At 35.1% G+C, this 144,179-nt stretch overlaps 4 protein-coding genes across 4 annotated transcripts; 2 read left to right on the top strand and 2 right to left on the bottom strand.

Annotated features, from left to right (window-relative positions):
* Window positions 1–31,386: 31,386 nt before the first annotated feature.
* Window positions 31,387–35,184, bottom strand: LOC142341416 (uncharacterized). Its single transcript, XM_075392344.1, has 4 exons — window positions 34,931–35,184; window positions 33,624–34,022; window positions 32,674–32,858; window positions 31,387–31,787 (listed from the first exon to the last, which is right to left on the bottom strand). Exons 1-4 carry the CDS (start codon window positions 35,182–35,184, stop codon window positions 31,603–31,605), a joined length of 1,023 nt encoding a protein of 340 aa, XP_075248459.1. The 3' UTR covers window positions 31,387–31,602.
* Window positions 35,185–48,187: 13,003 nt separating this feature from the next.
* On the top strand, window positions 48,188–72,579 carry LOC142341220 (uncharacterized). Its single transcript, XM_075392140.1, has 4 exons — window positions 48,188–48,871; window positions 54,231–54,398; window positions 55,601–55,735; window positions 71,892–72,579. Exons 1-4 carry the CDS (start codon window positions 48,607–48,609, stop codon window positions 72,290–72,292), a joined length of 969 nt encoding a protein of 322 aa, XP_075248255.1. The 5' UTR covers window positions 48,188–48,606; the 3' UTR covers window positions 72,293–72,579.
* A 5,911-nt stretch (window positions 72,580–78,490) lies between these two features.
* LOC142340627 (uncharacterized) lies at window positions 78,491–112,404 on the bottom strand. Its single transcript, XM_075391320.1, has 6 exons — window positions 111,099–112,404; window positions 107,912–109,422; window positions 107,191–107,386; window positions 105,173–105,322; window positions 90,447–90,568; window positions 78,491–79,913 (listed from the first exon to the last, which is right to left on the bottom strand). The coding sequence occupies exons 1-6, from the start codon at window positions 111,444–111,446 to the stop codon at window positions 79,322–79,324; spliced, it is 2,919 nt and encodes a 972-aa protein (XP_075247435.1). The 5' UTR covers window positions 111,447–112,404; the 3' UTR covers window positions 78,491–79,321.
* A 12,490-nt stretch (window positions 112,405–124,894) lies between these two features.
* On the top strand, window positions 124,895–129,949 carry LOC142341219 (uncharacterized). The gene is made up of 3 exons (XM_075392139.1): window positions 124,895–125,191; window positions 125,812–126,114; window positions 129,592–129,949. Exons 1-3 carry the CDS (start codon window positions 125,086–125,088, stop codon window positions 129,855–129,857), a joined length of 675 nt encoding a protein of 224 aa, XP_075248254.1. The 5' UTR covers window positions 124,895–125,085; the 3' UTR covers window positions 129,858–129,949.
* The last annotated feature ends 14,230 nt before the right edge of the window (window positions 129,950–144,179 follow it).

Below are 144,179 nucleotides of genomic sequence, written 5' to 3'. Positions count from 1 at the left end.
TTAATTTTTCTAGTTCTTAAAGTGCAGCATAGTTCGAGTGCTGCGTTCTTTCTACAATTGAAGTTTTGAAGTTGCATGACGTTGATAGACATTGTGAGAACTAGGAAGAAATGAAAATTTGATGATTGAGTTCACTTGCAATACAAAAGTTTTCCTTCGGGTTATTATGGATGAAAGAAGATTACTTGAAATCTTATTAGTTTTAAAATTTGACTAAAATTAGACAAAATGAGTTCTTACATGTTACGATTGTTACGATATCTGCAGTGTTTATATTATTTCACTTGTGTGCTTCATAAAGAGCGAAAGTCTATTGAAAAAGTATCAAAAACTATCCTTGATAAACTTTACCCTCACTTATTTACAACATTTAAAAATCAAAAAATTTTCAATGTGTTATAAATTTTCCCCATTTTTCGAGCCCTTATTCCCATTTCAATCTTGTTTTGGCTTCAACAGAAGTCCCATTCGGCTACAGAATGAGTTTAGAAGGGATTAAAAGGTTTGAGACATATTCACATTTAGGATTTTCGGCAGGTACCTATTTTATCAGCGACATACGATGTTATCGCAACACAAAACGCATGATTGACTATTTTGCAGACACTATGTGATTTATCACTCTCAACAGACTGCTGACAATTGTTTTTTGTAGTACTTGCTACCTAATAAGGACTCAAAACGATGGGACAATAGTAAAATGTTTTTTACAGAACAAAAAGTCGAATAAAAAATTATTTATCATAAGCTGGAACGCACTAGATGCCTTTGTTTGACTTTTTGAGAGTTTACCACTTCCATCACCTTTGGTAAGAACAGATTGAACTATTTAAACGATCATTGAACTGTTTTCATGAAAACAAGTATTTGAAACACGTTATCGACGCTAAAATCTATATAAAAAAATATTGTTTTTATTTCAAGTTTGGCTGTCAATAATTTTTTTACCGGCATGAATGAAGAAAGCAGCGAGCACGGCAAACATAAACTGTTTGGTGCTATCAAAATGCGACTATGCCGAACAGATTTGGTTCAGTACTTCAGGAGCATTTAACAAATCCCTAAGTATACCCCATTTTTTCAGCTATTTTTAGAGCCCAAAAATGACGAAAAAATTCGAGTGCTGCGTTCTTTCTACAATTGAAGTTTTGAAGTTGCATGACGTTGATAGACATTGTGAGAACTAGGAAGAAATGAAAATTTGATGATTGAGTTCACTTGCAATACAAAAGTTTTCCTTCGGGTTATTATGGATGAAAGAAGATTACTTGAAATCTTATTAGTTTTAAAATTTGACTAAAATTAGACAAAATGAGTTCTTACATGTTACGATTGTTACGATATCTGCAGTGTTTATATTATTTCACTTGTGTGCTTCATAAAGAGCGAAAGTCTATTGAAAAAGTATCAAAAACTATCCTTGATAAACTTTACCCTCACTTATTTACAACATTTAAAAATCAAAAAATTTTCAATGTGTTATAAATTTTCCCCATTTTTCGAGCCCTTATTCCCATTTCAATCTTGTTTTGGCTTCAACAGAAGTCCCATTCGGCTACAGAATGAGTTTAGAAGGGATTAAAAGGTTTGAGACATATTCACATTTAGGATTTTCGGCAGGTACCTATTTTATCAGCGACATACGATGTTATCGCAACACAAAACGCATGATTGACTATTTTGCAGACACTATGTGATTTATCACTCTCAACAGACTGCTGACAATTGTTTTTTGTAGTACTTGCTACCTAATAAGGACTCAAAACGATGGGACAATAGTAAAATGTTTTTTACAGAACAAAAAGTCGAATAAAAAATTATTTATCATAAGCTGGAACGCACTAGATGCCTTTGTTTGACTTTTTGAGAGTTTACCACTTCCATCACCTTTGGTAAGAACAGATTGAACTATTTAAACGATCATTGAACTGTTTTCATGAAAACAAGTATTTGAAACACGTTATCGACGCTAAAATCTATATAAAAAAATATTGTTTTTATTTCAAGTTTGGCTGTCAATAATTTTTTTACCGGCATGAATGAAGAAAGCAGCGAGCACGGCAAACATAAACTGTTTGGTGCTATCAAAATGCGACTATGCTGAACAGATTTGGTTCAGTACTTCAGGAGCATTTAACAAATCCCTAAGTATACCCCATTTTTTCAGCTATTTTTAGAGCCCAAAAATGCCGAAAAAATTCTTGACGTGGTTGAAAGGTACCTCTAGCGTGTTTTTGGGAGTAAACTCAGTCCATCTTTGCGTTCCCAATTGAGACAAAACTTCATGGTAAGATGGGAAAAAATTTCCCGCCTCGCCATGAAGGTTATGGTGTTTCATCAGTTTTGATACAGAACAACATACACCGAAATTTGAAAAAACAATAAAAATAGAAAAATTGTTGAAATACCAACAACCATTGATATAGTCAAATTAAGAGACTTGAGTATTGCCTGGAAAACACATATTGCACGCAAAAAATTTGTTCGATTACAAAAGGCACACCTCAGCCAATCGAATCTGAGATCGGACACTGTTCTCAGGATTGAATCTTGAATAACCGTTCAATAAAAAATTTTCAAGACAAACAAATTACATTGCATGCAGTAACCATTTAAGCGCCACCAATTGCGCTGCTGATAAGCCAGTTAGATGCCAAAACTATATAGAAGTCCAGAAAATAAAAAACCTTGATTTATTTTTTTTAAAGCGATCAAATGAATTTATTGTTGCGCATTTGAAGATTCTTCTTAAATCATTCTTGTAAATAGTTTAAACTATCTTATTGTAGATCTGCAAGACGGCTCTTGCTGTTGTGAAGGCCCAAAGGTAACTGACTTTTCAAATGAGCCAAAATTTGAATAAAATATTTTCTTCTGAAACCAGAACAGATTTAATTGAAACGAACGCAAAAAAAACACTTTAATTTTTCTTTTCTTTCCTATAAAATGTGGGCCTGTTTTTAGGTATTTTTTCATCAGCTACTGTGGATAATTGGAACTGAATTTTTTCTGGTTGATTAATGACATGAACTGCAGAAGATATCATTTGACTTCCAAAGTTCTGCACCGCCTCACAAGGGGCGTAACATGTTTTTGCTATTTCAAACTAAATCAAAGTAAAATTTTTGAACGTTATGTGTACCTGCAGAGCAAATTAATGTCTGAAAAAACACTTTGGAGAAATTACAAAACTTGGTACGGCCTTATACGGCGCCGTACTATGTTTTTTAATTTTTCATAGATGTGAAAAGTGCCAAAAATTATTGAAAAAATGACTTGTGCAAGATAATCGTTTTTTTTAAAAAACCCATTTAGGAAGGTAGACTTTAGAAATTGGCAATTGCATCAATTGGATACGGTGCCGTAGAAAACTTATTACGGCCTTATACGGTGCCGTACAATGTTTTGTAAGTTTTCTAGGGCAGCGTATAAGTCTTAGTAAGTTTTCAAAGTTTCGTCTAAGGTGGTCAACCTGGGTATGTGTCGAGGCCAATTTCTCAAAAACGGCCGAAAGGAACAAAACGCCATTTACAGGGATTCAAGTACTGCTCAAGCTGAGTTCAATTAAAAAAACAGATCAACAATCGGTTCACTCTACGAGGAGATATTCCAACATAAAGGTACAGTACCAAATGACCAAAATGACCCTTTTCGGGTCTTGTTTCTGGACTATAACCAATAACCACTCATTATAACCACCTCTAAAATATAAGTGGGACAATCCTTATTATCGGACGGGTCTAACGAACTAAATGTGACCTTACTGTAACTTTGCGAAACTTAATAAACGGCAGGAAACAGTTCCATAAATGTTTATTTTGTCCCCTACAATTTATAGAGAGTCCAGTTGCGGAAACATGCACCTAAAATCAAAGAGAATCTTCTCTTCATCGAATAGGGTGTGAAGCAGTGCTTATAATGGAAAATGCAATTAGTTCGAACAAAGAAGAGTAACAATCTGATTGTGAAAGACATTAAACAAATGGAAACTAAATGAGGGCCCTACGTCGTTACGGTTTCAATATATGTGTAATCCAGTTTTCCAGAGATCTACTTCATGCAGGAATAATAGTTTCCGATTGAAAATATAAGGAAGAGAAATCGGATTCAAGTTGATCCACTTTAAAACAACCGCGTTTCCTGTTGTTACAATTTAAAGAAATTAAAGTTTCTTTAAACGGTTTTTCTGGAACTTCAGTATTGATGTTCACTTCAAAAACCCCGAATGCCTCCCAAATTACATGTTCGATCTACAAACATCTATAGGGCTGAAGAGTGGGAAGCTTTTATATTAAACTTAACTGTAACTTGCGAAACTTAATACATGGCAGGAAATAGTTCCATAAATGTTTATTTTGTCCGGTTTAATTTATAGAGAGTCCAGTTGCGGAAACATGCAGCTAACATCAAAGAAAAACTTCTCTTCATCGGATAGGTTGTGAAGCAGTGCTTATAATGGAAAATGCAATTAGTTCGAACTAAGAAGAGTAACAATCTGATTCTGAAAGACTTTAAACAAATGGAAGCTAAATGAGGGCCATATGTCGTTACGGTTTCAATTTATGTGTAATCCAGTTTTCAAGAGATCTACTTTATGCAGGGAAATATAGTTTTTGATTTAACATATAAGGAAGAGTGATTGAATTCAGTTTGATCCACTTTAAAACCACTGCGTTTCCTGTTGTTACAATTTAAAGAAATTAAAGTCTCTTTAAACGGTTTTTCTGGAACTTCAGTATTGATGTTCACTTCAAAAACCCCGAATGCCTCCCAAATTACTTGTTCGATCTACGAACATCTATAGGGCTGAAGAGTGGGAAATTTTTATATTAAACTTAACTGTAACTTTGCGAAACTTAATACATGGCAGGAAATAGTTCCATAAATGTTTATTTTGTCCCGTTTAATATATAGAGAGTCCAGTTGCGGAAACATGCACCTAACATCAAAGAGAAACTTCTCTTCATCGGATAGGTTGTGAAGCAGTGCTTATAATGGAAAATGCAATTAGTTCGAACTAAGAAGAGTAACAATCTGATTCTGAAAGACTTTAAACAAATGGAAGCTAAATGAGGAAAATATGTCGTTACGGTTTCAATTTATGTGTAATCCAGTTTTCAAGAGATCTACTTTATGCAGGGAAAAATAGTTTTTGATTTAACATATAAGGAAGAGTGATTGAATTCAGTTTGATCCACTTTAAAACCACTGCGTTTCCTGTTGTTACAATTTAAAGAAACTAAAGTCTCTTTAAACGGTTTTTCTGGAACTTCAGTATTGATGTTCACTTCAAAAACCCCGAATAGCTGCCAAATTACTTGTTCGATCTAGAAACATCACTAGGGTTGAAGAGTGGGAAGCTTTTGTATTAAACCTAACTGTAACTCTGCGAAACTTAATAAACGGCAGGAAATAGTTCCATAAATGTTTATTTTGCCCCCTGTAATTTATAGAAAGTCCAGTTGCGGAAACACGCACCTAACATCAAAGAGAAACTTCTCTTCGTCGGACAGGGTGTGAAGCAATGCTTATAATGGAAAATGCATTTAGTTCGAACTAAGAAGAGTAACAATCTAATTCTGAAAGACTTTAAACAAATGGAAGCTAAATGAGGGCCATATGTCGTTACGGTTTCAATTTATGTGTAATCCAGTATTCCAGAGATCTACTTTATGCAGGGAATTATAGTTTTTTATTTAACATATAAGGAAGAGTGATTGAATTCAGTTTGATCCACTTTAAAGCCACTGCGTTTCCTGTTGTTACAATTTAAAGAAATTAAAGTCTCTTTAAACGGTTTTTCTGGAACTTCCGTATTAATGTTCACTTTAAAAACCCCGAATGGCTCCCAAATTACTTGTTCGATCTAGAAACATCACTAGGGCTGAAGAGTGGGAAGCTTTTATATTAAACCTAACTGTAACTTTGCGAAACTTAATAAACGGCACAAAATAGTTCCATAAATGTTTATTTTGCCCCCTATAATTTATAGAAAGTCCAGTTGCGAAAACATGCACCTAACATCAAAGAGATACTTCTCTTCATCGGACAGGTTTTGAAGCAGTGCCTATAATGGAAAATGCAATTAGTTCGAACTAAGAAGAGTAACAATCTGATTCTGAAAGACTTTAAACAAATGGAAGCTAAATGAGGGCCATATGTCGTTACGGTTTCAATTTATGTGTAATCCAGTTTTCCAGAGATCTACTTAATGAAGGGAATTATAGTTTTTGATTTAACATATAAGGAAGAGTGATTGGATTCAGTTTGATCCACTTTAAAACCACTGCGTTTCCTGTTGTTATGATTTAAAGAAATTAAAGTTTATTTAAACCACTTTTCTGAAAATTCAGTATTGATATTCACTTAAAAAATCCCAATTAGTTCTTAAACTAATTGTTCGATCTAGAAATATCACTAGGGCTGAAGAATGGGAAGCTTTTATATTAAATTTAACTGTAACTTTGCGAAACTTGATAAACAGCAGGAAATAGTTCCATGTTTGTTTTGTCCCCCATAATTTGTCGAGAGCCCAGTTTCAGAAACATGTACCCATATTTAACAAGCAAACTTCAGTTAGACGGACAGGGTTTTGAAGAACTGCTCATGTTGGAAAATGGAATTAGTTCGATTCAAGAAGAATATCAATCTGATTCCGAAAAGCTTTAAAGAAATGGAGACTAAATGAGAACTATATGCCGTTACCGTTTCTATATTGGTAGAATTCAATATTCCGCAGATCTACGTTATGCAGGAGTAGTTGTTTTTGATTGAAAATATATTGGAGATTTCTTCAATTCAAACTGATCCACTTTAAAACCACCGCAGTTCAGGTTGTTTTGATTTTAAAGAATTCATTGTTGCTTGAAACCGTTATGTTGAGACTTCACTTTTGGTGTTAACCTCTAATAGCATTAAAGCCTCCAACAATACTTGGTCAAGCTAGAAATATCAGTAGGTCTGAAGAGAGGAAAAATTTTATATTGAACTTCACCGTAATTTTGCGAAACTCAACAAACGGCTGGAAACTGTTCCATAAATGTGTTTTTGTCCCCTTAATATAGCAGAGAACCCCAATTTGGAAACTTTTACCTGATTATAACAAACAATTTTAAGTTCGATGAATAGGGTTTTGAAGTAGTGCATTTGTTGGAAAATGGAATCAGTTCGAACTAAAATAAAAATCAATCTGAATCTGACAGACTATAATTAATGGAAGCTACATGAAGATCATATGTCGAAACCGCTTCTATATTAGTGTAATCCAGTTTTACAGAGATTTTATTATGCAGGAATAATAGTTTTTAACTTAATATATAAGGAAGAGTGATTGGATTCAAGTTGATACACTTTAAAACCACTTTTTAACTTTCTCTAAACAGTTTTTCTGAAACCAGTTCTTTCGGTACCACTCGGAATCGATTTGTGAGCAGCCAATACATAAACAGAGGCGCGTGAAAAATAAAAATACCAGTTTTTGCAAAATTGGTGCGTTACTGCCTTTTTGAATTTTTTTGAGCACTCACTGAAAGTAATTTTGGGGTTTGCTGTATTGTAGGTCGACAAATATTAGCTCAAATTGCTTCATATAAGGATCATTGTAAAGCTCTTGTAATAAACTTCAACATTTGGTTTGCAAATTTTACTAAAAATAAACAATTATGTACCGCAGAAAGTTATTGAAAAGTTAAGGTAAGTTAAGGTAATTTTACCTTAACACAGTTCAGGTAATTTTTTACCTTAACTCAAGTTAAGGTAAAGTTAAGGTAACTTTTACCTTAATTTTACCTTAACAGAGGTTTACCTTAACTGCGTTAAGGTAACTTTACCTGAACTTTTTTTAGTGTATATATATATATATATATATATATATATATATATATATATATATATATATATTTATACAATTTAAAATGAAAACCAACATGTAGTTTAAGGTTGAAGGAAATGGAAGCTGACACTTCAGTTTTGAGTCTTATTGCGATATTATTTCCATGCCAAAATATTATTAAAGAGCGCCATAATGAGTCCTATCCTGAACTATTTCCTCTCAACGAAGTGAGTAAATTAGTTCCTTTTGCATGAATCTTCCTATGGTATCACATTAGTTGTTGAGATTACCGTTTTTAATTATGTTACAAGTTTTTAAGAAAAAAGAACAACAGTTCAAACAACCTACTCTTAATTCGTTTTTCGGCATCAAGACAAGATTAAATCAAAATAAAAGTTGGACGTGAATTTTTATGCTTTATTCTTGGTTTTTTCTATCAATTTATTGGTACTATGAGAATGAATAGTACTATTATTGATAGAGTCTGAAAACTGATTTGCTGACTGCTATTTTTTAAATTTTAAATGGGAAACAAATTTTGTTGATGCTTACTGATATCAGTTGACAAATTAATTATCAGTTTTTTGCTAGAAGGTCTTTAATAATAGAGCAATAACTGCAATTTACAACAAAAAGTGTTTCTTAATCAAGTTTCGCGTTATTTAATGCTTGAAAAAGGTGAACAGTATCCGTTATTTATAGAAGTTGAGAAATTTGCTGTCTTTCTTTTTTATCCAATAGTAAAATAAATCTCATTTTTTAAAGTTAATGAAAATTACCTCAACTGGTTTCAGAAAGAGCAGTTTCTACTTTATTCAGAGAGCTTCGCCCAAACTTAACAACTTAAGATGCAGCTTTTCTGACAAAGATTTTCTGAAGTATTTGATTCCTGGAGTTCTTCTTGTCAACTTGTAGCTTATTCTCAATGATAGGTGCCAAGCACTTTCGTGCATTTAAAACTTTAACCTTTTTATTGATACTATGTCATAACTGATGTTTTGTTTGCTGGACAATACGCGTTTTCATGAAAAGTTTGTGAGTGGTCAATACTTTTACATGAGGCCCAAGTGAACGCTTCAAATCTTTCATTATAGTTTTGATCGAATATGTATAAGAAATAACTGAAATAAGAAAACAATATTCAGATAATAGCTAATGATTTTAACAGCTTGAATAATTTGTGTTTTTGAGAAACGTCCGTTATTTTTTGAGTTTTTCTGCATCTTTCCGACCCAAGCCCATCTATATTTTTGACTTTATTCTAAACCAAGAGAAGAAGAGATGATCAAAAATAGAAGTTTGGATTTTAAACTATCCATATACAACCAAACTAATAACTGAATTACATAACACCACGCCTCAATATAGCACCCAAAAAATCTACCAGTGATAAGAATGCGAGAAAACAAACAAACAAAAATAAGCAAAAACTACAAAAGAAATTCACAGTAAAAACACAAAATATGAGTTTCAATCCCCTACTATTATCGTCACGAAATACACTCAGTTAAAGGCGTAACAAGCAAAATTAAACGTTTGTTTACTACAAAGCTGGTGGGACACTTCGTTAATGAGACTGGGTAACAAGTTGGCAAGAAAAAGAAAAAATGAAGCGGAATTCATAATTCAATCAACATATTGAAAAGAAATAATTTCAAACGTCTTAAAAACAAATAGCTTTTAACAAGACAATTCTTAATTCAAGAAAATTTACCACTACAGAAAGAACAAGAAAAAGGCAAGTTCACAGAAAAAAATCAAATAGAAAAATGTCGAAGCCATTAAGAAATGAACCTTTCAGTAGGAACATTTCAACCCTGCTGAAAGCAATGGGATTCATTTTATTGTAGCAATGTAAATTCCAAAATCACAAAATTTTAATGACGACCGTTAGTATCCAAGCCATTATAATCGAGGAAAACAATGATATCTCTTATTCATTATTAATCAATAAGTAATCACAATAAATCTAACGACTTGAAAATTACGATAGATAAAGGCGAAAACCAAAAAAAATCTGTAGATTAGTGCAAGAAGAAAGTGTTGAGGCCATTAAAATCATCATATTTCCTCTGAAAATTTTCTCTTAGATTACTTGAACGCCTTTTTAAGATTTCATAAAAAACAAAATTGAGAAAAAAATCCAAAAATACGAAAAAGTATGAAAACTCGTTATAAAACCAATAGTTAGAAGATAAAATTGCCGAACGTATAAAGTATAGTCTCATAAAAAATTAAGATACTGTGTCATTAGGGAGTTTGACCTACAAGTTCAAAAAAAAATGTCAGTTAAGGTTCAAAAAAATCGAACTAATTTTAAGGTCTTAACAACCATTATCTGTCCACCTAAATCACTAGATAGGTTCACTAATAAGCCTTAGTGAGCTTATTGCACTTTTAATTAGTGAGTCTATGCAATAAGACTAGAGAAAATTGTTAAATTCTTAAAAAGTTATTCTTTTATTTGCATGAAGAAGCATGTCACCTCTCATTGAAGAGAAAGAGTTGCAAGTTGACAGGAAGAAAAACAAAATTAAAAAAAATTATAAATTTTAGAAAAAGGAATAACATCATAAACAATAAAATTATTAGCTGTTAACTGACTGCATTGAATAAGTTCAATAAATAAGTTCTGCATTGAATAAAATCAATAGAAAAGTTAATTTTTTAATTGCATAAAGAAGCATGTCACCTCTCATTGAAGAGAAAGAGTTGCAAGTTGACAGGAAGAAATACAAAAATTTAAAAATTTCTAATTCTTAGAAAAAGAAGTAACATCATAAACAATAAGACCATTAGCTGTTAATTGACTGCATTGCATATCTTCATTCTATCCTCAATTAGTTGCTAATGGGACCTCTCAGCACTTAGAAAAAGAATTTTACGACTATGTAAACACCAAAAAAAGCAAAACAGCCAAAATTTGTAGAAAAATATCGAAACTGTTAAGAAATGAACTTTTCAGTGAGAATTTTTGTTAATCGTGGTAACAGCAATGGGATCTTTTTTATTGTAAAATGTGACTTCAAAAAATAAATCACTATTAAATCAAGCCATTATGTATCAAAGCCACTATAATCAAGTAAAAAATGATATCTGTTATACATGGTTCGTCAAAAAGTCGTCGCAATAAGTCTAACGACTTGAAAACGACAACAGATACAGGCAAAAAACAAAAACTTGATAGAAAAATGCAAAAAGAATGTGTCGAAGCCATTAAAACCATTGAGGTTTATCTGAAAATTTCCAAAAATTAAAATATATTATAGTACTTGTCATGAAAACAATAGTTGGGAGAAAAAATCGCCAACCAAATGAATTTTAGTCCAATAATAAGATAAGATGTCGTATCATTAAGGAGTTTGATCTACACGTTCACAGAAAAAAAGGTCAGTTAAGGTTCAAAAAAATCGAACTAATTTTAAGGTCTTAACAACCATTATCTGTCCACCTAAATCACTAGATAGGTTCACTAATGCACCTTAGTGAGCATATTGCACTTTTAGTTAGTGAGTTTATGCAATAAGACTAGAGAAAATTGTTAAATTCTTAAAAAGATAATTAAAACTTCATTAAAAGTAATCAAAACACAGAGTCGCAGCCTTAAAAAACCGTAGTGATTCTTTGAAAACGATCTGTTGGTTCATTGGCATCACTTGACTGTAGATGAAGTTAGTCATTAAAGAAACTTTGATGTGCATAGATATGAACAAAAAAAGAAACAGTTTTTTTTTCATAGTAAGCTTTTCAATGAGACGAAAACTGGCCTTATAATTGCGTCTCGTCTATTAGGAACACAAAGTTGTTTCATTTTGTAGCGCGAAATCTAACTTCAAATTAACATTTAGATTGAAAAAATCTTAATTTGAACAAAAATAACGATAGAAGTGACCAAAATCATGCCAAATATCATGTGCTCAAACAAAAGTTTAATCCTCGATAATTCCTCGAAAAAAAATGAAATTAAAAAAAAATATGTAACTTCAAATTCTACGCGGTACGAGATTTTTAGTGACACAACTCACATATCTGCACGATTAATATACCGATCAGCCAAAATTGACTGAAAAGAAACCCATTTTAGTATATAGTTCCTCTCCCTCCCCCACCGCCATCCCCCACCACAAGTGGGGGTCCGAACAAAAAGTATCAGTACAAACTTTGATTGGCAATCAGAAAGTGCTCACAACTGGAAGGCGAACTATTCAATCCTGCACACATTCGAACCGTGCACCCAAATTTCTATAAAATATATAACGGAAAAAGTAATTAGGCGTCAATCTTACCTACGGAAAAAAAAACAATTTAAAATGACAACCAAAATAAATGTTTAGCACGAAGGAATAGAAAAATGACACTAGAGTTTGAGTCTTATTCATTTTTTTCCCTGCCGAAAAAAAAATATAAAAGAGCTCCATTAGGAACCCTATCATTTACTATTTCCTGTCAAAAAAATGCGTCTTTTATTTCATTTTGCATGAGTTTTCCTATACTATCACATTAGTTGAGAATATCGATTTCAATTATTTTACATGATTTTAACCAAAAAAAAAAACACAGCAGTTCTACCCCGAGCAACCAACCTAAAATTGATTCGTTTCATGGAATTTGATGCTCGACATGGAATTTGATGCTTTATCTCTGTTTCTATCACTTTATTGGTACTGTTAGAATGAATAGTCCTATTATTGATAAAATTTGAAAACTGATTTGTTGGCTGTTTTCTTTAAGTATTAAATACAAAGCTGGCGGGACACTTCTTTAATGGGGCTAGGTAACAATTTCGCAAGAAGAGGAAAAAATCAAGGGAAAATCATAAATCAATCCACATATTGAAATGAAATAATTCAAACGTCTTAAAAACAAATAGCTTTTAACAAAACAATTATTAATTCAAGAAATTTTACCACTACAAAAAGAACAAGAAAAAAGCAAGTTCACAGAAAAAAGCAAATAGAAAAATGTCGAAGCCATTTAAAAATGAATTTTTCAGGAGGAACATCTTAACCGTGCTAAAAGCAATGGGATTCATTTTATTGTAGCAATGTAAACTCAAAAAATCACAAAAATTTAATGACAACCGTTTGTATCAAAGCCATTATATTCGAAGAAAACAATGATATCTTTTATTCATGATGTATCATTAAGTAATCACAATAAATCTAACGACTTGAAAACGACGATAGATACAGGCGAAAACCAAAAAAAATCTGTGGAATAGTGCAAGAAGAAAGCGTCGAAGCCATTAAAATTATAAGATTTCCTCTGAAAACTTTCTCTTAGATTACTTGAACGCCTTTTTTAAGATTTCACAAAATAACAAAATTAGGGAAAAAAGTCCAAAAATACGAAAAAGTATGAAAACTCGTTATGAAACGAATAGTTAGAAGAAAAATTTGCCAAACAGATTAAGTTTAGTCTCATAATAAGATTAGATGTTGTGTCATTAATGAGTTGAAAAAATCTTTATCAATGAGACAAAACCAATGAGACAAAAACTGGCCTTTTAATTGCGTCTCGTCTATTAGGAACACAAATTTGTTTCATTTTGTAGCGCGAAATCTAACTTCAAATTAACATTTAGATTGAAAAAATCTTAATTTGAACAATAATGACGCTAAAACTGACCAAAATCATGCCAAATATCATGTGCTCAAACAAAAGTTTAGTCCTCGATAACTCCTGAAAAAAAACGAAATTCAAAAAAAAATTAACTTCGAATTCTACGCGGTACGGGCTTTTTAGTGATACCACTCACATATCTGCACGATTAATATACCGATCAACCAAAATTGACTGAAAAGGACCCCATTTTAGTATATAGTTCCTCTCCCTCCCCACGCCATCCCCCACCACAAGTGGGGGGTCCGATCAAAAAGTATCAGGACAAACTTTAAATGGCAATCGGAAAGTGCTCAGAACTGGAAGGCGAACCAGTCAACCCTGCACACATTCGAACCGTGCACCCAAATTTCTATAAAACATTTAATGCAGAAAGTAAAAAGGCATCAGTCTTGCCTACGTGATTTCGTACGAAGAATATTTTTTGAAAAAAAAATTTAAAATGACAACCAAACATATGTTTTGGACGAAGGAATAGAAAAATGACACTAGAGTTTGAGTCTTATTCATATTATTTTCTCTGCCAAAAAAATTATAAAAGAGCTCCATTAGAAACCCTATCCTTTACTACTTCATGTCAACGAAATGAGAAATTTATTTCATTTTGCATGAATTTTCCTATTATATCACATTAGTTGAGATTATCGATTTCAATTATTTTACATGATTTTAGGCAAAAAAACGCAACAGTTCTCCTGCGAACAACCAACCTAAACTTGATTCGTTTCATGGCATTTGATGCTCGACATGGAAATTGATGCTTTATCTCTGTTTCTATCACTTTATTGGTACTGTGAGAATGAATAGACATATTATTTATAGTATTTGAAAACTGATTTGTTGACTGTATTTTTAAAGTATTAAACGGGGAACAAATTTGTTGACGCTTTCTGATGTCAGTTCACAAATTAATCACTAGTTTTTTGCTAGACGAGCTTTAGCACTAGAGCATTAATTACACTCTAGAACAAAAAAGAATTTGTTGATCATGTTTCGTGTTATGCAATGCTTGAAAATTTTGAACCGTATCTTCGACATAGTTAATAGAAGTTGTGAAAATTGCTGTTTTTTTGTTTTTTCTAATGATAAATGCAATCTCAATATTTAAAAGCAAAGAAAACTATCTCAATTTGTTTCGGAAAGTGCTGATTTTACAGAGTTTTGCCCAAAATCAACAATTGAAGAAGCAGCTTTTCAGACAATGAAAAATGAACAAAGTAATTCTTATTTTGAACTTGTAATAAGCTTTGAATTGTTCCGTCCGTAGTTAATCGACGGGATTGCCGACTCCGAAATAGCTGTATTGCTGACAGAATAGCTATACTTGTCTCAAAAAAGAGCCATGCCGAAACTATGTGATAACTGCAAATATTTTCTGGGTTTCAGAATTCCCTATTTAGACGTCAGTAAATTATCTGTTTGTTCCATATATGCCATTTTTGAGAAAACTGTTGTCTCTCAGAGCTGTTTTCGTATTAGTATTTATCTCGTCACCGCGATGCTAACTCCAATGCAACCTCAACAGATGTTCATTGACTTAGCACACCATACAAACCCAATCAATCTTGGGATATATTCTGTTTCCCCGTGTTTTATATGCCCCCAGTTAAAATTTATTTTTCGTAATATAACATGCTGCTTTGTGCAAAAACAGCACGTGCACTTGGGGAAGTTAAAACATAAACGCTCTCTAAACTAGGGGGGGATAGAATAAATACCAATCTTTTACGCAATGTAAATTTCTCAAAATTTTCTTTCGTTTGACAAATATTATTAATTGGCCCCTAACGGATTATATAAAGCAGAAATGCAAAACCAATAATACTTTGGTATCATGTGCGTGATGACTAATGATGTAAAAATTATCTTCCTTTAAAAAAATTCCTTTATTTTAACCGATGTCCTTTATTTTAACCGTGTAAGAGGCGCGTAAATTTAGCAGAAATAGACAATGTTATGCAATAAAAACTATTGGCCATTTAGTGCGTTTAGTCTGAAAACTAATAATGTCCAGAAAGAAGGCATAGTTCATTATGCATAGCATATTCCCGTTTTTAAAACGTGTTTATCTTTTACATAAGGAAGTTAGCACTGAAGTTTCTGCCATTGCATGAAAAACCGAGAACATAAGCGTCATCAAAGCCAATGAAAAAATTGCAAAAAAAATGCCAGGAGCCTGAAAGAACCATTTTCTTAAAAAGTTCCTTTAAATTGAGTAAACTGTTGGTATTTGAACAAATTCAAGGTTTTTTAAAAGCGAAGTCCGGAGTTATGACTGCAGTTTTCAGTGCTCCTTCTCTTAAGTGCCATGAATATGATACATATGTTTCCTTATGGCGCCTATTTACAAATGACTGAACTCATGGACGGGCAGCTCAAGCTTTTTTACTTTGACACAAATATTAATAGTGTTAGCTTATATCATATTATTAGCACTAAAGAGAGGATACACTAAAAACAGCAGTGGAAATAATAGACAAAAAAACAGCTGAAAAAACGCTATTTTTAATGCACTGCAGACAAAATACCTAATGCTGCTCTGCTGCGATTACGCAGAAACAAATTAATTGAAAATTCAATGATGAAGAGTCAATGTTTGACCCTTTCTTAATGTGATCTCTGCTGCTTTAATTACTTGTGTCCCCAATTGCAGTATCATTGGTTGCTGATGAGCCACAAATGAACCTAATTGGGTGTTTGAGTTTACGGCTATTGGTTTTTAAAACTTTGATACTAATTGTTCTTAAAGTACTTTGCTGGTTTTTTTTAGTTTTGAGAGTATTTGTTTTTTTTTTGTTGTCTTATGGCATCAACTATTTAGGTACAAGTTTTTCAATTAATTGTTTTGTCACTTTATATCATTAATGGTAGTACTCATCGATTACCAATGAGTAATAAGTGAATCTATTTAGTGGATCGAGTTAACAGCAATCGTTTCTAAGATTTGTCACCAGCTTTTTGCAAATTAATTTTGATTTTTTTGTCTTAATTGTTTTTAAAATTAGTTGTTCAGCTGACATAAATAAAGCTTTGTAGACGACAGAATAGCTAAACTTATCTTAAAAGAGAGCTTTGCCAAAACTATGTGATAACTGCAAATAGTTTCTAGGATTCAGAATTCCGTAATATCACAATTTAGTCGGCATAATAAACTTTCTGGCCCTTCAGTATATGTCATTTTTGAGCTAACTGGTGTCTTTCAGAGATCTTTTCTCATTAGTATGTATTACATCTCGTCAACTCGTCAACACTAACTACAAAACAACCTCAACAGATATTCGTTCTAATTTCTTCTGTTTAACACTCTAGACAAATCTATATAATCTTGAGATCTTTTCTGTTTCCCCAGTGTTTTTATACCCCCCGTTAACATTTAGTTATCTTGCACGATCTTGCAGTAGTTTCGACGTAAAGCATGCAAAACAAGGAATCGTCCTGTAATGGTACATATCCTTATAGAATCGACTGGGTAACAAAGTTGGCGTGATCTAAGTCACCAGACCCTCCCCCAGCTTATTTATGATCATCTTAATAATTCAAGGCTAATTTTGCAGGAAAAGTGGTTACAGACCTAACCTATTTTGCTACTTCTTTAATTGATAATGATACAATTATTTTTATGAATATAAACGAACTCATTTGAATTGTAGGATTGGAAAGTTAAACTTAAGCTTTTTTCGGAAAAGAACAAAATTAGCACTGACCTTGAATTATTCCCAACACAAAAGCGAATTCTAAATTTGAAACTTTACAAAGATAATAATGGTAAAGAAATTTAAACTGATGAGAATGGTTGAATAAGTAAATATTGATTCTGATAAAGATTATATCATGGATTGAACACCAAAATTCTCACCCACGTAATATTGGATTAGAAACACAAATTAGGGGCCTAAGTTATCAAAGTCATGAATGACCTTCTGAAAACTTTTCCCAAAAAGGTATTTTTCTCACAAAGATTCGGAACATTTGGTAAAAATAGGACTAAGCTATCATAACCAAACATAGATTAGCAGTATATATATGGCTCAATTTTAGCCAATTTTTGAAGAAAACAACTTGTGCGAATAATTGTTGTGTTGCGTGTTGTGTAACCAAAATCAGTCTGAAAATAGTTATATTGTCGTGATAATCGAAATTTAGGAATGAGTTAATAGATCTCTGTCGTGGTACTGAACTTGTAATAATTGTTGAAACTAGTATACCCTGGTAATTATACTTTTCGATAATTTAACTTAGCAAATTTTCAACTACTTTCTCTTTTTGGACCTTTTCTTATAAATTAGTAGAGTTTAAACTGGTATCTAGTAGATATTTGTTAAACACTTTGATACGTGGCACTCATAGGCATTTGTAACTAGCTGTTTTGAAGGAACCATAGTCTTGTAATAATTAGGACTGGGTAAAACTTAATCGTTTCTTTCGGTTTTCTGCTAATCAAAAGCGTACTTGTACAACTTTAGTAACTTCACAACACATCTCTAAGGATCTGAAATCATACTCAATCTAGCTTCAATTTATTGGATTTAAGTTAGTTTGGTGACTAGTAAAGTAGTGATCAACCAATCAATAATTAGGTTAAGTTAGGTTAACAGACTGGAGGACAGCACCGAGTCCAGGACAACATCAAGACGATTGATTTCTCAGAGTATTAATCGGCCAAGCTCCTTCCAGGAGACCGCATAGTGAAGCCACTCTGAGGGTATGCCTGCCTGCTCGTAGAAGACTTGGCAAGTTAAGTTAACCCATGTAGTATGGAATGGTGAACCAAGTAGACAATTAAAAAGGTCTGCAGTAACCTGAAGTACCTGATGGGCAATGTCTTAACGTTCTATCAAGTTGGTTAATACTCGTCTGGTTGGGTTGTGGAGTGAACACCGACGAGCTCTTCACGTCATCTACTATTTGTTTTAAGTATATTGGTTGATCGATTAATTAGAAAGTGAATTGAGGACCTGGTATAATTCTCAATCTTAGAGTCACCAATTTATTTCATTTTGTAAAGCATTTCTTAGAAGCTAAAATATCATATAACATAGAAAGGCATTACCAACATATTTTAATAACATTATTATTAGCAATTGACTACAGTTCTATAGCGCCTGAAAATACTTTCTTTAGGACTTGAACGGAGGGCCTGGTATAACCCTTCAGTCTAGTTAAGAGTAGTAGGTTTTGTGAAGTTACTATCCAGTCCAGTAGTTTTCTCTAAGATAGATTCTAGGAACAATTGTGGAATTGTGAAAAGGTAAAACCTCCACCCTAAATATTCAGATTCTATATTGGCGACCACAGAGGGATTCTTCTGATTAGAAGATAGTTTTATTGATTTTTCATTCTTGAGGAACTACGTTTTCCGTCCGATCTTGTGTTTTTGAATTTGGTTCTTCACCATCGGAGTCCAGAAGGATTCCGAGGGTGAAAAATAAATCAAAAGACAGGAAGCTACCTTAACAAGGAACAGAGATGACAGATGCCACCTCCAAAATCCCGCCAGCCTTCCAGCGGAGGGGAGAGAGCTTGACAAGCTGGGCAGACAGGGCAGTAAAAGTGTGCCGGAAAACGGACGCAAACATCAGCAATCCAGAACTGGATCGCCTCGCTAGCTGGTTGTTTTTGGAGGGACTTAGAGACGAACAACTCAGGCAACATTTGAGAGAGATGCCTTATATTGGATTATCTGTAACCCTAGGCAAGGCTATTGATTTGACCATGGAGCAAGCCCAGGACGACTCGGACAAGTGGAGCACTACGGCCATCGTCCATACTACTCCAAACAGGACTCAAGATGCTGGAAGCTGTGATGACTTAGGCGCGACCCAGCTCATAGATGAGAGCTTCAGCAGTACGGATATTTTCCGAATGCTAGAGCTACTCCTCAAAGAACAACAGCAGCTTCGGGAGTACATGCACAGGTTGCTTCGAGGGCAACAGAATCTCATTGAACAGCAGCAAACAGCAGCAAGAAGAATAGTGCGTTGCAGCAAGTGCAAGCAAATCGGCCACTACAGTAGAGGTTGCACCCACGCTACATAAAGAAGTTGAGACCAGAGTAAAAGAATTCTAAACCGGACGTCCAGTTATTCATAAAAACTTTCTAAAATGCAACATAAAATAGACTGCTTATAATTTGTTGTTTGGTGCTGGTTGAAAGTCTAGTCACTCAATTGTTGTTTTTTTTGTTAAATTCGTTTAGTTGTTGCTCTTACATTTATTCAAAATAAACGAATTTTTAAAAAAAATTTTCGAAAGATTTTCTCTGGAGAGGACCGTAGGCAATCAAAACGAGACTTTTTTTTTTTAAAAAAAAAAAATACTTTTGAGCAACAACAAAATCCAGGAGCATTACAAACCACTTAAAAATTGTTTAAAAAAAATAATGAAAATTTTTTTTCGAACAATTTTTCTATCAAGGTATTGTTTCGTTAGGCAAAAGAAACAAAGAAGTTATCACTTATTATTTTTTTTCAAAATGTTCTCCAAACCAAATTTAATAAGAGAAGTTGTTTTTTCTCTCATAGGTTCTATGCTCTGGAGACGATTGCAGGGTCAGTGAAATACAACGAGGGAATCAGTTCAACTCTTTGGATTAGTATACATTTTTTTGAACTCGAATAAGCGACTCTTATCAAAAAAATATGGAAGCGAATTTCGATCTTAAAAACAAAAAAAGAAATCCCAAACCGCAAAATAGAAACTGGATTACTTGGGTATGTAACAAGGCATTCCGAATTCACTTTAAAATTTTTTGAACCGTGGATAAAAATCAGCAGTATGCGGTACATTCGAACATTGTTCACACTGATCAGAGTACTTTTTCTCCCAGTACTGAACCTTTTATTTTAATCTGCCAGAATTTAACATCGTTGTTAATAAATGCTAGTTTTAATAGCGCGAAATTAAATTGGGTTCTTTTTATTTGGATGATACTACTCCGCTAATGCAACGGTTTAGGAAATAAACAATTCCTCACAGATACAGGGTAACAACTGGCAGAAAAAAAACAAAGATAGCAAAACTTCTGCAGTTTTGCTAGATATACAAAAAAAGACCTCTTGCAGAACTCGTTTTGTCACTTTATATCATTAATGGCAGTACTCATCGATTACCAATGAGTAATAAGTGAATCTATTTAGTGGATCGAGTTGACAGCAATCGTTTCTAAGATTTGTCACCAGCTTTTTGCAAATTAATTTTGATTTTTTTTGTCTTAATTGTTTTTAAAATTAGTTGTTCAGCTGACATAAATAAAGTTTTGTAGACGACAGAATAGCTAAACTTATCTTAAAAGAGAGCTTTGCCAAAACTATGTGATAACTGCAAATAGTTTCTAGGATTCAGAATTCCGTATTACAACAATTTAGTCGGCATAATAAACTTTCTGGCCCTTCAGTATATGTCATTTTTGAGCTAACTGGTGTCTTTCAGAGATCTTTTCTCATTAGTATGTATTACATCTCTTCAACACTAACTACAAAACAACCTCAACAGATATTCGTTCTAGTTTCTTCTGTTTAACACTCTAGACAAATCTATATAATCTTGGGATCTTTTCTGTTTCCCCCAATGTTTTTATACCCCCCGTTAACATATAGTTATCTTGCACGATCTTGCAGTAGTTTCGACGTAAAGCATGCAAAACAAGGAATCGTCCTGTAATGGTACATATCCTTATAGAATCGACTGGGTAACAAAGTTGGCGTGATCTAAGTCACCAGACCCTCCCCTAGCTTATTTATGATCATCTTAATAATTCAAGGTTAATTTTGCAAGAAAAGTGGTTTATAGATCTAACCTATTTTGCTACTTCTTTAATTGATAATGATACAGTTATTTTTATGAATATAAACGAACTCATTTAGAATGAAATGGTCGTGGCTATTGTCGAACTGAAAAGTGTCAAACTTTGTAATCAAAGGATTTAAATCCTATCGTAAAGAACTTAACGGCACCATCATATGAATATATAATTCTGTTCAAATAATAATTTCAAAGCATAAATTTTCCGAAAACAAACGATGTGAAGTTTAATAAAATCCAATTTTAAAGCTGTATTTCTATCAAAAATGAATCTAACTGGAATATTGCTCTTTATTTGGTATCTGCTGGCATCGACCTGTATTTTGACCTCTGAAAAACACTCAAGAATTTCTTTCTATGCCAAAAAAGACCCAGTATTTCTTGGTTTATCGAACTTCAGTGTGGCAATTTTGCAGATTAACAGGGTGTCGAAACTCCAATGTGGCTTCCGATGTTTGAAACATCCTCTCTGTCAAAGTTTTTCATATCAGTCTCAAATTTGTTCTCTGCAGCGAAGACTAAATGAGCATTCGGGCAAAAACCAAATAGATTTTTTCGGACCTGTCAGTGAGCAACCTCTTCACTGTTTCGAAATGGGTGTCGAGATCTCGAGTGGTCATGTGAACGACAGCCGAGACCCTTGCAATATGCAGTATCGAGTTTCAGACTTGGCAAATGGGTTGGATTTTGAAACAACCACCGAAATCGAGAAGAAAACGACGTCGGTGACAAGCACCGCAGATACAACAGCCGCCTTTGAAACGAGTTCCCTTACTACGATGGAAAATGTGAGCTGGAGCGATTGGTCCGATTGGGGTCCGTACGTTGCCGATTTCTGCTACGGTTACGGTCTTATAGGTATGGCTGTTTATAGCAACATTTCACATCTTATATGGGTCTTTACGAGCTAGAGCGTGTTTGAGTTTGTGTGTGTGTGTGTGTGTGTGTGTGTGTGTGTGTGTGAGCATGTGTTTTTTGCTCCGAACCCTCTTGAGGGGGGAAGGAACTAAATACTCAAATGGGGTTTTTTTGTTCAGTCAATTTTGACCGATCGATATATTCATTGTAGAGAGTTGTCAGTGGTAACATTAAGAGGCCCATCCAGCGTAGAATATGGAATTAAAAAGATTTTTTTTTAATTTTGTTTTCCAGACTCTGGGCTGTGCTGTGTGTGTGTGTACGCGCATGTGTGTGTGTGTGTGTTACGGAATTTTTTTAGTTCAACGGAATGATCTCAGCAAAAGGCATATGATTGTATAATACGCTCAAAAACCAAATGATGAGAAAATTTGTATAGTGGTGAATGGTTTTCATTCCCTCATCTCTCGAAAATTAAACAAACGATAGGTGGAAACAGAAACAATTGGTCGCTAACCAAAACAGAAAAAAAATCTGTTAACAACTGATTCATACCCAATCTGGAACCCGCTGTTTGTTTTCTCTGAGATATTGAAACCAAAAATATATTTGACAAAAAAGAGTTTTGTGAAAGAGTTTTATGAAAGAGTTTTATCACCAGCTACAATTTTGTGGTCACAACAAAAAAATACTAATTTTGTTGTGAAATTGCTTAATGCAGTAAAACTAAGTCCTGGTATTTGTATAAAAAGTCATTTGCATGCACTAAAGATAACAAGCAACAACCTCAGATAACAGAAAATCTAGATATTAACTGAAAGTTTTTGAAATTCAACTACACGCACATCAACCAATTATTTTCTAATCCTTCTTTGTTTGCAGGATTATGTTAACCATTCACCGTTCAATCGTTTCACTTTCCATGTTTTGATGTTTAGTTCTTTTTTATCAAGAAATGTCCACTGGTTATTTTTTTATGGGTCAATGCAATAGTTAATGATTTTTCTAGTTTCGTTAGCAACTTTCGTTTTCAAACAAATAAAATTGATCAGAGGTGTGCTTTTAAAACATCTTTCTGCATTTTTATCTATCTAAATTTTGTATCCAAAATAGAAACGAAAATTTGTTCTGAAAGGAACAAAAGTTCAACAAAAATTCGTTTGAAAAATTTATGAACTGAGAAGAAATACTGACAGCCACTTTCAGTACAAAAGATTCTCACGATAGTATTCTTATGTAGATCAGAGATAATGAACAGATCATGAAAAAAATTCACCGGAAAAGTAAATTAAATTAACACATGCGTTTAAGAAACTATTTCCGTTTTTGAGCTTTAATCACCTACGTGTGTTATCAAAAATGTTTCCACGCCTTAGCATGGAACATTCACTGAAGAAAACAAAAAAAAAACTGTCAGTAAGTCAATCAGCTTAATGAAAAATTTTTTCCCGTAAAACTTAGGGAATCTGCGTTCTAAATAGGCTTTTAGAACAATTGCGTTTCCTCTAAATGACAATACATTTAAAAAATTCTTAAGCTCCAATTTCTGCTAACTCTTTAAGACAAATTTAAACATCATATTAACAGCTAAACATCGCTGGCTAAAAATTGTTCATGAAAAGAAACAATTTTGGTCGTTTTTTGCATCACAGCTGCTCATCTTCTACAATTGTTTGATTTCTAATGAAAAATGCAAGATTACTGACTAACCGGGACTGACTAAAGATTACCAGCTAATAGTTCCAAGAGTACAAAAATAATAGCTCTGAGATACAAAACAAAATAAAGTATCTAATAACAGTACCTTTTTTTGAGATAGGGAGCAACACACTACAATATATAACGGAAATCATGCAAAAAGTTTGACTCGTACAAAATGAAAATGATTAAATTGATCTAAGCTATATACTCCGTGAATCAAACAAGGTAGGTTTGTTTGCTTTCTGCAGATTGGATTGGGATATGTATGAAAATTATTATGGGAATACTTTTTCTTTTGAGCTGAATTTTTTTTAAAATGCTAATTGAAATCATCTTTTTCAAGAAGTGAGATTTCAAAAACACTCAAAGTTTGTTAAAGGAGAGATCCCAACAATAATGTAGGGCAATAATGTAAAAATTATGGTCAACTAATATTAATAATCATATGCACAAGACACCCTAAAAATTTTTCTCACACCAAATACGTTTTCCGCTGAGCATGGAAACATTGTAGCAAAAGTGAAACGTTTTCCAAAAACTCAACATGTACATTTTTTTTGAAAAAATAATGCAAAGAAAAAGATCTCGAGCTCTGTTTCTAATTGGAAATATTTTAGGCTGTCTTATGCATGTGAATCTCAAAAGAGTTGATTATAATTCTTACATTATAATTGTGATTTCCAATTAAATAAATTTAAGTTTTTAAGTGTTAGTCTTTTCTTGCTGCTTGAACAATTTTTCATATTAACGCTTATGATTGAAATGCGATGTATCTATTGAAAATATTTGTTGCATTTTTATATCTATTTCATCTACTCAAGGAAACTTATTTTGAAAAGCGATCAAGATGAACTGTGGCCTTTTATAATGGTTTCTTTTTGTATCTCACCGCTCAAAATATCAAACGGCCAAAATTTGCTCAACAGAAAAAGTCGGAATGGTATAAAGTACCTAACACCCTTTCACTGAGAGTTGAAACAAAAACCCTAAAAACGGGCAGTTCTTGATAAGAAATGTGATGTCTCAACTCTTGGCAGGTGAAATTCGAACGCGTTCGTGCCTATCCGAACCCTCTTCAACTTGTGTTGGAAACAGCAACGAAACATCAATCCGATCTCTCTCATTGCAGGATGATCTTTTCAACGGAGAATTCGACGTGAACAAACAGAGCTGTGAAGATATCAGTTTGACTCCTCTTACGGCACTGCACGAGTTATGTGACGTCATTCCTGAGGTCATTACAAATTCAACCCGCGAATTCTTCTGGACTGGGTTTAAAGTGTCGGTTACCATTCACGGATTCACTGGTAAAATTCTACTCTATGTTGACGATGGCAATTTGAACCTGAACGACAACCCGAACCTGTATGTTGAGAATATGACAAAGATTTCACAGACTTTCGAGTCGGATATTTCTATTTATACCCGTTGTGTGTACATGGATAAACTGGGCGTGCTTCATTTAGCAAGCTGTTCAAGTAAAAAGTTGAAAAGTAGCGCCCTGTGTGATGTTTGCTGCAGTCTTGGTGCGAAAAACATGCCAGAACATGTATAGCCATATGTAACTCTGAATTTTGTACCATTGGATGAGAATGCTTCCCTTTTAAGTACAAAAAATTCCTGCCCGGTGTTGTCGGTAGGACAAGACAAAGACTTGAGTAAACCACGAGACGAGAGTGTTAACAACGTGTTAACTAATCACAGAAATGATAAAAAGTCTTATAGGTCTTTACTCAATATTGGTGCTTAAATTGTATCTTCAGAAATAAACAAATCATTCGAAAAAATTTTGGGTGATTGCACCGTTGTCCTTGTTGTTCACAAAAGCCTCAAACTCTATATTTCCGGTGCTGTGAACGATATTTTCGAAATATTGAAGCTAGCATCCCAAGAATTTATTGAAAATTAGCACCCTCCTCTAGACTTCAAATTTATGAAAAGAGCTAATAGTTACAGGTGGGGGGAGGGGTGTTAAATATTGAATTAAATTAAACGGTGGACGAGCCTTCTTAAAGTCGATGTTATTTCTCTTCATAAGTCCAGCCAAATTATTTTCACAGACAAAAATGAGTCAAACTAAGAAGTTCCGCCAACATCTGGGTTCGATCTCGTGACCTTCTCCAACCTTACCCAGTGGTTAACCAAATTCGTTACTTGTCGTTTAATTTTTTAAATAAAAAACAAGATATTGCTACGGTTGCGAGCTTCCAGAACTTTTATTGTCCAGCCAATTTCCACGACACGTTTTATTGTCTAGCTAAATTCGAGGACAGTTGATTTAGATCCAGCCAAAGTCGAGAACATTACACAAAATCCAGACTAATTCTTTTCAATAGCGGTCTTTTAACAATTCCATGTTTCGACTAGGGCAACAAGGGCCGAATAAACGGAATATGTTGGAATGCGATAATAGAATAGTGAATCAGATTCTATCCTTCTTCAGATTTTTTAGTTGATTCACGTTGATACATGAATTTTGTAAACGTTGATTCAAAAACAATTTTCAAAACAGTGGAATTCGAAAGTTTGTACAATTATGAAATAACAAGGGAGAAGGTTGTAAAGGTTCTACTTTACTTATAATTACCGAAAATTAGTAAAAATTTTACAGAAATTTGAGGCGATTGATAATTGCAAGACTTCAGATTAATTAGGGTGGCTAAGAGCGAATTTTTAAAAAATATATATTAGAAATCTATGGCGCAACCGAAACAAAAATGGTCGAAAACAAACAATATCAATATGTAAGAAAGAAATTTGAAGCACTGATTGAAACTGGCAGTATTTTAGCAATGATTTTTAGTAAAATTTTTCTACAATGTTTTCAGAATTTTCTTCTGAATTACAGATTTTTTGACCGAAATCAGTTCTTGATTTTTGTTAAATGTATTTTAATAAAGCTAAGTAAGCGGCTTAAAACCCAAACGTAGCTGAAAAATAGTTTGCTATTCTGCGCTTCTTCTTGCAACCCACTCACTTTTGAACCCACTCAGCTGACAAATCACTTTAGTTTTAGTGATTCATGGTATTAAGGAGACTGGACACAAAAAACCACATCTAAGATTTGTTTTTCACGTTCTAATCAAATAAACATCCTCTAGTTGAAAAAAAACCACATTGTTTCTGCATCCCTGTTGCAAATATTTATTCTTAAATATATTTTCTGTTTTAGTCCTTTTCTTGGTTGAAATTTTTGACAATGATTTAGCATACAAACTGTTGCAAACATGAGCATGTTTCATCCGATTAGCAAGTTGAATTTAGTTCCCATTTGAACAAAAACATTATTTTTTTAAATAAAATTACGATACAAAGGCACGCTTTCTTTCTCAACAGTTTCCACAAATTGACCATTTTGAAACTCGATAGCTTATACTTTAGTCAAAAGACTCTATATTGTCTAGTTAGAAATCAAAGCAAAAAAAAATCGTCAACAAACTTGTTCCTGGGGATTTATCAGTTGACCTCTACTTTCACGCGCATTTATGAAGTCTGGTATGAAATTCAGTTTAACCACAGGCCGCTGCAGCCAATAACTGATACAGCTAATTATCCATTGATTTCTCCGAAGATAGTTGGACGTTTTGTGAACTGGAAATGACTAAAACCGTCTTTTGAATCTATCGTTTCTTGTTTGGTTTGCTAAAATTGATCCATATTACTCCCGTCGAGATCTCCGCCGTTTCAGCAAGTATTTCGTAAGAAATGCTCTGAAATTATGAAAGAAATGTGCGTAAAGCACTCACATTTTGAAACTCGATAGCTTATACTTTAGTCAAAAGACTCTATATTGTCTAGTTAGAAATCAAAGCAAAAAAAATCGTCAACAAACTTGTTCCTGGGGATTTATCAGTTGACCTCTACTTTCACGCGCATTTATGAAGTCTGGTATGAAATTCAGTTTAACCACAGGCCGCTGCAGCCAATAACTGATACAGCTAATTATCCATTGATTTCTCCGAAGATAGTTGGACGTTTTGTGAACTGGAAATGACTAAAACCGTCTTTTGAATCTATCGTTTCTTGTTTGGTTTGCTAAAATTGATCCATATTACTCCCGTCGAGATCTCCGCCGTTTCAGCAAGTATTTCGTAAGAAATGCTCTGAAATTATGAAAGAAATGTGCGTAAAGCACTCACATTTTGAAGTGCACATATTAAAATGCCGAAAGTCTGCTGTGCCAGAAGTTAAAACGTCAGAAGTTCCTATATACTTAACAAGAAGCATGACTTCCATGAACTTTCGTCATTTTAAAACGTGCGCGTTTCGTGTTTTAAGCCAGATTAAGTAACTCTGCAGAAGTCACTTCGAAATTCTGACTATATCTCGAACCGCTTCGTGGTTCTCGATAAACGCCAGAAGTTCTCATTGACCTCAAGCAGAGTCACGTAACCATTACTAACTCACCGTTTAAGCTTGGCATTAAGTTCTTCCACAAGTCAAGTGTTCGTCAATCAGAATCATATAACATAAAATAAACGCGCTGACATTTTGAGAGTGCGCTTAAACATTAAAACTTCAGAGCATCTTCAATGCACTTCTTACATAATTTTAGCTTATTCCTAGCACTTATTATTCTATTATTAGTAATTATTCATTGTTTTCAGAATTTCCTTGTGAATTACAGATTTACAACTACAGAGCTACTTCATTGTCACCATTGAAGCCATTTGGCATTATATGTTTGTTAATTTTTGACCGGAATCAGGTCTTGATTTTTGTTAAATGTATTTTAATCAAGCTTATTTTAGCGGGTTAAAACCCAAATGCAACTGAAAACCAAAATACAACGCATTTGAGCACATTTCTTTTTTTATTTTCGAAAACTTTTTCGGACGGGGTTTAATAGTTCGACTCTATTCAAGAAAAAAAAGGAAAACAGAAATTTCACATTATATCGCTCACATAAAATGGCACGTAACACAAAATAGACAGAAAATATTTCAGCAACCAACAGCAACATTTTACATTGATTATATTCTAAAATTATAACAAGTTCCAGCTCAAATTTATGACAAATTAGTAGCAAAAAATCACCCAATACATTGTAAAAATGACATTCCATGCGATGAGATAAAAATTGAGACGATGTGATTTATACATATTGGTGTCCCGCTTTTTCACCCCTATTCATTTAACCCCCTATCATTAACACCCGATCTATAAAATAAGGATTATTAAATTAGCAATATAATCATTTGACCATGCCTCAGCGGCCCTTGGAACTTGATATGAAACTATCACAACCGAACGTGGAATTATTTTATTCACTTAATTATGACAAAACATGCCTTTAATGTCGATTGCTAATTGGCGGGATGAAATGATAGAGGGGTGAATAGATCGGGTTTTAATCATAGGGGGATAGATGAATAGGGGTGAAAAGAAGTAGAACCATACATACTATCTTGAAATAAAGAAGATCATGCAATAAAACATTTTTATGCTTATTTTTCGGTTATTTAGTTTTCGCTCACTAACTCACGTACTGCTCAACCTAACTCCATCCTATTGTCTACATAAATTTTGACTGTTTACAATAGTGGAAAAGGTGATAACTCAATGCATTAGGATAGGGAAATGACCATTGCTGACTATATGATCGGCACAATCAAAACCAAGGCTTAGCAAGAAGCACAGTATTTTAGTTATAAAAGTAATCATTTTTCTTGGATGGCCCCCTTTTTAGAGAACTTAAATTTGCTTTTAGCCTTTTTTTATAATTCTATATATCCAGCAAAAAAAATTTTATTGTTAATAATCGTCCAGGTTTGCAGACTCAGTAATTTTTTGGCACCAAATATATCGACACCAAATTTAACTTCAAAACAGAGTAGTCCGGGTCAAACTCTGGTGCATTTTTTGTCGGCATATTGCCGAAGCTAGGAATTGCCGAAACTACAGTTATAAAACTTAACTTTATTATCAAGCTTGTTAGTTACAATCGGTTAAAAATTCGGTACCATATGCATCTATTAACGACCGAAAGGTATAGAATTATTCATTTGACACAGGTGTAAGCAATGCTTGGTGCTCCCCTTTATTAAAATTATTTTGATGTTTTATATTTTTTTCTTGTGCGGTCCTAAAGATAGATGGCAAATTCAGAAATCCTATTTAACTGCGTTTAGTTGAGTTCAGTCACTTACTTTAGTTCCTGGTACACCTAACTTTTTTTTTTACAAAAAAGTAGAATTCTGAACACATCAAGCGCAATCCAAAAGGTTTTGCTATCATTTTAACCGTACGTCAGTGATTTATTCTCGTGTCTACTATTGGGCCAAATTCAAGGATGGTATTCTTAGATTGAACAAAAGACGAGGACGAGAAACGAAGTTTTTTCGAACTAGAGTTGAGAATGAATAAAGAAGATTTGCCAGATTGTTTCAGGAAACTAATATCAGGAATATAATTTTATACATAGCATTTGTCGAAGATAGTCTTTTCATTAGTCAAGATGTTCTTGGCTACAGTTGCTCATAAAACCCTTGCTCACTCATATTAGTGGACACACTTATGGTAAATTTTGAATGGTTACTAAGAAAATACAAGAGAATAGGAGACAGTTCCCTACTGAGTAAGATTTTTTTGGTAAAATTAGAAAATATTTGCAACAGAGTACTGGTTATCTTTCAAAACAGAAAGCACTTTTAACCTGATTTTAAATAGTTTATTAAACAGAGGAAGCAGCAATCCAATCCAGTATTGGCATCATCTTGACATTCAGGAAGTACTGTTTTGTCAGTGTCAGGACAATTTACCGTAGCACATTTTACCCAATACCATTATTCCCAATCTGCCTATTGACCAAATGTCATTTAATCCAGTCAATAAGCGACCAAAGTCTGGGATGGCAAATTTCAATAAATTTAGCGTTTTGTTAAAAAAATTTTTAGCAGGTAACAAGCCCAAAATTTTTTGTCCGAAATGTTTTAGAAATTACTGAAAAACCTAATTGTTTTTCGGACCAAGTTAGACCAAATTGAAAAACCTAATTGTTTTTCGGACATTGCTCTGAGTTATTTCAAAGCAGCTAATTGTCTTCTGATTACATAATTACTATCGAGATGTACATTTCGGAAATTAATGATCAATTAGGAAGTCTTTCATTTCGGCAATTAGATACTGTAGACGTGGGAAGGAGATAATTTTACGCAAGTTTATTGATTAGCTTAGTGTTACTCGTTTCCACATACGTTTACTACTCTAATCTTAAAATATGGGCCGTGAAAAATTGCGACAGTATCAAGTTTATAAAAATGATTTTTCGTAATGATGCCATTTTTTTACCCTCATTTTAACAATATCAGAAAGACAATGCACAGCATAAACAATAGCAAAAAAATCAAAACCAAGGCATCGCAACAAAGCCCGCATTTTACTTATAGAAATAATCATTTTTCTTGGATGGCCCCTTTTTTTAAAGAACTTAAATTTGCTTTTAGCCCGTTTTTGCAAAATTCTTTGCATCCAGCAAAAAAACTTTCTTTTTAATAATCGCCAGGATTTGCAGACCCAGTAAATTTTTCCCAAGCATTATCTGACACGAAGAATTCTCATCGTGCTAGGTCCGTTTAAAAATCTTGTAAGATTCTGCAGGTCTCGCATGAAGAGTGCAGAATCTCACAAAATATCAAATAGAGGTAAACGTGAATCTGACAAGGAAACTACTCTTCATTGTCATACTGAATCAATAGTTGCTAACAGCAGCAGAAATTTTCGGGCGAATGATACTGTTTTCATTTCTTTTTGATGAGTATTGATTGGCATGCATTGTTTGTATGTAGAAATCAGTTGGCTGTCACGTTATTGGATGTAGTCGTATCTTCACGCGGTTTCTTTATCGTTCGAGGACGCAAAATTTGGACGAGCATTGATTTGAAACCATTTCGGAAAATGTTGCTACCAAGGAGGTAAAAGACGAAGTTGAACGACACGTTCATAGTCGAGGGCAGTTCTGCCAGTTGTAACACCCCTTAAATGGAGATCAACAGAGTTCTAGTTGATGGAACATTTCGGGTTGAATTTTTTAATTTAATTATAAGGTCAAGAGTCCACTTGTTGCCATAGTAAACCAGTCAAATGATAGTTGATAGATCTTGTCAGCGCTTGCAAGGGATCGTTTCAGCAATCGCTTCCCCTTGAATACCAAATTGCCCCTCCCCTTCTAAACTACACTCAATTTTTTATTTCACAACACTCAACATTTCATATAACCCCGCGGTTCATTTAAATTCTGATTGTTCAATAAATCGCACGCTTAAATTCTATTCAAGAGTTGTCACCGCTTTTGCAATATGGGAGGCGATTGTTGAAAAATCACTTACAAGATTCTAATTTTCTCAACAAAATTTAGCAAGGATATCCTTGTTAACCTTGCTATGAGTCATAATCTTGTTAAGTTATGAGGTTTGTTAACTTTTGTTAACTTTGTTAACTTTTGTCTTAGATACGTTTTGCAAGTTTTCATATATTGACGTTATCTTGCCTAGAAATATCTCTGCAATTTTCGTTTCATTGACTTTTCAATGACTTCCCCAATTAATTGCCTATTAAAACAGAACCCATTTTGTTCAAAAGAAAAATCAGTTTCTGATGTTGGAGAAATGTTACCAAATTTACGGTCAAAAGATCCGCTCGTCACAAACTTAAATGCAATTTGAATTGTGGACCAATAAAGTGAACAAATTTAGGTGCCAAACAACAGTTGACTGGCTTTGCGATGGAATTACTTGTTAACATTCAATTATCCCAAAAAAACATTTAAATTTAACTGGACACGATTTTGCTACAAGAGTTTAACATTTTTTACGTCAATTTTTTGGGAAAAAAACATGGAGATATGGAAACAAAATGGATACCTGTTACGTATACAGTATAGTAGGGGTCCTGTTCTATTTTTGGTTGGAGGTAGAACAGTCCGAAGTACAACAGAGACATGGCAGCTGTTGTGAATACGAGAAAAGCCATTGATGCCATTATCAACACACGCGTGATCGCACCCTCTCGGCCAGACTTTGCCTTCTTGAACTGACTCGCATTCTTCCTAAAAGATTTCACCTCACTCTGTTTCACTAAAAACCGTCTGTAGATTGAGATTTTTCAAAAAATATGCTAACTAACGGCCTCTTCGTTGCCTTAATCCCTTTGTTGCTTGAACTTCTCCTGCATAATACGAAAATGGGGTTTATGAGGTTCCTTATATGGTAACATTCGCTCATAAAACGTACCAGAAAAGCCTTCGGGTAATCCGAGTTGCTCTCTAACATTTAATAAGATCACGAAACGGATTCTGCTTGCGGATCCAAAAAAATTTAGTCGCCCTTTTTCTTTTAAAAAATGCCTATTGAGACGTGGAGACGTCTTGTAATGTCGGCCGGGTTAATTATCATAAATAACTTTTGAGCTCCATGAATTGAGTGTACAAAACCAAGAAACCAAGAAACCATATTCAAGATCATAGTAGTTTATGGTACCAAGTTAGTGCCACTCTTCAAATGCTTGTTTGGTTGACATATTTTTTATTGTACTCATCATAAAATGTTGTTGTTTCAACAATCGGTTAAATAAACTTTATTTTACTTAATGCTATAGCATGCAAGAATTCTTTTATGGCAACTTTTCTATAGCTTAAACATTTTTCATCTAGTAATGTATTTATGATTTGCCATCCCAAATGAAATTTTCCTTGCCCCTTTCTTCCTAGAAATTCGTAACAGTTTTGTCGAGCCTAGAGCTCAAAATCTCAATTTTTAGTGCGCTTATTTAAAAACCTCGAAAAATTTAGAATTTCGAATAAAATTTTACGGACCTCATATAGACGAGAATGACAGCATTGAACACAATCAACAGAGCAGAGGGAAGTCCACAATACACAAAACTGGTGGAGTAGTGGAAGTAGACAATTCCACCAATCACAGACACGTACTCCCCTTGTGAACAAACACCGTTCACTAAGTCGAAAAAATACAGATTCCCGCCAATCAGAACATGCGACACTATTATGACAACTCCGCTAGCAATCAGAGGATAGGACAAGTTCTGCTTTAGGGTTCGGTATTTATGCGGGGTCACGACAGCCAGAACCCGGTCAAAGGTCAACAAGACCAGGATGAATTGGGTCGAACAGGTTGTGCCGTAGTTGATCCATTTTAGAACTTTGCATGTCCAGCGATTGATTGTGTACAGGTCTCGTTTCCACGCAGATAATCTAAAAATAGTGCTGGAAAATGAAAATTTTCATAATTTGAACTTCGAACAAAATCTTTGTTCATGTCAAAATCAAAGACAGCTTAGTCATGTCAAAATGAAAAATAGACGATCAATAAATTCTTTTCATGTCAATATTGGTCGAAGATGATTTTTTTTCATGTGTCTTTATCTCAACTATGGCAGCAGGATTGGAAAATTTTGATAGACAAGGCTCATGTTGCTAGCAGTCGTGAGATTCTCACCGCAGCAACAATTATTTGACAGGACTTACAAGAACCTATACCAGATATCACACGGTAGCTATTCTTAATGAACTAGGGTAACTAACTTAAAGTTCAATTTCAACCCAACATTTGTAAGTTCCTAGCTAAATTTTAACTAGATGATTGACAGTGATTTCAAGTTGCTCTCAGCAAGTTTCTATTCTAAAGAAGATATAGATAAATAAATTTTCATTGTTGTTTCTATTTATACGGAATCAACACTGAACCATTGATAATGAATTCGGACTTCTCAATTGTAAATGAGGGCGATTTTGCCATTTCGAGCCATATCTGAAACGAACGCCTGCGATCAAACCTGCGTAGAACCTCTACGTGATTTGAAACTTCAAAACAGAATGGAGGCCTATAAAACATGGGCTCCATCCTGGTTAAGATCAAGCGAGATTCGGACCCAAAATCTCCAGAACTGCATTCAATAATTGCATTATTGCTGTAATAAGTATGCCTGCTCACGCATTACGCATAATATAGTGTATAGTACTGCAAAATAAGATAATTTGCAACGAAAGTGGTGATGGTGGCTGTTGGGGTTTGGTGGTCTGAAGGGGGGGGGGGTTGGGAAGAATAAAATAGAGAATGGGAGAATTGATCATCATCAGAATAAAGACGGAACAAATTTTACCCCACAGACAAGATGGCGTCCACGAAACCCGAGACAGTGTCACCTAGACACAAGAGTAGCATGTACACCATTGCAGATGTGTTCACCCCCATGTGAACAAGTGTCATGATACCCAGGGTATTGAGGACGAATCCTACCACGCCGACTGAGGGTACCACGAAAGCATTTGTAAAGAAAATGAAATGTTCCCACATAACAAGACCACTGGGACCTTCGAGCTGAACTAGGGTTTCCTCCAAGGTTGAGTTGTCCATCTAAGATTTAAAAAATTACAGAAAAAAAAATTTTGACTTGTTCACGTTGTTGCCATAATGCAGGGAAAGAGTTAGAACACCGTTTGGAACCCAACTTCCATATTCCCCGTGTGCTGATCTCCCATTTAACATAACAGGTTTAATGTTTGCGTTTTGAGTAGCGTCGGGTTTTTTTTAATAATAGATCTGAATGGAGTATTGTTGTCGGGATGTCTGGATGTGTTAGTGAGGTTGTGTGTTCATGATTCTTTGTTTGTAACGCAATAAAATTGACAGAAATAAAAGAGTTTCATAAGAACCTACTACAAACAGTGTTGTGAGTCCTCTATTTTCGAAAAAAAAAGTAAACTTATTTCTGACCAAATGGTTAAGAAATCAAAGAATTATTTTATACAAATCATCCAAGTAATAATTAATTTTATCTTAAAAATGGAATCATTTAATTATTAACATTTGATGTTTCATCATGTTGAGAAAAAAGCAATCCTTTCGCTTGTTTTTATATGCTGTTTCACTTTTTGCTGACCAAAGACACTGGTAATTTATTCGACTTATGTTTACGAGGGCTAATAACTGAGTTCATACCACATCTCGTGCCTAAGTTTTGCCTTATTTTAAATTTTTCTGTTTGAGTGTAAAAAATCCGTGAAAACTGTGAAAATGTTATTTTTAGTTACGTCATGACAGTTTTATTAATTGGTATCAAGAGTGCAAAATACTTTTCTGTGCTATTTCTTTCTGTCAAATTGATTGAGATACAAACAACAACATTGGTGATATTTGCGCTCATTAGAGTCTACCATAACAAATAACAAAATGTGCTTTAGGTTATGAGTCGCCTAAAAACATGCTCAAAAAGACAAATTCGTCGGGAAGATTGAAACACGAAAAGTTTAACTAAAAATCTTCCAAACATTTTACTGGTGAAAATATCTTTAACCAAAACCATTTTAACTTATTCATTTTCTCATTATGGAATGTAACAAACGTACATTAATTTAGGTCGGTTGTTAACAAGAGCCGTTTGGAAAGTAGACAACGCAAATGTGACATAATTTGAGTCAGGTTTAAGTACTGCTTTACTCTGATGTTTTGAATTATACCTGCCATTATTGCAAATAGTTCAGCATAAGGCCATATCAGAGAACTGTATTTGATTTTGGTGATGTTCAGTGCGCGTTCGACATTTCTTTGCGGAACGCGCTTCCGTCAAACATATTTTGCTCTGGAAAGCAGTTTTCACTTTCATCTTCGAGTTTTAATGTGGAAAATACTGACAAGAATTTCCAAATAAGGAAGCGCCTTTTCGTCCACAAAGTTTGAAAGTATATTTCACACGCACAATGTATTAACATAGAAAAAGTAAAATCTGGTAATAAAACGAGTAAATTTACTCAAAAATTTGGTACCAGCAGATTGCTCGTAATGTAACAAATTGATTATTTTTGAAAAAAAATTGGGTTTGAACGCATAAAAACTAAAATTGCAGAAAATTGACCATTTCAGAATTTAGAAATAAAAACGCGGCAACATGAGAATCTAACTCCCATACTAGTTAGATTCATTTATAAAGAAAGAACCAGCAAATTATTATTGCAGTTAATTGTAACCATTCAAATCCTTCCAAAAAACAATGTTTACAATTTTTTTTCAAAAACTAAAAAAAAGCAAAAACTTCCTGAAGACCGGGTAATATATATATCCCGAAACCAGTGGAATCGATGCAAGAAGCGCACAATTTTTGACAAAAATTCGCACTTGCGAAAAAATATTGAAACAATGATTGACAGAATTAATTTTCTGCAAAATCAGCACTGCTGTGCCTTCCTACAGAAGGAAGCACGGAAATTGGTACCCTCTTACAGAAAATAATTGCGGTTGAAAACCTTGCTTTGATTTCATATCGTTCAAATTCAGTTCCAAAAGCAGTGATTATAGCGAACAAAAGCTTTTTCAACGTAAAATTTTGTGGTACTAAAAATAGTTTAAAAACGCTACACAAGTTAAAATTTTCAAAAACACACGAATGCATATGCATTTCAGCGTGTTTTTGAAAATTTTGACATTTGTAACGGTTTTCCTCCTCTGTAACAGAAAATAAACTTCCCAATTATATTTTTGGAAGTTTACTTTCTGATTCAGAAGAGGACTTTTTTGTTGTAGTTTCTGATTGTAGTTATTAATTTGCATTTTTGTTCTGTGGAATTGTATGATTTGGCTATGGTGTCGCAGAATTCAAACCTTTCTATATCGAAGGTAATGGATTTTCTATAAACCATAAAAGCGTTAATAATAGAATAATGAACATATTAATCAAACACTCGTGTCATTTTCACATCCTTATTGTTTCGCCGGACTAGATATCTTCAGAATTTCACTCTTTCCCATTATCGCCCCTTCCCCATTTCAGTAAACGTACCGCATAGTCTTTGCCATCGCCAAAAATAACATACTGGGGGTATAATTATGTGGGGACTATACTGGGATAAACCTCAGAATTTTGAATAAAGTCTTTGAAATTTTATCTCAGGAACTGTCGACTTTGTAATAAAGAGAATGAAAAATGAAAAATATTAGTGAAAACATACCTTGTCATATGCTGCAGTCAATTAATTTCAAGTTGCTTAAAGGAAGGAGCAAACAGAGTCAAAATAGAATTTGAACTAAAATAAAGTGAGCTGACCAAATAGCCCTTGTGTCCTCTCTGTTTACTAACTTGTGTTAATTCAAAGTTAGGAAAATTAGATTTTTTCACTGCAACATTAAACAGCGTTGCATCCCAGGGACTCGAGAAATGATTAAATCATTACTCTTTCTATTTTCACTTTCTATTTTTCTCCTTCTAACTGGAGACTGTTTTGATTTATGAATATTGCAACCATCAGAAGGATCGCTCAAGATAGAGATACTTCTGAAAAAAACTATGAGTCTATGATGATGAAAATTAGCTTTATTTCAGGCTGCCGTATGAAGTTTCATTTCTTTAGATTTAAACTTTTGAAGTAAATTTAATCTCTGCTGAATTAACTTTTAATTTTTTGTCTAAAAATAAAAACAATTTGGTTCATTTTGCTGATGAATGGCACAAATGCCCTCTATTATAAACCAAAGTGTGATGTCTCCAGAATAAACCATTATAAACCTTGTATCAACAAAATGAAGCTCTCTCGGCAAAAATATTTTATCAAAATAAATTACGATGATTTTTTATAAACATATGCGTTTTTTCAGGAGAGTAAAGTATGAGGCAGATTTATCGTTTATGAAAAAATTATTTTTATTAACTATAAGTAAAAAAACTGGTTTTTACTGTGAACATGCGGATATGTTTCCGGACTTTCGGAGCGTATATCTTAATTTGAAGCCACAATGTTACAACTTTAATAAAAACAATTTGTTCCACCGAGCTTTGAAAATTGGGGGTGTCGGGAAACTATTTCTGGAGAGAAAAAGCACTTTCTCGTTGCAAAAAATTGCTGTGGAATCAATAATACCTGAATGGAATTGGAACACCAAACTATAATTTTAATTTTGATGCTTACCACTAGCAGGGCTAGTTCAATTCCAAGTTGAATTTAGGAATAAGGTTTGCCTTGCTAGATTTTAGTTTTTGTTCTGACCCCACTTCTTTGGCTGGTTTCAACTTCAGCTCAACTGGGTTTTATTTGTTCAGCCAATTTCAGCCGATTGATATATTTGTAGTTAGTTGTGCTTGTTATCACTAGAAATCATGTCAAGCGTAGAGTGAGAAATGAAAAAGTTTTTTGCAAAATTTGGTCTTTTTCGAGTAGTTATCGAGGTTCAATGTTTTTGTTCACTTTTCAGATTTAACAATAATTTTGCTCATATTATAAAATTTTTTAAAAATTTTTGCCCAATTATGTTTCAATTTTCGACATTTATTGGATTTAGTGGTCCTGAAGTGACACAAGACAGTTGTGTCGTATTGTGGTTGTTTAGAAAAAATTTGCATTTGTATCTAGATTTTTCGGTTTCTAGAGCCATTCTGCTGTGCGGTCGTTTGACCTCAGTTTTGTTTCCTTTTCTAGTGAAAATCTAGCGAACTATACTAATTGCGATGAAGATCACTTATATTAATAATATATGTATATATATATATATATATATATATATATATATATATATATATATATATATATATAAGCTGTTGTCCAAATATGTCTGCGGGCAACCACCAATTTTGTTGGCTTTGACGCTAAAATTGTTAACTAAATTTTTGTAAAATTTGTCATTATTTTTCTTTATGTGGTTTAAGTACTGTGTCCCAATACTAACAGTTTTAATTGAAGCTGTAACGAGTTCCAAGTAAACCGAAATACTGTTCTGAGTTTGAGTTTATTGTACGGATTACTTTGAAGCCATTTGACTTAGTAAAAATTTTTGTAATTTTTGTTAGTTTTACTTCTAGATGCATTTTCTGTAGTTTTTCCACAGTGTGATATATGAAAGACCTCACTGAATACACTAGTGAAATAGAAGAAACATATCAAAGACTTGAGTTGGTTGCTAAGATTTTCTAAGACTGGACACCATATGAGTAAAATAATTGTACTTTAACTATGAGTTCTGTAAGTTCTGTTTTTAATTTCGTTGTCTTACACTGCAATCTGATTTACTAAATTCTTCATAAGCCATTAATGAGACACATCTGAATCTAACTTTCCTTTTGAATTGATAGCTAACAAACAATATATCAAATATATACACAATATAACAAACACCTTAATGTCAATTGTCGCCATTTTCTTTGGTAAGAGTTTGAGAAAAAGTTTCAAAATTTTCAAAAATAAAGTTCGTTATTAAAAATTGGACTCACCAATTTTCAGGATTTTTTAACACAGAACAAATTGCTTCTTAGCGAAAAAAACAAGAAAATTTTGAATGCAGCCATTTGAGAGAGAATAATTTCAATCTTTCTTTTTTTAAACTTAATAACGGTTGATATGAAAAAATTGGTGTGGATTTGCTATTTTTACTCATCTACAAAATTTTAAGCCGATTTATACTCAAATGACTCTGCTAGTTTTTTTGTATTTTCATTTTTGAATGAAAATTTTTTTGTGAGGTTCTATTTGGTTTTCCATTTTTTAGAACTACATTTTTTTTTTAAAAAAAGGGGTTTTTAAAGCACTTTTTTATATGTTTTAAAAACTAATTTATCAGAGCAAGCATATGATAATTTTTCGAAGACGGTCCTATAATCTGACATACATAACTCCTGATGAAGCTTGTGGTATCTGGCCTGAGGTACATCTCATTGAATTTCCATTCTCAGTATTTGGTTTATAAATGAGTGCGGAGTTCATTTTGTTTATATGTGTGCTCTCTTATAATCCCATCAAATCTAAGCTGAGCTGTAATATTATCGTCGAATTTATTTAGCAATTTGGATGCGATGTAAGATTAATTATTATCATGCAGTTATTATTTCAGCAACTTAACATTTTTTAATTCAGTTGGAGAACGGGATAATGTTGTCTTCTTGATATCATTTTTCAAGTTTTGGTGAAATTAGTTATTTAATTACGAAATTTTCTTTCGCATTTTGAAAAACTCCACTAGATTTGATATAATGTATTAGGTTATTTTACAGCTTTCATTATAAAAATATAAAGAAGTTTGAGCCGACCGTTATTTACCTTTGAATATTTCTCTGTCGTTTAGAGTACAAAATAGATTTATCACAGGTTAGATTATTTAATGCGAACTGTTGAGTTGGTAAAAACAAGAAACTGTTTCAAAAGTTGCCCTGTGCGCAATTATTGATTTTGTTGACTTTGAGACAACGTTTTAATTAACACTCTGTCCAATTCTTTGTTCTTATTTTGCATTGTCACGAAACCCCTATACTAAGTCCCAATACTGACTCCTAATATTAAGCCTCAAAACTAAGTCTTGATACTAAGTCCGAATTGTTACTAATTTTCAATGGTCTTGTTGAGATTCAAAAGAGGTCTACATATCGACTATGTGATTTTGATTTCTTTGGTATAGTTTACTTTGAGAAATTAATTAATTCAGTGGAAGTTTTGTAAACTTTTGACTTTCGACTTCAAGAGTTTTTCTCTGTGGATTTGATACCATCATGAGCAATAAAAGATCTCAATATTTTAGGTAGTGGCATATATAAAATTAATTAATGGCTTGAGTTCTGAGATTATAGTAATTGTGGCTGTACAACAATTTTGTCGCGTACAGTTTTGAGTTTTAGTCATTTTTGTTGTTTTTTGTTAACTTGACTTGCAAGTCAATATTTTCATCAAATTCATCGTTACTGAATGATGAAGTGTATCTGAAATTCTTTTTTAATCGATTGCTTATCGGCATAAAAACTATGCCATTTCAATCCATAAAACTTTAGTGAAAATCTTTGTTTTGATACTTTTGGCTTTTCACTCATTTAGTTTTTTATATACATGTGATTGGTTACTAATGGACTTCTCTAACGTTTTGAATTCTGAGAAGTCCAGTCTGTTTTTTTGAAGATTCCTTCTTGAAATTTTTGGGTGTTTCCATTTGACTATGATTGGAAGTACTTTTGATCTTCAATGTTTATTTGTAGACTATTGAGTTAATGTCACTGATTATGACATAACTGCTTCCTTTTCAATCTTTTGTGCTTGTGTTTGATAACTTTTTCTGTTTTTAACACATGTGTTTATATGAATCGATAAACTATTGGGTAGAGCAATCTTTTAATAAGTTCTACGAGCAATTAAGACTTGCCTTAGTCTTGACTCATCTCGATTTACTTAGCTTGGGGGTACTTTTAAAAAATTTGATGTCATTTTGCATTCTCTGTTTAGATTCAAAAGAGAAGAAGTCAGATTTTTTTAACATCTGCGCTTGCTTTTTAGTCGCAATTGAGAATTTAATGCCTTATCGAAGTTGAATAGAGGCCAGTTTTACTTAAAAGACATCCCTGTTTGAAACTTGGTTTGATAACGGATATATTGTAAGTTTTTAATCTCAAAGTTCTTTTTTTCTGTTAAAATTAGTTTTCATTTGATAAAATCTTTTGGCGATGATTTCGAGTTTGTCATTTCATTTTTTTCGAGCGTTCATTGTAATGAAAAGAAGAAATGTTATACAACTGGTTTGATCTAATGTTGTGCAGACGTCTGTCCTTTTAAGAATCTATCAAAGTTCAATAAACAAAATATGAACTTCTTCTTTAAAGACAGTCTTTCTGTGCTTCAATTGGTAGACAATTGAGAGAAGATTTTAGGTTATCAGGGTCTGACGATTATGTGCCACCGCACATTACCGAGCCTTCTTGTCGTTATTGTTGCAAATGATTTAGAACACACAAAGAAACAAAATGATACCCACTTTTTAAACTTATAAATTAGCCTGAATTTAATTATAGCAATAAAACACGAATTAAATGACAGTTTTCATTTGAATTTCGACGATTGGTTCCTAATAATGGTAACAATTAAAATAGCAGACCAATGTCATGTTTTTGGAAAAATTTGAGGAAAACTGCACCTGACTGCAAACTATAATTTTTTAAAAGCTCCGGGAAAAAACACCGGGAAAGTTTGTTCACTGAAATGTTGGTGGTTCTACAATGATATTTGTCAATTCCTACATAAATATTTTCAATTTATTGAAAATTTACTAATTCAAATACTAAATCGAACTCCTACAAGTCATTTTTACTAATTTACTAATTCAAATGCTAAATCGAACTCCTACAACATTTTTCAGCTCCATTTTTTCCATTTTGAGAAGAGAAAGCAACTTTTATGAAAGTCAAATTTCTTACCTCCAAAATATTTGTTACGAACAGTTGTCAAATTGCTCCGTCGAATGTTAGCCGACCTGCAATTTAAAAATTACAATTTAAGCAAAATAATTATTCAGTTGACGTCTCTTTGGGAAAATTAAATAGAGTTTTAATAATCTAGCTCAGGGAATTATTAGCTTTTAATCTTTACTGTGGAAAATATTTTGACTGTTTGAGTTTTATGTCTTGCCCATCAAACAGGGGCAGAGTTTCAGGAATTTGACGTCCAATTAGCTTCAGAACTGCTGAAAGCTGAGAGTCATTAGACTTTTGGGCCAAAAGTTCTATCAAATTTCTGCACATGACGTGAACAAAGTTGAGCTTTTGTTCCCAAGTCATTTAGAAATTCGTTAGGAGTATTTTGAAAGTAGTAGTTTTGAAACTAAAATGGGAAATTAAATGAAGAAAAACTGTTTGAAGACTTCTCAAGAGGGTCTTTTGACACTCGAATTTGAATTAAAAGTCAACTACGGGCTGGGCTTCGTGCTTAAAATTTTTCCTTCACACCATCTCTTCTTACCGTATATACTATGATGTATGAAGGCTATAAATATCGAGGGGGGGGGGAGGGGGTGGGCTATAGAATTGTAAATACCCAAAATTACGTTGGCTATAAATCGAGCAGAAAATGATAATGTCAGTGAACAGCAATAAACAGCAAAGACATTGTTACAAGTTACTGAAAATTGTTTGGCAATTTTCAGTTTTTGTATGGTAGAAAATAAAAACTTGATGAATTCAACTTTTGTTACCTTTTCACTGTTTCGTCAAAGCTCTGTAACTAATATGTTTGAAACACAGCGAACCAGAATTCCCAATAAGTGGTAAGGAATTCAAGAGCTCAGGAAACCATTACTTCCTAATCTTTTCCCATTGAGCATTAAATATGAGTAATGAGTGATCAGTGTTAGCTGAGCATCAAAAAAGAGGAGAAACTTAGAAACATTTTGAATCACATTTCAAATTAGTTTCGCTTAATTGTCCTAAGCATATCAAATGATTGATGAACTATAAAGATGGACAAAATGAACCTTACCTGCCTTTGATGAAGACTGGTCAAGCTTTAAATGGCAATACAGAAAAGATTCATTGACAGCCCAGGAGTGTCATGACAGCCCAGGAGTGTGATGAAAAATCAGTATTGAATCTTAGCATATCCAGTCTGATTTTATACTTTGACCAGAAATTTGATCATGGCATATAAAACTTATGAGACTTTTCATGGCTGTATATACATATGAGTAACAAGGTACCTTTAAGTTTCGATGAATCATTACTGATTCTTTGATCAAATCTTGGGATATGTCGTTTCAGTACTGAAAAAGTATGACACTCGATTACGGGTGCAAGACTATTTTTGTCTATTTTTCTCACAAATCCATTATATCTGCGTAACACAAGATTTAGTTCCATTTAGCAGTTTATAAGAGTGTAAAATTTCTCAATTTTGCGGAAAAATTGAACCAACAACATTGAAAATGCTTCTGGTAATGCAAATGAAAATGCAACATTGAAAATGCTTTTGTTCTTTGGATGTTGACTAAATTTTAACAACATCACAACCACAGAAATATTATCCTTCGCTTCTATGTAAAAATTGGCACATAGAACACATAGAACACACGTAAATTTATACTAAGAGTAGTTATCTAAATCCGCTTCAAAATCAAAAGGGAGATAGTTTTTCAAATCGGATTTTATTTACAATTTATTCGCCTGTTAGCAATTGATATTATATAAGGAAAATGAGAATGTTGGTTACATGACAAAGTTAACGTAGGGTTGCGTGGTTGTATGAAAACAACATGTAGGTAAGAAATATTAAGCAATTAAGAGGCGATTCAAAGCAATTTTTGAGCAGAATCAAAAATCTTTAAATAGACCAAATCCTTCGTATCAACCGTAAACGAGACCAAAACACGAGATAACCATTGCAATATTCTTGACAGAATCCTTCAAAATAGGTTATCTTGAGATATCTACCAGAAAAATTATTCTTGCAAGCGAGAAGTCGAGCTTCGCCGTGATTGGGTGGTTTCCATTTATTATTTCCTATTTTGCACAAAAATTTTCAAAGATATGAGTCGCATTTGTTTTTGAAACAAATTGAAGCAAAATTACATTCTAAAATTAAACTTTAAGTAAAACGAATTTTCAAAAACAGCAGCTTATTTTGAGTTGTCTATGCCCAATAGTGTTTCTTTAAGTAGTCCTTTAGAACAAAATGATAATCTAACAATGTTGTTTTACTTATCGAAACCTTTATGAGTTTTCATATTTCCGATTTGTTATTTAATTTTTGAAGAATAATTCTAGTGTTATATGATAATTTCTCCATTTGATTCTCTTCTATATATTTATATATAAAAGTATATATAAATATATATATATATATATATATATATATATATATATATATATATATATATATATACATATATTACTTTATTTTTTGTTTTTTTTTACTATTAAAACTATACTCTTCTTGCACCATATTTGCGCATGCATATTTTGTGTCGTTTGGACGTCTTATATGTGAAAATTTAAGGACTTAGGCGCTGCTTTTCAACCTTCTCTGCTATTGAAATTTTACATGAAAAATCGACAATTGGTAATAGTCCACCAGAAAAAATTGCTGGTTTCTAAGATTTTGGCAAAATTTTGGTGGAATTTTTTCCACCATCAAAATTCAATTAATTGTCAAACAAAAAATTGCTCTTATTTTTTTGTCTCGAAACATGAAACGTTTTGTTTCCCATGTTTCTCTATTCAGTTTGCTAAAGTCAACCAAATACCTCTTCAACAGGCTCTCGATCTTTCAACAACAAATTTTAAAACTCATTTCTAGTTTTTTGTGGGATTTTTGATTACCGTATGAAAAGCCTCGCAAAATTTTTATTGACAGAAAATAAAAATTCTACAAGACAGTTATCATTCGCGGCCTACGTCAAGTCGGGTCAACTTTGTTAGAGACTGAAAAATGGAAAAACACGAAAACCAAACAGCTCAGGCTCATAATTTTACAGAGTTAAATGGTTCATAGTTTCTTAGTTAACAAACAAGAGAGTTCACATTTTTCAAAACTAAACATCAAAAAAGAATTTAACGAAAATCCAAAAAACTAAATTAGTGATTAAGAAAAATCAGACAAAATCCGAAGTTGAATTTCCAAACCAAAAATATGACATGAAAAAACAAAAAGGGACCATAGAAAAAAAATCGCTCTTTGTGTTCTTTTAAGGATTGTTTACAATGCATAAGGTATCAGTTGCTATTAGGATGCATAAAGGTTATAAAAAACGTCCATAAGTGTATATCAATTTTTTGCAATCAAATAAGAAAAAACTGATACGAAAAAAATTATCTGCAAAATTGTCTTCAAATATTAGAATAAAAAATTTAATCAAATGTTCCCGTTATGATCTTCAACCATAAAATAAAACAAATCAACAGCAACAGAAATGAACATATAATAACCACTCCTTGGCCTGACTATTTTGAACATCTTTCGAACCATATTGGTTCTCACCAATCAAAAGTCACAGAAAAGCAGCTGTTTCATTGACGAAAACCTTGACAGATCAGAAGATCTGCTGAGCTCCTAAAGCCGAATTACAACAGCCAACTTGTTGAAAAAAACATTTTGATTTTAATACTGCTCGACTCAGTTAAAACTCATTGTAGGTTGCTAAAATGTACAAGACATTCAATTAAGACGATAGTAATTTTTATTGGCCCATTAAGCTCAAAAACACAAAATTTGAAAAAGGGAAGAAATTGCAATATTCTCAACACACTTTTTTAAGTTGAAATTCGGCATTGCTAATAAATATACAGAAGAATTCAAAATTCAGCGAAGGTGAGTCATATGTGGCTTTAAGGCAACTCTGAACAAACGAAAGTGAACATAGTGACTCTTGAGCGTAAGAATTTATTTGAGTGGAAACAAGATTGCCAAAATCTGATAAGCTCATGTTTGACTACGCACTCCTACTAGAGAGCTCACTCAAGCGAAAGCTTTCTACGAAGAAAACCTCACCTCACTTGAGTTCAAAAGCCCTTTGAAGGCAGGAACAGCTCTATCCAATATTTTGCTTTTTTGGACAATTTCACGCCTAGAGTTATAGAAAATTTTTGAACTTGCACAAAAGTCAAGCATTACTAACTGAATTGTGGCTCAATTAATATGTTCATCAAGCATGTTTTTTTAATTTAAAGGTACCATTGACTGGGCCTCTTCATCACATCCATCACCCTACTTGAAATAGATACATGATCAAAAATGTTGTGCGGAACTTCTTTTTAATAAAAATGGAGATAGGTCTCGAAATAATCGCACGGAAGTCTGGACATACGCATTTGTTAACGCACAAAGAACGCGCAAAAATTTGTATGCCACAGCTGTCTTTGAACGCACAATAGTCTTTACATGAACGCACTAAATTTTATATCTGGAGGTCATGAAATATGGTTTGGAACGCTAGAAAGTCTGTTCTGGATAATTTTGAACTAACAGGAGTCTGAACATAGGGTCTTTTGAACGCAGGAAGAACGCGCAATGTTTTTGAACACACGAAAATTTGGACATTGATACTTTCCGTCTGGAACGGTCTGGACATATGGACTTTCGGTTTGTGACCTCAGCCTGGGTACGGCCAAAAGTACAACGCGAAATACTACGTTAATTCATTCTCATTTAATGATATCTGTGTAGAATTAAAACTAAAAGGCAAGCAAAAAATTTGGTGTAAAATTTTATACAAGCATGCGCTCATTTTTTTGCCTAATTCTGAAATTTGAAAACATTGCATAGTAGTGGCAGATGTGTCAACTAGACTCTGATGACGACCAAAAAAAACCCGTATAATGATTGAGTCTTCGGTATCAAAATTAGAAATTTTTCCACGATTAGATTGTCTAAAGAAAATAAAGGAACTTCGTTTTTTTTCGGTTTTGCCTAATATATAGGATTTGAAACGTAGAAAATAAATTGAGCGTTGTCTGCTTCCAAAAATTAAACATATTAAGAGCCTTGAACAAAATAAGTTATTTGTTTTTGCGGACCCATTTGGACATGGAATATTCTTACTAAAACTAAAACAATCGTTGAAATGCGCAATGGTACTTTGTGTAAAATAGTATCATCTCTGTATGCAATAGAACACATATATAGCTTTTGAGTTAAACAGCTGTAATGAAGACCTATATTAACTCTTCCATGATATGAACATCAATGCCAGCATACTAGCCAAATATTTTTCCATTTTTTAAACTTTTTCAGTCATCACGTTTATATCATACACTCATATCGAAGGCAATTTGAATTTGCAGATTATATACTAATGAGCAAATTTTCTAATTATTGATTCAAGGATAACTATCCATTTTAACAAACCCTTTATGAAGAACAACAAATTCTGGTTATTTTTAAAACAATTTCTATGCGTTTCATTGTATGACCAACTACCCGGTTAAATCATGTATTGCATTATGATCTAAGGACTGCGAGGTCTATTTACTCTCTGAGATTGAACGCTGTCTTTGTTACTGATAAATAAGTTTACATCTCTACCAGTCAATCAAATTTAAGCCTTTTCTTCAATTTCATTATGAAATTGTTTATGTACAACCGCATTTCTTCATATATCATATTGTTAAAATTTGCATTATTACACATTGGGAAATGCGAGAAGTGGAATTTGATTTTTGAGGCCAAAGGAAAAAATTTCTTCGACAACTTTACTTTTGTAACGAACAATGACCCAACTCATGGGTACGTGAACTACGTGAACAAATCAACAGCTGTTGAGGAGGGATACATTGAGACTCTACTGAATGATGATGTGTACATCGGATGTGATCACACAAACATAGGCAACTGTTACTCCAGTTTTTATTTAAGACATTTTTTTTTCAAAATGGGAGAATTATATGTATATGCGAAGCCTGCTTTTTTTCTGTTTCAATTTTTGTACACGCATTGTAGAAAAAAGCAACATCATTTTGCGCCCCGCAAAGGCTATTTTTGATTTCCATAAGAAGTTTTAAAAAAAATTCTTAGCATGTTAAAAAGAGGAGTTGTTTAAAAAGTTGAAAGAAAAACAGGAAAAGTATCGGAGGGTTAAGGGGAAGGAGAAAAAAATTATATTAATGAGGTTATTTGTGAAATAAGTGTTAGTAAAATAAATAAATTAGTTGAATTGGTGTTAAATTGGTTTGTAAAAAAAATAGTTTGAAAACAAATGAAAGTGAAATTTTCATCTTAATAAAATTTTTCAAAAGATTTAAAAAACTGAATAATAAATTTCTCGCTTTTCACGGGTTCTTTATTTGCCTCTTTTTACCATTTTAGGTCATTACTTTTTTTTCAATAGGTTTACGATCCAAACAAAACATAAAAAGTTAATGAAACATGCTCGACAAAATTTAAATCGAGACGCTAAAATTTTATAAACCGCTAAAATTATATTTAAATAAATTCGAGCTTTGAGTCTTTGAGCTCATAGATTAATTTTTAGATTTATAGGCTTCCTTGTAGAAAACTTCTCAGGTTTCAATTTAGTGTCCCAAATAAAAAGTCGCCACTCCCGATATAAAAGAAAATTATATTTCTAAAGCAACAAAACCAATAGCTTTGAAATTTCAGCCGTTTATTTTTTTGCTCAAATTTTCTGCCTAAATTGAGGCTTCTACATCTTCATTCGATTAAGAAATTACAAAAACAAATTATAGATTTCAAAAAATATACGATTGAAAACAATTTTTACAAAAAATGAGCTAGAGCAATTCCCAGCCTGCGTGCAAAATTGGAGAGTTTTTTAAAACTATTAATGCTCAGGTAACTGCACCGCAATTGAATATAAAAGCAACGCAGCAATTTCAAGTCACAACTCCACATCGAAATGTTTTGAAGCAGCTCAAAAGAAAAAGGATCTCAAAAAATGGGAATTGAAAATGAAGCAGCGCTTTTTAATCCTGACGCAGCCATGATTTAGTGATGGGGACCAGAATTGTAGACCTTCAATTACTATGAAACTCTGTAATGTGATTGTATATGTATATTGCTGTTCTCTTGATTTTGTGTTCCCTCAGCTGACAATCTTTTTTTGTTTTTATTACTTTCTCACACTGCAAATTAAACAATAGCATTTTTTCATCGTGTGTTATAAATTTTAACTGTTCTTATGTACGCGTCCTTAGTTACCTTCATTGCCAGTGAGAGTTTATAGCGTAACCCATAAAGTTGAAATAAGCGAACGTTTCAAAAGCCCCAGGTTAGAGTTCAAAGGTCAATGTTCAATTTTAAAACATGTAGAAAAAATTGATGAATAGAAGTTTAATGGAAAAAACGTTGACATTCAAATGACCAATTTGATGCTCACTTGCCTGTTCATGACGTTTTCGAACGTTCGCTTATTTCAACTTTATGGGACAGACTATCGTTGAATTGAGTGTCAGATTTATTAAATCATTAATTAATAGCATTAATCTCTATGTACTAATGTGTACAGCACCAATATACAGTCACCATAAATATTACGAGGACCACGGAGCGCAGGTTAAAGTCGGATCTTCAATCTCAATTTCAATGCTAAATTTCTAATAGAAAAAGTGATCAGAACTTTGGACATTATTAACTCTGAATCATAGATCGTCTGTTGACAGTTACCCTCCTTTTAAGCCATTTTTTTTAACTAACTCAATAAAAAAGCATGAATTCCAAGCTGTTTTTACTACCAACTGAAGATGATGATGAAAATTAACAAACAAATGCATAATTAAGTGTACAAAAACTAGACCGGACAAGAAGAAAGCTTGGATCTATTCTGTTTCGCCCCCCCCCCCCCCTAGTGTTTTTTATGACCCCCCAATCACAAATTATATGTTTGTTACATAGCACGTTACTATGCAAGAAAATAGCACGTGCGCCTGGGGGTCATAAAAAACTTATGCACACTAAGCTGGGGGGCAAAGCAGAATAGATCCGAAAGCTTATCATTTGTTCTGAGGAATCAAATTAGACAGAGCACAAACTATTGATAAAAATCTTACTAATTTTACCACACCATGTTTGTTACCTAGTTAAGGATACAATTTTTGAAAATTTGGCGCATCAAACATGTTTGTCTCATGAGTGTATGGAACATATTTTTTCCGATCCCTCTTGAGGGGGGAGGAACCATATACTCAACTGTTTTTTTTTGTTCAGACAATTTTCACCGATCGATATATTCATTGTAGAGAGTCGTGAGTGGTATGAGTGGTATACGTTTTATGAGTTTCGTTTTCTAAAGCGAGTTATCGTGGTTTAATTTTTTGTGAATATTAGACCGATTTGCGTTAATTTTAACTACATTATCCGGAATTTTTGCCTAAAATTTTGTAAATTTAGCAAAAAATATGCAAAAATAATTAAAAATAGTACTGTTGATTATATTTTTAAAGACAAAACAGTAAATTTGATTATTTTGATTTAATTTTTTTGCTAAAATGTTGGCTAAATATTTCAAAATTTGGCCTTTCTCATCAAAAATTGTCCGAAATAAGCTTCTTTAGTCCACTTTGACTAAATTTGTTGGAAATACACACCCAAAAACAACTAACACACTCTATGTAAACAACAAAGAAGGCTAGTCCTATTTCCACTTCCATTGAGAGTAGTCTGGAATCAAAATTTTGCCGTTTTTGCTAACCTCACTCTATGATTATCAAAAGCAGAGCACTTTTTTTTATCTTTTAACTAACACAATTATTTGGATCTATAACATTGGAGACAATTGAGTGATCTCAATGGACGAGCAGCAATAACGAAGCTTATTTTGGTCCAGTCTTGGACTGTTACAATCCAAAAATAAATCAGATTGTAGCCAATCTGTCCTTTTTTTAAAAAAAAGTAGAATTTTTCATGTTAATAAGAGAACAGAACAATTCAAATCAAAGCTCACTGCTGATGGATCCAAATGGCGTCATAAGCACTTCCAAATTAACATATTTAGTTTCTTTACTTGAAAGTTTACGGTCGTTTTGACTTTTAAAAATGTTTGTTTTAAAACAAACAATAGCTTTTTGAACTTATTGAACACTAATTTTTCTCTTATTTTGGTCAACTTGTAGCTTAGTGTCAGCAAAGAAAGACTAATTCTTCCTCCTGTGCTTTCTGCCTAATTAAATGTTATTTGTTTTGTGGATTTACGCCTTAAGTTATGGGCTTCTGGCTTTGATACTACTAGATTTTACACTTTTTTCTTTTTTAGGCATTGGCACTTTTTTCATGTCTTTATCTCGCTTTGTCACATCATCACATTATTGAATGGTCACAATTTATATTATTGGCGTTAAAAATAGGACACAATTGAACACATAAAGAACTTTAAATCACAGAATATGGTTTTAACGGCTTCGACACGCCTTTCTCGAAGAAATTAATTGAGTTTTTCACAATTGTTTTTAACTGTCGTCTTTACTTTGTCTTCTTTTCAGTCCTGAGAATTTTTGTTAATTTTTGAAGATCTCATCGGAATTTTTGGGTGGATTAATTTAGTCAATTTTTGATTTGAGTAGATAGCTGATGGCGTTCATGACTTTTGAAATCAATTGTTTTAAAAAAAAAGTTTTTTTTTTTAATTTTTCTTCTTTTGTCTATTTGCTACCTAGTCTTGTTTACTACGGGTTACATATGACATTGAGATCGTCAATGCAAGTCAACGGAGTACAAAATCGAATGTTTTTGAAATATTTGTTTTGAATTTACTGACTTCGATATGGGTTTTTCGGAAAAAAAAGTAAATTAATTTTCGGTTTTTGTCTATATTTGACGCTTTTTTTGTAGACGTAAGACATATTCAAAAAAATTACGGATCTCAAGCGTTTTCTTTGGACAAATAAACCAACCTATTTAATGACTTTATTTTGTAGCTAATGGCTTTTATGACTTTGAAAATAATTGTTTTCGAAGAAAATACCAAAGTACTACTAATTTTTGCGCTTTCTCTCTCTTCTGTCTACCTATTACCTATTCTCTTTAAAGAGAGCTCTCATACCGCAATGTTGGTGTTTTAGAAGGTTCTAGAAGATATGAACAAATTTTGAGGGGCAAAATATGCCTTTACGGCTTCGACAGTGTGTTCTCTCAAGTTTTAAATGAATTTTTGTGGCGTGTGTGTTCATAAACATATTGGATGTTTTCAATTGCTATCCAATGGTTTTCTTTACTTCGAAACTAATTGTTTATAAAAATTTAAGCCAATTATTTTAATTTCATTTTTATTCCTTTTTGTCTAATTGTTATCATTTCTAGTGAAGTACAAGTTGTTCTTTTGTTTAGTTTCAGTTTTATCTGATGCCATTTTGACCTTGCTTATCATTTTTTTTAAATGGACATGAGTTTTTGGACGTAAATAATGTTTGTTGTTATTGTTGTTTGATTTTGTTGTTCGCCTTGAGTTGCTTTGATAATGGTTGATCTCTACAATCTAATGCGGCGTTTTTTACTCCACTGAGTTTTTTGCGTTGGAGGCGATCGTTCTGTTCATACAATTTTTTTTGAAAAATAGTTGAGTTTTTGGGGGTTTTCTATCTGTTCCTCATTTGGTAGACATTTATGCTAAAAAGGCTGATGAGCGGGGTCGGAACTTTTTTGTGCAAACGCACATTACCGATCCTCCTTGTTTTGTTGAAGAAACAAATTTGGTTCTGACCGATGTGATGTGTTTTGAGAGATTGGTGAATAAACTGAGCAATAAATGACCTACCGTGAAATTGTCGAAATGCGGGAAAACAGTAGGAATCTACAACCGTCATGTTGCTTTTATCTCAAAATTCTATACCTCAATAAAAAAATTGCCAGCCTGCCTTTAGTGTTGAAGGTTTTCCTGAAATTTCCTGAAAAAAAGTGAAAACATTTTAAGTTTTGCGAATTTTGGGCGCCGAACTGTGTGAACTAGCTGCTAGTGGGACTATGCATGTATTACGTTCAATGTTTTAGACTACCAATAGGCGAAATGAAAATCGATAGTGAAACAACTAATCAGAGTAATGGATATTTTTTGCCGTGACGCTAAAATGGAATTATTCATTAAATATTGAGCTGGGTATGTTATTAACTTAATCCCCCTTGTCATAAATTAACTAAGTTATTTTCTTGAAAATCATTATCAGGAAAAATGTTTTCGTATCAGTAAATAAGCTCTCAATTGATAAAAATGAGTGACGAGGAACAGTTCCATTACTAAAGCAACTGGAAGAGGCCGGGATTCGATCCGTATCCATTCGGTTGACAAGTACCTGTATGGTCTGTTCTTGCTCTACTTATCACACATGCCTTCTGGTTGCGGTACCTGGCCCGCCTTCTGGCTCTGTGGCAGCAATTGGCCGTATGAGGGAGAAATTGACATTATTGAAGGTAATTAGAAAATTTGGCCCTCTGACAGAGGTTTAAATGTTTATTATTTTTAATCATCCATAGTCGCACCAATCTAAGTTTTGCTGAATGTAATAAGAATTAAAAAGGCCGGTTCGCTGAAGATTTGCTGAATGTAATAAGGTTTATTGAAAGAAAAATTAGAAAAACTATTTTGAGGGTTTCAGCCTGGTTTGAAGTGCATATATAGACATTCGTTTGGGACGATATACAATGTGTGAAAAATAAGACAGCTGCAGAAGTTATACGCAAATTACAAGTAATGGTTACGTGACTCTGCTTGAAGTCACTGAGAACTTCTGACGTTTTTCGAGAACCGCAAAGCAGTTAGAGATATTAAGTCGGAATTTCGAAGTGACTTCTGCAGAGTCACTTAACCATGCTTACAACACGAAACGCGCACGTTTAAAATGACGAAAGTCAACGCAATTTAACTTCTGGCTAAGTAGCAACTTCTGGCATTTTAACTTCTGGCACTGCAGACTTTGGGCATTTTAAAATGCGCACGTGAGTGTTTTAAGAATTATTGCTTTAACATGGCCGAGGTCCTGCAAATCGCAGTTGATTATTTTGACTTGAATTGGGATGCAGAAGCAGAACAATTCATTTATAATACTTATTTAAACAATACATTGGCCTTTACAATGTACATGACAATTGGGATGCAGAGAAATGATGAATATGACGGACTTGTCTTTTAAATGAAGCTACGTTAAGTTTCACCAACGTCATTGAAAAAAATTTGGAATTAATCGAGAACCACGTAGCGCTTCCAGATATAATCGGGAATTTCCGAGACTTAATTGGAGTCAGGCAACCTTTCGTGCAACACGCACTTCGCAAGTTTTAAAATTCCAGTGGTTTTAAGATCTGGCGCTCTTTATAGAAAAATCGGGTCTTTCCCATTATAGACCCCCCCCACAGCTTAGTGGTCAGATAACCTATACCCCCATCGTGGTAATTATACCATAATGGGGCGCTATAATTTCATGGGGGGCTATAATGGGAAAGACCCGGAATATCTATAATGTAAGATTTTGGGAATGTAGATATCTGGTATTTCAAAAATTAACACATGTGTGGTTCAAGTGCTGATAACATACGTGAGCCAGGTTTAGTCTCTGAGTTGAGATGCTTTAGTTTTCAGATATAAACATAAAATTGTGTCCCTGGTATGTTTTCAGGCGTCAACAACAACAACTACGATTCCACCACTCTACATACAAGCGCAGGATGCGACTTCCAAAATGTCTCTCGCAACTTTACTGGGACAGTCAAAAACTCGCAGAATTGCGATGCATTCGAGCTCGGAAACTCAGGTTGTTTCCTTTCCAAACCGGGTTGAATTCTTCCGCCCAAAATGATGTAAGAGTGGGGCTGCAATGGGAGGATTTTTTTTAGGAAAAAGCAGCTCAAAATTCTCCCATTGCAGCCCATTGCAGCCCAGTCTTACACTGCAATTTTAGTCAGGGGGTAATTTCTCAAAAGTCCTCCCATTGCAGCCCATTGCAGCCCACTCTTATATGGCAATTTTAGTCAGGGAGGGTTATTCTTCAAAAGTCCTCCCATTGCAGCCCATTGCAGCCCACTCTTACATGGCAATTTTATTCAGGGGGTAATTCTTCAAAAGTCCACCCATTGCAGCCCATTGCAGCCCACTCTTACATGGCAATTTTAGTCAGGGAGGGCAATTCCTCAAAAGTCCTGCCATTGCAGCCCATTGCAGCCCCCTCTTACATGGCAATTTTAGTCAGGGGGTAATTCCTCAAAAGTCCTCCCATTGGAGTCCATTGCAGCCCACTCTTACATGGCAGTTTTAGTCAGGGGGGGTAATTCTTCAAAAGTCCTCCCATTGCAGCCCATTGCAGCCCCCTCTTACATGGCAATTTTAGTCAGGGGGTAATTCCTCAAAAGTCCTCCCATTGGAGTCCATTGCAGCCCACTCTTACATGGCAATTTTAGTCAGAGGGGGTAATTCTTCAAAAGTCCTCCCATTGCAGCCCATTGCAGCCCCCTCTTACATGGCAATTTTATTCAGGGGGGTAATTATTCAAAAGTCCTCCGATTGCAGCCCATTTCAGCCCACTCTTACATTGCAATTTTAGTCAGGGGGTAATTATTCAAAAGTCCTCCCATTGCAGCCCACTCTTACATCGCAATTTTAGTCAGGGAGGGTAATTTCTCAAAAGTCCTTCCATTGCAGCCCATTGCAGCCCACTCTTACATGGCAATTTTAGTCAGGGAGGGTAATTCCTCAAGAGTCCTCCCATTGGAGTCCATTGCAGCCCACTCTTACATGGCAATTTTAGTCAGAGGGGGTAATTCTTCAAAAGTCCTCCCATTGCAGCCCATTGCAGCCCCCTCTTACATGGCAATTTTATTCAGGGGGGGTAATTATTCAAAAGTCCTCCCATTGCAGCCCAATGCAGCCCACTCTTACATTGCAATTTTAGTCAGGGAGGGTAATTTTTCAAAAGTCCTCCCATTGCAGCCCATTGCATCCCACTCTTACATGGCAATTTTAGTCGGGGGGGGGGGGGGTAATTCTTCAAAAGTCCTCCCATTGCAGCCCATTGCAGCCCCCTCTTACATGGCAATTTTTGTCAGGGGGGGTAATTATTCAAATGTCCTCCCATTGCAGCTCATTGCAGCCGGCTCTTACATAGCAATTTTAGTCAGGGGGGTAATTCCTCAAAAGTCCTTCCATTGCAGCCCATTGCAGCCGGCTCTTACATGGCAATTTTAGACAGGGGTAATTCCTCAAAAGTCCTCCCATTGGAGTCCATTGCAGCCCACTATTACATGGCAATTTTAGTCAGGGGGGGGTAATTATCCAAAAGTCTTCCCATTGCAGCCCAGTCTTACTTTGCAATTTTAGTCAGGGAGGGTATTTTCTCAAAAGTTCTCCCATTGCAGCCCATTGCAGCCCACTCTTACATGGCAATTTTAGTCAGGGAGGGTTATTCTTCAAAAGTCCTCCCATTGGAGTCCATTGCAGCCCACTCTTACATGGCAATTTTAGTCAGGGGAGGTAATTCCTCAAAAGTCCTGCCATTGCAGCCCATTGCAGTCCGGTCTTACATGGCAGTTTTAGTCAGGGGGGGGGGTAATTCTTCAAAAGTCCTCCCATTGCAGCCCATTGCAGCCCCCTCTTACATGGCAATTTTAGTCAGGGGGTAATTCCTCAAAAGTCCTCCCATTGGAGTCCATTGCAGCCCACTCTTACATGGCAATTTTAGTCAGGGGGGGGGGTAATTCTTCAAAAGTCCTCCCATTGCAGCCCCCTCTTACATTGCAATTTTAGTCAGGGGGTAATTATTCAAAAGTCCTCCCATTGCAGCTCATTGCAGCCCACTCTTACATTGCAATTTTAGTCAGGGAGGGTAATTTCTCAAAAGTCCTCCCATTGCAGCCCATTGCAGCCCACTCTTACATGGCAATTTTAGTCAGGGAGGGTAATTCCTCAAAAGTCCTCCCATTGGAGTCCATTGCAGCCCACTCTTACATGGCAATTTTAGTCAGAGGGGGTAATTCTTCAAAAGTCCTCCCATTGCAGCCCATTGCAGCCCCCTCTTACATGGCATTTTCATTCAGGGGGGTAATTATTCAAAAGTCCTCCGATTGCAGCCCATTGCAGCCCACTCTTACATTGCAATTTTAGTCAGGGGGGTAAATATTCAAAAGTCCTCCCATTGCAGCCCATTGCAGCCGGCTCTTACATGGCAATTTTAGACAGGGGTAATTCCTCAAAGGTCCTCCCATTGGAGTCCATTGCAGCCCTCTCTTACATGGCAATTTTAGTCGGGGGGGGGGGGGGGTAATTATCCAAAAGTCTTCCCATTGCAGCCCATTGCAGCCCAGTCTTACATGGCAATTTTAGTCAGGGAGGGTTATTCTTCAAAAGTCCTCCCATTGGAGTCCATTGCAGCCCACTCTTACATGGCAATTTTAGCCAGGGAGGGTATGTTCTCAAAAGTTCTCCCATTGCACCCCATTGCAGCCCACTCTTACATGGCAATTTTAGTCAGGGAGAGTTATTCTTCAAAAGTCCTCCCATTGGAGTCCATTGCAGCCCACTCTTACATGGCAATTTTAGCCAGGGGGGGGGGGGGTAATTATCCAAAAGTCTTCCCATTGCAGCCCAGTCTTACTTTGCAATTTTAGTTAGGGAGGGTATTTTCTCAAAAGTTCTCCCATTGCAGCCCATTGCAGCCCACTCTTACATGGCAATTTTATTCAGGGTGGGTAATTCTTCAAAAGTCCTCCCATTGGAGTCCATTGCATCCCACTCTTACATGGCAATTTTAGTCGGGGGGGGGGGGTAATTCTTCAAAAGTCCTCCCATTGCAGCCCATTGCAGCCCCCTCTTACATGGCAATTTTTGTCAGGGGGGGTAATTATTCAAATGTCCTCCCATTGCAGCTCATTGCAGCCGGCTCTTACATAGCAATTTTAGTCAGGGGGGCAATTCCTCAAAAGTCCTCCCATTGGAGTCCATTGCAGCCCACTCTTACATGGCAATTTTATTCAGGGGGTAATTATTCAAAAGTCCTCCCATTGCAGCCCATTGCAGCCCACTCTTACATTGCAATTTTAGTCAGGGAGGGTATTTTCTCAAAAGTTCTCCCATTGCAGCCCATTGCAGCCCACTCTTACATGGCAATTTTAGTCAGGGAGGGTTATTCTTCAAAAGTCCTCCATTGGAGTCCATTGCAGCCCACTCTTACATGGCAATTTTAGTCAGGGGGGGGGGGGTAATTCTTCAAAAGTCCTCCCATTGCAGCCCATTGCAGCCCCCTCTTACATTGCAATTTTAGTCAGGGGGGGGGGGGTAATTATTCAAATGTCCTCCCATTGCAGCTCATTGCAGCCGGCTCTTACATAGCAATTTTAGTCAGGGGGGTAATTCCTCAAAAGTCCTCCCATTGGAGTCCATTGCAGCCCACTCTTACATGGCAATTTTATTCAGGGGGTAATTATTCAAAAGTCCTCCCATTGCAGCCCATTGCAGCCCACTCTTACATTGCAATTTTAGTCAGGGAGGGTATTTTCTCAAAAGTTCTCCCATTGCAGCCCATTGCAGCCCACTCTTACATGGCAATTTTAGTCAGGGAGGGTTATTCTTCAAAAGTCCTCCCATTGGAGTCCATTGCAGCCCACTCTTACATGGCAATTTTAGTCAGGGGGGGGGGTAATTCTTCAAAAGTCCTCCCATTGCAGCCCCCTGTTTCATGGCAATTTTAGTCAGGGGTAATTCTTCAAAAGTCCTCCCATTTGAGTCCATTGCAGCCCACTCTTACATGGCAATTTTAGTCAGGGGGGTAATTCTTCAAAAGTCCTCCCATTGCAGCCCATTGCAGCCCCCTCTTACAAGGCAATTTTAGTCAGGGAAGGGGGTAATTATTCAAAAGTCCTCCCATTGGAGTCCATTGCAGCCCACTCTTACATGGCAATTTTAGTCAGGGGGGTAATTATCCAAAAGTCTTCCCATTGCAGCTCATTGCAGCCCAGTCTTACTTTGCAATTTTAGTCAGGGAGGGTATTTTCTCAAAAGTTCTCCCATTTCAGCCCATTGCAGCCCACTCTTACATGGCAATTTTAGTCAGGGAGGGTTATTCTTCAAAAGTCCTCCCATTGGAGTCCATTGCAGCCCACTCTTACATGGCAATTTTAGTCAGGGGGGGGGGGGTAATTCTTCAAAAGTCCTCCCATTGCAGCCCATTGCAGCCCCCTCTTACATTGCAATTTTAGTCAGGGGGTAATTATTCATAAGTCCTCCCATTGCAGCCCATTGCAGCCCACTCTTACATTGCAATTTTAGTCAGGGAGGGTAACTTCTCAAAAGTCCTCCCATTGCAGCCCATTGCAGCCCACTCTTACATGGCAATTTTAGTCAGGGAGGGTAATTCCTCAAAAGTCCTCCCATTGGAGTCCATTGCAGCCCACTCTTACATGGCAATTTTAGTCAGAGGGGGTAATTCTTCAAAAGTCCTCCCCTTGCAGCCCCCTCTTACATGGCAATTTTATTCAGGGGGGTAATTATTCAAAAGTCCTCCCATTGCAGCCCATTGCAGCCCACTCTTACATTGCAATTTTAGTCAGGGAGGGTAATTTCTCAAAAGTCCTCCCATTGCAGCCCATTGCAGCCCCCTCTTACATGGCAATTTTAGCCAGGGTGGTAAATATTCAAAAGTCCTCCCATTGCAGCCCATTGCAGCCGGCTCTTACATGGCAATTTTAGACAGGGGTAATTCCTCAAAAGTCCTGCCATTGGAGTCCATTGCAGCCCACTCTTACATGGCAATTTTAGCCAGGGGGGGTAATTATACAAAAGTCTTCCCATTGCAGCCCAGTCTTACTTTGCAATTTTAGTTAGGGAGGGTATTTTCTCAGAAGTTCTCCCATTGCAGCCAATTGCAGCCCACTCTTACATGGCAATTTTATTCAGGGTGGGTAATTCTTCAAAAGTCCTCCCATTGGAGTCCATTGCATCCCACTCTTACATGGCAATTTTAGTCAGGGGGGGGGGGTAATTCTTCAGAAGTCCTCCCATTGCAGCCCATTGCAGCCCCCTCTTACATGGCAATTTTTGTCAGGGGGGTAATTATTCAAATGTCCTCCCATTGCAGCTCATTGCAGCCGGCTCTTACATAGCAATTTTAGTCAGGGGGGTAATTCCTCAAAAGTCCTCCCATTGGAGTCCATTGCAGCCCACTCTTACATGGCAATTTTATTCAGGGGGTAATTATTCAAAAGTCCTCCCATTGCAGCCCATTGCAGCCCACTCTTACATTGCAATTTTAGTCAGGGAGGGTATTTTCTCAAAAGTTCTCCCATTGCAGCCCATTGCAGCCCACTCTTACATGGCAATTTTAGTCAGGGAGGGTTATTCTTCAAAAGTCCTCCCATTGGAGTCCATTGCAGCCCACTCTTACATGGCAATTTTAGTCAGGGGGGGGGGGGGGGTAATTCTTCAAAAGTCCTCCCATTGCAGCCCATTGCAGCCCCCTCTTACATTGCAATTTTAAACAGGGGGTAATTATTCAAAAGTCCTCCCATTGCAGCCCATTGTAGCCCACTCTTACATTGCAATTTTAGTCAGGGAGGGTAATTCCTCAAAAGTCCTCCCATTGGAGTCCATTGCAGCCCACTCTTACATGGCAATTTTAGTCAGAGGGGGTAATTCTTCAAAAGTCCTCCCCTTGCAGCCCCCTCTTACATGGCAATTTTATTCAGGGGGGTAATTATTCAAAAGTCCTCCCATTGCAGCCCCTTGCAGCCCACTCTTACATTGCAATTTTAGTCAGGGAGGGTAATTCTTCAAAAGTCCTCCCATTGCAGCCCATTGCAGCCCCCTCTTACAAGGCAATTTTAGTCAGGGAAGGGGGTAATTATTCAAAAGTCCTCCCATTGGAGTCCATTGCAGCCCACTCTTACATGGCAATTTTAGTCCGGGGGGGGGGTAATTATCCAAAAGTCTTCCCATTGCAGCTCATTGCAGCCCAGTCTTACTTTGCAATTTTAGTCAGGGAGGGTATTTTCTCAAAAGTTCTCCCATTGCAGCCCATTGCAGCCCCCTCTTACATGGCAATTTTAGCCAGGGTGGTAAATATTCAAAAGTCCTCCCATTGCAGCCCATTGCAGCCGGCTCTTACATGGCAATTTTAGCCAGGGGGGGGTAATTATCCAAAAGTCTTCCCATTGCAGCCCATTGCAGCCCAGTCTTACTTTGCAATTTTAGTCGGGGAGGTTATTTTCTCAAAAGTTCTCCCATTGCAGCCCATTGCAGCCCACTCTTACATGGCAATTTTATTCAGGGTGGGTAATTCTTCAAAAGTCCTCCCATTGGAGTCCATTGCATCCCACTCTTACATGGCAATTTTAGTCAGGGGGGGTAATTCTTCAAAAGTCCTCCCATTGCAGCCCATTGCAGCCCCCTCTTACATGGCAATTTTTGTCGGGGGGGGTAATTATTCAAATGTCCTCCCATTGCAGCTCATTGCAGCCGGCTCTTACATAGCAATTTTAGTCAGGGGGGTAATTCCTCAAAAGTCCTCCCATTGGAGTCCATTGCAGCCCACTCTTACGTGGCAATTTTATTCAGGGGGTAATTATTCAAAAGTCCTCCCATTGCAGCCCATTGCAGCCCACTCTTACATTGCAATTTTAGTCAGGAAGGGTAATTCTTCAAAAGTCCTCCCATTGCAGCCCATTGCAGCCCCCTCTTACATTGCAATTTTAAACAGGGGGTAATTATTCAAAAAAGTCCTCCCATTGCAGCCCATTGTAGCCCACTCTTACATTGCAATTTTAGTCAGGGAGGGTAATTCCTCAAAAGTCCTCCCATTGGAGTCCATTGCAGCCCACTCTTACATGGCAATTTTAGTCAGAGGGGGTAATTCTTCAAAAGTCCTCCCCTTGCAGCCCCCTCTTACATGGCAATTTTATTCAGGGGGGTAATTATTCAAAAGTCCTCCCATTGCAGCCCCTTGCAGCCCACTCTTACATTGCAATTTTAGTCAGGGAGGGTAATTCTTCAAAAGTCCTCCCATTGCAGCCCATTGCAGCCCCCTCTTACAAGGCAATTTTAGTCAGGGAAGGGGGTAATTATTCAAAAGTCCTCCCATTGGAGTCCATTGCAGCCCACTCTTACATGGCAATTTTAGTCCGGGGGGGGGGGGGTAATTATCCAAAAGTCTTCCCATTGCAGCTCATTGCAGCCCAGTCTTACTTTGCAATTTTAGTCAGGGAGGGTATTTTCTCAAAAGTTCTCCCATTGCAGCCCATTGCAGCCCCCTCTTACATGGCAATTTTAGCCAGGGTGGTAAATATTCAAAAGTCCTCCCATTGCAGCCCATTGCAGCCGGCTCTTACATGGCAATTTTAGCCAGGGGGGGGGGTAATTATCCAAAAGTCTTCCCATTGCAGCCCATTGCAGCCCAGTCTTACTTTGCAATTTTAGTCAGGGAGGTTATTTTCTCAAAAGTTCTCCCATTGCAGCCCATTGCAGCCCACTCTTACATGGCAATTTTATTCAGGGTGGGTAATTCTTCAAAAGTCCTCCCATTGGAGTCCATTGCATCCCACTCTTACATGGCAATTTTAGTCAGGGGGGGGGGGGGGGTAATTCTTCAAAAGTCCTCCCATTGCAGCCCATTGCAGCCCCCTCTTACATGGCAATTTTTGTCGGGGGGGGGGTAATTATTCAAATGTCCTCCCATTGCAGCTCATTGCAGCCGGCTCTTACATAGCAATTTTAGTCAGGGGGGTAATTACTCAAAAGTCCTCCCATTGGAGTCCATTGCAGCCCACTCTTACGTGGCAATTTTATTCAGGGGGTAATTATTCAAAAGTCCTCCCATTGCAGCCCATTGCAGCCCACTCTTACATTGCAATTTTAGTCAGGAAGGGTAATTTCTCAAAAGTCCTCCCATTGCAGCCCATTGCAGCCCCCTCTTACATGGCAATTTTAGTCAGGGGGGTAAATATTCAAAAGTCCTCCCATTGCAGCCCATTGCAGCCGGCTCTTACATGGCAATTTTAGACAGGGGTAAGTCCTCAAAAGTCCTCGCATTGGAGTCCATTGCAGCCCACTCTTACATGGCAATTTTAGTCAGGGGGGGTAATTATCCAAAAGTCTTCCCATTGCAGCCCAGTCTTACATTGCAATTTTAGTCAGGGAGGGTATTTTCTCAAAAGTTCTCCCATTGCAGCCCATTGCAGCCCACTCTTACATGGCAATTTTAGTCAAGGAGGGTAATTCTTCAAAAATCATCCCATTGGAGTCCATTGCAGCCCACTCTAACATGGCAATTTTAGTCAGGGGGGGGGGTAATTCTTCAAAAGTCCTCCCATTGCAGCCCCCTCTTACATGGTAATTTTTGTCAGGGGGGGTAATTATTCAAATGTCCTCCCATTGCAGCTCATTGCAGCCGGCTCTTACATAGCAATTTTAGTCAGGGGGTAATTCCTCAAAAGTCCTCTCATTGGAGTCCATTGCAGCCCACTCTTACATGGCAATTTTAGTCAGAGGGGGGGGATTAATTCTTCGAATGTCCTCCGATTGCAGCCCAGTGCAGCCCCCTCTTACATGGCAATTTTAGTCAGGGGGGTAATTATTCAAAAGTCCTCCCATTGCAGCCCACTTCAGCCGGCTCTTACATGGCAATTTTAGTCAGGGGTAATTCTTCAAAAGTGCTCCCATTTGAGTCCATTGCAGCCCACTCTTACATGGCAATTTTAGTCAGGGGGGTAATTCTTCAAAAGTCCTCCCATTGCAGCCCATTGCAGCCCCCTCTTACAGGGCAATTTTAGTCAGGGGAGGGGGTAATAATTCAAAATTCCTCCCATTGCAGCCCATTGCAGCCCAGTCTTACATTGCAATTTTAGTCAGGGAGGGTATTTTCTCAAAAGTTCTCCCATTGCAGCCCACTCTTACATGGCAATTTTAGTCAGGGAGGGTAATTCCTCAAAAGTCCTCCCATTGGAGTCCATTGCAGCCCACTCTTACATGGCAATTTTAGTCAGGGGGGGGGGGGTAATTCTTCTAAGACCACCCATTGCAGCCCATTGCAGCCCCCTCTTACATGGAAATTTTAGTCAGGGGGTAATTATTCAAATGTCCTCCCATTGCAGCCCATTGCAGCCGGCTCTTACATGGCAATTTTAGTCAGGGGGGTAATTCCTCAAAAGTCTTCCCATTGGAGTCCATTGCAGCCCACTCTTACATGGCAATTTTAGTCAGAGGGGGGGGGGTAATTCTTCAAAAGTCCTCCCATTGCAGCCCCCTCTTTCATGGCAATTTTAGTCAGGGGTAATTCTTCAAAAGTCCTCCAATTGCAACCCATTGCAGCCCCCTCTTACAAGGAAATTTTAGTCAGGGAAGGGGGTAATTATTCAAAAGTCCTCCCATTGCAGCCCATTGCAGCCCAGTCTTACATGGCAATTTTAGTAAGGGGGGGTAATTCTTCAAAAGTCCTCCCATTGCAACCCATTGCTGCCCCCTCTTACAAGGAAATTTTTTTCAGGGAAGGGGGTAATTATTCAAAAGTCCTCCCATTGCAGCCCATTGCAGCCCAGTCTTACATTGCAATTTTAGTCATGGAGGGTAATTCCTCAAAAGTCCTCCCATTGGAGTCCATTGCAGCCCACTCTTACATGGCAATTTTAGTCAGGGGGGGGGTAATTCTTCAAAATCCTCCCATTGCAGCCCAATGCAGCCCCCTCTTACATGGCAATTTTAGTCAGGGTGGGGTTAATTATTCAAATGTCCTCTCATTGCAGCCCCTTGCAGCCGGCTCTTACATGGCAATTTTAGTCAGGGGGTAATTCCTCAAAAGTCCTCCCATTGGAGTCCATTGCAGCCCACTCTTACATGGCAATTTTAGTCAGAGGGGGGGGAATCCTTCAAAAGTCCTCCCATTGCAGCCAATTGCAGCCCCCTCTTACATGGCAATTTTAGTCAGGGGGTGATTCCTCAAAAGTCCTCCCATTGGAGTCCATTGCAGCCCACTCTTACATGGCAATTTTAGTCAGAGGGGGGGGGGGGAATCCTTCAAAAGTCCTCCCATTGCAGCCCCCTCTTTCATGGCAATTTTAGTCAGGGGTAATTCTTCAAAAGTCCTCCAATTGCAACCCATTGCAGCCCCCTCTTACAAGGAAATTTTAGTCAGGGAAGGGGGTAATTATTCAAAAGTCCTCCCATTGCAGCCCCTTGCAGCCCAGTCTTACATGGCAATTTTAGTAAGGGGGGGGGTAATTCTTCAAAAGTCCTCCCATTGCAACCCATTGCAGCCCCCTCTTACAAGGAAATTTTATTCAGGGAAGGGGGTAATTATTCAAAAGTCCTCCCATTGCAGCCCATTGCAGCCCAGTCTTACATTGCAATTTTAGTCATGGAGGGTAATTCCTCAAAAGTCCTCCCATTGGAGTCCATTGCAGCCCACTCTTACATGGCAATTTTAGTCAGGGGGGGGGGGGGTAATTCTTCAAAATCCTCCCATTGCAGCCCAATGCAGCCCCCTCTTACATGGCAATTTTAGTCAGGGTGGGGTTAATTATTCAAATGTCCTCTCATTGCAGCCCCTTGCAGCCGGCTCTTACATGGCAATTTTAGTCAGGGGGTAATTCCTCAAAAGTCCTCCCATTGGAGTCCATTGCAGCCCACTCTTACATGGCAATTTTAGTCAGAGGGGGGGGGGAATCCTTCAAAAGTCCTCCCATTGCAGCCAATTGCAGCCCAGTCTTACATTGCAATTTTAGTCAGGGAGGGTATTTTCCCAAAAGTTCTCCCATTGCAGCCCATTGCAGCCCACTCTTACATGGCAATTTTAGTCAGGGAGGGTAATTCCTCAAAAGTCCTCCCATTGGAGTCCATTGCAGTCCACTCTTACATGGCAATTTTAGTCAGGGGGGGGGGGTAAGTCTTCGAAGTCCACCCATTGCAGCCCATTGCAGCCCCCTCTTACATGGAAATTTTAGTCAGGGGGGTAATTATTCAAATGTCCTCCCATTGCAGCCCATTGCAGGCGGCTCTTACATGGCAATTTTAGTCAGGGGGGTAATTCCTCAAAAGTCCTCCCATTGGAGTCCATTGCAGCCCAGTCTTACATTGCAATTTTAGTCATGGAGGGTAATTCCTCAAAAGTCCTCCCATTGGAGTCCTTTGCAGCCCACTCTTACATGGCAATTTTAGTCAGGGGGGGTAATTCTTCAAAATCTTCCCATTGCAGCCCAATGCAGCCCCCTCTTACATGGCAAGTTTAGTCAGGGTGGGGGTAATTATTCAAATGTCCTCTCATTGCAGCCCCTTGCAGCCGGCTCTTACATGGCAATTTTAGTCAGGGGGGTAATTCCTCAAAAGTCCTCCCATTGGAGTCCATTGCAGCCCACTCTTACATGGCAATTTTAGTCAGAGGGGGGGATTCTTCAAAAGTCCTCCCATTGCAGCCAATTGCAGCCCCCTCTTACATGGCAATTTTAGTCAGGGGGTAATTCCTCAAAAGTCCTCCCATTGGAGTCCATTGCAGCCCACTCTTACATGGCAGTTTTAGTCAGAGGGGGAGGGGGGGGGGGGGGGTAATTCTTCAAAAGTCCTCCCATTGCAGCCCATTGCAGCCCCCTGTTACATAGCAATTTTAGTCAGGGGTAACTCTTCAAAAGTACTCCCATTTGAGTCCATTGCAGCCCACTCTTACATGGCAATTTTAGTCAGGGGGGTAATTCTTCAAAAGTCCTCCCATTGCAGCCCATTGCAGCCCAGTTTTACATTGCAATTTTAGTCAGGGAGGGTATTTTCCCAAAAGTTCTCCCATTGCAGCCCATTGCAGCCCACTCTTACATGGCAATTTTAGTCAGGGAGGGTAATTCCTCAAAAGTCCTCCCATTGGAGTCCATTGCAGTCCACCCTTACATGGCAATTTTAGTCAGGGGGGGGGGGTAATTCTTCGAAGTCCACCCATTGCAGCCCATTGCAGCCCCCTCTTACATGGAAATTTTAGTCAGGGGGGTAATTATTCAAATGTCCTCCCATTGCAGCCCATTGCAGCCGGCTCTTACATGGCAATTTTAGTCAGGGGGGTAATTCTTCACAAGTCCTCCCATTGGAGTCCATTGCAGCCCACTCTTACATGGCAATTTAAGTCAGGGGTAATTCTTCAAAAGTCTTCCCATTTGAGTCCATTGCAGCCCACTCTTACATGGCAATTTTAGTCAGGGGGGGGGGGTAATTCTTCAAAAGTTTCCATTGCAGCCCATTGCAGCCCCCTCTTACAAGGCAATTTTAGTCAGGGGTAATTCTTCAAAAGTCCTCCCATTTGAGTCCATTGCAGCCCACTCTTACATGGCAATTTTAGTCAGGGAGGTAATTCCTCAAAAGTCCTCCCATTGGAGTCCATTGCAGTCCACCCTTACATGGCAATTTTAGTCAGGGGGGGGGGGGTAATTCTTCGAAGTCCACCCATTGCAGCCCATTGCAGCCCCCTCTTACATGGAAATTTTAGTCAGGGGGGTAATTATTCAAATGTCCTCTCATTGCAGCCCATTGCAGCCGGCTCTTACATGGCAATTTTAGTCAGGGGGGTAATTCTTCACAAGTCCTCCCATTGGAGTCCATTGCAGCCCACTCTTACATGGCAATTTAAGTCAGGGGTAATTCTTCAAAAGTCCTCCCATTTGAGTCCATTGCAGCCCACTCTTACATGGCAATTTTAGTCAGGGGGGGGGGGGAATTCTTCAAAAGTCCTCCCATTGCAGCCCCCTCTTTCATGGCAATTTTAGTCAGGGGTAATTCTTCAAAAGTCCTCCCATTTGAGTCCATTGCAGCCCACTCTTACATGGCAATTTTAGTCAGGGGGGTAATTCTTCAAAAGTCCTCCCATTGCAGCCCATTGCAGCCCCCTCTTACAAGGCAATTTTAGTGAGGGAAGGGGTTAATTATTCAAAAGTCCTCCCATTGCAGCCCATTGCAGCCCAGTCTTACATGGCAATTTTAGTCAGGGGGGGGGGGTAATTATTCAAATGTCCTCTCATTGCAGCCCATTGCAGCCGGCTCTTACATGGCAATTTTAGTCAGGGGGGGTAATTATTCAAATGTCCTCTCATTGCAGCCCCTTGCAGCCGGCTCTTACATGGCAATTTTAGTCAGAGGGGGCGGGGTAATTCTTCAAAACTCCTCCCATTGCAGCCCCCTCTTTCATGGCAATTTTAGTCAGGGGTAATTCTTCAAAAGTCCTCCCATTTGAGTCCATTGCAGCCCACTCTTACATGGCAATTTTAGTCATGGAGGGTAATTCCTCAAAAGTCCTCCCATTGGGGTCCATTGCAGCCCACTCTTACATGGCAATTTTAGTCAGGGGGGGGGGGGGTAATTCTTCAAAGTCCTCCCATTGCAGCCCATTGCAGCCCCCTCTTACATGGCAATTTTAGTCAGGGGTAATTCTTCAAAAGTCCTCCCATTTGAGTCCATTGCAGCCCACTCTTACATGGCAATTTTAGTCAGGGGGGGTAATTCTTCAAAAGTCCTCCCATTGCAGCCCATTGCAGCCCCCTCTTACAAGGCAATTTTAGTCAGGGAAGGGGGTAATTATTCAAAAGTCCTCCCATTGCCGCCCATTGCAGCCCAGTCTTACATGGCGATTTTAGTCAGGGGGGGGGGGGTAATTATTCAAATGTCCTCTCATTGCAGCCCATTGCAGCCCAGTCTTACATGGCAATTTTAGTCAGGGGGGGGGGGTAATTATTCAAATGTCCTCTCATTGCAGCCCATTGCAGCCGGCTCTTACATGGCAATTTAAGTCAGAGGGGGGGTAATTCTTCAAAAATCCTCCCATTGCAGCCCCCTCTTTCATGGCAATTTTAGTCAGAGGGGGCGGGGTAATTCTTCAAAACTCCTCCCATTGCAGCCCCCTCTTTCATGGCAATTTTAGTCAGGGGTAATTCTTCAAAAGTCCTCCCATTTGAGTCCATTGCAGCCCACTCTTACATGGCAATTTTAGTCATGGAGGGTAATTCCTCAAAAGTCCTCCCATTGGGGTCCATTGCAGCCCACTCTTACATGGCAATTTTAGTCAGGGGGGGGGGGGTAATTCTTCAAAGTCCTCCCATTGCAGCCCATTGCAGCCCCCTCTTACATGGCAATTTTAGTCAGGGGTAATTCTTCAAAAGTCCTCCCATTTGAGTCCATTGCAGCCCACTCTTACATGGCAATTTTAGTCAGGGGGGGTAATTCTTCAAAAGTCCTCCCATTGCAGCCCATTGCAGCCCCCTCTTACAAGGCAATTTTAGTCAGGGAAGGGGGTAATTATTCAAAAGTCCTCCCATTGCCGCCCATTGCAGCCCAGTCTTACATGGCGATTTTAGTCAGGGGGGGGGGGGTAATTATTCAAATGTCCTCTCATTGCAGCCCATTGCAGCCCAGTCTTACATGGCAATTTTAGTCAGGGGGGGGGGGTAATTATTCAAATGTCCTCTCATTGCAGCCCATTGCAGCCGGCTCTTACATGGCAATTTAAGTCAGAGGGGGGGTAATTCTTCAAAAATCCTCCCATTGCAGCCCCCTCTTTCATGGCAATTTTAGTCAGGGGTAATTCTTCAAAAGTCCTCCCATTTGAGTCCATTGCAGCCCACTCTTACATGGCAATTTTAGTCATGGAGGGTAATTCCTCAAAAGTCCTCCCATTGGGGTCCGTTGCAGCCCACTCTTACATGGCAATTTTAGTCAGGGGGGGTAATTCTTCAAAGTCCTCCCATTGCAGCCCATTGCAGCCCCCTCTTACATGGCAATTTTAGTCAGGGGGCGGGGGGTAATTATTCAAATGTCCTCTCATTGCAGCCCCTTGCAGCCTGCTCTTACATGGCAATTTTAGTCAGGGGGGTAATTCCTCAAAAGTCCTCCCATTGGAGTCCATTGCAGCCCACTCTTACATGGCAATTTTAGTCAGAGGGGGGGGGGGGTAATTCTTCAAAATTCTTCATTGCAGCCCATTGCAGCCCCCTCTTATATGGCAATTTTAGTCAGGGGGTAATTATTCAAAAGTCCTCCCATTGCAGCCCATTTCAGCCCACTCTTACATGGCAATTTTAGTCAGGGGGTAATTCCTCAAAAGCCCTCCCATTGCAGCCCATTGCAGCCGGCTCTTACATGGCAATTTTAGTCAGGGGGTAATTCTTCAAAAGTCCTCCCATTGCAGCCCAACTCTTACTTCATTTTACCCCCCTCTGAACAAATTACCCCCCATAGACAAATTACCCCCCCCCCCACTCTTACAACAAAATGGGAGGAATTTTGGGAGGACATTCTACCCGGGAATAAAGAGAAATAACGCTTCATTGCTAAATATCCCTCAATGAACTTGCTAACATTCTGGTGAACGGAGTTTGAATTGTGAACAGTGGCTACAGAACTCGTTAAACTCAATTGCAGTTTTAATTTTTTAATACATTGGTTCTGTAGTGTCGTCGTTGACTTTACTTTCTAAGAGTTTACAGGGGCTCCGTAACTTTTCAACAATTTCCACCCCCCCCCCCCGCTCGGTACCTAGTAAAGAACTGTCTCCCCAATTAAATTATACTCAATACTATATTAACTGATAATCAAGATTTGCCCACAAGCTTGCGGTTCAGATAAGTTACCGATTGGTCAATAAATTGATCACTTGAATTCTATCCAAGAATTGCCTCGGGGGCTGTAAACAATGGTATATTTTCGTACGTAAATCCCACGATTGCAACATGGTAGCACAATTGTGTTAAGATCTGGAAAGGAGTTCTATCTTCATTTGAAATTTTTGCTCTGAATCAGGCACCGATATTCGCTATCTGATCTTCGTTATAAGGCGAGAACAAAATTAATGTATTCGCAATGGCTTTTCGCGCATATCAATTCTAACAGCGTTCATCAAAACTAATTGACCTTTCAGTGATTTGAAATGGCTATATGCTTGTTTATATTTACCCGTTGCAAAGTAACTATTCCAGGCTGTGGAATCGAGAGCGGAAACCCCGGATCATACGGGTCAATATTCAATTCCGAAGGAGGAGGATTGTACGCTTTAGAATGGACTATAGACGGAATCAAGGCTTGGTTCTGGAACGAAGGTTCTATACCCAGTGATGCTCTCAATGGAAGCAACCCAGACCCAACTAGCTGGGGAATTCCTTATGCCAATTTTCCCTTTGGTGACTATTGTCCAGCCAGCATGTTCAAAGGTCAGCAGGTCATTTTTGATTTGACCTTTTGTGGTGATTGGGCTGGTCCTGCGTTTGCTAAGGACTGCCCTGGAAAAGGAGGGTGCAAGAGTTATGTCCAAAACAACCCAGAGGCTTTTGAAGAAGCATACTGGCAAATTCATTGGCTAAAGATTTTTGCCCAAGAATAAATAACAATTAGGAAGCGGAAACTTGGTTTGTTTTCAACTGGAGTACTTATGCTGAGCTGTTATCTATCTTGTAATCATTTCAGCAATGATGTCAATTATATTTGTTAATAATTTGCAAACTTCCTTAAGGAACAAAATGCAATATAATTTGTTATGGCTGAAAATTATGACTCTTAACGTTTTATTGGGTAGGAATTATGACAAAATTTATTGTATTTTTCAGATATACTAATTGATCAATGAATCTGTACGTTGTTTGAAAATGTATTGAATGTTTTTGACTTTTGTTCTTGACTTGAGAAAATTGATATCTAATCCTTACGTGCAGCGAAGAAGGTTCACTCATCTAATTTTACGATGGTCGAGGTAGTTAAAATGAAATAACACTGAATTTTTTTTAAAAAATCAATTGTTTGTACGAACTGAAAAGGGTCGAAATGAAAAGCTGGAATGAAATTTTAGCTGTTACCTATGGTTAGTTTCAATTTGTTTTCTTCACCATATTGTCCAAGAAATTATTCGTATTCAAACGTTGCAATCTTATTGTATTCTTTACAGAATGAGTTTAAAATGTATTCTTTGTTTCACGTGAATCAAATTTGATAACAAGGAGGCTCGTTAATGTGCGTTCGCACATGATGTTCCGACCCGAGCTCGTCTACATTTTTGACTTAATTGACAACCAAATGAAGAGATAATCAAAAATATATGCTTGATTTTAAAAAAATCTTTACACACACAAACTGCTAATTGAATTACATAATGCCATGCCTCATTAAAGCGCTCACGGGACCTGCCATTAAAAAGACCACGAAAAAAAAACAAACAACCAAATCAGCAAAAACAAAAATTTTACGGCAAAAACACAATATCTAAATTTAAAAGCACCTTGTAACAACGTCAAAATGCAATCAGATGAAACCTTAGCTACACAAATTTTCTCTTTCTTAACTACACAGCCGATGGGATTTTTCCTTAATGGGACTAGGTAACAAGTCGACAAAAAGAACTGAGGTAAAATTCAAAAATCAATCAACATTTTTAAAAATGTTTCATAACCTCATACGTCTCAAAAACCTTTAGCCGTTAATGAAATAATTCTTTATAAAGTTACAAAAAACTTATCGTGAAACCGATAGGACCTGTATTTTTTTTTATAAAAAGCCATAGAAACAAATAAAAGTTGTAGAAAAACTAAAAAAAAAACAAATTGCGAAAACACAAATTATTGAAGCCATTAAAATCATTCGTTTTATCTGAATATTGTTTATCTCATTTCAATTATTATCTATACTAAATCAAATAAAAATATACTGAACGATTCAATAAGTTCACTTGGTCCTTATTTGAAAATCATTGGGATCTGTTATTACGCGAATATGCCAAAAAATTCTAGAACAGAACTGAAATTTTTAAAGAAATTTTGAAAAACAAAAGTATCATAAACGTTAAGGCTATTCACTATAAACTGATTTCATTGAGTAAAATCACTCATTCAATCCTCAATTAGAAGCTTATGAGAACTCTCAGCGTTTTACTACTACAAAAAGTATAAAAAACACTCAAAAACAGCAAAGTAAAAAGTGAACTTTTCAGTAATACCTTTCTATCTTCAATTATTTTTTAAATTTAATGGTATGCTCCTTCATTAAAAAAATGACTTCAAAAACAAGTATATCAAAACTGCATAACTTTTACTAAAAACACGTAATATCAACGCCGTTAAATTCAATAGCTTTAAAAGGAAATCAATAAATACGCCAAGTTATGCCTGAATGGGAAAACTATTATGTTCGACATTCATAATTCACATCACTAAGACATCACAATAAGTCTTATGGCTTTGAAAACAACAAAAAACACAGGCAAAAACCAAAAATTGAATATAGTAACGTGCGAGAAATTGTCTAAGCCCTTTCAACCATAAGCTTTTTTCTGAAAAATTTCTCTATGATCAAATCAAAGTTTGTTCTAAGCAAAAGAGATCTATCAGTATTTTGATAATATTACAAGATCTCAAAAGGAACCAAAAAATGAGAAAAAAAAATCCAAAAATCAAAAAAATTATATAAACTCCCGGCATCGAAGTCATAAAACCAATAGTTAGAAGTTAAAATTTCCATCCAGATTAATTTTGGTTACCGTAGAAAGCAAGGAAGTCCTGTCATTACCGAAAATGACGTAGATTTCAAAAAATACGTTTACGATCGTTTAATATTAAAAAAAAATTCGAGAAATTCTTTTTTTTAATGTATTAACAGCCATAAGCTGTCCACGCAAAGCACTAGATAGGTTCACTTTATGCTCATTATGCTCATTAAGGAGCCTAATTCACTTTTAGTCAACGAGTCTAAGCCCTAGGAACTAATAAAATTCAGTAAAATCTCAAAAACGATATCAAAGTTTCCTTAAAAATTACGAAAAGTTATAGTAGAAGCCAAAACAAAACAAGTGCGACCCCTTGAAAACGAATATTTTGTTCAAAGGGCTTCATTTGACTGCAAGTGAGGTTCGTCATTAACGGAAATTTGATATGGAAGGTAACTATTCTATAAGTGACTTTGAAAACCAAAATGCAAAAAGTTCTAAAAAACAGCTCTCAGAGAGAATTCGAGGTTTATTTTATTATAGTAAACTTAACCATATGACCATTTTTGTCGCCTTTCGTCTATCAGGAGTGAAAAATTGTTTCATTTAGTACTGTGGAAAGTAGTCTTGAATTGATATTTTTATAGAAAAAAATCCTAATAGAACTAAAATAAAGCTAAAAGTGAACGAAATCATGCCAAATTTCCTGTGTTCACACAAAATTTTAAACCTCGATAACTCCTTGGAAAAAACCAAAATTAAAAAATCTTTTTAATTCCTAACTCTACGCTGGAGGAGGAGCTTTTTAATGATACCACTCAAATTTCTCGACGATGAATATATCGATCGGCCAAAATTGTCTGAACAAAAAAAGGCCATTTGAGTATATAGTTCTCCCCCCACAAGTGAGGTCGGAACAATAAATAAATAACCGAATTATTTGAGAATAGAATTTTGATTCAGTTTTTTATTTTGTTTCATAGATCAAACAAAACAAACAAAAGAATATATTACGCAATGGATATACTGCAATTAGAGATTTTTCAAATCAAAGACCGCATAAAAATGATATAAATCTTGTTTTTTCTTCAAACAGCTCTTCGGAAATCCATAAACAGTTGTTGAAACTGATCCACTACATGTAGGAGTAATTCCTCAACATTTCACAACCGTCTAATATTTTCGATATTCTAATTATCCTGTAATACATGTTAAGTTCCAATATAAGATAGACAAAAACTCTTTTTAAAAAGACAAAAACTCTTTTTAAAAAGACAAAAACTCTTGTTAAAAAGTGGAGAATAACAATCTTTAGTGTTCTATCAAAAACAGTGGTACAAAATATTTTCCTCCAAATTACTAGATACCTTTTGATTTAAAAAATAGACAAGCAAATTGAAATAGTTCTCAATTTTAGAGGTTCTCAGCCCAATTACTCTTCCAAGTTACAATATTGATAAGTTCCTTGATAAATTACAAATTAAAAGTAAATTTTCAAAACAAACCTCCCTTAACAATGAAAAGCGATATTTAAAACTACTTTACCGTTAAAGTATACCTTTACTGAGTCTTAAAATAATAACCAATTTACTTCTCGAATGGAAATTTAAATTTAAGAAGTGAAAAAGGACACAGCCAGGCCAACATAAGCATAGTTTGTCAATTTTTTAATAGGCTCGATCTATTGGGTTAGTCTGAACAAAGAAAGGTTGATGATTGCGGTCAAATTTGCAGTATCTGTTACACAAGACAAATGCCAGCTCCATGACCAATTTTGCGTCAGCTAATTATTTACATGCTAAAGTTTTTTTCAGTAAATTGGCTTCCGATAAGTTGAGAAGCAATAGACGTACAAGTAATACTTCTTCGCAGTTTTACATAATGCGAGGAGTCAAAAAACAACTTATAAAAAAATTTGGTTGAGATCAACCTGCGTAAAGTTGAAAGTTACTCGCATTCAAGAAAAATAAAGCAGAAAATAAAACAAACCAATTAACTTCAGATGAATTGCTCCGGAACGACTGGTGGGGGCAATTTAATTTAGATGAGAAAGTTTATACCGGTGCCAAAAAACACGACCACGGGGTTCGAACCACTGATCTCCAGGTTGGCAGTCTGGCATCTTAAGACACACACCTTAACAATAATTGCTTCGAAGTGCAAATGAAGTAAGCGAAAAGAGTTCTGAAATTTGTTCAGTCATTTTTGTCAAAAAGATTGTCCATAAAGATCTTAACAAAACTCAGAAAAATTTAAACCTCAGCCAGAAGAATCAAGACTGGTTAGCTCATGATCTCTTAGGCAACAAAATTTACTAAGATTATCTTATTTCAGCCTTAAATATGCATTGCAGTCTATTTTTCTGGTAGTTACAAAGCCACTAAAAAATGTGATACCCAACAGAGGGAATAGATAGATAACTTGCAATAACGCCAGTCTGTTCCTATTCCTTTACTCCAGGGATAGAAAGCCCTAAATTTCGGGTTCTGATCCTCGCTTCTTGCTGTTTTAGGTAAATTTTGAAAAAACTTGAGCTAGTGATTAACATGCGCGCGCCTTTCAGAAAATGATTTACATCGTTTTGGTGGCTAAAATTGCATACAGTACAAGGTTTTGCAATTTATCTGTGCGACAAGTAGTTGTTCCCTTAATCTGCACGTTTTTAAAGTGCTTGAAATCCGCTTTCAAAATATTGACCCTTTAAATTTCATTTCCGTATCCAACTTTTGGATTTGAGGTGGTCGTACAGAATTGCAAGTATGACCGACTAACTTTGAGCAAATTCCTCTGAAACAATCCTATTTGGTTGCAGCCAGCTGGGGCTTCGTGATGTTAGCATTGGGTGGGGGAGTGTGAGTGGAGTGGGCGGGTTTGGGCATGACTGAGGGGGTCAAACTTTTGAAACTAAGAACCTCCCTTCACATCCCGAAATTGTCTTCTCTAAACAGTTCCCAAAAGCACGTACTTAGAAACTAGTAAAACGTTAGGCTCTAAAAGAGCTGCTCAGCCACTTAATACCCTCCGGGCACTACCTGTCTATCTTATTTTGGAGGACAAAAACTCAATGTTTCAGACAAAAGTTCGGTCAAGTTAAAAATCGCATAAAACACAGGACTAATATGTATACACACATACATACATACACACAACACTCTCACACACACAGACACACACGCACGCCCGCACATGTGGGAGGTGATTGCGCTAGCCACTTAGACTCTTGCCTAGTTAATTGATAAATGACTCGCATTTCTCCATTTAAAATTCATTTGACCAATCAAAGCTCGAAATCAATTTATCTATTTTAAGCTAATTGTCGTCTAAATTTCTTATTTTTCCGGCTTTCGGCTAAACCCCCTGTCGGCTAAGCTTCATTGTCTACAGCAAAATCCCCAAAAAATGAACATCTCAAAACAATTACAAGTCTCAACAAAAAGCTTAAACCAATATTTTTTGTCCAATACAGAGGAAACATCAAACTTTTGCGAGTAGACTAAAACAAATTGTGATATTCAAATCATTTCCATAACCAAAAAATTAAGAACTTGCTTGCCCGCCCTCAAATCACCTTTTGAAAAAAAATTGAAATCTGATGTGGCCTATAAAGTTACATGTAATGGATGCAATTCCATCTATATTGCCCCAACCAGTCGATATACTACCACTAGAATTTCGGAACATCAAAAGAAAGATTCCCCCGTGGGACTACGCCTCGTTGAATGTTGGTGAGAGGAAGAAGCCATTCAGAAAATTTGACTATTTCAGCTTTGCTGCGTGAACAAATGTAAAACGGAGAGCGTCAGACGACGAAGCAATAAAAAAACACGAGCACCGCAATATAGCTCCGCTCAAATTACAGCTGCGAAAAGTGATTTTAACTAAATAATTTCCAAAACTCGTTACTTCAACTTATTTCGCAGAATTCGATAGAGTCAATGACAAGTATTTATACTTTGTAAATAATTTTATTCGATTATGAATCAGTTTCAAGTAAACCTGACGATGAACGCAATGTTCGAAAACGTTCGTTTTTTAAATGAAATTAATTTTTAATTGAAAATTCCTTCTTCTCTGGTCCATTGTCTGTTCCTTCATAGAGGCTTATAAAAATTTCTATCAAAAATTTATCAATTAACAATTCGAATTTCATTTGTAAGTTACACAATTTGCATTAACGAAGAACAACAGTACTCAATACTTCCTCAATAATTAACTATGAAATTAACGTTCTCTACATCAAAAAATAAATCTCAAACTTGTTTCAAACAACACTCAAATTTACACTACCTGTTAATCAAATTAATGCGTTTATCTGGAATTGGCAACAATGACATATTTATACAAAGATGATTATTATCAAGTCTTTCCTGAATACTGAGCACTACGCGTACAACATCCATCTATTATCAAGTAACAAAACTGCACAAATTGCTTGCGAATTTGTAACTTTTCAAACCGATTAAAGTTGTCAAACCACTGCTGCATTTTCATTACTAATTCAGCTAATGATATTAATTATAGTTACACACCAACGTCGACATTTAACATTTTCTCAGATGACTCTAGGTTTTTACTAATCGCAATGCTCTTTTATCTGAGCAGGCTTCCAATTTTGTAATTCTTTTCCTGTTTTATTATTGTAATCGTAAACAATGCTAAAATGGGTATTAATTTGTTCACTCTGTGTTGCTTTCAAGAAAAACAACTTTATTCACTGCGAGTTTTTGCTTAAACATGTTTTGGCACCGAAAAAAACAACAACTGAGAAAATGCCACACATCGTTAAATAAAATAAATATTCAGATTAATTAATTTTTCAGATTAATTTAAAATCAACATGTTTACAGACTAGCTATGAGTATGCTATTGACAACATGAATTTTGCAAGAATAGAATCCTCTCCGCGTAAACATTGGAAAAGCGAAAAATCCACAGTCCCTATCAAAAATGGTTTTGATTTTGTTTATCAATTTGTTTTTGTAACATTTTGTTCACATTATCCACATGCGTGTAATTAGCCTGAAGTTGTTTCTGATACCTCAACACGATCTCTTTCTCTTCCAACCAACAGATACGTTCTCGTTCATACACATTAGACTGTTGTTGTCGATCTTGTTCCATTTTAGCCAAACTTTTCTCTAACTGGGCAATTTTTTCTGACAGATTATGGACCACGTGTTTAGTGTTGTTATTGCCATTGTTGTTCACTTCACTGTTGTTGTTTACCCTGTGATGAGGCGGTATGTTGTCAGGCGGGTTCGGGATGACGTTCTGATGCAGTTCACAGTTGCCCGTTGCAGTTTTGTTCACGGCGTGAGACCGTGCTGCGGCACTAGCGGTTGCCGACGGGTTTCTTTGATTGTTGTTGTTTATTGGTCCTCCAGCTGTTAGTTGTTGATGTACATGGTGTTGATTAGAATTCTGATGAGTGCCTGCGTTACTGTTACTCGCCTCGGAGCTTGTAAGTGAACACTCACACTTAGTCAAGTTGTAAACCTTCGATACTTTCGGTTGTTGATCATTCCAATGCTCGCTAAAAAGAACAGATTCTCACACATCCTCGAATGTCCTGAATGAAATTTATTAGTCACCTAAAAGATGCTAGAACAATACACTCAAACGACACCTGACTTTAAAAGCACTTTGAGCAGAATCAGCGGACATAAATAAAGCCCAGAGAAGTCAAATAGATTTCAAGCGAACTGTCAAAAAATCAAACCAAATTTTTGATTGACGAAATAAAAAAAGAACATAGACGGAATAATTTTGAAAACGAATCGAAGTAGGCATCTGATTACAATAACTGACCTGACGAACTTGAAAATGAACGCAGGCATAAAAAAAACAAAGTCTACCACAATCTTTTTAACAGATTGATTTCAAATTAGAGGAATTCCAGCAAACTGAATTCAAAATAAATTTTGAATTATATCTTGTTAACTTGTCTGTTTTGTAGATATTCCTTTCAATTTTCTTATATTGAATTACATTCAATTGTATTGAATTGCTCCCCTAGCACTGCTCAGCAATTACCATTTGCCGTTTTGCTCTGAACAATACTCAATAGGAATAAAAACAATCAGTAAAACATAGCTGGCAGATTGCCGGAAAATAGCCGCCTTTGACGCGCATCAGAATGGAGAAACAGAAAAAGAAAAAAAAAGATATATTGACCGAAGAGTCGAAGTTTCAGTTGTATTGTAATACAATACTTAATTCAGCTTCTAAAATGAAAGCTATTAAGCTTAATACTAATGTCAGTTAGCAAACGCTCAAATGGACTAACGGATAACCTAAAGCACTATGACTTAATGACCGGGCTCCATCGGTTTATCCCGTTTTTTATTTTGCTCTTTTGACTTTGACGGTTTTCACTATATTGCGTAATTCAATGCGTGAAAGAAAAACGTGATCAAAAAGGTAAAGCGAAAAAAGAGCGCCAAAATATTAGCTGTTGAGAGACCGACGGTTTTCAAAAATCTAATTAAATTTTAGAGGTTTCTTACCAAAAAGAAACCAAAAAATGACCATCTCAAACTTTCTTCTAGCAACTAATTCTTCTTCAAGGTTCCGAAGAACAAAAATAGTAGAAACGAAATAAATTAACAGGAGAAATTTGAAAATCCTTAAGAAACAACGAAAGTACTTTTTATCGCTAATATTTTCAGAAGATTTTACCTGTCCCATTGCCATACTTAAAACAAAATTGTCTTCAATTCAGCTGCGTTTGCCAAAAAAATCAGCTAAGAACAATCATACGGATATTAAAAAACCTGGAAAATTTCTGCCAGTTTGATAAACATTTGTTCTCAGCTCGTAAGCACTCAGCAGATAAAAAAAAACAAAAATAGCTAAGGCCAGCTCGGATTCAATATACGAAACTCTGAATAATCACACTGAACGAAATCATATTTGTGATGAAATGGGAAAATTAAAAAAAAATACGCAAAAATTTGTCAATTTGTTCTAAAAAATTTGTTAACTTTGTGATCAAATTCGTAGACGCCCCTGGCTAGCAACGAAAACATCTTTTTGAGAGAATACTTATGGGCTAATCGCGACCAATTAGGCCTTTCATTTAACGAAACTTAGTAAAGACAAGAAAATGAGAAACAAATACGGGCAAAAGTCAAAAGTTTCCTAATTTTTTATGAACACAAATAGTGTCCAAGTTATAGAGACCATTAGCTAAAAACTGCACAGATTATTTATGACTACTTATGCCTCAATAGCAACGAATGAGCCCTGTTCTTAATAATTCAGTAAACATACCCGGCAGATTGCCGGAAAATAGCCGCCGTTGATTCCAATAAGCATGACTGGGATTGAAATAACAGAAGATATTGAAAAAAAAAGATTTTCGTACAAAAACATTTTTTTAAGTCCGATTTATTTTGATGGCATTTCGTAGTTGAACATACTTCTGTTTCTTAGAGAGAGGCTACAGGGGCTACTATCAATAACAATCAGCATTAGAGAGAGGTAACTAATACTTATAGGACCGACGTTCAAATAGCGGGCATCTAAAATTGGGCTTTATGGGTTTATCCCGTTTCTATTTCTGACTTCAATTTTTTATACTGACTGTTCATTTTGAATTGCTTTGCTGAGCAACTGATGTTCAAAATCACTTTTAGCAGAATGAGAGAAGAGAGAAAGTAGCCTAGAGAAGTCAAAAAGATTTCACGCAAAATGTTGAAAAGGCGGCAAAATGAGGTAAAGCGAAACATTTTTTTATTCGACGAAGTAAAAAAAAAAAAATAGGAGCGCTATAATAGCCGGCTGAGAAGATGAGGGCGGCTATTAACAAGACAAAACAAGAAATACGAGCAAATATAAAAAATTCAGAGACTTTATAACCAATATTGTCACGGGCAACCTCACATTAGCCGCCCATAGACGGATTCAGACAAATGGAAATAGGCACAGTTAAAAAAACACGTGTATCAGTTGAATCCCAGTATAAAAAGAAGTCAGATATCCGCAAGTAAAAAACTTCCTCTCAAACAAAATTTGAGACACAAATTCACTCCACTTAAAAGGTCGTTCGAAATAAATCGTTTTTGCGCTCCCTTTACTACTCAAGCTTGACTAAAACCACAACTATAACTGGACTTCTCAATGCCATCAAAACGTCGAGCACAGTGTGAGGCTGTCGTCAGGTATTTGAAATGATTTAAGAAATACTGCTTTCAAAATGCTGCACGTGAAAATGTCTCTCAGCTAAATTTTTTACACTTAATTTACTCACTCTCTCTGAAAAGAGGCATAATCAAAAACCATTTTCTTCTATGAGCTCTTCCAAACTGTTCAGCAGCTTAATCTGTTTTCAAAGCATTTCAGTGTTCTCCGCCTTTCCTTTTTCAAACACACTCCAACAAAATTATCGGTAAAAAAAAAACAGAAAAAAGACACTCCATCAAAATTTCTATTCGAGAAGTAAAATTAGAAGAGCGATAATAGCCAGCTAAGATAACAGCCGGCAAAAAGGCTTCAAATGACTAATATATAACATAGCTGGCAGATTGCCAGAAAATAGCCGCAATAGATTCGTAGATCGGCAGTCTAAAAAAACAGTAAAAAGACAGACCAAAAAAATTTCGTCTTTTCATTGAAGGCTGATCTGTTATATTTTGATTAAAAATCTGCATAAGTTATTGCTGCCTCTATTAGCTGATCTCAAATAACCTTCATTTAGAGTGACACACACCAATTTGACCTTATCTCTTTGAATTGAAGTAAATAAAAGTCAATTTCAAGTGAGGAAGTCATTTTTGAGAGTGAGGTAAGTCAAGTGTGACCAAAAATTTAATCACGCAAATGAACCAAAAAAATTCGCTCCACTAAGAGCGAAAAATGACGTCACACACGCACTTCAATTGAAATTGCATGAACGAATGAACAAAAAAGCTGACTTGAAGTGGCTGTGACGTCATATGGTCGTAACAAAAATCATGACGAAATAAAAAAACATAGCAGGACAAGTCCCGAAAAACATTTCAAAGAATTGAATGAAAAACTCATAAGTACTCCTCCTGATAAGCAGATCAATTGAACAACAATGCCAGCCAAAACACAAACAAAATCATCTCGAAAAATTGAGAAACAAAAACAATCAAACAAACTAAACAAAAAAACACTCATTGCTAAAACTCTTGAAGCGTTTAAACTTAAGGCAAAATTTTTTACCTTTAAAAACACTAATTTCAAAAAATATGTTCAAAACCAATTATTGTTTCTCAAATTGTTCCAGTATTATATCTGCAAGACCTGAAAAAAATTCATTGGCCCTTGAAGATCGATTAACTCGAAAATGACCGAAAAACTTTTGAAAGAAATGAAATGCAAATTATGAAATGTTGCTGAAAATCGTGATATTAATATCTTCAAAATCATTTCTGTGTCTCTAGGAGCTATCCAGTAAACCCAATTCAAAGCCTTAAAAAATCATTGGCTCAAAGATCGATAGGCAATAATTTTTAGAAAAAATTTAAAACTTCAAAAAATAGCAATTCGGTCTATAAAAATGTTGAAAGCCCTTAGATTGCCCCTTAGCAACCATTTAATAACATTATATCAAGCCCTGCATGAGGTTACCTGGCTACTGAGGCAAGAAAAACTAAATAATACAAATGTTGAAAAAAATTGCCAATTTCTCAAAAAGCTTCTAAAAGTCGAAAAGTTAAATTGTTGAAAACAAATCCATTGAAACTAGCAACCATGCAGTAACTTTTTATCAGAACGTGTAATAGGCCTTCTCGCACTTGAACATGGAGAAATATCAAAAATTGACACACTTTAGGAGACCTTAAAAAATTGCAAATTTTATCAAAAAAAATGCTAAAATTCGAGGCATTTAAACGTTGGAAAGCAATCCATTGTTACTAGAAACTATTCAGCGTCCTATTATTAAAACTTCAAGGAGATTGCTTGGTCCTTGAAGCTGGAAAAACTCAAAAAATGACATTTTTTAAAAAAAATGCGAGTTTTGTCAAAAAATTGCTATAATTTGTGATATAATTTGATAAAATTTGAAATCTATTCCATGGTCATTAAAAAATTTTCAGTAATTATTATTCAACCCCTAATCAGGTTTTCTGGACCCTGGGACTCAAGCAACCTGAATAATGACAATAAATATCAAAAAAAATGAAAAATAATTGCAAACTTTGTCAAAAAAATGGATAAAATTCGTGATAGCAAAAAGTTGAAAACCATTCCATTACCACTAGAAACTATGCAAAAAACTATTATCAAACCCTAGAGGAGGCTTCTTGACACCTAGGGCTGAAAAAGCTTTTTGCGTGTTTGTGTTTGTAGTACCAAAACATTCAGCTCATGAAATGGTCATAGCAAGTAATTTTGTCTCGCAAAAGGCCTTCGTCAACTTTTAAAAACTTCAACCTAAGACTAATCAAACAAAAAACTAAAAAAAATCACAAAAAACATGAAAAATTGCTCCATTTTGAGCCCAAAAACTCCTAAAAATGACCTTTTAACCTTAAATTAAGGCCATCCCAGCAGCTGCAGCACTATAAGCACTTGAAGTACTACTAAGCCCACTTTGGGCCTCTAATGAAACTTAATGCCCGCTTGGCTTTACCTGTTTATCCCGTTTTGAAAGATCAAAGTCATTGAAAAATGTGTGAATACATCATAAAAAAAACACAGCGCACCAATACAATTCAAATTCTTTGAAGTGTAAAAAAAACAAGAGAAGGCCAATAATAGCCCCAGCTATCGCTGTTTGGCTATTAAACACAATAACCACTAATAAAACTCAAAATATAAAATACTCCAATTTCGGCGCTTTTCATTTGACTTTTAGTAGTGAAATACCACCACTTGAGTTAAGCGGCTGAAAACTGTTAATAAGACAAAACGAAAAAGTCAAGGGTGTAAAAGTCGCTCGAAAAGTCAAAACGATCAAACAAAAATTTTTGCATAAAAAAGACCAACACGCTTACAATAATTGCTTCAAACTTCAATCGAGAGCAATTAAAAAACCAAAATTAATTTTTGCTACCTTTTCATTTGACTTTCAGTAGTAAATCGCCACTTGGGTTTCTGCTGTTGAAAATTGCGCATGATAGAACAAATTATACTACTGAACTCAAAAACTCAATCGACAAAACTCAATCAATGACAAAACTCAATCGAAAAATCAAAAAGGGTTAAAAAAGATGCATTAAAAACTACGACAACAATAATTGCTTCTTATTAGAGAAACAAAAGAATCATGGCAGTGTAGGCAGCATAAATTTCAAACATAGCCGGTAAATGGCCGGAAAACAGCCGCCCTTGACCAGCTTGACGCATATTGGGAATGAAACAGAAAAAAGAAAAAAAGAGATAGGAATTGACAGAATTTATCGAAGTATATTTTTTTAAATTTGATGCGCAGATTCTGAATATTTGGTTAGATGCTAAAATTACAGATAATTCAGCTTCGAAATTGAAGGTTAAAAAGTATAATACTAATGCCAGCTAACAATGGCTTAAATGAACTTTGACAACCTAATGCACTATGACTTAATGACCGGGCTTTATATGCTTAACCTGTTTCTTTTGATATTTTGATTTTGCTCTTTTGACTATGATCGTATTCACTACATTGCATTATTCAATGCATGAAAGAATTTAAAACCCATTTAGTTGAAACAGTGAGAGGTAAATCAGAAGTCAAACGTGAAAATCGTGAGTTATGTAAAACGGAAAAACGTGATCAAAAGGTAAAGCGAATTAAAAAAACATAGCAGGACAAGTCTTGACGTACAATTCAAAGATTTTCATTGATTAAACAGAAAACTCGACCTAGAACGGACTATGAATGGATTGGGAAAATCATTTAGAAAAAAACGCTATCCAAAAAATTGAAAAAACAGTAAAAATCAAAGTGAAATTGCCGCATGTGAACAAAAAACTACTAGCGAGAAAGCGAATTTTTTGTTCAAACACCAGTTTCTCACTCTACTTTAAATTTAGAGCGAAAAAATTTCACGCCGAAAAACCACTCGCTTTTTCGCTCCACTTCCTGTTTCGGCGTGACCAAAATCACTACTCCAATTTGACTTCAAAAATCATGAAAATGTGTGAAGATCTTAAAAAAAAGACAGCGCCCCAATACAATTCAAATTCTTTGAAATGTAAAAAGGAGAGCGCCCAAAGGAGAGCGCCTAAAGAATAGCCGTTGAGAGGCTGACGGCGGCTATTAATAAGTTTGACACGAGTCAAATGAAGTGATTCAAGTGTAATAGGGCGTAATGCCCGTATGACTCTAAGCCTCTTAGAGCAGCAAATGTCATTTTTCGTGTTACTTTAATTATGTGACCCAGACGTAACCCAATAACCAAAAATCCATTACAAAGAGATTTATTAAAATGCATAAAACACTAAAAACAACTGCTTTGAGATCTTCCAGAATAAGGAAAGAGGCGTCAAAAGAATTTATGACAATGAACAAGCCCAAGCAAAGGCTAGTACTTGCGCTCCACAATGACTCGCAGTTTAATGGTTTTGCGGTTCCTCATATGGCAATCAGTCATTTGCCTGACCTATTTCACTTTAGTTGCTCATCTTTGCCATTGTATGCCCCACCTCATTATAGCAGATTTACGATAATTTGAAGAACGCTAGTGGCTAACCTATTAACTTCGCGGGCTACAATGGAAAGGAGCCGACTCGAATCAGTAGAGTAAAGTGAGATTAAAAAAAGTGCAAATTTCACAGAAACTATAGAACCTAAACTCTGATCAGAGTCAGTAAAACAACAATTAAACTCGATGAATTAAATTTCGCACTCTCTGAACATAGCTCGCAGATTCCCAGAAAATAGCCGCAATAGACTCGTAGATTTGCAGTCTCAAAAAAACAGTGAAAAAGACCGACCAAAAAAATTTGTCTTATCATTGAAGGCTGATATGTTATATTTTGATTAAAAATCCGTATAATTTTTTTCTGCCTCTATTAGCTGCTCTCTCATAACCTTCATTTAGAAAGACACACCCATTTGACCTTATCTCTTTGAATTGAAGTAAATAAAAGTCAATTTCAAGTGAGGAAGTCATTTTTGAGAGTTAGGTAAGTCAAGTGTGACCAAAAATTTAATCACGCAAATGAACAAAAAACTCGCTCCACTAAGAGCGAAAAATGACGTCACACACGCACTTCAGTTGAAATTGCATGAACGAATGAACAAAAAAGCTGACTTGAAGTGGTTGTGACGTCATATGGTCGTAACAAAAATCGTGACGACGAAATAAAAAAAACATAGCAGGACAAGTCCTGACGTACAATTCAAAGAATTTTCATTGATTAAACAGAAAACTCGACCTAGAACGGACTATGAATGGATTGGGAAAATCATTTAGAAAAAAACCCTATCCAAAAAATTGAAAAAACAGTAAAAATCAAATTGAAATTGCCGCATGTGAACAAAAAACCACTAGCGAGAAAGCGAATTTTTTGTTCAAACACCGGTTTCTCACTCTACTTTAAATTTAGAGCGAAAAAATTTCACGCCGAAAAACCACTCGCTTTTTCGCTCCACTTCCTGTTTCGGCGTGACCAAAATCACTACTCCAATTTGACTTCAAAAATCATGAAAATGTGTGAACAGATCTTAAAAAAAAGACAGCGCCCCAATACAATTCAAATACTTTGAATTGTAAAAAGGAGAGCGCCTAAAGAATAGCCGTTGAGAGGCTGACGGCGGCTATTAATAAGTTTGACACGAGTCAAATAAAGTGATTCAATTGTAATAGGGCGTAATGCCTGTATGACTCTGATCCTCTTAGAGCAGCAAATGTCATTTTTCTTGTTACTTTAATTATGTGACCCAGACGTAACCCAAAACCAAAAATCCATTACAAAGAGATTTATTAAAATGCATAAAATACTAAAAACAACTGCGTTGAGATCTACCAGAATAAGGAAAGAGGCGTCACAAGAATTTATGACAATGAAAAAGCCCAAGCAAAGGCTAGTACTTGCGCTCCACAATGACCCGCAGTTTAATGGTTTTGCGGTTCTTCATATGGCAATCAGTCATTTGCCTGACCTACTTCACATTAGTTGCTCATCTTTGCCATTGTATGCCCCACCTCATTATAGCAGATTTACGATAATTTGAAGAAGGCTAGTTGCTAACCTATTAACTTCGCGGGCTACAATGGAAAGGAGCCGACTCGAATCACTAAAGTGAGATTAAAAAAGTGCAAAATTCACAGAAACTAAAGAACCTAAACTCTGATCAGAGTCAGTAAAACAACAATTAAACTCGGTGAATTTAATTTCGCACTCTCTGAACATAGCTCGCAGATTGCCAGAAAATAGCCGCAATAGACTCGTAGATCTGCAGTCTCAAAAAACCAGTAAAAAAGACCGACCAAAAAAATTTGCCTTATCATTGAAGGCTGATATGTTATATTTTGATTTGAAATCCGTATAATTTTTCTGCCTCTATTAGCTGCTCTCTCATAACCTTCATTTAGAAAGACACACCCATTTGACCTTATCTCTTTGAATTGAAGTAAATAAAAGTCAATTTCAAGTGAGGAAGTCATTTTTGAGAGTTAGGTAAGTCAAGTGTGACCAAAAATTTAATCACGCAAATGAACAAAAAAACTCGCTCCACTAAGAGCGAAAAATTACGTCACACACGCACTTCAGTTGAAATTGCATGAACGAATGAACAAAAAAGCTGACTTGAAGTGGTTGTGACGTCATATGGTCGTAACAAAAATCGTGACGACGAAATAAAAAAAACATAGCAGGACAAGTCCTGACGTACAATTCAAAGAATTTTCATTGAATAAACAGAAAACTCGACCTAGAACGGACTATGAATGGATTGGGAAAATCATTTAGAAAAAAAACCCTATCCAAAAAATTGAAAAAACAGTAAAAATCAAAGTGAAATTGCCGCATGTGAACAAAAAACCACTAGCGAGAAAGCGAATTTTTTGTTCAAACACCGGTTTCTCACTCTACTTTAAATTTAGAGCGAAAAAATTTCACGTCGAAAAACCACTCGCTTTTCCGCTCCACTTCCTGTTTCGGCGTGACCAAAATCACTACTCCAATTTGACCTCAAAAATCATGAAAAAGTGTGAACAGATCTTAAAAAAAAAGAAAGCGCCCCAATACAATTCAAATACTTTGAATTGTAAAAAGGAGAGCGCCCAAAGGAGAGCGCCTAAAGAATAGCCGTTGAGAGGCTGACGGCGGCTATTAATATGTTTGACACGAGTCAAAGTGATTCAAGTGTAATAGGGCGTAATGCCTGTATGACTCTAATCCTCTTAGAGCAGCAAATTTCATTTTTCGTGTTACTTTAATTATAAGACCCAGACGTAACCCAATAACCAAAAATCCATTACAAAGAGATTTATTAAAATGCATAAAATACTAAAAACAACTGCTTTGAGATCTTCCAGAATAAGGAAAGAGGCGTCACAAGAATTTATGACAATGAACAAGCCCAAGCAAAGGCTAGTACTTGCACTCCACTATGACTATCGCAGTTATTGATAAGCCTTGAATAAGACTTTATTGGTTTTGCGGTTCCTCATATGGCAATCAAACATTTGCCTGACCTACTTCACTTTAGTTGCTCATCTTTGCCATTGTATGCTCCACCTCATTATAGCAGACTTACGATAATTTGAAGAACGCTAGTTGCTAACCTATTAACTTGGCGGGCTGCAATGGAAAGGAGCCGACTCGAATCAGTAGAGTAAAGTGAGATTAAAAAAAGTGCAAAATTCACAGAAACTATAGAACCTAAACTCTGATCAGAGTCAGTAAAACAACAATTAAACTCGGTGAATTGAAATTCGCACTGCCTGATAATGATATGGTTTCAGCAGACAATTTTTGAAAAAAGGCAATTGTAACCAACTTCCATAGTTCTAATGGACATTTGTTCTAAGTTATTCAGTGCAGGTAATTCTAATTTGGCATAAAAAAATTGTGAACAAAAACATTCATCAAGCATTATTGGCACCTGTTGACCCTGAACATCTGGTAAAATCTATTCGAGTGACCTGTTTTTAAATAAATTAACCTTTTGGCATTTGGGTTGACATTGGGCTGGCCCGAGGCACTCGAGACGGCCGCTGATATTCTCAACTGCTTGACCTCATCCTTCAGCCTCGCTCTTTCATTCTCAGCTTTTGCAACATCGTCCTAGAAAATACCATAACCGTAAACGCGTGGCATATTAAGTTAAAGTATTCTAAGTTATTGAGCTCAGGAACTATGCATCCAATTCATTTCATTTGTAATCACAACTTAAGCAAAAAATTTGCTTAAAATATTGCAAAAAACATCTGTTGCTGCAACCTTCAAAAACGAAAAAAAACCTTTTCAAACCTTGTTCTGTAAAAATATGCCTTTGAAAACATGAGCAAAAATCTGTTTTTGGCGTCTTGGACGTAATCTGCTAGGATTCGTGAGGATATAATAAACATCAAATTTTGTGAAGGAAAAAAGCGATCAGCGAAATATCAAAGGTTTCCGTATTCTGATGTCAGCTCTCCTTATTTTCACTACATGATGGCACCAAAAGAAAATTTAATTACGACCAAACAACTTCAATAAACTTGAAGAAAATTTAATAGTAAAATCCTTACAAATAGTTATTTGAAAACTTCAATAGACTTCATAAACTTTTTCAGATAGTTCAAAGAACAACAGAAAGGTCATGTTATTGTTGTCATCCTGTCTCTTTTCCACCATGAAACTGTAGGAATCTTAATGAAAAATTGCTCACTTGGGATCAAAGATAGAGCAAAACAGCCTTAAATTTTATATATATGATTTACCTATATCAAATTGAAAACATACGGCAACAAACTTGATTTCAGATTGAGAGCAATTGAAATCACTCAAAACTAAGAAGTGAAGCGTGAAAAAGTGAAGCGTACCAACATGCTTACAATAATTGCTTCAAACTTCGCTCGAGAGCAATTAAAAAAAACAAATACTTGTCTCAGCTATACGAGTGGTCTAAAAGTAAAGTTTAAACTTGGGAGATGGGAAAAGGCAAAGATTAAAGGAAAATTCTTTAGAAACAGCCAACAAGTTTCAATATGGTCTCAAACCTTGCAAAGTATTAAAACAATTAACAATAAAAAAAAAGAGAAGATGCCCTGTTAGACTACGCTCATTTAAGTAAATAGGACGTATTAACCAACAAAACGTTAAACCTAAGAAATTTCTTTGAACGTTTCCAAAAACTCAGCAACGACGACAATGATTAATTTCCTATCAATGGCCCGTTCAGTTTTGAGGAAAAATCCAACGGTAGTATACAACCTTAGTTGACATGCAAAAACTTTCAAGCAAATTTTCAAGACATGTCAAAGATATGTAATTTTAAAAATCAAAGAAGCTTATTTATTTAAATCAATTAAGCCATGACTATCAAAACTAACGAGCTGGATCTAAGGTCGTCAATCATGCACTTCAGGGGCAAATAAAGTTAGATTGTTTTAAAAGGCAAAAGACAATTATTTGATAAATTCAAATGGATTTCCAAACAAAATGGTTAACAACGTGAAAAACATTTCTGGTTAAGTTATCGCATAACCATCAAAACTAAGAGCAAAAACGCAACTAAAAATGTCAAAAATTAGCAGTTCCCAAATTACAATTAGCCTAATTGTTGTGATAAACTTATTTAATAGGGATGAGCCAGCGAGGCCATGGTATACATCATAGGAGCAAATAGTCTATTCTTGGCGCATCGGAAGGCCGCGCAAACTGAGAAGAAGGAACTTAGCGGACATATATTTGCAAAAAAGGACTAAGCTTCAATTCCAAGGACAATTTAAAAAATCTGCAATATCTTTTAACAAGCGGTGGACTCAAATCGAAAACTGATATCGTATTGTGGCATGAAGTTGTGAACAACACTATCACCCCACATGGCAATAACTATACTCCCTTGAAGCCTATCCAGCATGTCAACATCCTCTCAGTCTATCGATCAAAAATAAAGGCAATTGTGTACAACAGGAGGTTTAGAACAGCCGATCTATTCGAATTCTTTTGTGAAAGAAAACTTTTCCTTGTTATTAGTTTAAAAAACCACTTGTTATCGAAACGGAAAAGGGGCGCTACTTCTTTATCTGGCGAGCTAATTAGACTACTTATAAAACCGCAAATAGAAATCAATTTTGCGAACATTGTATTCAGGCACAGAGAACAACTGTGACGACCCGTACTGAAAAAGCAATCGAAACCGAAAAAAAAGAGCAAGAAAAGGAAAAGAAACAAAATTTAGTTAACTCTTGCAATGATTACTTATGCTATTGATAGTCTGGTTGTTTTACTAATGTATTAGCTGTTTATTTGTGCTCGTTTGCGTTTCTCTTTTTGGGGACCTTCTTTGAGATTTGTTTATCTTGAGTCTTCAATGTAATTACGCAATGTTTGTAGTTGTTTTTCTGTTGTTATAATTTCCTCTTGCCTAAACCTACCTATAAAAAAAATTGGACCATCATTGAGATATCATTATCTTTGTTTGGGCTTAACTGCAATTTTTCTTTTCATTGGCTTATTTATTCTAATCTGAATAGTCCCACATCTACCTTTCCCCTGCAAGCTTTCTCAAGCTGTGCTCTACTAAATAATAATTTTTCTTACTCTATCAATGCGTGACACTTTTCGGTTGGCGTAGATCACTTTACTAACTTGCTAGCTACGCAATTGAGCTGTTATGTCTTTCCTGCTTTTGGAAAACCTTCGAGATTTGTATATCTTGGGTAGATTTTTCAAAGGAACAGGACTGTGCTTCCGCTATTTCCGTACTCAAATCTCTTATTGTAAAACCCTGAATACTCCTATCTAACTGGGAGATTTTGCTATCTTGGGTTGGGTTCCAGTGCAATTTCCTTATGTCAAAAAAGTTTTCATGTTAGACAAGTATCTCTCATTCACCCTTCACCTGATAACTTGTTTTTCTGGAGGTGCTTATCCATGGTGCAATCAATTTTTTCATAACTACTCAGAACTCAATTACTTTCCCTCCCCCCTCCTTGATTCTCTCTACAAATGTCAGAAACCTTGTCGTTACATCTGCGGAAAGCAGCCAACACTCAGAAGTAAAAAACCAGCTGAAGAATGTCCGACTCTTAGATACCATGGCCAAACTCCTTAGCCAAGTCGAGTAATAAGCGTTCTTGTAATGTCCTGAGCTCTGCGATCGAAGACGAGCTAGAAGATGCTTTGATGAACAAGTTCGAGACTAAATTGCAGGACTAATTTAAAGAATTACGCAAAACCTTTATGGAAGATAATCGCAGAGTTGAGGTCAAGCATTCGTGAGATTACTGACCCAAAAAAGTGATGATTTACGTGAAGAATTGAACTGTGACTGCGAGTTCAACATGGATAAAACCACTCTCAAAAAGTTATCAGAAACAGAGCTACTTGAAACGTGCAATACGAAAGACAATATCAAAACATTAGGAGCAAAGAAATCTGCCAAGGGACGAGAAAAATTATTCTGAAACGGCCAAAGTTGTCGCAATTATTGCGGATGAGATGAAAGTACCAATCGACAAAAACGATTTATCAATTGCACATCATCTACCATCTCGATTAGATGATAAACCAAAAATAGCCAGGTTTACAAGACGAACTATCAAAAGATCGACGAGATGCTCCGTAACAAGCGTTGCTTAGTAAGATCCAATCAGTTTCAAAATGTAAAAACTTATGAAGATGTAAGCAAAGCTAAGCTGAACTTCTTGAGGCTTCTGAAGAGAGATGTCAGGGTAAATACTGCGTACATCAGGTACAGGTACAATATATTATGAGTGGAAAGAAGGCAGAAGAACTTATAGCGTCCATGGGTTGTACGAAGGAGGTGTAGATTTGGGTTACAAACTCGAGGACGTGTACTATTTCTTCGAACGGAACACTCAAACAAGGATCACCCAGAATACCTCCCAATTTGATACAAAAACGGAACAGCTCAACTTATCAGCAGGCAACCGTAATAATCAGTGGCGTCCAACTTTGGAGAAAATGAATCTCGCAAAAAGCGGCAAAGAAAACACAAACAATGGAAACGGAAGCATCAGCAATCAAACATCTTTGATAGATTTTGAAACATCAGTTCAATTGAATATCAGACTCTGCAATGATGGGAACAACCAATCAGCCATGTAGTACAAATATCATAAACCCTCCTTTTCTGTAAATTTTGACAAGTGCCTTTAAGCCAAAGATGCTAAAAGTATACGCCTCTCCATTCTACATTTAAATGTCCGTTCTCTTGTTGGTCATATCCATGATCTAGAAGCCTTAATATATAGCCTTGAACATTCCCTCGATATATCATGTCTTTCTGAAAGTTCGTTAAACAATTAAAATGAAGACAGAAATTTTTTAGTCGATGGATATGATCATTTTTAAATTAAAATAGAAACAGTACCAGAGGCAGAGGAGTTATGAATCAAACCAAACTTCATATCAGTGCAATGACAGAACTACCAATTCCTCTTGATAATCAATTTTTGTGGAAGTACAAGTACGCGGCTGTGTTTTCAAGTTAGCCATGTGCAACAATACTCCGAGAATAAACAAACTCGATTTTGTTGACACTTTAGATAAGTTTCTAGAACATTAATCGACGCCCAAGGTTGCTACTGTAGCTTGTGGTGATTTCAACATAAATACCTTTGAAAATAATTTAATCACTAAAAACTACCTGAACACATTAAAATCAAATGGATTTCAAATACAAACAATGGAAGCTACAAGAGAAACAAGCACTTCTTCAACTTGCATTGATCACTTTATTTATCAAAACCTACATCACGAAGTGGTAAATCTTCTTACTCAGCAAAGTTTCCCAGATCATTACCCTATTCAAATTACTACGTCGCTAACAGGAGTTGAAAAGTGCGATTGCACAATCTTATAGGGACATTAAGTTCGTACAAAATACCCCACACCAGTGCCAAATTATCTATACTCTCTTTCAATTCATCTCACTCGAAACCAGCATAAAGTATTTAATTGCAAAGACTCTTCCAAATCTTTTGATCAGTTTCATAAATATTTCCTCGAAGTTACCGACATTTTTGCCTCAAAGACTAACAAAAACAAAAAGAAAAACTCCAAAATGGTTATCTAATCGTATAAAGAACCTCAGAAACAAACGAAATCTTGCATATAGAATGTGGAAACAGGATAAGTGGAACTCAAAATATTTTGATTCGATCAAAAATCTCAGACAAAAACTCGAAAAAGGTATCAAAGGAGGGAAGCGTAATTTCTGCTACGAAAAGTTTAATTCTTGCCTAGGTAACTCAAGACAGACTTAAAAAATTACTCAAAGACATACAAGGAAAAAAACTTAGTAGAGCGAGCATTCCTATTCTTGATTCATGTTGCAAAAAAATACGATAAACCATCGCATTATGAAAATGCACAAACCTTCAATGAGTACTTTTCTACAATAGGTGCTAAGTTAAGTAGATATCTGATTACAAAAAATCATCTAACTTTCCCTAGAGTTGAACAAACGATGTGGCTCTTTGAAACAAATGAAAATGAACTTAGAGAAACAATTGATAAATTATACAACAAATTTTATTCTGGTGACGATCAAGTGTGTAATATTTTGATTAAAATTTCTGCGAGTGTAACCATACCTTATTTGTGTCGCCTTATCAACCATTCCTTTCAACTTGGTGCTTTCCCCAAATCAAAACTGCTAGCAATTGTTATTCGAATCTAAAAAAAAAGGACCAAACGGAAAAAAAGTAAATACCGCCCTATATCACTTCTAAATGTGTTCAGTAAGATCTATGAGCGAATAATGTACAATAGGATCTATCTTTATTTTGAGAAATTTAATCTGATTTCAAACAAACAATTCGGATTTCGAAGTACACATAGTACAATTCACGCTCTTGTAGAATTGTCAGAAAAAAATGGACACTCATTATTCTAGCTTCAATTTTTTCTTGGACCTCAAAAAGCCTTGGATACAATTAAACACCATCTCTTACCGGAAAAGCTTGAAAGATATGGCATAAGAGGAAACACTCTTTAGATCAAACCTCATTTAAATAACAGATTTCAAAGAACTATTGTAAATCGAATATCCTCAGGCTGGAACAGTATCAATTGTGGAGTTCCACAGGGATCAATTTTAGGACCTCTACTTTTCATTATCTATATAAATGATCTTCCTTCATGCGAAAGTGTTAATGCTTTATTGTTTGCTGATGATACAAATATAAGTGCTATTGGATGCTCAGTTTTAAAAGTTCAGCAAGACTTAGCAGCTTTGAATGAATGAATGGTTGAATGCAAACAAACTGCTCCTAAATCACGAAAAAACTTTTCAGCTAACTTTCAACGAGAAAAAAAGCATCGAATTGCTTTCAACTAAGCCAAGAAATAATAATTAACAAACTAGTGTGTAAATACCTAGGGATATTAATTGAAAACAAGTTGTCGTTCAAGTACCATATTGAATATATGAGGGCTACACTAGGAAATCAATATGGAATAATATCAATGCTGTGACACTTTGCGCCCAGGAAACAACTGCTTTTATACTACAAATCAAATACTGAACCAATTATTCAGTATGGTATCCTTGTATATGGTTGTTGTAAATATACCTCTTTGCTTCCGATTCTCATGATGCAGAAAAAAATCCTTAGGTTCATCTATTTTTGCAAAAGGCATGATTCCTCTGATGATCTATTTATTCAAAATGGGATTCTCACTGTAAATGAACTTCACCTCTACGAGCTTCTCAAGTTTTCTCTAAAATCAGTTAATAATTTACACAGCGAAAAGTACTGCAATGATATGCTGAAGTATGAAGAATCAAAAGTGACAACTAGACGCCAAAGAAAAGGGTTTGAAGTCTTAGCTCTGGCAAAAAGAAAATACAAAGATTTTCTGTAAGGTATAGGTCTGCAATTCTTTTTAACAAACTGAAAGAGTTGGAAATTACTACACCTTTCGAAGAAAATGACTCTACGAAAATTATATCTGATTTCTGTCACAAATTGAAAAGCTCGTATTTAGTCAGTAAAAATGAGTTAGTGAAATTTCTTTTTGCTTTCTGCGTTTGAGTACCGTTGTGTATATGGGCATTTTGACACAGAAGGTCTCAGGACTTTGTAATTTGTCCTCGCATTAGCGAAATAAATTCTTTCTAAAAAAAGGACCAAACGGAAAAAAGTAACTACCGCCCTATATCACTTCTAAATGTGTTCAGTAAGATCTATGAGCGAATAATGTACAATAGGATCTATCTTTATTTTGAGAAATTCAATCTGATTTCAAACAAACAATTCGGATTTCGAAGTACACATAGTACAATTCACGCTCTTGTAGAATTGTCAGAAAAAAATGGACACTAATTATTCTAGCTTCAATTTTTTCTTGGACCACAAAAAGCCTTGGATACAATTAAACACTATCTCTTACCGGAAAAGCTTGAAAGATATGGCATAAGAGGAAACACTCTTATTTAGATCAAACCTCATTTAAATAACAGATTTCAAAGAACTATTGTAAATCGAATATCCTTAGGCTGGAACAGTATCAATTGTGGAGTTCCACAGGGATCAATTTTAGGACCTCTACTTTTCATTATCTATATAAATGATCTTCCTTCATGCTGCGGAAGTGTTAATGCTTTATTGTTTGCTGATGATACAAATATAAGTGCTATTGGATGCTCAGTTTTAAAAGTTCAGCAAGACTTAGCAGCTTTGAATGAATGAATGGTTGAATGCAAACAAACTGCTCCTAAATCACGAAAAAAAATTTCAGCTAACTTTCAACGAGAAAAAAAGCATCGAATTGCTTTCAACTAAGACAAGAAATAATAATTAACAAACTAGTGTGTAAATACCTAGGGATATTAATTGAAAACAAGTTGTCGTTCAAGTACCATATTGAATATATGAGGGCTACACTAGGAAATCAATATGGAATAATATCAATGCTGTGACACTTTGCGCCCAGGAAACAACTGCTTTTATACTACAAATCAAATACTGAACCAATTATTCAGTATGGTATCCTTGTATATGGTTGTTGTAAATATACCTCTTTGCTTCCGATTCTCATGATGCAGAAAAAAATCCTTAGGTTCATCTATTTTTGCAAAAAGGCATGATTCCTCTGATGATCTATTTATTCAAAATGGGATTCTCACTGTAAATGAACTTCACCTCTACGAGCTTCTCAAGTTTTCTCTAAAATCAGTTAATAATTTACACAGCGAAAAGTACTGCAATGATATGCTGAAGTATGAAGAATCAAAAGTGGCAACTAGACGCCAAAGAAAAGGGTTTGAAGTCTTAGCTCTGGCAAAAAGAAAATACAAAGATTTTCTGTAAGGTATAGGTCTGCAATTCTTTTTAACAAACTGAAAGAGTTGGAAATTACTACACCTTTCGAAGAAAATGACTCTACGAAAATTATATCTGATTTCTGTCACAAATTGAAAAGCTCGTATTTAGTCAGTAATAATGAGTTAGTGAAATTTGTTTTTGCTTTCTGCGTTTGAGTACCGTTGTGTATATGGGCATTTTGACACAGAAGGTCTCAAGACTTTGTAATTTGTCCTCGCATTAGCGAAATAAATTCTTTCTTTCCTTCTTTCTTACAATAATTGTTGAAAATCATGGCAAATTGGATACAAATCAATGCAAATCATCAGAAGCGGGCAGAACTTCATTCCAGACATCTCTGCTGAAAAATGAAGGCAATAATGCGCAAAATAAGCTTGACTTTCATGCAGTTTTTTACTCCAATATAAAATTTGGCAGACAAAGTCAAGCAAAACAATCATCTATACATATTTTAATCAAAATATAACAAAATATATGTTAAAAGTAAGTGAGGGAATTAAGCATATTTTTCTTTTGAACTGAAAATCCCAAGTGGAATCAAATATCTCACAAGTCTAAGTTTCATTTTTAAAATTTTGAAGTCCAAAAAAGTTCTTTGCACTTTGAAAATAATACTCAGCTTTGTTGCATTTTATTATCAACATGTAACATTGAATTGATTGGTTACTACTCCGAAAAAACTTGTTCGTCTGTCAGCCCTTTTTTCTGAACCACAGTTAGTCCAACAAGTTTTAAGTCACTTGAATTACGTCAGTGTTCGCCATTTTCGAAAAAAATATATATTAAAATGAGGAAAAAAAAACTTTTGTTCTAGATCTCCATGGGAACTTTTTTACGCTAAGAGAAGAATTATTTGCCTTGAATACTCAGTTTTGGATGAAAATGAGTTTATTTCATTTAATTCAAATTAAAACACTTCAAACTTCCAATTTGTTTTCGTTGTTTAAACTATAAACATAGCCGGCAGATTGCCGGAAAATAGCCGCGATAGACGCTTGAGGCCTTCCATGGAGTTGAAACAACGAAAGAAATAAGACAGACAGAATGACCACTAGTCCTTTAATAGAAAACTAGACGTTTTGGGTGATATTCGGACAGTCATTTTGATGAGACATATAGGCTCTATAAAGAAAAGGCCCCAATAGAGCTTTTTCAAAATCAATATCCGAAATCAAAATTCAAGACCCTAATTCTCAAGAATTAGGGCATATACGTTTGGCACTACTTAGATGCGAACCATTGATCTTTAACTAGTGCTAGTAAATGTTCTCAAAATTTAAAATTCATTAAATGAGTTCAGATGTAATTTTTCAGCAAGGTAAGCCATGCAACTGGCTTAGAGAATAACAAATGACGTCACCGCACACTAACTACAAAGCAGTAGAATCATCGATAGAGACGACGAATTAAAAAAACATAGCAGGACAAGTACTGAAATACAATCCAGAGAATCGAAATAAATAATGAGAAAGTTGGAACTTTCGCATCTGACAAGCGTATCAATTAACATTAGGAGCCAAAAAGGTAGACAGTCCCAAAATCGGAGAAACCAAAACAACAACCAAACTTAACAAAAATATAACCATTGCTATAAATCTTGAAGCTTATACCATAAAGTTCAAATATTATCCACTCAAAAATAATCTTTAACCCACGCACAAACCAAGAAAGAGGCTGAATGGCGCCTATAAAGATGGAAAATTTAAAGAAGAAGAAAATTTAAACCGAAAATTAACGAGTTTCCAAATCTTAAATCAAAAATATTGTTTTCAAAACCATTTCTGTTGCCTGCTTTTCGAACTTGTCCAGTAACCCATCAACAAGGCTCATCAAAAATAAATTGGCATTTAAAGATCGAAATTGACAAAAAATTCAAAAACTTGAAAAATTCTAACTTTAAAAATTGCTAAAATTGGCAATATTATTATATTTAAAAACTTCCATTGTTTCAGAAATTATCCAGTAACCCAGGTTCAATCCCATGGAAAACTTTCACTGGCCCACAGAGATTGATAAATTTAGTAAAGGACTATTTTCAGAGTATTTGAAAAAACGCCCGGCAGATTGCCGGAAAATAGCCACCGTTGATTCCCATAACCAAGATTGGGATTGAAAGAAGAGAAAAAACAAATGAAAAAAATGACGAAACAATTTTGTACACAAACAATTTTAAAATGCAAACTATTTTGATGTTGTTTTGGAGCCGAACGTACTCCTGTTTCGGAGTGAGACAACACAAGGGCTAGTATCAATACCAATAAGCATTAGAGATGATAACTAAGAACAAAGTTCGAGTAACGGGCATCTAAACATGGGCTTTATGGGTTTAATCCGTTTCTAATTCTGATTTCGTTTTTTGATACTGACTCGAACTGCTGTCTAAAAACACTTAGCAGAATGATAGGAGAGTAAAACTAGCCTAAAGAAGTCAAAAATATTTTACGCAAAATGTCGAAAAAGCTGTGAAATAAGGTTAAGCGAAAAAATATTTATTCGATGAAGTAAAATAAAATAAGAGCGCTATAATAGCCGGCTGAGAAGCTGAGACGAACATTAATTACAATATTTGACACAAAAAGCAAAATGCATGATACTAAATTGAAGAATGCCATTCCATTGACCCTACCGACCATGCAGTAACCTACTATCAAACCTTAGAGGTTACCTGGCCCGTGGGGCTATCTAAACTCAAAAAATGACAAACTGGGAAGAAAAATGAAAAGAAGCGCAAGTTACATAAAATTAGCTAAAATTCGTGACAATAAAAAGTTGAAAACCATTACGTTTCCGCTAGAAACCATGGAGTAACATATCAAACAGTAGAGGAGGTTAAATGTCAAAAAATTTGAAATTGCAAGTTTCTATTTTCAGAGTATTTTTGCTTTTGCATAAACATTCTACTCTGTAGGGGCTTTCAATTGATAGCAGTCGGAGCAGCAATAATCTCAGCATTCTCTTTCCGACAATTAAGCACATTTTTCTTTTGAACTGAAAATCCCAAGTGGAATCAAATATCTCACAAGTCTAAGTTTCATTTTTAAAATTTTGAAGTTCAAAAAAGTTCTTTGCACTTTGAAAATAATACTCAGCTTTGTTGCATTTTATTATCAACATGTAACATTGAATTGATTGGTTACTACTCCGAAAAAACTTGTTCGTCTGTCAGCCCTTTTTTCTGAACCACAGTTAGTCCAACAAGTTTTAAGTCACTTGAATTACGTCAGTGTTCGCCATTTTCGAAAAAAATATATATTAAAATGAGGAAAAAAAAACTTTTGTTCTAGGTCTCCATGGGAACTTTTTTACGCTAAGAGAAGAATTATTTGCCTTGAATACTCAGTTTTGGATGAAAATGAGTTTATTTCATTTAATTCAAATTAAAACACTTCAAACTTCCAATTTGTTTTCGTTGTTTAAACTATAAACATAGCCGGCAGATTGCCGGAAAATAGCCGCGATAGACGCTTGAGGCCTTCCATGGAGTTGAAACAACGAAAGAAATAAGACAGACAGAATGACCACTAGTCCTTTAATAGAAAACTAGACGTTTTGGGTGATATTCGGACAGTCATTTTGATGAGACATATAGGCTCTATAAAGAAAAGGCCCCAATAGAGCTTTTTCAAAATCAATATCCGAAATCAAAATTCAAGACCCTAATTCTCAAGAATTAGGGCATATACGTTTGGCACTACTTAGATGCGAACCATTGATCTTTAACTAGTGCTAGTAAATGTTCTCAAAATTTAAAATTCATTAAATGAGTTCAGATGTAATTTTTCAGCAAGGTAAGCCATGCAACTGGCTAAAAGAATAACAAATGACGTCACCGCACACTAACTACAAAGCAGTAGAATCATCGATAGAGACGACGAATTAAAAAAACATAGCAGGACAAGTACTGAAATACAATCCAGAGAATCGAAATAAATAATGAGAAAGTTGGAACTTTCGCATCTGACAAGCGTATCAATTAACATTAGGAGCCAAAAAGGTAGACAGTCCCAAAATCGGAGAAACCAAAACAACAACCAAACTTAACAAAAATATAACCATTGCTATAAATCTTGAAGCTTATACCATAAAGTTCAAATATTATCCACTCAAAAATAATCTTTAACCCACGCACAAACCAAGAAAGAGGCTGAATGGCGCCTATAAAGATGGAAAATTTAAAGAAGAAGAAAATTTAAACCGAAAATTAACGAGTTTCCAAATCTTAAATCAAAAATATTGTTTTCAAAACCATTTCTGTTGCCTGCTTTTCGAACTTGTCCAGTAACCCATCAACAAGGCTCATCAAAAATAAATTGGCATTTAAAGATCGAAATTGACAAAAAATTCAAAAACTTGAAAAATTCTAACTTTAAAAATTGCTAAAATTGGCAATATTATTATATTTAAAAACTTCCATTGTTCCAGAAATTATCCAGTAACCCAGGTTCAATCCCATGGAAAACTTTCACTGGCCCATAAAGATTGATAAATTTAGTAAAGGACTATTTTCAGAGTATTTGAAAAAACGCCCAGCAGATTGCCGGAAAATAGCCACCGTTGATTCCCATAACCAAGATTGGGATTGAAAGAAGAGAAAAAACAAATGAAAAAAATGACGAAACAATTTTGTACACAAACAATTTTAAAATGCAAACTATTTTGATGTTGTTTTGGAGCCGAACGTACTCCTGTTTCGGAGTGAGACAACACAAGGGCTAGTATCAATACCAATAAGCATTAGAGATGATAACTAAGAACAAAGTTCGAGTAACGGGCATCTAAACATGGGCTTTATGGGTTTAATCCGTTTCTAATTCTGATTTCGTTTTTTGATACTGACTCGAACTGCTGTCTAAAAACACTTAGCAGAATGATAGGAGAGTAAAACTAGCCTAAAGAAGTCAAAAATATTTTACGCAAAATGTCGAAAAAGCTGTGAAATAAGGTTAAGCGAAAAAATATTTATTCGATGAAGTAAAATAAAATAAGAGCGCTATAATAGCCGGCTGAGAAGCTGAGACGAACATTAATTACAATATTTGACACAAAAAGCAAAATGCATGATACTAAATTGAAGAATGCCATTCCATTGACCCTACCGACCATGCAGTAACCTACTATCAAACCTTAGAGGTTACCTGGCCCGTGGGGCTATCTAAACTCAAAAAATGACAAACTGGGAAGAAAAATGAAAAGAAGCGCAAGTTACATAAAATTAGCTAAAATTCGTGACAATAAAAAGTTGAAAACCATTACGTTTCCGCTAGAAACCATGCAGTAACATATCAGACAGTAGAGGAGGTTTCTTCTGCACTGGGGCTGGCGCAACTCAAAAAGTAACAAAAAATGTCAAAAAAACTTTGCAAAATTTAAAAAATTGCAATTTTGCGAAGATAAAAAGATGTAAGTTTTATTTTAAAAAACCGACTAACGTAGGGCGAATTGTTCTCAAAAGATTGGCGAGCGGTTGATTTTGTCAGTTGCAAAACTTAAATAAAGACATTAAATGTCAAAAAATTTGAAATTGCAAGTTGAAAAAAAAACTGCTAAAATTTTGTGATGTGAAAATGTTGAAAATCAATCCATTGCAAAAAAATCTAGTAACCAAAAATTAAACCCCATAGGACGTTTCCTGGACCCTGCGGCTGGAAAAACTTGAATAATGACAAAAAATGACAAAAAAACCGCTAGAAACTATGCATTACCTATTATCAAACCCTAAAGGAGGTTCCGTGGCACCTAGGGCTGAAAACTTGAAAAAATGGTAAAAATTAGTATAAATTTGCATTTTAGTTTGGAGTACCAAAACATAGCTCAAACAGAAAATCGGAAAAATGTCAAAATAACGCAGAAAATGCAACATTTTGGGCCCAAAAACTCCTAAATGATCTTTTAACCTTGAATTAAGGCCTTCTCATTAGTTAGCTTCACCGCTCTTAGTACTCGAAGGACTACTAACCGCTGCTAAGGGACTCTAATGAAACTTGATGACCGCTGATCTTTACCTGTTTATCCCGTTTTGAAAGCTCAAGCTCAAAGTCATAATAATGGTTGTAAAAACATTTAAAGAAGACAAGACAGAGCACCAATACGATCCAATTCCTGGATTGTAAGAAACCACGATGTCACCAAACAATAGCCTCTATCGCTTCGCCGCTATTAACAAAACATGGGCTGCAACATACGCTGTTTACGGTGGAGCTGGCAATCAATGATACACTGATACTAATTGTAATGACTTGTTTAACAAGCCAAATAGCAATTAAAAGCACATTTCTTTGTTAACATATCTTAACAAAATTGAACGGACAAGCTGAATCTGATATTCCTCAAATGACGAGCAATGCATTGACCATTCTACTACTGTTCTGTTCTGTATCTGACTGACCTGCAGCTGTGAATGCTGACTTTTGAAGAAGTCAATGGATGCCTGGGACTGTATGACCTTCTGCTGCAGTTGTCCCACCAGAGAACACTTCTGATTCAACTCCCGATTCAGGTACGAGATCTGATCACGCAGTCCAATCATCTGTGTATCCTGTAAAACACATTCAAATTTAGGAAATGTAAAAAATGGGGATTTCGCAATTTAGTGGCAGGAGAGAAGACTTTCTCAGCAGAACCTTTTGCCACAACCTTTTTCGCAATAGTTTACACCTTAAAAAACCATATTAAAATAACAAATTTCACACGACCTAACTTTGTTTCCACTCGAGTGTACGTTGCATTAATATAACCTCCCCTAAACAAAACATAGCCCGCAGATTGCCTGAATAATGCCGCGATAGACGCTTGTGGCCTTCCATGGAATTGAAACAACAAAAGAATTAAGATAGACAGATTGACCACCAGTCCTTTAATAGACCACTAGACTTTTTGGATTAGATTTGGACTGTCTTTTTTATGAGACACATACGTTCTATAAGGAAAAAGCCCTTAGAGACCTTTATCAAGATCAATAATAGAATTCAAAACACAACTCTAATAATGCAAAATTAGGGCATATACATTTGGCACTACTTAGATGCACACTATTGATCTTAACTAGTAAATGTTCATAAAATTTAAAGCTCATTAAGTGAGTTCAGAAGTCGTTTTTTTTACTGAGGTAAGTCATACAATTGACTAAAAGCAGAAAAAATGACGCCACGCACACAAATTTTTACTGCAAAGCAGTAGAAGTCAGTGAAATTGAAAAAAGTCAATGGTCGCAAGAAACATCGATGGAGACGACGAATTAAATAAACATAGCAGGACAAGTCCTGAATTACAATCTAAAGAATTGATTTAGCTTTGACCTGACAAAAAAATCAGCCGTGTTAGATGTCCAATGAGAATAACTATTTTGACACCATAGAGATTAAGCAACTTTACCACAAGAACAAAAAAACAAGCAAGACTGAAAAATCAGATCTATTTTTTAAAGACATGGTCAAAATCAAAAAGCGACTTCTGATGCCACTTATTAAATTCCCTTATTTCTCATTATCAACCGATGAAACCTGTCATTAATGAAGTTAAGTGATAAGACAGCAATTAGTTCAATAAATACTTGCAAAACTCAAAAATTCACTCATACATTTACAAAAAACGGGCAGCGTATAAGTCAAAGAAAGCAATAGCTATGAGTTGAAAAGATTTTAAACAAACAGAAAACTTTTTAGAAACAAATGAAAACGGTCAATAATGAGACAGTGATATAAGACAATAAAGTTACAAAATAAAAAAGTTGACTAAAAAACCCCTGTTAGCAACCTATGAGGCCTGTTATTAATGAGAATAAACGATAACAAAACAAAAATTACAAAAGTACAACAAAAACTCAAAAATTAACTCAAAATTTTTGAGAAAAAGTAGTTTGAAAGTCATGAAAACTAATGAACTATAAACTCGGACAATTAATTAGGTTATTTTGCGCCTAATTATAAACCAATGACACCTGTCATTGATGAAACTAAGTGATAACACAACAGAAAAAATTTTTGAAAGTGGGCAAAATCAAACATTATTTAATGTTTTTTGACAAACGTGTTCGGGTCATAAAAAGTTTCAGCTGCCCCTTGATGAATTCTAGCAATTTCAACTAGGCGCCTTTACAACACATATGTTACATAATAAAAGTACTCAAAGAAAAAACCCTGAAAACAGAAGTCAAATTGACGTACGTGAAAAAAAACTCCGTCTCAAAATCCGAAAAAACAACAATTTCTGACTCAAAAGCGTGAACAGATCTTAAAAAAAGACAGCACACCAATACAATCCAAATCCTTTGGATTGTAAAAAAAATTACGATGTCCCCAGTAATGGCCGCTATCGCTTCGCGGCTATTAATCAAAAATATAGACAGTTCTGCAATCAGCACATTTAAGGCTCTTACTTCATAGTTAAAACGAACCGTCAACTGACCTTGCTAGAGATGATGTTGGACAGATTTCGAATGGTGTTCTGAGCTGCCTTGAGTTCCGTCTCTCTCCTACTTAGCTCCTCAGTCATGGCCTGGTGAGAACTGTTACTCTCTTCTTGGTGTCTCCTGTACTCATTAGTATACTCAGTCTCCATCTCCCGACATCGCCTGTCCGCTGCTGCCACTTTCTCATCACACCTGAACATGACCATTCACTCACTTTTGTAGACCTTTATCGCGCAAATTTTCTATAAGCCTTCCTCGGATTAGGCTTCACCTGATTAAAATGTTAAGACAAATCAGACCGTAATTAAGAATGGGTTTATGAACTGTCCTCATTTTACTTTTATATCTACAAGATTTTTGACGTTTTTCTTTACCAAAACTTTGTTTTCGACAACAGAAGTCACAAAGTGGATGAAATGGTCATGTGACTGTGATGAAGTCCTTGGAGAAATTTGTCAACAATCGAGCACCGCAGAGATGCTGGAGTCATAAGCCAGAATTTCGAAGTCACGTAACACGCTCTTTGCAAGTTTTCAAATGACGGCAGTTTTAAAATCAGGCACTGTATATAGGAAAATTTTGCACATCAGAGATTTGGCGTTTAAAAACCGCACATTCATATTTTACTTTGGCTCTGTTTTTGTTATTGTTCTATCTGACCCAAATTTTGAGAAAAAAAGCTAATAGTTGTACTGATAGTTAAAAAATGTTACTAACAACTGTACAAGCACAGCTCTTTCCTCCCGCCACCTGTTTCTATTCCGCTCATCAATGCTACCACCTGCCCTCTGCTGATTCGGCTGAGTAAGCTGAGAATGCTCGACTGGAACTGCATCAGCTATATTCGAACTTCCTTCATTTTGAACTCCGTTGTTCTGCTGGGTTCCAACGTCTCCATTCCGACCCTGATTAGACCCTAGATTTGAAGAAGGTGCAACAACTTTGCGTGGATTCCCGAATTCCTGTTGTATTACACCAGACTCTTTCGTATACGTTGCTGCGTTTACGAAGTCCTTCGGTGGCAGCGGAGGCGACTTGATTGAATTGGATTGATTGGAGGAAACGCTTTCAGTGTTTACAATGTCTTGAGCCTGAAGATCGGAATCCTGACCAATCTCAGATGTACCCGAAGCTGCGCCATTCTCGAGTGTCGATACCATAGCATACAACTCATTACAATCAGTGTCGAAGTCTTCGTCAGTAGGAAACATTGACTGCGGGGTGGCCTTAGATTTCACGCTTTTCCCATTCGATTGTTTTTGACCTGGTTGACAATGAGACAAATTATGTGCGGAGTTTTGGGAATGATGATTTATACCTGCATTTAGATTATTCTTGAAATTATAATGACTGCTCATTTGGTTATTGCTATTAGCACTGCTGTTTTGAGGTATCACTTGAACTGGGTAGAAGGGGTTACTGGCAGCTGTTTGATAATATATCTGGGGTTGCGATACAACTGCACTGGTACCGGAATTGACATTATATTGCACGTTGTTATTGATAACGTAATTATTACGTAACTGCTGCGATGATTGGTCAGAACTGACTGCTTGATGATGTTGCTTGCCTGCCATAGGGGCATGAGCACTGTCAACAACTTGCGTTTGCTGGAATTCAGCTTCTGTATCTTCATTGATTGGACTATGTGACATGAAGCTTCGTCTAAATTGGTCGCTTTCGTATCGTAATTGTTCGGAATGGCGATCACCCACCGCCCATGAATAACGTTTGGTTGGATCTCTATTCAGTTTCTGATTCCCTGCTCTGTTTCTCAGAGGAACCGCTTGACCTTCATAGAACACCTCTCGAGCCTGGCTAGCAGTCACGATTGGTCTGAAATAATTCTCATTTCTACTAATTTGATTTTCGATTTGATGATAAGCCGCTCTGTCATGCGCATGCGATATATCGTTGCTCGAGAAACTGTAACTTGTTTGATTGACAAGTCGGTTGCTTAGCAACGGGTGGAAGAAATGTTCGCTACTGCTGCTGTGACTCATTGAGTTGCGCTTCGCTTTATTGCTCCCTGATGCATCCTTCTCCGAATTTTTCCCAATCGACAATCTACGCATATGAGCAACAATGTTGGGTAGACTTCCCAGAATTTTGGACCCTCCTCCTCCCCCGGTTGTTTTCTTGTCTAACTTTTCATCATAACTCGTCTGCTTCTGATACTTAGGTGGTTGTTGGAAGGGTACAAATTGAGGCTGAGAGTCGTGAGTTCCCTTAAACAAGACACCGTATCCTGAAGCTGTGTCCTTATCCCCCTTTTTAGATTATAACCCTCTATAATTGATATTTTTACAATGGTAAAGTAAATAATTGACACTCTCATCTAATACACAATCCATTATCACTGTAAGAACCCGCATCCCTTTGTTCACACATTGTTATGAATAATGACAAAGTTTTGCAGACGCGGGGGGGGGGGGGGGGACAGCTCTGGCATGGTTAGCTTTTCTCAGCTTATTTCGGGTACGGGTTATAATAATATAGATTCATAAAAACGAAAATATTAGCTCTCTAACATTAAAAATGAACAATCCCGTAGGGTTCCCTGCACCTAATGCATCAATGATATTGAGTGTTAATAGTATCAATTACATAACAAGGAATCAAAATGGGGTGAAATGCTTGAGGAACAAAAGCGAAAAGACAGGACACAAATAATCAACAGATCTAATTACTTAGAATTTACTTAAAATTATTTTTAAAAATTTACTATTTACCTTGATCTGTTTTGTTAGTTTGGAATAGTGACTTCTTCTTGAGTAAGGAAAGGTACAGCAATGATCTAAACTCCTCATGGCTTGAAGCTTTTATCTTTTTACACCAATACAATTTACACATTCAGCGGCCAGTTTCATTAGAATTAGGTTTTAAATAATTTCAGCTTAGCAGATTGCAAACTAGAACTGAACAAGTTTTTGTTTTCAAACGTTTACATTGACGAAAAAAGACTAGCAATGCAAATATTCAAAACTGAGCCACAAATTCCATTGCTTTAAAATGACCACAAAAACGCTCTTAACCATTCAAAAACTACCCGATGAGTCAGCAAAAGATGATTCCAGATGTTCAATAAAATTCAATCACACCCATTAAAAAATGAATTGCACTCCAGATAAGGAAACCTGAAAAAGTTTAACCAGCGCATCCTTAAAAGTATGTTGACTGGACATTTTACTTAACTTGATATAATGTCTGCAGAATATCAAAACCAAATAATAGTGATGCGATAAAAGGGCTTTCGGCAATTTTTCCTATTTTTTTTTTTGCAACAGATACCTTAAAATAGGAATTCATAATTTTTCAGAATCTATCAAAACCAAAAAACTACTCGAAAAAAAATCAAAAATTTAACGAAAAAATGGCCAGAAAGCCTCCGAAAATAACTTTGCAACACTCAGAAGACATCTATACAAAACAGTTTCATCACTTGTCCAGATATTTGCCCGAATTAAGGCAAAACCATAACCCACTAATGTTGGGCAAATTGCTCTTAAACGACAACTGGAGAGCAGTTGGCTTCGCCAGTAGCTAGCTTTGGCTTAGTGAGGCTAGCTTAAGATTTAGAGGGCGAGTGAGAATGGATGAGAGAAGGAATGCAGTGGGTTCTTTGGGGTGGGGTATAGGTCAATCGTGGGGGCGAGGTTAGGTTGCCTTAAATTATGATAACAACTTGGTTACTCAAAATCTCAAAATGCATGGGATGCATTAGCTTATTGCAGATCTAAAGAGACTTTGATGTGACTTAAAGAGCACAGATGCACGCGGCTTTCCTCCTGCACCGAGTTACATTTGAAAAATTTTTAAATTAATATAATACACGTTATTTATTCTTGAATGATTAATTACAAAGACATGTTCGCTCGAAATCTTAGCAAAATTAATAACTTACGTTTTGACGAGACTCCTGAGCAAAGGGTGCATAGCTATTCATCTGATGGTAGACGTAATTAGAAACTGGGCTGCTTTCCTGTTGTTGTTTCGTCACTGCGTCACCACCCCCTCCATACTGCCGTTTGCTTCCTAATGATGACAAAATTATGCCGTTGCTATCCGCCGCTTCCCAGGAAAAATCATTTGTGGGCACGGTGGCGCTTCCTCCTTTTTTATTCTTGTCTTGCTGGCCATTTTTGTTTGTCTTGACGTTTCCTTGTCCATTGTTGTTGTTGTTGTTTTTCTTATGCTTTCGGGAATTTTGAGAAGGCTCCGAAATGTTTTTGGATCCCGATTTGCTTTTCATATTTGTAGAAATAACAGAGCAAAAAGAGAATTGTGAAGAACGTTTTGTTTCAAACCTAATAAGATATTCTCTGTGCCGTATCTGAATCTTCAACACAAAATGTGACAGAAATTAAATTGCTTTCGAGCAATTGCAGCTTGTCAATTTCGCGATCGAAAGACGGCAAAATCTTCATGTAAAATTAATGAGTTGAGACAGGGGGACTCTTTCTTAGGTGTGCGCAATTTATTTGGCTGGAGTTACGGTGGTGTGGTGTTGTTTGTAGAAGCGTGATTGAACTATAAACAGATGTTGACGATAGAGTAAATTGTATATACATTCCAATACGTACAAGACAATTCACAAGTGGCAGACTAACTATGTAGCTATGTTGTTCTGCTACAGGCACGTTTAGTATACTCTAGTTTAAAATATCTCTTGTTCTTTTCCCACTTTAGGAGCAAGGAAAACGCCGGAGATAACTAAATATTTAGTAGGAGAGACTAGCGCTATTTCGCACCATTCAAAGACAACACAATAGAGCACACGCTGTAACAATTATCTCCCCCTCCCGGCATTTCAGCCTGAAAAAAAGATGGCCGGTAAATTTAAAGAGAAGCAAAGCAAGGGAGATTATTATTATATCCAGCGGCCATAACTTATTATATTTTGTTACAAAGCACTATTATTGAGGTTTAGACAAGCGTGAAAAAAAAAGAGGATAGGCTTGAAAGGTGGAACAAATACTGATGCATTATTGCGTTGATTTCTCTTATGGCTTTCTGCTTTCAACCAACCAAACAATTTAAATGACTTATAAGGACATTGTCGTTTTAACTGATGCCGCTGTTGTGCTAAAATGGGTAACTAAATCAAAGAGAAAGAAATCAGGGTGGATTTTGAAAGTAGAGTACTAGCTACCTCCCGCTTTACACAAAATCGAGTTAGCGATAACCGGGAAAAGGGTAAGGTAATTTATTATCCTCCTGACACGGTAGGAAAAATTCAATTTATACTTACCCAGAGAGGTACCGACTGCGCTATGTTGCCTCTACTAATAAAATGAGCAAAAGACAACTTTAATAATGTCAGTTATTAACAAAGTTACCATTGAGGCAAAATCCCGTGATAAAAACCGGGGCTTTCGTAGAATATAAACAAGGCTAGCTAAATTAACTTTGATTTATGCCTTAGTAACTATTTTCGTTGGCAGAACTGTAAAATTCGGTCACAGTAGCTTATATTCTTTCACACATATCTGAACTGTTGAGTTTATTCTTTGCAAACCTGTGTATATAATCTGGTGAGGTTAATAATAAACAACACACAGGCCTTTGTTCAGGAAATATGCCCCAAAATATGTGAACAAAAGCCCCTAACGATAGTTTGTTTACGTTCTCTCGGGCACAAGAACTGTCTCCCAGTGAAATTGATCACGAGGGAACACTAATGACTTCCGGGGTAAACTGTTGTTGACCTTGAAGAAGCTAACGGTCACCTTTTCACACTTTGACAAGTTTTCAAAAAAGCACGTCAAATGTCGGCAACAAACATTTGAAAATTTGACCGAAATTTTATCTTATCTAAGGAATGTCTATCTGCAAATAATCTCAAAAGAGTTTGAAGTCGCATGCTTTGAGTGACAGTTTGATTTGAACTGGATAAAGATCAAAGAATTAATATCATAATCAGAGAGGAAATCCAATGATTTAAAACAACTCAAACTAATTGCAGGAAAATTCTGCGGGTTTATTTAAAACATCAAAGGTTATGGAAAAATTAAAACTATTTTTAGAAAAATTTAAACTACTTTGCCACGAGTAATTTGATGTTAATCAAGCTATGTTATAGAAAGTTAAAAAACACAAAGAACAATTCAAAAACCTTTAAAACCACCCAAAAAGTAAATATCAACTTAATCTGATCACAATACAAAAACTATCATAAAATTTTGCTATCATATGACGAACATTAAACAATTGATTACCATACGCACAAAAATACCCCTAGATTCCTTCACGTAAAACACATTTTTAAATACCTTTGTAAGAGGGGAAAATCTCATTATCTCCAAAATCCAATTCGAGATGTTTCCAGCATCCAACTCCTCCAGCTGGTGAAAATTCTATATTTAATTTCTAAGAAAACTTTTTACAGGTTTAAAATTTGCTTAAAACGCTTGAATTCAATTCAATATCTCTACCGTGGAATCTTTTCTGAAAACATTTTGGTAATCAAAATTTTTCGAGAATGCTTATAAGGAAAGCTAAAAATTATGCATATTGAAGTTCAATTTTTGCTTATTTAAGGATACTGCGATGTAGATGTAAATCATTACTTCCTTGGCTAAGCAAAAAAAAAGCACCAAGCAGGCCAAAACACTCAAAGAAAAAATAACCATTATTATCAAGAAGGAAAGAAAGAAAGAACGAAAGATTTTACTTCGCTTATGCGAAGACAAATAACAAGATCCTGAGGCATTCAAATTCAAGATGCCCCTATACTTCCACATTATTCACATTAGTAAGCAAAAATATAATTCACTAACTCATTGTTACAATCCAAATACGAGCTTTTTGACAGAAATCCGATGATTTTGTTGAGCTTTTTTCTTCCAAATGTATAATGATTTATAACTCTTTCAATTTGTTTAACAGAATTGCATTTCTGCCTATACCTTAGAGGAATCATTAAATTTTCTTTATGCCAGAACTGAGACTAATAAACCCTTTCATTAGGCGTGTAGTTGCCACTTTTGATTTTTACGGTCTAATGACGATGTTTTAAAGCTTCTGCGCTCAAAGCTTATGTGTTCAAAAGATGTTGCCATATTGGAATGAACAGGTAATAGTTATATCAAACTCAAACTAATGGAAAAACTTAGGTATGAAATTTTCTTTTTGGACTGGACTTAAAATATTCTTTCCAAAACAAAACAGTAAAACAGCATTCGGAAACAACTTAGTAATTGTTTGAAGCAAAAGCGTCATAATAAAGCTGCTTGTTTATCTAAAGATAAGCTTTTGAATTTTGATAAGCAACGAATTAGACAATACATCGTAATTTTGTGATCACATATGATAAAAATCAAAACAAGTAGCATGCAACTATTTAACAATGATTTGAAAGCAATTAAACTAATTATCTGCGCCTAGACAGTGACACGAAGAAAATTCAAAAGCCAAACAAAAATCACTACGAATTTGATTTTTAGCGCAAATTTTTGACATTAATGGCAACTCTCAGCGGCCAGTGCATCAATTATGAAGATGAGATCAGTGACAGAATAAGTACACTTTTTGACAAAACTTCTTCGAAAATCTTAACAATCTTTATTTTTTTTGCAACAAGTAAATTAAAATTATAACCATACGGTTAAATATACCTGAAACAAAAAATATTTCAAATCATTCAAAATAATATAATAAACATCAACAAATTTCTTAATGAATCACATTACAAAATTTTCTCTCGATTGTTTTCTTCCAAAATATAAAAATAACTTTTAAAAGCTCCTACGTTAACTTAAAAATGTTTTCATTTTTTGCCAACCGAAGAAAATGTGGTAACTTATTCCATTTTTGTACGCATTGACGAACAATCGAATTCATTCCAAAGCTGGTTTTGGCATTTTGTCTAATTTTGAATTGTTTTGTTCGAGTATTTTGATGAAGACTCAGATACCCATGAAAATTTTCAGAATTTTCTGGCCTAGCGATATCATGAAATTTGATTAGCGACAATTTCGCGATTATTAGCTAAGCTGGTAGGGTCTTTGTCTGGATTAGCAGATCTCTCGCGTTGTCATACTTTTTGCGTAGAAAGTACACCTTTATAGCTCAGTTAATCTGTCCGTTGAGGCGTTTTAGGTTTTTTGCATAAATTTTGAAAAAAGATTCCCAAAAATGACAAGTGTCAAAGCACAAGTGATTTTAGAAGAAGAATGCGCGCGTTCAGGGACCTTGATATCTTATAAGGTAAATTGATCTTATAGAATGAGCCATCTTTTTCAAGGTTTTTTTCAGCTGCTCCTCGAAACTAGGATTCCTGTCAATTTGAATACCAAGATATCTGCAACTTTTTTGTGTAGTAGTAGTAGTAGTAGTAGCGAAGTCTTTAGGGATATACCGTGGGTTTTCACCCTTTGTGTCATTAGTGAGTAATTTTGGAATGTTGGTTACAGTTCGTGCATTGGCAGAGTATCCTCCAGGTACATAGATTGGCTTCGTTGAACTTTTCGAAGAACTGCCGAAATTGCTGTAAGAACTTTAAAATCTAATCTAATCTTTAATCAAATTTACTACCATTATAATTTTCAATTAAGCTGGGTGAGCACGGAAGAACGTCAAGGATCAACAAAACTGAGGCAAAACTCTTTACATAAACTATATTCATTGCCCAAAATTGTTTGAACACAAAATTCCACGAGGTGGGTGGTCGAAACAATTATAGCAGACATTTCTGTATTCAGAGCGCAATTGAGTAGAAATTAGATCTGAACTGAAATTGGAAAATGTTAACGAACTAAAAATCAGCGCGAAAACAAACATAGCCTGCAGATTGCCGGAAAATAGCCGCCGCTGACGCATATCGGAATTTAAACGCAAAATAAAAAAGGAGAGATAGAAAATGACAGACTTTTCCCATGACTTTCGAAAAAGTGTTCTCATTCGGAGTGCACTTTTAAATCGGTTTTAAAACTATACTTAACTCGGGTCTTTCCAATTATAGCCCCCCAGCTTAGTGGTCAGATAACCTATAGTCCCCCAATCATGGTAATTATACAATAATGGGGGGCTATAATTTTATGGGGGAGGGGCTCTAATGGGAAAGACTCCTTTATTCAACCTCTAAACTGACAATTTTAAAGCTTAGTATTGATGCCAGCTAGCTATTGCTCCAATGAACTTTGATAACCTCATGCACTGACTTAATGACCTGGCTTTATATGTTTATATTGCTTCTTTCGATCTTTTGATTTTGCTCTTTTGACTATGACCGTATTCACTACATTGCATATTTCAATGAGTTAAAGAATTTATAATACATTCAGTTAAAACAGTGATTGAGGTAAGTCAGAACTTGAGTTCTGACTTACCTCACTCACTGTTTCAACTGAATGTATTATAAATTTTTTAACTCATTGAAATAAGCAATGTAGTGAATACAATCATATGAAAATCGAGATTTATGTAAAACAGGAAACGTGATCCAAAGGCAAAGCAAATTTTAAACAACATAGCCGGATAAATCCTTAATTATAATCCAAATAATTGAAAAATTTAAGGACCTGAAAACCAACATTTTAACTGCAAGATCAAAATAAGATAAGCAATAACGCCATTGACTCCATATGCGCAAAAATGCACAAAAAGATAAAATTATTTGACAAATTCTGCTCAAGATTAGTGTTTTATATCTCTAACAATAGAAAAACATTGACTCTACGACATCGCGGAAATAGTTGTCAGAAATCCAAAAGGTGCAAAAACATTGGCAGGAATAAGAATCTCTCGGTGGCGTTAAGAGATCAGAGAACCTAAAAACTACATGCCAATTTCCTATACCACAGCATATTATAGAACTCCAGAAGCTGTAAAAAACACTCTCGCAGTTCTAAATAAGAATTGTTATCTTTAGGACATAACCGATATGACCACAATAGAAACAAAACAAACAAAACTAAAAAACAAATTTTCGTTTTTTAAAGTGCCAAAAAACGACTGCTAAGAACTAAAGCAATTAATTAGGTTTAATTATTCACAATAGCGGGCGAATAAAGCTGCCACTCTTGCAACTAAATGCTCAGACAAAAATGCAGTCAATTTTAGAGGAAAAAATTATATATTTGCGTATACTTTATATACTTTAAAACAATTACATTGAAACGCCACCGAAAGGAACAACTACGGAGGGCGATAAGACATCAATAACTACAACAAAAAATAGCAAAATTCAAAAACTTAAAAAAAATTTCTAAAAATCGACAGCGTATGTCATAAAAAGCAAAAAAGTATAACTGATCATTATTTGATAAAATTAGGCATTATTGGGAGCAGGTAAGACTTGTCAGGAACGAGACTAATGGAAAACTGAAATATGAAAAAAAATTAGCAAAACTCAAATTGATAATGTTTCCTGAAAACATTAAGTTTCAAAGTAATAGAAAACATTACCTTTGAACCAACAAAGGCAACTGAATTAACCTTATTATCAACCTATGAGACTTGTTTTTAATGATATTAAATGATAACAACCAAAAATAAATTAATGCTCAAAATCAACAAAAATCCAAAATAATATAAGATTAATTTGTGTCAAAGTAATGAGGCCCACTTGTCATGAACTCTAACCATTAATTCGGTTCTTTTAGCAGCCAATGAGACATTGAGACCTGCCAATAATTATACTATGTGATAAGACAACAAAAATAGTAAAAGAATAAAAGAAAAAATCAAACATTTACCAAAATATTGTGAGAATAAATAGTGTTAAATTCATATAAAACATCTTTACAAGTTTTATAAAAATAATTGTTCAAATACCGAATTCTCTCAAATTTAAAAACAGTTTAAATGAAAAACTACTCGTAAATCGTACACGCCTTTTCACTAACATCACTATTCCAGTGTGATTGAAATCATCACCCTAATTTGACCTCTCATTGAAATATAGTCGGAAGTGTCAGGAATCGATTCAAAGTAAAATTTTAAACAACAAACCGAGGAACACACTGTTAGCAAATTATGACTTTTTTTGCTTCAAACGTTAGCGTTGGGACTCCAAAAGCAGTGTTTATAAAACATTTTATTGTTATTTAATGGGCTTATATAAACCTAAATCAAGTGTTGGAAAACTTGAACCACCAGTACACCTCAGAATAGGACAAAAGCGGAACAAACACAAACAAAAAAAAACAAAAAGCACGAAAACTAAAAAAGCTGATACATTTTTACTTAAACTTGAGAATTCTAAATAACTTTATCGTATTATACCCAGAAAAATAAAACCTGCCGATTCGGTAGGCAACCACGCGACACTCAAAGCACTATAACCCAGGAAAAATAAGTAAAAATTATAAACTACAAAAAAATTGCAGAGTTATTTTTATTGATGCAAACATGAGCTAACACGTCTTTAATTGTTTTCACTTGGCAAAAATAACCCTAGCACACACCTTAATTAAATAATTGAATACGACAAAATCTTCTCAAAGTCAGAACAATTATGCAGAAATTCAAAAAAAATAAATTAAAAAATAATAGAATATTTTCTTTTAGAGCAAAATTACACTGATACTGAAGAAATTTTTAATCAACGAATAAAAACATAAAAACGATTTGCAATCAACAAAAATCACCCCAGTCACTATTAAAATGGAAGAATTTAAAAAACCAATAAAAACGTCTAAAGCGGCGAAATGACATAAAGATCTCAAAATAAGTTATAAAATTCTAGTGTATGATAGCTATGTTTATAAAAGCTCCGAACCGTACAATTATTTCTGAATATATTTTAGAACGATCGCTTTACCCGAAAAAACAGAATGAAAATAAACTGCTTCGAAAAAGCCACACGTGATCAAAAATTTAACTCGCTTAGTGAAAATTTTATCACGCTTTTTTTGCTCTTTCGGAAGCTGGTATGAAAACAACCACCACTCTTTTTTCCGCTCTCCATTTTTGTCCCACAGGAAAATAGCAAAAGTTTTGCACGTAATGCATTGACTTTTACATCCTGTTTTAGGACAACTGGTCCAATTAAAAACATAGCCGGAAGAATTTCGGAAACGACTCGAAGAAATTGACTACCCTAAACAACATAATGAGCCTCCTAATTAGTTACGCTAATCAATCTGAAAGAAAACAGGAAAATTAACAATGCAAAATTAACTGACAACAAATATTGAAGAAGAATCTTATAAAATTTCATGCTGCACCAAAACGACTATTGTTTTATATTATTTTTAGTTTAAGCACCATTTAAAATCTCAAGATTGCCGGAAAAATAAAACAGATAAGTTTTTAGTTTTCGCCGAATAAAATTACAGATGTAATATAAGTTTCAACTCAACAGAAAGCTTCTTCCACTCAACAGCGACGGCCTCCGAGAACGAATTTGTGCAAAAATAAGCACGAATTTTCGGAACACAAAATTTTTAATTCTTTTGAGGTGCTTATTTGGAAAACAGGGAACCTGCTTCACGTAAGTTGACGTTAGTTTCGAAATTGACAAACAAAAAGTCAACAAGCGGCAGATTTCATTATTCACTGAAGTTTTGCAAACAAAAAAAATGGCAGATCATATTAAAGCGAATTATAGTAGTCATGTGATAACATTAAAATTCTAATTAACTCAATTAGGACTGATGTTTTCATTCGATCTCGAACTGACCTCACTTTGCGGAGATAATAAAAATATTTTCGAACTAACTAAGTTGACCTGTCGTTGCGGCGTACCTTCAAAATCAACAACGTAGAACTCTTGCTTGATCACTTTAGTTGCCATCTTCTGTCAGACGTAACAGACTATGCTTTACAATTTTACATATACGAATAGTCATGTGCTGACTATCTAGTAGAATTGACAAATTATTTTCGGTTCATTCAGCTTATCGTCAAAAGGCAGCAAGCAACTGGAAAAAATTGGAGGACCAAGAACCAACACTTGTGTCACACCCGACTTAACTTTAAAATAACCAGAAGCACATCCATTTATGATAGATTTCCAAACTATTCAAAAGTTAGTTTTTGATAAAGTGACACCACAGATTGTGAACCAATCCATTCTGCTAATATCTCAAAAAAAACTCTGATGATCAATGATATCAAACGCCAAAGACATGTCTAACCCAACATAAATCAAGGAAAGCGGCTCATTCAGATTAAAAAAAGTTCATTAAAGACTTTCAGCAGAGCTGTTTCCGTGGAAAGCGCGCAACAAAAAACACTCAGATACTTGCTCGTGAGAGTATTTGATTCCAGATACATATTAACTTGCTCAAAAACAATTCACAATAACCTCTGACAGGAACCTTAGATTTGTCACAGGGCGATAACTTGACAACAATTCAAGATCAATGTCAGGCAAATCAATTTAAACAAGGCCTCAAGACGCCTTGTTTGAATTGATTTGAAAAATATCCTGTCCGAAGAATTAAACTAATTATCACAATTAAGTGGTCCGGAGAATTTTTCAAAAAAAATACATAAACTTGTTGGAAATTACATCACTCGGTTCGATAATTGTAAAAATTTTGATAGAATTAATTAAAAATTGCTCACTGTAAAAACCTGAAAAATGTCCAAGATAGTTTTATGTGAATTATTCAATTGCAGAATGCCCGTTAGAGGAAGTGAAATTAATACGGTTTGTCTGTTTAAACAGAGAAACCTTTAAACCTCTTTGCTAGACATTCATGTTCCCCTAGTGACTACGGCAGGACATTATTATTTGTTCAACACAGTTGTAGCAGAAAACCTAACAGGCTTAAGTTCACTCTCAGCACAATTTTCAAGTTATTCACCTTTTTTGCAAAAAGCTAAAATTACTCCCAAACTGAATTAAGAAACCTTTCTTTGGCTTGGGAATTTGTGTTCTATCGGTAAGTTTTCTCAAACCTTCTTATCCAAATTTTCGTCGTTCTTAGCTCATCGCCAAAGAAAGGGCCCATGATTTCGAACAAACTTTGTTTCCAGAGGGTGTTTCCAATCCAAATAACTAGCTTCGTTCAATAGAAGACAGTTCCAAACATTTTCTGGACTATCTCTGTCGATCGGAGCAACGTTTTTTTTGCAAAACCTACCACGTCAAAATTTTGCCAATTTCTGAATGAGGCCGTTTTTATAGCTAAACTCTCGTGCTTTTGCAAACGTGCACAACTCTTTGATCAAAGTGCACAACTCCGTGATCAGAAACTTACAAGGGGTTCTGATACTTCAAACTCAAAATCCACGGATGTTATAACGTGGTCTAAAAGTCCACCACTTTTGTTGAGTTGGCACACTCACTTGAAAAATAATATAATCCGAAAAGATGACCAATTTCTTGACGCATCATTTGAAAGCAGCATAGAATCATTGATATCACCTAAAATGAGTAATTTTTTGAACAAAAAGGCTTTCTCCTCAAAAATCAAGGTTACCTCATTTATAAAGACTCGAACATTTGTGCTTGGTCGACGGTATATACAAACGAAAAGATACGCCGACTTATCCGCGTAAAATCAACAGAAAGCCACCTCCGCGTTTGTTAAACTTATGTTTGGAAAAATATCGACTCGTAAAATTCAACCATAGTACACCGCTAATCCTTTTTTCTTCCGTTTGCAATGAGGTAAAAATAAACATTTGGACAACACTGCTTGAGAAAAAACTCATGATTTGAGTTATCTTTGATCCAAGTTTTTGTCCAAACTGTAAAGTCAAAATCATTAGCTTCAAAACAAGTTTATTTGGGAGGTCTTGTTGCGGTGCAATCTCGCATTATGTAAACAATTATTTACGCGGTCATTGACATATTTGAAATTAGATAGTCATGTATCAAAGGAGACCAGCCAATCACTCGCTTTCCGATTTAATTCAAAACGTAATAACGGTACCTTTTTGGCAGAAATTGGGGCGAATTTGAATTCTGTCGAGGCAGAAATCAGGGGAATTTGAAAACACAGAGAAAAGATCTCTGAAGAAACTTATCTAGATATCTCACGGATATAGAGTCAATCAAATCCCTCGTTCTTGTTTCGTTCGCTTATATGGCCAGTAGTGACAGGGTTCGTTAAAAAATCAATGTAGAGATGACGCTTTTCTGTGGCCTTTTAATTGCACTGACTGTCATCTGATGATTAACATTTGTGCTCGCCTTGAAAACTTTAGTTCTCCGTCATGAGACTCTTTGTCGGCAAAAATGTTTTCATTGCCTTCATTTTTCCGTTTTTTAATTACAATAGCTAGCACTGCTGTAGTCCAATTTATTAAAGCAGTTCTATTATACGGGTTGTTTAACATTGGTTGTTTGGTTGTTTATGCAAACTTGTCACTACGGGCCATATAAGAGAATAAAGCAAGAACAAGGAACTTGACTGAATCTATATCCGTGAGATATCTAGAGAAGTTTCCTCAGATATCTTTTCTCTGTGTTTTCAAGTTCGGTTCATTCAGAGAACTCATGCAGCTTTAGTGAAAAAAAAAATATTTCAAAAATCAGCAAAACTAACTTTTTACTTCAGCTTCAAGAGCAGATAGTTGATCAAAGGTCTGATAACTCTGTTCTAAAAGTGGCAAACAACTCGAACAACACTAAAATATCACTCCGATGCAATTTTTAGTCTGAAAACTGCAAGGAAGTTTCCATGAACGCATTTAGTTTTACATCTACTACAGATAACGCGTTCTTGTTCCGTACATAAACCCATGCACACAATGCATGGTGGATCAGATGGGGGTATAAAGCTGTCGATATTTGGGACAAATAAATACAAGCCAAAGACTGCAGTAAGCGCTGATTAAGAACTAACTAAACTTTTATATTAATCCTGTTATCTTAAAATGTAACCACAAGAAAAAACAAAAACAAATCCGTCAAACAAATGCGGAGTACTGTTACTTAAAATGTTGACTAAAAAAATGACTTAATGTAAAAAAGCTCGAAAAATTGTGAAGAACTCGTGCGCCAAAAAGTTTGTTCTCGGAAATCAGGAGTTCAGTGTTCCTTAAATTACTACACAATTTTTAACATTCGAACCTGAACCATACAGCGTTCTTTTGCGGGAAAATGAAAATTAAGATCAATGGCTCTACCCAAACGAAGTCTGGCCTCAGATACAACAGTTAAAGATTACAGTTGGGAGCAGAAACAGAATTAAATGGTACCCCGGATGCAGGTGGAGACGATTAATAAGTTTATCACAACAATTAGGCCACCAGCAAGAACCTTTCAACATAATTAGAGCTCATTCAATAAAACAACGGCCAATCGATAGAAAAAGCGACAAAATAGTTCATATGGAGAAAAATGACTAAAGGAAAAAAATGAAAGACATTGTAGGAAAAAATTTTTGACGAAACAGTGGAAGAAAATTATCCACAAAACGTTAAAACACTATTTCCAATCATTTATTTGGTAAAAAAAATTGTTACCGTTTCTTTTCGATCACTTACCCACCCAACACCTAGCAAAAACTTTTCAAACAAAAATCCTGAGAACGAAAAAAGAACGCGAAAAAAAAAGAAAATTGTATTACTTATTTCAGAGGAAAGTCCCTCTCTTAACTTCAGTGGCAATTTTTAAGAGCGAACTTAGAAAATAGATCCAAATTAATGATTGAACAATGAAAATTATAGCGAGAAGCTTTAAAAAAACAAGAAAATTTGTAAAAAAAGAAAAGCCAATGTTTATATCGAAAGCCAATCATAAATAGTAAAAACAGCTTATTTGAACCACAGTATTTTTCAAATACTATAAAATTTTGAAGAATACAAAAACTGCTTTAAGAAAACCTATATGACAAAATGGTTTTACAAAATAGCTCAAATTTCAATCTAAAACATCATTTTTTGAATCGGATGGTCAAAAAAGCTTTTGAATGCACTATTACTGGTTTGGGTAAACGATACAAACACCATTGGTTAAAAAAATGAGTTTTAACCAAAAAAGTGCTTTGAAAACGTCACACAATCGGGAAAATTATCTTAACGAAAAAATTTTACACCTACTTTTCTCGCGCGCTCTCTCTCAGAAATATAGAATAAACAGAAAACTACTCACTCTTCTCTCAGCTCTTCAATAATTTGACCAAAACACTGTCTTCACGCATTTCAAAATTACCAATCAAAAAGGACGCTCCAACAATAGACCCCTCCAAGTCATAAAAATAGATCAACATAACCACTATTCGAGTCGTTAAAAGACAGCACATAAATACAATTAAAATACTTTGGATTGTTAAAAGGATAGCGCCTAAAGAATAGCCGTTGAGAGGATGACGGCGGCTATTAAACAAATGTTTCTGAAAAGCAGCAGAATTTCTTAAGCTCCGGATCTAGTTATATTGAAAACAGCGGCATGAACGCTATGTTTATAAAAATAAATCGGCATAATACAGAACAATTTCAGAAGTTTTTAGTATCATTTTGCTTGTATATTTTTGTATAAACTTGTGTCTTTGCCATGAGCAAGTTCCCTAAAAATCATTACTGCCTTTAAACGGATTCTAAATTTCGAATATCATAGCTGCTTCTCCTTCGCTACATACATAATATATCAGCCTCGGTTTTGTCGGGCTCAATGAAGACCTTGAAATGAAGAGCAAATATTTTCAAGAATAATCTGAGATTAGATCAGTTTAGTAAAAGATTTACCCCCAAACTAGGCTCAATACACGGCGCACAATAAACATAAAAGTGTGTTTTGAGTGCGCATTTTGGTTGCGCTGGTTTCTCGGATAAAGCGAGGCAATAAAGATTATCGATTGATTGTCAGCTATTGTCAAAAATTATCAACCGAATCTCTTCCTTAAATTACCAGATGCATTTCCAAACATTCACTCTCTTATTTGCCGTTTTAACACCATACTACATTACCATATATACCATTCTTTATAAGCCTCATCTATAAGCCATTTGGAAAAAACGATTAGGATACCATTAAACAAGTGACTGAAATGTTTGTCTTCAAGAAGCCAAAACCGAAAGCCAGTGACGAGAGTGAAGATATGAGCACTGTGTTCCATTACAACTGGTTAGATGACCCAAAGAGAGGAAACAGAGGTAGTTCGACATTTTACAGTTGTAACTAATTTAATATTATGTACTCAATATAACCACAATTGTAACACAAAAATTACCAGAAAATAACTTCAAATGGAAAATAGCCAACGTATGGGTTATCAAACAACCGAATTATTTCAATCAACATGTTTTGGGTCATTGGGTCATTTTTGAAATGCCCCGAGAAATTGCTCACAAATGTCAACAAAATTCATGACATTAAAACCAAAAGTATCAGTTGTCGTAATTTTTATTGTTTCATCAGTCCCAAAGACAAAGAGTTAACACAAATCGAAAGTAGTAATAAACTACCACTTAGAGATCAATTAAAAAACAGGGAGACCCAATTGCTCAAAGGTTGAATAGTTGAAATACTTTCAAAAACAAGAGGGGCTCACAAGGATGCAGATAAAATACAATGGGCACGCAATTACCATTTTTTTAATTTGAACTTCTATTTCCTAAAAGACACCACATTATTGAGATGGGCCAAAATCAATTTGAATTAGCCGAAAACAGTAAGCTAAGAAGTAGCATTATATGAATTCTAAAACGAGACGATTCTCTAAACATTCACTGAAGCTATTGGAACGAGTAAAATGTCACCGAAAACACCCAAGACCCATCACGGCGACAATCATTGGCAAAGGCAACTGCGCCCGGAGTACCAAATTACACATTAACCCGGAAGCCACGGCAGTACGGAGCACAAGATTCTCAACAAATTCGAAAAATTCTCGACCACGACGCGGCTATAATGAGTCCTCCGCTTCGAAAACAACCAAAACACCACGAAATAATTCCAAGTTTTGGACCGATGGACATGTTTCTCAAAGCCGACTTAAAACGAGATATTAAGACACCCGACCGACATCGACAACAAGGTTTGCGGGACTCAAGAGGAGTAGCTGACTTGATTTCAGGCAGGGTTTTCTGCATTCTTTTAAGGTTTAACAACGTGAACGCTCGTTGAGCAAGTTAAAAATTTGCATGCTTCCACGGTCATATTTGTTGAAAGTTGTTTTAAAAAGATGCTGAGTGCTGCAGTTATTTAGGAATACACCAGGACCAAAATTTGTCATTTAATTGAAGCATATCTTTATGTACCTTAACGAAAAAAAAAAAAATTCGCTCACTATATCTGGTGAGAAATCCTATACCTTTGCAAATAAGGCTGCATGTTTTCAAATCTTTAGTCCTCTCTCATCTGTCATTGTGGAGTTTTTTTAAAAAAAAAACATTGTCGGCAAAGAATATACAGCGTATAAATCGACAGATCACCTAGAGCATAAACGTCTTTTAAATCCGTCTTAAGTATGTATGCTCATTGCTGTGATACGCTTTTCAAATCACATATGTTCTACCTACCATCTGAAATAATTGTTTCGAAGTGTAGTCTAATGGAACTACTCGCAGACTTGAGTCAGTGGGGGTACATCAGAAACTTTTAAAAATGTGCCACCAGCCTAAAATTACTGCAACAAAACAGCAGATAAAAATAACGCAAAAGAAAACTAAGCAGAAAAAGAGATCTTAATTTTTAAGAGAATCCATAAGTGGAATAGGTTACCTAATAATGTAAGAGCAATGGGGAGAATTTACTTCTCAAAAAATTTTTAACAGTTCTTCCAATGTCAGCATACCAATAAAATAAAAAGACAAATAGTATCATCCGGTCCCAGTTTTACATATAGGAACGAACAGCTTAAGGGTAATATCAAGGTAACCAGATAGTCTAGTATCCAGAAAATATAGCAGAATTTTAATAGATTAATATTTTATTATGATTATTTCGATATATATTTTTCGTTATTCTGAAGGCATCTGAACTTTAACTTTTCAGTTATATTATTAACTTACACGTTGGGATAAAAGTTAGTTTGCTAAAATACCTTATACTTCTCTTCTAAAAGCTAGTTATCAAAAGAGAAGTATAAAATTATATACTTCTCTTTTGTATTTTTTGAATGCGCTTATAGTTCTTATAGATAGTTCCAATAACGAAACATTTAGCAGACTTTCTATGAATACATTACAAAAATTTGCTCAAATAGCGCCAAACAGATTAAAATAATATTTCATAGTGTTTCATTTTTTAATTTGACAAAAAAAATACTGAAGTGCTCTAAAGATATTTTTCCAATCAAGGTTTTCGTGGCGCAATACTTTTAAATCCCATGGGAATGCAATTTTAACGAGTTGTTAATTTTAAAGCCAAATTATAATTAATGCAAAAAAGTAAAAAAAAATATTTTACACACTTCATTAACTGAGGGTTTGACCAACTATAGTGCATCTATTATTTTGCTGAGAAATTAGGGGGAAATTGAAGTAGCTTCATCTATAATTAAACGCGAATCCATTATTTGCTGTTACTAAATTTAGCTTCGTTCTTCCTATTGTATACAATTTCTTTCCCGTTGCTATTGGAAGAGCAGGAGCTCTCACCAATTTGTTATCTCAAACTAGTGAACACAATCTATTTATCAACCTGCTTCAAATCTTCGCTCAGCATTTTTTTAAGTCAAACCATTGTTGATATTCCGTCGTTTTTGTCTTCATTTTTATCCATTTTTAAAACAATATTTTGAGCTAATTTGCTCAAGTCATTAAAACTTTAAAAATTTTAAAATTTTAAATATTAAAAATCGGGAGTCTTTCATGAAAAAGACGTCTAGCTCATAGCTATCACGCATGCAACTCCTGTAAAAAATGCACGAACCAATGACAAAAACTGATTTAAAACATGCGATGTGAGACAAGATGTGTTCAAAATCTAGACGACGAGACAAAAAAAAACAGCAGAAAAAATTCTGAAAAGCAATCAAAAGATTTTAACTAAAAGCTTGAAAAATCCGTGCCCCGAGCACCAGACAAAATGGGAAGTCTGCAAAAAAATTAAAATCAAAAGTTTGTTCGTTTGTGACGTTAACATTGCCCAAAAACAATAATGAGAGAGCCGCTCTGTCCAAAAGGAATCAATCTGTCTCAATCCCACCTTGCTACAGAAAACTCAAAATATTGATAAGAATTAAAGTTTAAATATAACCACAGATGTTAAAAGGGATCAATTTAACAGCAAAATGCCGACAAGCTACCATTTAAACCACCGTAGGTTCATTGCGGTACAAAGAAATGTTCTCAAACAAAAAAAGACTTCTTGGCGTACAAAAAGTCCCTCCACATTAATGAAAAGTTTTTTTACACTATTTCTTACTCTCTTTAAAATGCGACAGGAACAAAAAACCATCCTCTCTTTTCAATTTCGTTCCGCGATTTGACCAAAAAATTCAAAAAAGTTCAAAACACTTCTATAAAATTTTTGATCGAAGTCTTCACCAGTATTCCGCAGAGTCGTGAAAAAATAAAGCGGCCCAATAGAAGTACAAAATAAAGCGGCCCAATAGTAGTAGGTCGAAGCCTTGGGTTTAGCGCCACATAAAATGCGGTCGAAGTTAAAGCAATTTTTGGAAGTTGTTGCAATGACCACATCTGCATGTAGTCTCCACGTTTTGTTATTTTCTCTTCATAAGTTTTTGCAGAAAAAAACGTCTAGTAGATATAGCTTTCTATTTTTGATCAAATCAAAATGTTGATAAAGTTTTGTCACTTTCTTAATGAGACATTTTCTGCGGAAGAAATTGTTATCAGTGCGGGATAATCAATTTTTGCTAGTTTTTATCTGTTCTAGAGTTAATTGACGTATTCGCGCAGTTTCTATGTTTGCTGTGAACTCAGGTGACCTCAAAGTGACAAAAATGGGAGCAGGTCGTGCATTTCTATATGCAAGCAAATTGGCACAATTTCGAAAATTTTAGACGGTCATACTAGCTGAGTTGTCGCTTTGTATACATCTTGTTACTCTCATGTAGAAATTTTCCAAAGTTTGCATGTTGCTTTTATTCGGCATCCAAGCAGCTAAGCAACGAGTTAGAATGAGCACGACATAACCCTTGTATGCATTCAGCATTGTTCTCCAGCTGCAGTGTTGAGATATGTTTCTCTTAATGGGAAAGGAGGCCTTCAGTGTTTTTGATTTTCTTAGTTTCAAAATTCTTGTTAGAAGTTTCTTGTGAGAAAATTCAAAACAGGAGTTCGTTAATAGCCGGCTGGGAATATGCAGCGACTTAAACATTTCTTATTGATATGGTCCTTTTTTTGCTAAATCCCAATTGTCCCGTTTGACCATTTAGATAAATGTATTCAGAAGATTGGCAAATTGCATATAAAATTTTACATTTTTCCACAGCAAAAATGTGATTCATATGCAGAGAATTCATTAGCAGAAAAATTAAATAATTAACAGATTTAATCGATGCCTTACTTTTTTAAAAAAATTTTGTCTGTCGCCGTAGAAAATTGCAGGATGATTGCCCATAAGTAAACCCTGCTAAACATAGGCAGCTATCGGGGCGAATCACCTCTTCATATGAACGACAGAAAGCAGCTAGGGAAACGTACAATAAACAACAGGAACAATGCCATCTCCAGCAGCCAGAATGTTTCACAATGTCTTGGACAAGAAGATCTTTACAGCCACCAAACAGCTGAAAGCAGACAGCTTAATGGAGCTGACATGTCAAACGGAGCATTGCATTCACCCAACAGCGTCAGATCGCTTCCACATCATCCTCAGCTTCCTCCAATTAATAGCACAAACAACTGAGGAAAATTGAATTGTATACACCAATCACCTGCCGGTAGCATACACATACTATTAAATATACCAATTTAAACACAATTGAGATATCTGACTTCCTTCATATTTTTATTTTCAATAAGGTTAAGAACACTGTAGAATTAGAAACTTGGATATTTTTAGTTTGAGCTCCGTTGCTTTCTAGGAAAGCATCAGTATTAAACATTCGAATCGTTGTTTTTGTTTTTGTGTTCCGTAAGCAAAGCCTTCGCAGATCTGCAATCTTAGGACAATAAAAAAAGAGTAGAGAGAATTATAGTTCTAATACTTTCTCGTTCAAACGAATCACTGTTGATGTATTAGTTGTTTAAAAAATTTAATTTACAGAAGCGTTTGCTATATCTTGCATCATTAGGTAAAATACAACTTAGAGTTATCCTATTTACAATTTCAAACAATTATTCATAGGAATATTTTTTCGTTTAAACAAAAAATCTGCGATTTAGTTTAACGCTAGGTCTTTAAATTTTTGTTCCTGGTCTTGTCATTCACCTCTTAAAAGTATCCTGTGACTTTGTTCAATTTGGATTAGTTTGGAACATTTCAATGAATTAATTCGCTAAAAATGTAAGTTTGAATAAAATAACTAGCCTACTTTCAAGAATTATTTTAATGTCAGCTACTGGCTGCGGTACTCCTTGCGCGTGTTCATCAATGACTTGTGTTGTGCTGTGCGTATTGCTCTCAGACTCTCAGAGTCGTGACGCTTTGTGACACATTGCACTGATGCACTGATCAGTTATATGCCAAACAAATGCGCTTTAGTTGCCACAAGAGTTGCTTACATGCTCAACTCCAGGCCACTCTATGATTGGAGGCTCTACAATTCGCGTGGTTATGGTTGCAAGTTTGTTTGGCATAGGTGGAATTGTAACCACTGCCACTTACTTCGCATACCACATGCGATCTTATATGCTAATAAACGTTGGACTTTAAAACTGGCTAGCAGATTTTTAGTTCCGTTGTTGTGTAGATATCTGTAAATGGCGTTACTTCTTCTAGCTTTTCGTTTAGTCTATTGCTTCATTGGCCACTACGTTGTAGAAAAAGTGTGGTTATCTCCTTCTCGTTTAAATTAAATGTTTTTTGCATTCCGCTAGTGTTGCATTCCGGTAACTTGTATTCCTGTGATATTTTAAAAATGTAGCAATTTCCTGTATCTTTCTTGTTTAGTGGCCTCAAAGCAGTAGAATTGTTTTCCTTTTACAGAACGGGAACAATACTTTAAACGGAACTATAATTCCCCCAGAAATTTTTTTCGGTTTTTCAGTAACTACTGTTCCTTCCATTTTTAATTCCTAGATAAAGTGCAGCTACAAAAAACTGAGATTTTTAAAAAAAGTTTGATCCCTAGCTGAAATTATTCTATTAGTTCTATTCATTCATTTTTCACAGAAGCTAAGAATTGTTTAATAAATAGATTTTTAAGAGTTCTTTGACGATTTCAATTGTTATTGGCTCTGAATTCGATTTGAATTAGATCTCTTCTTTACTCAACCTAAAGAAGCTAACTTTCAGACATATTGAGTCAGATCTTCTCGTCTTCAAGCCATTAATGACACAGATCGATAACAGATATTAGGTGAATTGGCAACAAATAAGGTGAAATAGTTCTCTGCGAGAAATTCACAGATCCTCAGTCTTACGACAATGAAAAACAGTAGAGAAAATTAAGTTTAAAGAAGTTAATAGGAGAGGAGGAGTTGTTAAAGAATAGCAGTAAAAATGACCTGATTTTATTAATTTTGAGGGAAATTTGTTTAAGTCAGTTACAATACCACAAAACATCACAAAAACTTTATAACCAGATCATTGAGAGTCTCTTTTAGTAACTGATATAAAAATGATAGGCTGCAAAACAAAAACTAAATACTGTTTTGATAAGCAGCAGTAAAAGAAATATTGATTTCTTCAAAAAAACCTGCCTTTCGTCTGTGGCAATACATTTATCAATGCAGTGATATTTTCCTAATTTTGGATATTTTGATATCAATTCATAAGCCAACGTTCACTGATACAACGTACAATCAAAATTGCGAACACAAAATTATGCTGACAAGATGAATGGTTTGACGAGGAACGCGAAAAAATTATTACAAAGAATCACTGGTATCTTGCTTGTTAGTAACCTCTAAGCATTTTAAGTGTTTCCGTTTTTCCCAAGAACGGAAAATAATTTTTTAATGGCACCTCAATGCCCGACAAACTTTTCTTGGCTTTTCAGAAACTAGTTCTTTTCATTTTTTACTCCACGATAAAGTGCAGCCACAAAAAGATGCAATTTTTAAAAAGTTTGATCCCCAGCTAAAGTAAAATATTAAATCTAATCATTCATTTTTCACAGAAGCTAAAAATTGTTTAATGAAGATTTTTAAAAATTTTTCTGACGAATTCAATTGTTATTGGTTTTGAACTGGATTTGAATTAGATTTTTGTTTACTCGACCTAAAAAAGCTAACTTTCAGACGAATTGAGTCAGATCCTCTAGTCTTCAACCCAATAATTACACAGATTGATCAAAGATATCAGTTGAAATTGCAAAAAGTTGCCAGGTGAATTAACGAAGTTCTCTGCGAGAACTTTGTAGAGCTGCTGTCTTAGGACAATGAAAAACAGTAGAGATAAGTAAGTTTCAAGAAGTTAAAAATAGAGGCGGATTTGTTGCCCTATCTATTCCAATGATGCTAACAGGAAACAAAAAACCTGATTTTATCAGTTTCGACTAAAATTTGATTGAGTCAGTTACAATACCTCAAAATTTCAATGGCATTCTAACCAGATCATTGAGTGTCTTTTCTATTAACTGATATAAAAATTATAGGATGAAAAACAAACGCTATACAATGTTTTGATAACCAGCAGTAAAATCTAATTGATTTCCATAGAAAACTGAATTCCTCCGTTGCAATACATATATCAATGCAATGACATCATTTTTTTAAAATTTTTTATATATTGATATCAAATCTTGAGCGCACACTCAATGAAAGTGCAGCTACAAAAAACTGAGATTTTTTAAAAAGTTTGATCCCTGGCCGAAGTAGCATATTAGTTCTATTCATTCATTTTTCACAGAAGCTAAGAATTGTTTAATAAATAGATTTTTAAGAGTTCTTTGACGATTTCAATTGTTATTAGCTCTGAATTCGATTTGAATTAGATCTCTTCTTTACTCAACCTAAAGAAGCTAACTTTCAGACATATTGAGTCAGATCTTCTCGTCTTCAAGCCATTAATGACACAGATCGATAACAGATATTAGGTGAATTGGCAACAAATAAGGTGAAATAGTTCTCTGCGAGAAATTCACAGATCCTCAGTCTTACGACAATGAAAAACAGTAGAGAAAATTAAGATTAAAGAAGTTAATAGGAGAGGAGGAGTTGTTAAAGAATAGCAGTAAAAATGACCTGATTTTATTAATTTTGAGGGAAATTTGTTTAAGTCAGTTACAATACCACAAAACATCACAAAAACTTTATAACCAGATCATTGAGAGTCTCTTTTAGTAACTGATATAAAAATGATAGGCTGCAAAACAAAAACTAAATACTGTTTTGATAAGCAGCAGTAAAAGAAATATTGATTTCTTCAAAAAAACCTGCCTTTCGTCTGTGGCAATACATTTATCAATGCAGTGATATTTTCCTAATTTTGGATATTTTGATATCAATTCATAAGCCAACGTTCACTGATACAACGTACAATCAAAATTGCGAACACAAAATTATGCTGACAAGATGAATGGTTTGACGAGGAACGCGAAAAAATTATTACAAAGAATCACTGGTATCTTGCTTGTTAGTAACCTCTAAGCATTTTAAGTGTTTCCGTTTTTCCCAAGAACGGAAAATAATTTTTTAATGGCACCTCAATGCCCGACAAACTTTTCTTGGCTTTTCAGAAACTAGTTCTTTTCATTTTTTACTCCACGATAAAGTGCAGCCACAAAAAGATGCAATTTTTAAAAAGTTTGATCCCCAGCTAAAGTAAAATATTAAATCTAATCATTCAATTTTCACAGAAGCTAAAAATTGTTTAATAAAGATTTTTAAAATTTTTTTGACGAATTCAATTGTTATTGGTTTTGAACTGGATTTGAATTAGATTTTTGTTTACTCGACCTAAAAAAGCTAACTTTCAGACGAATTGAGTCAGATCCTCTAGTCTTCAACCCAATAATTACACAGATTGATCAAAGATATCAGTTGAAATTGCAATAAGTTACCAGGTGAATTGACGAAGTTCTCTGCAAGAACTTTGTAGATCTGCTGTCTTAGGACAATGAAAAACAGTAGAGATAAGTAAGTTTCAAGAAGTTAAAAATAGAGGCGGATTTGTTGCCCTATCTATTCCAATGATGCTAACAGGAAACAAAAGACCTGATTTTATCAGTTTTGACTAAAATTTGATTGAGTCAGTTACAATACCTCAAAATTTCAATGGCATTCTAACCAGATCATTGAGTGTCTTTTCTATTAACTGATATAAAAATTATAGGATGAAAAACAAACGCTATACAATGTTTTGATAACCAGCAGTAAAATCTAATTGATTTCCATAAAAAACTGAATTTCCTCCGTGGCAATACATATATCAATGCAGTGACATCGTTTTTTTTTAAATTTTTTATATAGTGATATCAAATCTTGAGCGCACACTCAATGAAAAAAAGCATAATCAATATCGCAGTCACAAAATTACGCTGAGAAATGAATTGTTTGACAAGGAATGCAAAAAATGTTACGAAGAAGGCAATATGCAATTAGAAAATATCACCGAAAAGAAACGTCCACCAACTGGTTTTTTTTATAACAAACAGCGCCAGTTTCTATTAAAACGAATCGAATTATAGAAAAAGACAATGTGTTCAGTGCTTAGTTTTTAATCACTTGACCATGAGAAGATAAGGCTGAAGTTAGAATAGGTCAATTAACAGACCACAAAAGAACCAAACCATTGAAACCGCTCTGCGAATTTCGTTTAAAGAAATAACAATAAACAAGCTCAAAATTGCGGAAGTTTCTAACTCTTCTATATTCTAAATTTTAATCTTGGTAATTACTATTTTTAATTACCACTTAATAACCATAATAGTAAGCTACCTTATAAACGACCAAAGATTTTTTGCCGTACAAAGAACAAAGAAAGGTTCTAAAAAAAATTCCGCCTAGAAAAACTCTCTCCAAATTAATGAAAAGTCTTTAACACCTTTTTGTGCTCTCTTAAGAAAATACAACATGAACACAAAACTATTCTCTCTTCTCTTTAATTTCGTTCTGCAATTTAACCTAAAAACGTAGTTTTGATGTGTGACATTTCTTGTTTCAAACATTCCTTCAAAACTATTGATCAAAGTCTTCACCAGTTTTTATACAATTTGTATGTTTGATGTTTACACAGGTTTCAAGTCATTGTTGTGATACCCCTTCAAAAGTGACAAAAAATAAAGAAGTAGTGCATTTCTAAAAACAATTAAATTAGCACAATCTCAAAAAATTTAAACGGTCATAACAGCTTGAGTTCTCGTTTATCATCCGTCTTTTTACTGTCATCTGATAATTTTCCAAATTTCGCATATTGTTTCTGTTCGGCATTAAAGCAGTTAAGCAACAATTTAGAATCAGCGCGACAAAACCTTTGTGTGTTTATTTTTGTTTTCTACCCGCAAAGTGTTGAGATATGTTTCTCTGAATTTGAAAGAAGGACTTCAGTGGTTTATTCAGTGATTTTATTTATTTACAATAAGAATTTTTTTTGAAAAATTAAATGTAAGAAATTTCAAAAGAGGGGCGCAATAATACCCAGCTGAGAAAATGACGCAATTTTAACATTTTTTATAAAAAATGAGCAATCACCTGCATCTCAAGAACTATCTAAGTGTGCATATTCTCTCACTAAATGCAAGCTTTCTTGCGGGAACTTATATTTGAAGGCATTCAGAAGAGCAACAAATACTATATACAAAAATTTCGTTATTTTGTCCGCAGCAAAATTGTCATTTATATGCAGAAATTACTTTTGCAGTAAATTTAATTAATTTCCGGATTAATCCGCTATCTTATCTTTTTTTGAAAAATTTTTGCTGTCGTCGTAGAAAATTACAAGATGACTGCCCATAAGAAAAAGTGATCCCTCACAATTGACAAAAATTAGAAAAAAAAGTTGTGCATTTCTATATACAAATAAATTAGCACAATCTCTAAAAACTTAAACGGTCATACTAGTTGAGTTCTCGTTCATTATCAATCTTGTTGTTGTCATCCGAAAATTTTCCAGAGTTTGCATTATGTTTCAGTTTATTGAGAAAATAATTGTAAGAGATTTCACAAGAGGAGCGCAATAATACCCAATTGGGAAAGTGAAGCAGCTTTAAAAAATTTTGTTAAAACTAAGCAAGCACGTGCATTTAAAAAACCCTCTAAAGTTGCATGTTTTTCACTATATCCCACCTGTTTTGTTGGAACATAGATTTGAAGGCATTCAGGAGAGAAACAAATATCGTTGAAATTTTTTTGTTCGGCATCAAATTTGTTATTCATATGTATTAAATACTTTTGCAGTAAGTTTAATTCATAAACAGATTAATCCGCTATCTTATTTTTATAAATTTTTTGCTTTCGTCGTTGAAAATTACAGGTTGATTGCCTATAAACAAACCCTGCTAAGTATAGGCAGCTATCGGAGCGAATCATCTCCTCATATGAATGACAGAAAGCAGCTACGGAAACGTACAATAAACCACCGGAAAACTGACATTAGCAGCAGTTAGAATATGTCACAATGTCTGGGGAGAGAAGAAATTTACAGCCAGTAAACAGCTGAAAGCATTCAGTTTGATAGAGATGACCTGTCAAACAGATTTTTGCGTTCACTGAACAGCGTCAGTTCTCCTCCACATCATCAGACAAAAGAAAGAAATCAACAAAGAACAAAAAATTTGAACCACTGAAACCACTCTGCAAAATTCGTTTAAGGAAATATTAATAAACGATTTCATTATTGCAAAAATTTCTTCTTCAATATTATAATTTCTTAATCTTGTTATTTACCCTCTATTAATTATCAATTTATAGCCATAATGGTAAGCTACCTCTTAAACCAAAACATATTGCGGTACAAAAGATTGATCTGAAAAAATTCTGCATAGAAAAATTTATGAAAATTCTTTAACACCTTTTCTTGATCTCGTAGGAAAATACAACCTGAGCAGAAAAATTTTCTCTCTTCTCCTCAATTTCGTACAGAAATTTAACCTAAACACTTGATTTTCATGTGCGACTTTTTGTGTTTCAAACACTTCAATAAAATTTTTGATCCAAGTTTTCACCAGTATTTGTACATTTTCTATGTTTGCTGTTAACACAGGTTTCAAGTCAATGTTTTGATGTTCCGCCAAAACTGACCAAAAAGTAAGAAGTCCTGCATTTCTGAATATAGTTAAAATGCACAATCTCAAAAACTTTAAACGCACAAACTAACTTGAGTTCTCGTTTAGTATCCAAGTTGCTACTGTCATTTGAAATTTTTCGAAAGCTCGCCTGTTGTTTCTGTTCGGCATTAAAGCAGCTAAATAAAAATTAAGAATGAGCATGAAATAACCCTTGTATGCTTGTATGTGTTCAGCTTCTTTTTCTACCCACAGTGTTGAGATATGTTTCTCTGAACTTGAAGGAAAGACTTCAGTGGTTAATTCAGTGATTTTATTAATTCACAATATGAACTTCTCTGAAAAATTAATTGTAAGCGAACTCAAAAGAGAAGCGCAATAATACCTAAATACCTAACTTGGAAAAGGAAGCAACTTTAACATTTTTTATTCAAACTAAGCAACCACCTGCATCTCAAAAATTCTCTAAATTTGCATGTTCCTTGATTAAATGCCAGCTGTCTTGTTGGAACATAGATTTGAAGTCATTCAGAAGAGCAACAAATACTATTTAAAGAGTTTTTGTTTTTTGCAGCAAACATGTTATCCATATTTAAAAAATACTTTTGACTAACTTGTACAAAATACAAACTTTTGTAAATTTAAATAATTAACAGATTAATCCACTGTCTTATCTTTTCGAAAAATTTTAATGTCGTTTTGGAAAATTACAGGATTATTGTCCCTAACTAAAGACTACTACAAACAGATATTAGGGCGATTCATGCTTCATATGAATGAATGAAAGCAGCTAGGGAAAAGTACAGTGAACAAGGCCATCTACAGCAGTTAGAATGTTTCAAAATGTCTGTGGAAAAAGAGATTTACAGCTACCAAACGGCTGAAGGAGTCAACTTGATGAGGATGACATGTCTAACGGGTATTTGCATTCATTGGTCGGCGTTAGGTCCTCTCAACATCAACATCAGCTTCCAACAGATAATAGCACAACCCACTGAGGAAAATTTAAAAATATTCACCACACATCTTCTAAAAAGTATTAGAATACTCTCATCATTGAATAGCTCTTCTGGTTTAGTTGGATCGCTAATATCGGTAAAAGAAATAACTGGAAATTTCTTTAAAAGATGTGGACCTTCGCCTCGAAGTGTTCCCATGCATCTAAAAATATTTAATAGAAATTTTTTCATCCACGGTTAACTGACAATTTTAACTTCTTCGAAAATCTACAAAAAAGTTGTATGCGTTCAGCTTTTGTCTCCAGCAGCAGTTGAGATATTTTTCTTTGAGTTTGAAAGAAAGACTTCAGTAGTTTATTCAGTGATTTTATTAGTTTGAAATACGAACTTTTTTAAGAAGTTACTTTTAAGAAAATTCAAAACAGGAGCGCAAGATAAGTTGAGTGGGACTATGAAGCAACATTAACATTTCTTATTCAAAACTAAGCAAGCAGGTGCATCTCAAAAATAGCTCAATTCGCATATTCTTTTACTAAATCCCAGTTGTCTTGTTTGAACATAGAGTTGAATGTTTTCAGAAGAGCAGCAAAATTGTATTTGAATAATTTTTGTTATTTTTTCCGCAACGAAATTATCATTTATATGCAGAGCATAATATTGCGGTAAATTTAATTTAATAACAGATTAATCTGTTGTTTAAACTTTCGCGAAAAAAATTTAATGTCGTCGTGCTACAAGCTGTCAAGAATGAATGAAAGCAGCGAGGGAAAGGTACATTGAACAATGTCATCTCCAGCAGTTTGAATAATTCACAACATCTGGGGAAAGAAGAAATTTACAGTCACCAAAAATCTGAAAGCAGTCAACTCGATGGAGATGAAATTGCAAACTGAGGATTGCATTGACTGAGCAACGTCTGATCTTCTCCACATTATCTTCGGCCTCTTCCAAATAATAGCACAATCAAGGGAGGAAAATTAAATTTTATACACCTCAAATCTGCTAAACATATTTTTAGATTCTTCTCATCATGGCTTAATAAAATCAATGTTCTTTCATCAAGTTCTCTAAAAAATAAGTGTTGCCACATTCACCTGGAAGTGTTCTCATACTTCAAAAATATTTCTTACTCAAAACAAAAAAAAAGATTTTGATCTTCGATTTAACTGACAATTGTAACTTCTTCGGAGACCTGCAAAAAATTTTCACAGATACCACTGTTTTTGTCTATGTCTATATGCTCCTCTAACCTAGTTACACCATCTACGTGTTCATCTTTAAATCTCTGATCTGTGAAACAGCCTCACCGAATAACAAATTGCTTAAGAGAAAAAATTAAAAAGCAATGTCTGCAAGATGAATCATAGACAGACAATAAGCAGCACAACATGATTCACTACTTAACTGTATTTTTTCATCAGATGCTAAGTTGCATTGATGTAGAAATAATGGACGTCTTTTAATTCCATAACTATCAAAGCAATATATAACTTTAAGTCATCACATTGATATAACTAAAACACAATGTGTGTGTACCTTCATCTGGATGTAGATTTACAATGATATTGTGATATCTATCATCAATAGGTTTGAGTGTTTGATATCTATCTCATTTTAACTTCAGTTGGTATTAACATTAGTTGTACGCCTATATTTATTAATTCAATATTACTCATAGCTTTATTTTTAATTTTGTACATTTTTTATTAAGTCTTCAAAATTTATAACAAACAAATTTACGTAGTAAATGTTAAGGATTTATTACTTTTAGCTATAATCAAAAATATTTTAATTTTCTCTTTTTGGTTTAATTTTTGTTGTGGTGTTATCATTATTATGCGCTGCGTATGAATATGAAAATTTTAAAACTAATATTTGAAGCATATGGAAAAAAGAATTAGAGATCTTGGATCTATTCTGTTTCGCCCCCCCCCCAGTGTTTTTATGACCCCCAGTTACAAATTATATGTTGTTATATAGCATATTTCTATGTATCAAAATTGCACGCGCAACGGGGGATCAGAACAAATTTATGCTCACTAAACTGGGGGGCCGAAACAGAATAGATCCGAGATCTTCCTTTGAAAAACTCTTCCATTGACTATAGTTTATGGTGCATTCAGGTCTGATTCAGGAGACAAATTTTGTTAAGCAAAATTTCAATCTACGTCTTCTTCAAAAATCAATAATGTCCTTGTATTCTGCAAAGACGAGATAGATCGACTGGGATTCAGTTTTGAAGATATTATTGACATAATGAAATGCCAAATAAGTGATTTTAAAGGATGTTTACTTGTGCTAGACGACATTGATGATAAATTATATTAAAAAATAGCAAAAAAAAGTTAAAACATGTCTAGAAGAAGATATACAAATGTTTGTTATGTTTCATAAACCGGCTCAAATTAGTCATATGTCTAGATCTAACACTGAGATCACTATTTATATTACTTTTTATGATGATTGTGCATTCTGTAAGAATTTTAGCCACATATATTTGGTGTTAACCATAATTACCGTAAAATATGTAAAGAATATAATTATGGTATTATAAATCCTAGACAGAATTTATTTTTGCTGTTCAGAAAGATATAAAAACGTTTTACGATTCTAAATTTGGAAAGATTGCTATAGAAGCTTATAACTTAATAGATAAGTTTACAGAAGTTGAAGGGAAACTATTAATTTACTTAAAGTTATGAACAAAAAAATTAAGTTGGTGTTGCTGTTACTGCTAATGAAAACTTTTTATTTTTCTTTGAGTATTTAAAGTTTTAATGTAATTATCATTAACTTGATTTTTAGATAGAGCAACAATTTTTATTTATTATAGGGGCTTACTAAGTCTTTCGAGGAATAGTTTTTCAAATACTCTTAATTTAGTAAGGATTCAATTGTAAAGAGAGGTGAAAATCTGTCCGCTATTTCTGTTATTGTCATGAATAGGAAAGAAAGGATAAATAATCGTGTTAGTAAATGTTATGTTGATAGTGAAAACAGAGAAGAGACTTTAACTGTGCTTAAATATCAAGTGGTTAGACTTGTTTCAAAAACATGGTCCAAGAGAAATGAAGCTTGTTTGATAAAAATTTAAAATCAAATCAGAAAAATTGCGTCACAGATTTAACATCATATAAGACAAGTCCCACTAGTGATATAACTTTAAATTTAAAAGATAATTATACCGGAAAAGAAGGCTCTTTCTAAGCATATTGGAACAGATTTAAATCGTAGTACATTAAACGGAAATAAAGTTCATGCTAAAGATGTTAGTGAATATATAAGATCTGCAATTTAAGATATGTAACTAATGAAATTGATTCAACCGGTGAAATGAAACCCAAAAAAATGAAGTACAATGTACGTCTATTGATTGAAAGGAACAATCGATTAAAAAAAGAAAGTTATCCCAAACTAGAAGAATTTTTTAATTCTAAAAATCATATAAATAACATAATTGAAATTCGGGCTGATTATATTTCAAAATGTTTTCATGTTTTTAGTGTAAGAGTCAATGTTTAAGCTGTTTTCAACTCTTTGATATATCATAACCAAAAACAGAAGAATGAGATCACTAATTGTCATAAATGTGGAAATATGTTTATCTGTGGTATTTGTATTGACCGCAAATGTGAGGATTTACCTGAATTTGAAGAAGTTTTTGCCAGAATAAGAAAAGGTTTCACCAAAAAAGGGTTATTTTTATAGATTCTGTAATAAATGTCTAAATTTTAAAGACGAAAAATGTTTTGTGAACAAATAAAGTTGTCAAGATCGTCTTGCAGCAAAAATAAAATGTCTTTATTGTGGTTCATTTGTAAGCAGAAGGTGACTTAAAGCGCATATTAAAAAACAACATGAAGTTAAATTTTGGTCAAAAACGAGCTTTTTCAACCGTGATGATAGCATTATAAATAACAGATATGAACGTAATACACATCCGAGAAACTATTTCAAAGATACTTGATATCAATTTTGTTTTTATGTCAAGAATTACAATCCAATGGATTTAATGTTTATGATCTGTGACACAAATTCGCTACTTTTATAAAAACTATGATTTCGCTTCACTTCACCTTGATTGTGCTAAGGCATGAAATTAGGTTTGACAAGATGCCTATTTAACAACATGAAATTCAGCATGATCAGTGGAAATGCTTCTTAGATGATGTTTTTTTTCAAAATTACAGTTTTAAATACTATTTGGTAATGAAGTTTGTTTTCTACAATTTGTTTGCTTCGTTAATTTGTAATTGGTTGTCTTGCTCTTTCTGCCATGTGGACAAACGTTAGATAAACTTTGCTGAGTTCTTTCTCCTTTAAAATATTAATAGTTGATAAATAATGTTCTTGTAGTTCTAACTTGAATTCATTACTAACTTTTTTTCGGAAAGATATATATATATATATATATATATATATATATGCATATTCTATTTAATATAACATAATATCTTATTTTTATTTTTTAATGGGGTTAATTAACTTTTAAGTTCGCTAAATAAAACTACTTTAGTTTGACATGCTGAATTATTAGTATGGATAATTTTTCCACACTAAGTGTGCTGCTTAACTTTAAGTTGATTTGTGATTTTAACATCTTAACAAAAATTGCTATGGACATTACACACAAATCTTGGGACTGCAATTTTGAAATTTTTTTGGTGAAATTACTTAATTAGATTACTTTTGTATCGAAAAAATGAATTGAGTTGTAAAAATGAATTTGTTGATGGGAATTGAACGCCAAACTTTTTGTTTGCCAGATAGTTTAAATTACCTCAAAGAAGCAACCATCACGCCAAACGATATATGAAAAGACAGTTTTGAATACTAAATATAGGATTCATTTGCTAAATTACAAAAATGGCAATTTGTTTAGTAATGAGTTTTGAACTCTGAAGAACTAAATTCAACTCTGATTCTACTACAACTACTACTATATCGTATTATACGCAAGATAAGGTCTCATTTCAGGGATTAATATTGGTCTTTGCAATTTTTGAGGAACCTTGTAATAGGAAATAAAGGATTCAAACAATCTTCGGCGAATCGAATGGACCATGGCGCAATGAGATGCGCCAAGGTGTACTTAGCCCTAGATTTCTGATTACTACGTTTCAAATCAGTTTCGCGCATTGTTTATATGATTAGGAGCATAATTTGAAGAAACCAATGCCTGCATGATAATTCATACACAAACAATAAGCCCCACAGCAAGATTAACTACCTAACTGTATTCCTTTATCAGATTCTGAGTTGTTTCATTGATGTAGAAAAATTGAGGTGTTTCAATTCCATAACTATCAAAGTAATATGTATATTTTTAGTCTTCTCTTGATATAGCTAAAACAAAATGAGTACTTCCATTGGTATGTAAATAGCCATTTTTGTTGTAATCTTTATTTTTAATAGTTTCAGGTGTTTTAAATCTCGTTATAACTTCAGTTGGTATTAATCTTAGTTGTACGTCGATATTTATTAATTCAATATTACTCATAGATGTATTGCTAGTTTTGTACTGTTTCATAAAGTCTTAAAAATGATAACAAACATCTCTATATAGTAAATTTATATGATATATCAATTTCACATATGATCAAATAATAGTTTGGTTTATTCTTATTTTTTTGTTATTGTTTGCGTTTTATCATAATTAAGTGCTCCATATAAATAACAAAAACTAAAAGTAAGATTTAAAGGGTATGGAGAAAAATATAATTAGAGATCTTCAACTGAAAAACTTTCATTTCTTACTATAGTTTTTGTTGCATTTGGGTCTGGTAAAACATGTTTTGTTATGGAATACGCACAATTGCCAAAAAATTCTGATATAAACAGAGAATCAATATAAACCTCTCTCCGTAGTGAGCACTGACCCGCCCTCGCTTATGGAAGTGCAAACAGCCATAAGCAAGCTCAAAAGACGCAAAGCGAGTG

Source organism: Convolutriloba macropyga, chromosome 6 (assembly GCF_964194025.1).
Source record: "Convolutriloba macropyga chromosome 6, txConMacr16.3, whole genome shotgun sequence".
Lineage (NCBI taxonomy): Eukaryota > Metazoa > Xenacoelomorpha > Acoela > Convolutidae > Convolutriloba > Convolutriloba macropyga.
The sequence above is the reverse complement of the archived record's forward strand: the minus strand, read 5'-3'. Positions and strand labels throughout refer to the sequence as shown.

Bases quoted from the DNA above. Each gene is read 5' to 3' on its own strand.
- LOC142341219 (XM_075392139.1), top strand. From the start codon at position 125,086: ATGTTTGTCTTCAAGAAGCCAAAACCGAAAGCCAGTGACGAGAGTGAA. The intron at 125,192-125,811 runs GTAGTTCGACAT...AAAACACCCAAG, and splicing joins CCCAAAGAGAGGAAACAGAG to ACCCATCACGGCGACAATCA. The intron at 126,115-129,591 runs GCAGGGTTTTCT...TGCTAAACATAG, and splicing joins AGTAGCTGACTTGATTTCAG to GCAGCTATCGGGGCGAATCA.
- LOC142341416 (XM_075392344.1), bottom strand. From the start codon at position 35,184: ATGGACAACTCAACCTTGGAGGAAACCCTAGTTCAGCTCGAAGGTCCC. The intron at 34,023-34,930 runs GTAAAATTTGTT...CACTATTTTTAG, and splicing joins GACGCCATCTTGTCTGTGGG to ATTATCTGCGTGGAAACGAG. The intron at 31,788-32,673 runs GTATCCATTTTG...TCTCCATTTAAG, and splicing joins CTATACTGTATACGTAACAG to GGGTGTTACAACTGGCAGAA.
- LOC142341220 (XM_075392140.1), top strand. From the start codon at position 48,607: ATGAAATTGTTTATGTACAACCGCATTTCTTCATATATCATATTGTTA. The intron at 54,399-55,600 runs GTAATTAGAAAA...GTATGTTTTCAG, and splicing joins AGAAATTGACATTATTGAAG to GCGTCAACAACAACAACTAC. The intron at 55,736-71,891 runs GTTGTTTCCTTT...TAACTATTCCAG, and splicing joins ATTCGAGCTCGGAAACTCAG to GCTGTGGAATCGAGAGCGGA.
- LOC142340627 (XM_075391320.1), bottom strand. From the start codon at position 111,446: ATGAAAAGCAAATCGGGATCCAAAAACATTTCGGAGCCTTCTCAAAAT. The intron at 107,387-107,911 runs GTTAGTAACATT...GGTCATGTTCAG, and splicing joins AGAGCTGTGCTTGTACAGTT to GTGTGATGAGAAAGTGGCAG. The intron at 90,569-105,172 runs GTCAGTCAGATA...GGTATTTTCTAG, and splicing joins GTCAGCATTCACAGCTGCAG to GACGATGTTGCAAAAGCTGA.